Raw genomic sequence first — 144,179 nt, forward strand, 5'->3', positions numbered from 1 at the left:
GTTAGAAGGGCCAGCATGACAAAAATACCGGTCAAATCTATGGCTCTTCTCTGAAGACCCATATTGATCAGCTGTTATGCTTTTGCAGGCAACGCTTTAATTCAATAAACTCAGAACCACCATTCACGTACAATTGGTTGCTTGAAAGAGGTATGATGATCAAAATGACAGCAGAATATAATTTGGAAGATTTCACATTTGAGGAACAATTACCTCATTCCACCCGCACCACACCCCCAGCCCCTGCCCCATTACATCTGTCAGTGCAGTGATATCAAAATGTTTCCCCCAAAGTAATGGGCCTGGATACAGTCAGGAGGTGTAATATTTTCTTCCCAGTTCTCTGGGTTCATTAGATACTGCTCACCCTCCAGTGAGCTGTTAAAATGGTGCAGGAAGGATGGATGTTGGATCAAAACAGGATTCAGGCTCAGTTCTTATGTTTGCCAACAATTGAAATACTTTGTTATATTTGATGCCAACAAACATGTGGTATCAGTTGCTCACAAATTCTAGAGCCTTCCTTTAACCAGAATGAACAAATTAATGAACACATTACCAGCTCCTTCACACTTCATGAAGTGTGAATGAAATGAGATGGTTTCAGCGTTGGCAGGGTGAGCAGCAATTATATGAACAGTTTAATTGAATCCAGTATGGAAACATTCTTTATCTTACTCTGCCCATTAAACTGACCTACATACCTCCTGAACAGGACTGTTCGCTTGCTGTTGTATTGAGCTCACGCTCTCTTCCTGACCAATTGGTGTAGGCTGTGGAAGACATTGGGGCTGCTTATCCTGCAGTTTCTCAGCTCGTGGCAGCACTGAGACAGAATTATCCAGCTGCAAGACAGACTCCAACATTAATCTCTCTGAAATATCAGTGCGTACTTACAAAGCCTTTAAAGAAAAATCTAATTTTGAACAACTGCACACTTCCATCTAAATGATTTGTCATCTTCATTTAGCCCCCAGCAACAGTACAGGTATTTACTGAGCTGTAATTATACAGCTCAAGAGCAGAGAGGACTTGAAACCGGAGTTAATGGGACCTGCCGATGCTGGAGAATCCGAGGTAACAAAGTGTGGAGCTGGATGAACACAGCAGGCCAAGCAGCATCAGAGGAGCACAAAAGCTGACGTTTCAGGCCTAGACCCTTCATCAGGAAAAACTGGGTCTCCATTTCACCATAAGAACCCTTCCCAGCAACAGTATATGCAACAGAGTCACCAGAACTTGATTACTTGAAAGAAAAGAATCTTCTTTCCCCATTGTCACTTTAGCATCAATTAGTTTTCAAGAGGCCAAATCCCTCCAAACTCAGGTTTTCCATTTTTAAAAAAAAGTAGCTAAAATTAGAAATTTCTTCATTGGCGGAACCACAACAGCAACTGTTCATATTCAGTTCCTCATTGTAGGCTCTGGTTGTCTCTGAATAGCTGACCCTCCCCCAGTTTCACAAACACACTGATTCCACAAAACAGGGGCGATGGTTTTGATGGGATGTCAGCGTCTCTGAAAACCTGCCAATTAAGTAGTTTAGAATCGCCATCGTGTGGAAACAGGCCCTTTGGCCCAACAAGCCCACACTGAACCTCAGACCATCCCACCCAGACCCATTCCCCTGTAACTGACCTAACCTACACACCCCTGAACACTATGGGCAATTTAGCATGGCCAATCCACCTAACCTGCACATCTTTGGACTGTGGGAGGAAACCCACGCAGACACGGGGAGAATATGCAAACTCCACACGGACAGTCACTAGAGGGTGGAATTGAAACCGGGTTGCTAGCGCTGTGAGGCAGCAGTGCTAACCATTCGTTATTAGCTCATTGATATAGTTAAGAGTCAACCACATTACTGTGGATCTGGAGATGTATGTAAGCCAGACCGGGTAAGGAGGTCAGATTTTCTTCAGGGAACCACCTAGTTTAATACACAACAATTAACAGTAATTTCATTACCATTGCTCAGACTAGCTCTCAATTCTAGATTTTATTAAGTGAATTTAAATTCTACTACTTGCTGAGGTGGGGGTGGGATTTGAATCCAGGTACCTAGAACCCCCAGCCTGGTTCTCTGGCTGAGAAATCCACTGCTATTATCACAACGTCACCAGCATTTGGTGGGGTGAGAATTTCATACAAGTAGTGAGAAAGTTTTATCTTGATAGATCACAAATTACGGCACAGGAAGGATATGGAGGCTTTGGAGTGGATGCAGAAAAGGTTCACCAGAATGCTGCCTGGATTAGAGGGGGAGATAACAAGGTGTAGAGCTGGATGAACACAGCAGGCCAAGAAGCAGAGGAGCAGGAAGGCTGACGTTTCGGGCCTAGACCATTCTTCAGAAAATGGATTAAAGGGTATGAACTAAGGGTAAGCAGAAAAATTAGTGTTGTTTTCTCTGGAGCAGTGGACGCTGAGGCAGATTTGATTGAAGTCTATAAAATTATGAAAGGGTTGATGGTCAGAATCTCGTTCCCTAGAGTTGACATGTCCAATACTAGGGGGCGTGCATTTAAGGCAAGACAGGGAAAGTTCAAAGGAGATGTGAGGGGCATTTTTTTTTTAAATAAATGTGGCAAGTGTCTGGAACACACTGCTAGGAGCAATAGTGTAGGCAGATGGCCCAGTGGTATTATTACTAAACTGTTAACCCAGTGATCCAGATAATGTTCTGGGGACCTGGGCTCAAACAGCAGATAGTGGAATTTGAATTCAATAAATGTCTGGAATTCAGAATCTAACGATGACTATGAATCCATTTTCAATTGTTGGAAAGATCCATTTGGTTCACTAATGTCCTTTAGGGATGGAAACAGACATCCTTACCTTGTCTGGCCTACATACAACTTCAGAACCACAGCAATATGGTTGACTCTTAACTGCTCTCTGGGCAATAAATGCTGCCTAACCAGTGACACCCTCGTCCTGTGAGTGAATAAAGAAAAAGAAAGAAAGTGATTGGGCTGTCAGAGGCTTTTAGATATAAGCACATGAACATGCAAGTAATGGAGAGTAAGGACCAAGGGTAATTAAAAGGGATTGGTTTCATTTGGCATCATGTTTAGCACAACATCATTGGCCAAAGGACCCATTCTTGTGTTGTTCTATTTTCATTCTGCCCCAGTGTTATACTTGAGGGAGCATATTGTATGGTAATATACAGGGTCAGAGTCCTATTTCTTTATAGGATTGCCCAGTTGAGCTAAAATCCTGAATGATGAACATGAATAGGGACCACAGGAAGAAAGAGGAGAGCTACTGATAGTCTTACTCCACTCCTCCCTGAGGAAATGTTGACCCTCATGATGAGATATTTACCTAATCAACCAGTTTAGATATGTTCCACACACATTTGAGCAGGTAGGACTTGAATTCCAGGCTCAAAGCTAGGCACACTATTACTGCGCTACAAGAGCCTTCTGAATAGTGCTTGTTGTTACTCATTTGTTAATCACCCAACAACTGAGGCAGATGGATTTAATACCTATATTAAGTATTTTCTAATCAACCTATTCACAGATGCTATTACACACCATTACAGCAGGTGAGGCCCAAACCTGAGCCTCCTTGGTCAGTAGTGGGGACACTACCACTGTACTCCACATACCCATCTCATTTATGAACATTTAAATACATTCAAATTATTTCAATAAGTCAAAATATTTCAGAAGAGATTGAACCTTTAAAACAGTGATATTTGTGCTTTAATTTATCACAAATCTAAACTAAATATTATTCAAACACAATGATAATTTCGATATTGACAACATTGCTGCTCTTCTTAATATAAAATCCAGCATGCAATTATTTAACCTGCTTTATAACACACAAAGCAAACATTACCTCCATTAGATTGATGTAAGTTTGTCACAGATAAGTCAAAGCACATTTGACCCATCAGTACCTCATTGGATTTTAAACTGTTTATCTAATTGAGTGATTGGTTGCAAACTTTAACTAATTTGTTTAATTAATTATCCAATCAACAATTGTCAGGCTTAAAGCTGAGGTCACCCACTCTCTGATCAATATAAATACGCTGAACAGCACAAATAGTTCTGAGAAAGAGTCAGACTGGATTTGAAATAGTAATACTGTCTTGTGCTGCAGTTGATGTCAGAGCGTTACCTTTAAGCTCTCTAGCACCTGCTGTAGTTTACTTTGGCAAAATAATTGAGGTGGTTTCAACCAGAAATCAAAACAAAAGCAAAATTAGTTTGAGGAATGATCTGGTTGAAGTGCTTAAAATGATTAAAAAGGTCAAAGGTTGATGCACAGGAGCCGTTTCTTCCATGGGTGTTATCTTTAGATGTTGTGTTGACTGAATCTTATCCTACCATCAGCGATAAACTATTTAGGAGGGAGATCAGAAGCATGATTGCTGCACAAAGGATTGTAGAAATCAGGAACTTATTTGACCCCCCCGCCCCCCAAAAAAAAAGCCAAGATGATACAGACCTTCAACAATGAACCAGATAGAAGTTTGTAAGGCAAGGTGTATGGAGCACAGGTGACTAAATAGAGCTGAGGTACAGATTAGCCACAATCTCATTTAATACAGGACCAGGCTTGATGGGTTGAATGGCCTCCTTTTGTTCTAAAGAGCAGCATAGGTACACCTATGCCACTTGTCCTGCAGGGGTTCAATAGCAGTTCATCACCACTTCCTTACAGCCAACAAGGAATGTGAGAGAATTGCTAGAGAAAGATGCCTATGAAAGAATTTGAAAAATGAAAAGTTTATTTTTGGGACCAGGTATTGAAAGCAAACCAGAAGCCTGAGGTTGATTTTGATGCTTGTAACATCGTGGCTGTAGATTAGAGGATCAGATAGGGTGGACAGTGAGAGTCTTTTTCTGAGGATGATGACTTCAGCTTGTATGAGGGGACATAGCTGCAAATTGAGGGGTGATAGATTTAAGACAGATGTCAGAGGCAGGTTCTTTACTCAGTGTGGTAAGGGCGTGGAACACCCTGCCTGCCAATGTAGTTAACTCAGCCACATTAGGGGCATTTAAACAGTCCTTGGATAAGCATATGGATAATGATGGGATAGTGTAGGGGGAGGGGCTTGGATTAGTTCACAGGTTGGCGCAACATCGAGGGCCGAAGGGCCTGTTCTGCACTGTGTTGTTCTATGTTTATTCATTGTTCCCAATTCATAATAGACAAAGTTTCAACAATAGTTTTGGATTATAACAATATTATTGTGACTTTTTTTTCTCTTCACAAGTTATAAAATTATTTTAAACATCTTTGGCAGATCTTCCCCTTCCTCATCCCTAAATCCTAAACAATTAGCCTGTTGAATTGATCTCTAACACTTTCAGTCTTCCAGGTAGGTTGTGTTGGTGTGCTGTAGATCAGAAGATTTTCAGAACTTAACTTTGGTATATTATTGAGGTAATTCACTGTTACCTGAACAAGTGGAGCATTGAATATGCCACCCTCAAGAAGATCACTGCTAGTAATAGCTAGAGTGTGCAAACTTTCATGTCTACACCCTGAAGTTAAGTCAAAACCTGGTTGTTAAAATTGTTTGCACAATTAGTTTAAGGCCTTGTATGCCAATGGAGAGGCTGGTTCCTCTCCACACTCACCGGGCTGTACACAAAGGTACGGAAGAGAGGCATTTAATCACAACAGACCTCCTTGTGAATCCAGCACACTGCAGGCCCATATGTGGCAACTTATACCACATGGATCAAATAACCTTGTTTCTATTTATTAATGGGATGTGGGTATTGCTGGCTAGGCCAGCATTTATTCCCCATCTCTAGTTGCCTGAGAGAATGCGATGATGAGCTACCACCTGTAATCACTGTAGTCCTTTGAAAAATCACATTCATTGCTTTGTTACAGCATCCAACTAATCTATTGATCTCCTGTGTCTTTTGCCTGTAGGATATCAATCTTAGGTGATGAATTTGAAGTTGACTCTCAAATGCTGCAGATCTTAAAATTATTACAGACATGGTGCATAGATAATGGAGTAGGTTTTGCAAAACGACATCAGAAATCTCACCAGACTTCATTGAACAAAGACCATGCACAAACTCGACACTTTGCTCTTTCCTGGTAAAATTCAGCCTTTTGCAATTTCTGTAACAATAATTCTACCATCAGTTATGATGTGATATAATCTGTACTTTTTGTAGATTGAGAAGTTCTCATTAGGTGCATTAGAGTAATATACTATTGACTTTAATCCTGAAACATCACTGGGCAGAGAAAGATTTTGTTGCTAAAGTTTATTAAAGCAGGGAAAAGTGATCCAGTAGCATTTCCATTTTTATACTGTTACTAGATAGTTTTTATGTATGTAGTCTGAGAACAATGCAGCAGAAGTAGGCCATTTGGCCCTTTGAACCTGCTCTTCCAATAAGTATGATCATAGTTGCTCATCCAACTCTAACCTGTTCCTGCTTTCTCTCCATACTCTTTGATGCTTAAGAACAATGTGTAACTCCTTCTTGAAAACATTCAATGTTTTGGCGTCAACTACTTTCTATGGCAGAGAAATAATGATACATTTTAAGGCACTTCACATGAATGTTAACAAATCCAATGTTGATAGATATGTTCCTGGGGTGCAATGGCTTTATCCCTACCTCTGAAGCAGTCGACCTGGGGATCGAGTCCCACTTGTTCCAGAGCTATGTAATAACACTACTGAATAGATTGAGTTGGGGAAAAAACAGAGTTGGCAATAAAGAGCTATTTGTTTACTCAGAGTTTGCAACCCACCACCACAGGAAGCGTTTAGGCAAATAACTGCTTTCAAAAGATAACTGGGTGGGTACATATGAGGCATTGGATTAGGAAGGCTGAAATGAGCTGGAGAACTGGATAAAATAAAGGGCACAGAACAAGCCCCAAAACTCCATCAGAGATAATGGGAACTGCAGATGCTGGAGAATCCGAGATAACAAAGTGTGAAGCTGGATGAACACAGCAGGCCAAGCAGCATCTTAGGAGCACAAAAGCTGACATTTCGAGCCTAGGCCCTTCATCAGAAAAGGGGATGGGGAGACGGTTCTGAAATAAATAGGAAGATGGGGGAGGAGGATCAAAGATGGATGGAGGATAAGAAATGTGGTGTTGCAGTGGGAGAGACATCCACTGAGGTTTGTATGGAGGGAGGAGGGTAACTTCTTCAGGTTAGGCATACCTGGAAGAGGCTTCGCAGTGAGGTTAAAATAGTATCAGAGATAATGGGAACTGCAGATGCTGGAGAATCCAAGATAACAAAGTGTAGAGCTGGACGAATACAGCAGGCCAAGCAGCATCCCAGGAGCACAAAAACCGACACGTCAGGCCCAGACCCCCGACCAGGGACTGCGGGGCTTCTTCCAGGGATGCCTGGCCTGGGCGGGGGGGAGTTGCCCTCCTCCCTCCGGATGGGCCTCGGGGGATCTTTCTCCTACTGTGGCTCCACCTGTCTTCACCTCCGTCCATCTTCAGCCCACCTCCCCCTCTCTCCCTATTTATTTCAGAAACCTCTCCCCATCCCCCTTTTCTGATGAAGGGTCTGGGCCCAAAACTCCATGCTAGTGTTTCTACTTGAATCTCTCTATCTCCACCAAACGCTCTCCCTTCAGCACAGAAGGTTCGGGAGGGGATTCCTGCGGACCAGCAGGGGTCAGGTGGGCCGAACGGCCTGTGTTAATTTTCTCTTCGTTCTGTAGTTTTCATTTTCTTTCTGAGGGTGAATGCCACTTCCCACGTTGCTGCAACACAAGGTTTCCACATCGCTTTGGCCCCTTAATTGCGGAAGTGGCGGCGCGCGGGGCCGGGCTATCAATCAATCGGCGGTTGCCCTGGGGACGGGAGCCGGGGTTGCCATGGACCGCGTTCCATGGTGACGCGGCGGAGGCGGCTGCTGCTCCAACTGCTCATGAGGAGCCGGGAGGTGGTGGTTGGCCGCGGCGGTGAGGAACGGGACTGGGCCCGGCGCAAAGCCGAGGATCCGGCTCCGGCATCGACGCCGGGCCGCCTGCTGTTTCTGCCGCCGGGACCCGAGCCTACAGCCGGGCCGCAGCCTCGGGGTGGAGTAGGAGGTGAGCGCAGAGTGTGGGGATGCGGCCTACTTCTCGGTGCCCGGGTATGTGGGTCACCTTTTAAAGGGATGGCCCCCTTACCCTCCTTCCGTCCTGTACCGGGGTGGCTTCAACCCGGGTCTAGTGCTGGGGAGGCGGGGAAGGCCTGATGCAGGACTAGGCCCGGTCTCATGTCTGCAGGTTGCATCATCTATGAAGGGAGGTTAGTTCAGAATAACCCTTCAGGGTAACCGTGGGGGTGGGACACACACGGACACGGATGCACAGCAATCTGAGATAACACGGTGTGGAGCTGGATGAACACAGCAGGCCAAGCAGCATCAGTGGAGCAGGAAGGCTGACGTTTCGGGCCTAGACCCTTCTTCAGAAATGCATTTGCTCCATTTCTGAAGGGTCTCGGCCCTAAACGTCAGCTTTCCTGCTCCTCTGATGCTGCTTGGCCTGCTGTGTTCATCCAGCTCCACACCTTGTTGTCTCAGATTCTCCAACATCTGCAGTTCCTACTAGCTCTCACACACAGCAATCTCTCTGCTTTTATGTTAACACGTCAGTCTAGCAGCAATCTCATCAGTTCTGAGGAAGGGTCACTGGACCCGAAACGTTAATTCTGTTTTCTCCGCCACAGAGGCTGCCAGACCTGCTGAGCTTTTCCAGCAACTTTGTTTTTGAGCCTGATTTACAGTATCTACAGTTCTTTTGGTTTTTAATTTTACTTCTGATTGGTTTGGCTCCTATTGCAAACACAGGTCACTGAGGAAGACCTTTTGCCCCATCCACCAAGACCCTGACGTCAATAAACACAAAGCACTGCGAGTGCTGTAAATGGGAAACAAAAACTGAAAATGCTGAAGAAACTCAGCAAATCTGGTAGTATGTGTTTTAAGACAGAGAAGCGGTTAACATTTTGAGCCCCATGCCTCTTCGTCAGAACTCTGGGGTTCTTGTGGCATAGTGGTTGTGTCTCTACCTCTGAGCCAGAAGCTGTTATAGTAACCAGATACAATGTCTGAACAGGTTGTTTAAAAATCTGTACCAACATCCTAAATACTCCAGATGCAGAACTTAATTCCTGAAATAGTTCCAACTTTTTTAACCATTTAGATTGTATTCAGAGGTCCGATCTGTGTGTTTATTTGAAGAATTTGCTGTTATCACTTCAAAATATAGCTTTTGCTATTTATGTACCTTGTTCTGTTATTGACCTTTTAATTAAACATAATATTCTGGACCGAGTTTTTCCATTTCCCTAATTATGTCACAATTCTTTATCAAGTTGCAAATATGCAGTCCACCCACATTACCTTCAACCATTCTGACAGTTGCACAATTACTTAATACTCTTTCCTGGCTGATTATCAGGGTTCAATGTTGATACATACTAACAGGGTCAGCCCAGGCTTCCCTGACAGCTCATTGGGTCAATACACCCAAGATAGTAATAGGAAAAGAAATTACCCAACACTGATCCCAACTAAAACAGAATGATCCAACCCATTTTGGCTCCTCTTAGTTCTCCATGTTCGAAAAGAATCAGCTGGGACAAAGGTGCAGGTGCAAACATGGGGGCTAATTTAATTCTGTGCTTTGAAGGGGGTTTCAGAACTCATGATGACAGAATATGGTAGGAGAATTGCATCTCCCATCATCATTGTTAGGATATGTGGTTAAGAGTTGCTTTTCTCAGAAATATGGACTGGTCCTCACTGAAAAATGTTACCTGTTGTTAAACTGTTTGGTTTCTGTTTATTAATCCTGCTGAGTGTTAATTGCATAGATATAAATTCAAAAATTGGTTGCACGTTCAGTGTAGAAAATTGGAGACGGATTCGGTGACCTTTTGTGGCACTGGAAAATACTTACAGTTTAAAATTTTCAGAATACAGTAGAATATTTTTCAATCAATTGTGCATCCTTCATTGTTCCTGAGTCGTCCCTTAATTTTTTTTTCCCCCAGTTGGAAAGCTTTTGGCAAGGGTTGAGAGGGCCTCTATTCTGTTGAATGAGACCATCAGCTATATTAAATCGACAGGCCAGGAAGATAAACAGGTCTCAGGTTGGTAGGGCTCTTGCCTCTGAGTCACAAGATCTGGGTTTGCGTCTCCAAGTCTAGAGTATGAGCGCAAGTGTCTAGACTGACATTCCAGTGCTGCACAAGCAGTATTTGCCTCCAGGCAGTGCATTCCTAGTCGATTTCTGTGTGATAAAGATTTCTTTTTGCTACTTTTGCAAATGACCTTGTGTATTTGATCCTTTTATGAGAAGGTTTCTTCCCATCGACTCTGCCCTGACCTGTCATGATCTTGAAAACTTCTCTCAAATTTCTTCTTGGCCTTCTCCTCTCCAAAGTAAAGTTATTTTAGTTATTTTACAGGTGCATTGAGCTTTTCTAAGTACATCAAGGGTAAAAAAAAAACTGTGGAAAGAAGGCCCATTAAGGACCTCAGCAGTAATTTCTGCATTTAGCCAGATGAGGTAGGTAGGGTTTTGGTGTTCACTAATGAGAGGGATGATGTGGTAATACAAATCTACTAGAAACCTGCCTTCAGCACAAAAAAATTAATTAACCATTATTCCATTATCCATTGCTTGTTGGGATCTGATCTTGGGATCATGAACTGTAAAACGGTGGCATGCTGGTACAGCAAGTAAGTAGGAAAACTGTTATCATTTAGTGCAAGGGAAGTTGAATACAAAAGTAGGGTAGTTATGCTTCAATTTTGTGTGATATTGCTGAGATCATAATCTGAACTAATATGCAGAACATTGGTCACCTTAAGGATTTAAGTGGAATCACTTCATTGCAGCTTACTAGATTAGTACCTGGAATGGGCAGGTTGTCTTGTGAGGAAAGGCTAGACAGACTATGATAAACAGGAGTTCAGACGAATAAGAGGTCACTGATAGGAATGTACAAAATCGTACAGGGTCTTGACGAGGTGCATGTGGAAGGAATCTTTCCTGTGTGGGATATCTAGAGCGAGGGGCCCTTTTCTAACACTAATCAGACCTTTAAGACAGCACTAAGGAAAAAATTTGAGATGATCATGAACCTTTGGGTTTGGAACACTCATCTTAAAAAAAGTGGTGAAAGCAGAGTTTTTTTAAGGCAGAGTAGATGGATTTTTGATCAGCAAAGGGTGAAAGGTTAGTTGGAGTCAACAGCAAAGTGGAGATCAGTCATGATCATTTTAAATGGTGGAGCAGACCTAAGGAGTTGGAGTGCCTACAATTCCTAATTTGTATGAAACTTCTGATTAGTCTACAATCATGATTCCGAGCTTCTTGGGGCTTGTCATTTTTGATTCTTTGCGTTGCTTCTGTGCTGATCTTTCTTTCTGTGGCTTCTTTGCTGTTTTCTTGTGAAGATCAATGCAAGCGCATCTCTCTCTTCTCCAGCCTTTTAGACTTTTAACAGTGACTTCAGATCAAAACCACTGTTTCCAGTTTGTTTTTTTTTTATTTGCTGAATTGGTCTTTGCATTGTCTTTTAATACCAACATGGTACATTCAATATTTTTTTGTAGGAATTCATTTAGATACAACGTATTCTTTTCTATATTCGTTACCATTCTGTGTGGTTGTTGCCTATTAAATGTTTTGTTAATGTAGTTTCCCAGGCCTCTGTTCTATCATGGATCCTCTCATTTGCTCTTCTGCATGGATACTGTGTATTGCTTTTCTATCATTGGGCCGATGGGTTCTGGCTTTGACTTTCAAGTCATTTGAGATGATTAAAATGCTACTGCATGAGAATGTCACCTTTGATATGCATATGATTGCTTGCTTGTTTTCACCAGTGAAATGTTTGATGAACCCGCTTCTCACTATGCAACTGTTCTCTTTACCCCAGATTGGAAAGAGGCCTTAACAGAGGCTGTAAACATTCTCCAGTGTGGTCAGGTAGTGGCAGTTCCTACAGACACCATCTATGGAATCACCTGCCTTGCACAGAATTCTGAAGCCATCCGAAGGATTTATGAAATCAAAGGACGGAGTGAGGATAAGCCTTTGGCAGTTTGTGTTGGTCATGTGGAAGATATTTATAAGTGAGTGCAAATAAAGAGCATAGTGGACCTAACAATATCAGAAGGCAATAATAAGATATCACACAAAAGGTTATTATGGAAAAAAGAAGCTGAAGGTGTTGGGTGGTGTGGGTAACCACTTGGCATGGATAAATGATTGGCTTGCTAACAGGCAAACAAGAAGTAGGAATAAATGGGTGGCAGAATGGCCGCTTCAAGTTGGCAGAATGCCCTGAGTGGAATGCTATTATACGGTGCTGGAGTCTCTCAACAGTTTCTAATCTATTAATTAGATAAAGGGACTGAAGATATAGCTAAATTTGCTGATGAGACAAGGATAGGTAGGAAAGGAAGTTACGATGCAGACGTGAGCCTTCAAAGTGGAGTGGATAGGTTAAATGCACAGACAAAGATCTAGCACGTGGAATATAATGTGGGAAAGTGTGAAGTTATCCATTTTAGCTGGCTGAAAATATTTTTAAAAAAGAATGAAATTATCAAAATGGTGAGCGATTGCAGAGAGATCAGAGTGTCTTAATGCATGAATTACAGAAGGTTAGCATGTAGGAACAGAGAGTAATTAGAAAAGGTAGTAGAATGTTATGTTTCATTTCTGGGGCGTTGAATTGCAAGAGTAAGGGGTGTTGGTGAGACTGCATCTGGTCACTGTTCCTACAGAAGGATGTTAATGTGTTAGAAGCAGTTCAGACAAGGTTTACTAGACTAATACTTGGAATGGATTGCCTTGTGAGAAAAGGCTACAGTGGGTTAGGGTTAGAAGAGTTGAAGGTGACTGATTTGAAAAGTGTATGTTCCTGTGGGGACTTGAACCGGGTGGATGTTGAAAAGATGTTTCCTTTTGTTGGAGAATCTAGAACTGGGGGTCAAAGTTTAAAAGTAAGTGGGTGCCTGTTCAAGGCAGATGAGGACTTCTTTTCCTCTCTGAAAGTGAGAGTCTTTGTGATTCCTAAAAAGACAGTGGGTGCATAATCTCTCAATATTTTTAAGGCAGAGGTAAATAGATGCTTGATTACCAAGGGATGAAAGATTATTGAGGAAATGCAGGAATGTAGAACTGAAGTTTAAATCAGATTGGCTACAATCTTACTGAATGCAAGATCAAAGAGCCAAGTGGCCTACTCTTGATCCTTGTCATATGTAAAAGCACTGTTTGATATTTCATTATCCACGTATATGAATCTGTGTGATTGCAGACTGTTCTTTTAATTCCTATTTGTAATTCACAGTACCTCCTTAAATATTCTATTTAGTTTCTCATACTGACATGAGGAAATCAGGCTCTTTGGAAAGGAGCAATGTGGAAGACAGCCTAGGAAAGGTTTTCAAGATGATGAACTAAGTGGGCATTTGATCCAAGGAAATAGGCCTGTGTGAGGAAGGGTTCTAGGAGCCAAAGGATGTAAGCTGCTTGTTAGGTGCAGGCATTCATAGTGAGTAGAATTTCTCAACCCAAAACTTTGTGAAATAGGGGAATCAGTTAAAAAGGATAACAGTAATTTAAGGATTTAAGATGATTTGGAGAGGGGTGTGATGAAGAAAAGAAGGAATTGGATAAATGGTGAAGGAATGGGTGAATGGGGTTAATTGCTCAGAGAAGTTTACTTGTTGGCCTTTGTTAGTAAAATCTCTTATAATTATAAAAGATTAATTAGCCTTTCATATGGAAAATATTAGTCTGTGGATTTTTTTATGGATTAAGGCCTTTTTTTTCCAGGTACTGTAAGGTCACTGTTTCTGATCAGGTATTAAGAGATCTCCTGCCAGGACCTGTAACATTAGTCTTCAAGCGGTCAGAAGAACTGAACAAAGATTTGAATGCTTTCACTGATGTAAGAATGAATTGAATAATCTGTCTTTTGCTTGATAATGTGGCTTTGCTGTATGTTTATTGGAGAACCAGTGAACTCAAATTAAAATCAGATTAATTGAATCATTGTTTAGAATGGCTGTTTCTTGATATTTTCTCAAGGGAAAACACAGGAAAGTGGAGTGGACAATTATTAAACCAGTCATCGACTGGCAGAGAGAACTTAATGGGCAGAAAGGCCTACATAGAACATAAAACAGTACAGCATAGGATCAGGCCTTTGTGCCAACCATGATGCCATTCTAAGCCAATCCCATCTGCTAGCACACGGTCCATATCCCTCTATTCCCTGTCTGTATATGTCTGTCAAAATACCTCTTAAATGTTGCTATGTACTGCTTCTGTTTCTATGTCTTGTGATCTTACGTCCAATTATTGCAGTCACCTTGTAATGCTGCTGAATAAGTTTGTGTCTGTTTTATTTATTTTACTTGTAGTTGGTGGGAATACGTATTCCAAAGCATCCGTTTATTCAGAAGCTTGCAGAGGTATGTGATGGACCTCTGGCTTTGACGAGTGCCAACCTTAGCTCTCAGACCAGTGCGCTGACCACTGAGGTAGGTATTTCTCACTAATAGTGACCATGGCTAAGTCATCTTAAATTTGTTTTGTGTACTTTATCCAGTGGACTACGGGCAGTTGCTATGTTGCAAACAGGTTTCGGCTTGAGTCCGTTAGCAGTCTGATTTGTACACAAATCGGAATACAATACCAAACATTATAAGGTGACTTCGGTAAGTACGAGGAAACAGTCACGTGGCAAATATTCAGTATTAATACAGCCCTGTGCGAGACTATGCTCATAGGTATGAGCATTGGTAAATTAGGTCCTGCCTGTTCTTTTTTATTAACTTTGATAAATATTTATCATCTTGGTTTCTTAAAGCCGTGTCTTTCGTTCGCGACGTTTTGGCTTCTGATAGCCTTCCACTATTGTTCAGTTGACCATTTTTCATTGAAAGAATGTGATAAAGTGTGTGTTAAATGTGGCAGATGAGTTGTTAATTGACGAGTTTGACTTGTTCTTTCAACTTCTAACAAATGTGGCTGGAAGGAAATCGTAGCTCTTAATTAATTTCACCAGGCACAGAATGAAACAAGTACGAGATTATAAAAGACGTTAAGAAATTAGACATTCATAAGACACATTGAATGATTGATTGAATAGCTCTGATGATGGGGCGGGGTGAAGTAGTTAGAAATGGGAAAAACTCGCCCGGTGGAGCTGAGTTAGGTGGTTCAAGCGATAGATTGAACTAATTTGTGATTAAGGAGGTGAACAGGCAATGCCCCTAATTTGGAACTGAGGCAGAGAAGGCCCTGTGAAGAACTGTGTTGAGGAATGGTTAGAAAAATGTTTTGTCTTCTAGTTATGAAGTAAAATGTGAAAGAATTTTACGTAATAGTGTACAAGAAATTAAACTTAAAAAAAAAAGTTTACCTATGTGCTTTTCAAACCGCAGGAAAAGGGGATTTTGAGATGAATTGGTATTAAGCAAGTTGACCTTGGAGCACACATTCATGAAAATAATTATTGACGACAGACTTGGTTTGTGATTTTTCGTTTAGAAGGTAATGGGATGATCTAAATGAGGCGTTTACATAGAGTGAGAGAAACTGTTTCTACTGAAGGAGTAGAACAAAGTGGTATAAACTTAACTTCCAAGGCTAAAGTCAGGGAACAGTTCCTATCATAAAGGGCAGTAGAAACTTGGAGTTCACTTCCTTCAAAAAGCATTTGCAGCTTGGTTAGTTGAATATTTTGAAACTAAATTGCTAGTTTTTTTTTGTTGAACAAACTCACTGTATAAACCCAAAGTAGGTGTATGAGGTAAGCTATGTTCTAATTGAACAGTGAGCCATGAATGATCTCTTCTTTAGTGTGTATTGACTACCTGCAATTGTCTGAATATCGCAAAGAAGTTATTTAAGAGTCGACTGCAAGACGCATGTTGTTTCCCTTATCTACTGCCGTCTCCTGACCTAATTTCTCCTGTTACTGAATTTTCACTCTTATTACTTATAGCTTACAGTGGAAACAAGCATCCACAGATCTATTGATGGCTCAGATGCATTGTTAACAGTTGCCTCAATTAATTGAAAGCAGGATTCCAGCAATCCTATCGAGCAACTTTACTACTGAATACATTGGGCTTGAAGTTTTCAATGTGAGATACTTCTGTCACTTTGTATGTATGTAGTTGTGACATTTTCCATTGCCTAATTTTCTAGTCCATTGTCATGGGTGGTTTTGAGTCACAAGCCAAGTTCTCCCCTAGTGAAATTGAAGAATGTTTGCATTGGTGGGGATAGGATGGAGGATGAATCCGGTTTGGATGTTCCATGTTGGTGTCAGCCCTCTGATTTAAAATATACAAGAGTAAAGAGGAGGCCATTTGTTTCATTGACTGTATGTTGGCTTTTCTAAAGAACGATCCAGTTTCTCTTTAACAATGCAGAGAACTGCGGATGATGGAAATCAGAAACAAAAGCAAAATTGCTCAAATCACAGCAGATTTGGCAGTATCTGGAGAGAAAGCAAAGTTAATGTGTTGAGTCCACTGATCCTTCTTCAGAACTGATCCAGTTAACTTTATTTGCTCTACTCCTTTATTCCTGTAACTTTTTCTTTCAAGCATTAATGTAATTTCCTTTTGGAAGCTTCAGGTTGAAACTATTCACCTCACTGTCAAACAATGTAATACAAATATTAACCACTTGTGTAAATTTTTGTCGTGTTGCCTTTAACTCACGTTGAATATGTGCCCCCTCCTTACTGATCAATCAGCCACCAGAAACTTGCTTTCTTTATTTAAAGCCCTTCAGGATTTTAAATACCCCCTATCAAATCTTTTGGCCTTCTCTGCTCCAAAGAGGACGACACCGTTTTGACCTCATGAATAACCCATCGACCCTGGCACCATTCAAGTAACATCCCCCCCCTCCGCCGACCTCCCAAGTCTTTACAATCTTACCAAAGGTTGGTGCCCAGGATTGGGAACACTGCACAAGCAGAGGCCATGCTAGTGTTTTATATTGTAATGATGGTAACACTTTTCACTATTATGTAATAAGGTACTCCTGGCAATAAACAAATAAAATCAAGGTGAAGCTCCCATTATTGTCACTTCCTCCTAAGAGCACTTTGGCTGTATCAGAATGTCTTTTGTTTTCTCTGAAAGTAATTGGACATTCAGTCACTAATTCTGGTAGTTTTGCCAATTTTTTACCATTAACACGTTAGATTTTGCTGCTTTCAGACTAGACAAATTGAATTGCAGACTTTGGATGTGTATCAGCACTGTAGTGATGCACTCCCATATTCTTGTTTGTTACTGATGTCAATAATTCTCCTTGTCTGATTGGATGTGATGAAATTTATGAGCAGAAAAGAAAATGTTTCAGAATACCAGATTTTTTTTTGGACTTTGTGTAGGAATTTCAGGACCTTTGGCCCTCGTTGGGTCTTGTTGTTGATGGTGGACCGATTGGCAACATGACAAAGCCAGAATGTCGATTGGGATCAACAGTGGTGAACTTGGGCACACCTGGAAAATACAGCATCATCAGACCTGGCTGGTAAGCATCCTTTTTTTCTCTTGTTGATCATTCACTTCCTCAGAGTCATAGAACCCAGAACTCCGTTCAACACTTTGTGCCTTTGCCAGTCCTTGTGGGAGCTTTCCAATTGGATTAACTCTTCTGCTTTTTCCTAGTGTCCTGCAGGTTTTTTTCCATTTCAATTATGTATCCAAATCTCTTCTAAAATTTGCTGTTAAATCTGCTTTCACTGCTTCTTAGATAATACATGCCAGGTGAGAAGAACTGATTTAGATTTTAGAAAAAGCTGTCCTTGATTTCCTCTCTTTTTTAAACAGTCGTTGTCATTAAATTGTCCCTTTGCTGCATCGAGATTTAGTAAGCAGTGTCCTTTCGTGTAGTGGGTAATCAACTTAACTTTATTGATGATTCAGTAAGATAAATCTTTTAATGAAATTCTGCAGTTTGTGAAGAAGTTGCTGAAAAAGTATATAACTGATTATATTTTCTCTCTATTTTTATTCCCCACAGTGCATTTGATGCCACCGTGGAAATTCTCCAGAATAAGCATGGCTTGTCCTTACAGTCATAAAACTGGAGTAAACTTTATTGGATGTGGATTCTTTTTTGATACAAGACAAATCTCTCTGTGTTGAACCCTGTCTCAGCCTGAGTATCTGCTTTTATTGTAAAGTTTGAGTCCAGAGAACTCATCTGTCCCTTATCCTGTTGACTGTACTGTGCACATTTTATCCCCGGTGTGTTGTATATTTCATTTGGTTTGCTCCAAGGTTATTCTTCCATCGTACAGTTTAGGGAAGTAAAAGGCTGTTCCAAGAAAATTCAGGTTATGACCTGAGAACTTGTGCTATCTATTCTCTCACTCTTTGAGCACAACAACAGGAAACATTATTACAGATGAAGTTGAAGACTGAGCTGTGCTCTGGAATTTCCACTTTCATTCTTTTACCTGCCATTCATGAGTTATTACTCTCATTTTCTTGTACATTGTAATTTGCCTGCAAATGGAGTCCTGCACTGGGTGGTTTCTAAAGTTCACTGTCCATTCATGCTGTATTGTTTCAGAATTAGTCATAGGTTGAGGAAATATTACACAGGAGCTTAGTTTGAACTTCGATAATAGCAGTGGAAAACTTCCAATGCATCTTCTACCTCAGGTCTAATTACTCTTTCTTTTATGGTGATGCTTAAAGTGTGCTGTGATAAGACAGAACTTATATTAATTAATTGTAAGCATGGAAGTCCAGATCCAAGTTTATCTTGACTTAGGACAAGCTGAACCTATTTTCCCGTGTTGATTGTAGAGGTGGAGAGCAGGAAAATATCTCTCCTTCTGTCTACAGGAAGTAAGTTTTGAGCTAATCGTTCTTCTTTTTGAATTTGAGAAAGAGGACTTTCTTGTGGCCAGCCCTTCAATTACTTTAATTTTTTATTCAAAAGCTCAGAGATTGGTGATGAGGTTTAGCTGCTGGCATGCATTTTCTCTATTTCTTCTCTCTTATTTGTCTTTTTTTCCCTGTTCGCTCTGTCTCTCTCATACTCTCTTGCTCTCATTCTCATGTTCACATCCTCCCACTCATGTATTCGCTCTCATGCTGCAGTTAATGTTTTGTCCTTTATTGGAGAGAACATGGATCCTGTGCCTTCTGTTCTATTGGTCATCTATTGATCTAGGCCATCTGCATCCTGTCCTCACCTTGACATCTTGCTACTGAAAGTTACGTTATCCCGTAAAAGGATGTTGCAGGGAGACTAGTGCTAAATATAGCAACCTCCGCACATCTACTCCAAATGGTGGGTAGTCCTTTTTTTGGAACTGAAAGCACGGTGTTTGGAACAATGAAGAGAAAGAACAGAATGATTAGAATTGTCTAAAGCTTTTATTTTGACGCTCATTAACCCTCGTCTTTGAACAGTAATCCTAGGTTGTAAATTGAAGATGATATTTAGTGCTGCATGGATAATGAAATATTTTGAATTCTCGGAATTCCAACCACATGTTAATTTCTGAAAAAATTCTGACTTAGAGGGTATTCACTTCTTTTACTTACAAGAAATTCAAATATCCTAAATTTAGATTTGCATCATTGATTTACATTTGTAGTAGTCATAGATGCATTTCAATGTGTAGTGTGAAAGAATACTTTTCAGACAGTCATACACAAATAGAGCAACCAAATGTTTCTGCCTGACCTGCTATAGCTTCATCTCACGTTTAAACTTTATTTCTGAATATTGTTTTGATGTGTACCTGAAAATTACTGGTGCCTTGGTAAAAATTTTAAAATTTCAACAAAAAGATCCAAGTAAATTATTTTAAAAAGTAGGAAATCTCTGAAAGCAGGTTTCCTTGTCATGTTATTTGTGGCTGATGGTATTATTTTTGTGGTTAAGCTAGTAGCTCAGTATTTGTCAACAGAACTTCTGGCTTTCAATTCTACGCTGCCTCTGAACTCGGGCACGGTGAATTTATGTGCTAATTTTTCTTGAACTTTAAAGAAAATAAAATGGTATTTATATTCCTAGGCAGAGGGCTTAATCTGCAGAGAAATTATTTTTGGAATGTATGGACTGTGATGCGTGAATTTTCAAAGCTCCTATGTGACACCCCTTCATATGTCTAATTCTATCAGACAGTGCCAATTTCCCCAAAGAATCATTGCAGAAAATGTTTTAGTGTAGAAACACTTAAGAAGTAGCATCCTAATCAGGATGCAGGCGGAGAAATTTCAGAATTTATGATTTGAAGACTAATGGAGATAGGCAAATGCCATGCTGTAACAACAGCAGCATCCTATAGTTAATTTATGGAGAATGTTAGTAAAGATGGCATAAGCATAATTTTTTTGTTCTGATGGGTACTATAGTGTAGAGCGGAAAGACTATGAATAAGAGAAACGGGAAGCAAGTGTTGTACATTGCAATCATTAACCTTGTTTAAAATTTGGGAGTACATGCCTGCAAGTTTAACATTTAACTTCAAGTTACTATTTTAAGTCTAAAGTCTTTTAAGGGTTTGGGGCAGGTCTAATCAAGAAAATTGAGGCTTTTGCAGAGCAGGTGATATTGGTAAATTAAGTAACAAGTAAATGAGAGATTTGAGGGTTCTTATGGCATAGTGGTATGTCCTTACCTCTGAGCCAGGAGGCCTACATTCAAGTCCTGTTACCTCCAGAGGTGTGAATAACACATCTAAATAGGTTTATTTAAAATATCTAAGTAAGTGTTTAGGGCTCTTCTGCTGCATTGAGTGTCCTTATTCTGTGCGTGGAGGGAGGGAGGGGAGTGTTTGTAGAGAGTTTGTGGCAATGTCTCTGAACAGAGTATTTTCTAATCAAAGTACAACTTGTTTTTCTTTAAAGAAAAATGCTGTCAGGTAGCACAGAAGTAATTCCCTAACACTGAGCCAGGAGGCCTGGGTTCAGATCCCCTCTGCTCCAGAAATGTTTGCTAATGTCTCTGCAAATGTTGATTAGAAAATATCTAAATAGGAGAGGAAGGCTCTTGCAGGCAGTGATAGCGTCCCTTCCTCTAGGAGCAGATGATCTGGTTCAAGTCCCACCTGCTCCAGAGGTATGTCAATATCCCTGAACAATTTACACTGGAGCAGGGGGAAACGCTGAGTTTGGTGACTGGGAACTTGGCGCAAAAGGGAGAGAGGTGCACCTTTCCCTTTTTTCTTTCTCTATCATCAGCCTCTGGGAGACCACAAATTGCAAATGCAAGAGAGGGGTTCAAAAACATTAAACAGTGACAGCACAGAGAAAATAGAAGTCTATCAAATGGGACTGGGAGCCTGCGTGACATGCATGGTTGCCTTGGTAAGTAAGACCAGGTGAGTATTTCTACTTAATAAAGTTTTTTTTTTAAAGTTTAGATTTGGTTCAGTGTTTGAAATATAACAAAGAAGGTAAGGATAGTTAATATTCGCACTAGGTGAAGTAAATTGAAAAAGTTAACTTAAGGGAGCAAGTCATGGCAAGGCAGCTTGGCCCAATGGTATGCCCCTTTTGTGTGTTTTTCTGTTCTATGAAGGGGGAATTAAGATAATGGCAGGGCAGTGGGAACTTAGGCATGGAAACAAGTGAGAGAAGCAAAGGTGGAAATGAATTACAGAAAAATAAAAGCTAGTGGTGGAGGGCAAGGAAGTTGACAGCAGTAACTAGGACGGTGGTATTTTAACAAAACTGTAAAAATGTCAAAGCCAAGTATGAGGGTCCTACATTTAAATGCAAGGAGCATTTGATTTAAATTAAATTAAACAGTGCTAATAGTTGTAAATGAGTACAATATGTTTGAGATTATAGAGATATGGCTGCAGGGTGACCAAGCCTGGGAACTGCACATCCAAGCGTGTTCAATCTTTAGGAAGGATGCAGAAGAGAAGTAGTTGGGTGATATTGCTAGTGAAAGATGAAATCAGAGAAGTTCTTTCTAAAAAAAAATTGGTGCAGGAAATCTAGATGAGGAATTAGATTAGAGAGAAGTAAGATGCAACCAGGTGCATAAAACATTAGGGATTGTTTATACGCCAGCAAATAGTAGTGGTAAGATAGGGAATGACATTTAACTGAAACAAGGATACTACAGTAACCCTGGGTGATTTTAACCTACATGTCATCTGGGCAAGTTACATTAGCAATTAACCAGGCCTCTACTGCCATACTTGATCTAAAATAACAGAACTGTGTGGGCACCAAATGAAACAGTGGAAGGAGAGTAGGAAAGAGTCTGACATTGCAGAAAAGTTTTGCATTGATTGGTTATTGAGCAGTTACTGTTTGGGCCTATATACCAACTATAGTAATTTTGAAAAACATAAACTTCTTAACTAGCACAATGGAAGTGAAAATTCATAGGCACAGGCAAGATGGCTGATTTGTAATTAATGGTGAAGAATTTCTACTTTTTAGTGAACTTAAAAATTCAGGTGTGGTAGGGCAACATGGCCAAGTGGAATGCCCATTCTTTTGTAGGACCATGTACGCAAAGCACCAGTGACTGCATAAGCTTGAGTTCCTGGGTTCAGAGCTCAAGCAGCATTCAAGTCAGTGAGATGCATGTGTAAGGCAGAGAACTGAATGACTGGCACGTTGAGAGCGGTTATCGTGCCACCAGTTTAACGCAAGCAGGCAGATTGACTGTCGGTGATATCCCCACTCAGTTGCAGGCTCCAACGCTGTCAATCACTAATGGGTTCTTCTTTCTGGATATTGGTGATGGATCCTTTGAGGAGGCAGCAAGGCTCAGGCTGGTGGTGCCATATGTGGAGTGACAGTACAGGAGCAGTGAGAGCACGCTGGACAGGCAGTAGTCCTGTGGGTTTGATTAGGGGCACAAACAATATTTCTGCAGCTGTCCCCCTGACTCAAGGCAGGTGTGTTCCCTTTCTGGTGCTAGGCCTGATGATATCACAGAACAACTGCAGAACATTCTGTTGTGGGAGAGTGAACAGTCCGAGATCATGGCCCACATTGATACTAATGATTTCATGAGGAAGGAGGATATGGTCTTGCAATCAGAATTTGGGCATTAGGTAGAAAAGTAGCAAGCTGGGCCTCTGAAGTAGTAATTTCTGAATTACTCCCTGAGCCATGTGCAAGTGTACAACAATCTAAAGATAAAGTAGGTTGTATGGCTGGAAAAATAGTGCAGGATATATTCATTTAGATTCCTGGGATACCAACTTGGGGAAAATGGCACCTGTACGTGGTAGAGTGTTGGCATCTGAATACAGCTGGGATTGAATATGTTTGTAGCCTGTTCCTCTTGTGCTCTTGGAGAGGATTCAAATTAAGTTGGCAGGGCTGCTAGAACAAGGTGAGAATATTAAATAGTAATACCAGGGTGCACAAAATATTGAGATTTATAGATAGCGCTAAAGAGAATAGTAAAATAACGTGGAATTGGAGTTAAGGGAGAAAGTCTAAATCATAAACAAGCAAAAATGGAAATTGCTGGAGAAGCTCAGCAGGTGTGGCAGCATCTGTGGAGAGAAAGTAGAGTTAACATTTCAAGACTGTTAACCCATCTTCAGAACAACCATCTGTTTTCTCTCTCAAAATGCTTCCAGACCTGAGTTTCTCCAGCAATTTCTGTTCTTGGTTCTTTCAAGTCTCCAGCATCCAAGGTTCTTTATTTTAATAGTCTAAATTAGAGTTATATGACATATATGGGGATGCATGAACTGTAGTTAATAAGACTGGGGAGACTAAGGCATGCATTACCGTGTGGAAGTATGATGTGACAAAAACAGAGACCTTGCTCGAGGAAGGGCGGTATTTGGTGCTAAATATTGGTTTTTTACAAGGCATTCGGAAAAGATAGAAATGCGGCTCAAAAGAAAGAGGACCGATGCTTTCGGTTAAGGAATGCATTGCAGTCTTCAAGAGCAAGGATGTTTCAGAGTTCAAGAACAATCAGTTTGGCTGGAGTTGAGGAATAAGAAAAATCAGATAGCCAGATCTCTGCTACATACAATCCGACCCCACAACCAAAGATACACTTCCGTCCTTGCCCCATCTGCCTTTTGTAGGGACCGCTGTCTCTGTGACCAACTCGTCTGCTCCATGCTCCCCACTAATCCCACCACCCAGAACCTTTCCCTGCAACTGCAGAAAGTGCTATACTTGTACCAACACCTTTCTCTGCTCCCCCCCACCCCACCCCAACCGACCTCACCTCTATTCAAAGCACAAAACAAACTTTTCACATTTGACATGGGTTCACCTGCACATCCATCAACATGGTCTACTGCATCCACTGTACTCGATGTGGCCTCCTCTACATCAGTGAGACCAAGTGGAGACTTGGAGACCGTTTCGTAGAGCACCTGCACTCTGTTCGTGACAACATCACCTTCCGGTTGTGAACCATTTCAACTCCCCCCTCCCACTCCCTGGGTGACGTCCATCCTACACTACCTCCAGTGTCACAATGACACCACCCGCAAACTAGAGGAGCAGCACCTCGTATTCTCCCTTGGGAGCCGACAGCCTGATGGCCTAAACGTGGATTTTACCAGTTTCAAAGCCGCCCTACCCCTGGCCTCATCTCATGACCAACCCTCCCTCTCATCCCCATGTCCTTGACCTGATAACCTGTCCACCTTCTCTACCATTTATCAGTCCCTCCCATCCCAATGACCAAACCCCACCACTCCTTACCTGCACTCACCTGTCACTATTCCACCTACCTTCCCCAGCCCCACACTTCCTTCCTTTATTTATTTATGAGCTCCCCTCCTCTCCATTTCTGAAGAAAGGTCCCGACTTGAAACGTCAGCTTTCCAGCTCTGATCCTGCCTGGCTTGCTGTGTTCCTCCAGCTCCACACTATCTTATACCCAAATCTTACTTGCTGCATTTCAGGAAAAAGAAGCAAAGTGCTACTCAATAGAATGCTAAATACTTATAAATATTTCAAGTATTTTATATGTTGTAATTTTCATTTGCGTTCAGATAAACAGTTTGATAATAGTCCACTGGACTGGAAGCAAATGTTAAAGGTGTTGCTACAGATCTTCCTCTATTTGAGTGGCTAGATAGTACACACCAGGTGGATACAAAATAGGAGATTTCTGCTGTAAACTGTTTTCTATTGATTAGTTATTTTTGTTTTTAGCATATTGTTAAAGAGGTGTCAGCAATGGGAAATTCTAGACATCTCATTCTTTTGTACAATGTCCACTTCTACAAGGTGACTGTCCACAGTACCGTTATGAATAATGTTTGTTACTTGTGTCTGGAAAGTGTTGAGAGCTGTATAATATGGGATGGGATGGTGTGGGCAGTCAAACAAAAACAATGGTGTTTCGGAGCATTACATGGAGTGGTAGTGATTTTCCTAGGGCTTCTTCCACTCCGTCACTTCCATTCCTGAGATCTCTTTGTGTGCAGACATGATTTTTTTACCATTGTTGCATTTGTTGGGCAGGAGCTGCTTAGTAACTGTACCCTAAATTCTTGAAAACCCATTAACCTTGAAGCTGATGACAACTGAACTGAATTAACTTTCCAAGTTGGACAGTTACCATAGATTACATTAGGAAAGTGATTTTTTTTTGCCAAAAGATCAATCATTTTGTTCATGGCTATTAGACTGAATTTGAAGAATTTTATATTCAGCTTCACTTATTGGATGGAGCATTGCATTCAGTAACCAAGCATCAATTTATTGGCTGCTGAGAATATTCATTTGCCATCTGTGCTAGGAATTTCTTCAGGAGTGGAGTGCAGTTCCTGATAGATAATCATAATTTCCCTTTTTCCTATGTGGATATTGCTGGCAAAGCTGGTATTTGTTGCCTATCTCTAAATTGCTTTTGAACTGCATGGCTTACTTAGCCATGTTTAAGAGTCAACCACATTGCAAGTAATCTGGAATTGTATGTAGGCCAGGACAGATGGGAACAGCAGATTTCATTCTCTGAAGGAGACAACCAAACCAGATGGAATTTTTAAGTAATTAGTGCTAGTCATCATTGATAACAATTACAGAGACTAGTTTTATATTCCAGATTGTTAAAAATGGAATTTAAGTTTCACCAGCAGCCATGGTGGTATTTGGATTCACATCCAGGGTAATAGTTTGGGCCTCTAGATTACTAGCCAGTGTTATTATCACCAAGGTAGCATCTCCCCATAATGTTTGTAGGAACCCCATTAGCAACAGTAATGAGGTTACTGCCAACATTTTGCTGAAATGGTCACTCGGGAAAGCCCATGAGATATTTCCTGTTTCTGGAATCTAAAGCAACATGACTAGATGTTGACTCTACACATTGGGGTTGAGTTTGTGCACTCAAGCTGGTGCATTGACATAATTATTGAGTACAGATGCACGGAAGGAATTACTGGATAAAACAGACCACAGCTTGTCTCTCACAGCAGGTGGAACTTGAACAAATGTGAAGTCATTTTGGAGGGTCTAATGCAGGAGGGCAGCATATGGGAAATGGCAGAAGCATCACAAAGTGAGGGATCTATGTGTATGGTTTCACAGTTCCCTGAAAGTGAAAACAACTGAGTAAGGTGGTCAAAAAAGTCACCTTTTTCCCACCAGATACTCCATTTACCATGTCGTACTTTTTATTACTTGTACTGTATCGATAATATTAATATTAAAGAAAAAATCTAACCTTGCAGGTGAATAAATCAATACTAACAGATTCTCATGTTTCTGCTTAGGAACCTGTTCCAAAGATTGATCACTTTCCACCACAGGAACAAGTTTTGCTTTGTGGGGGAGAACCGCCAGCTAAGCCAGTCAGTGTTGGTGAGTTTTTCCAGATGGTTACATGATTCCGCTCCTCAACCTGAGGAGGATCCACCCATCTCCAATAATAGTTTACTTGGGTTTCTTTCATTTTTTTCCCCACCTGAAATATCAGTCCCACTCAAAAAGATTTTATTTTGATTTTAAAACCGAAATTTCCATTTTCCAATTTGATAAATCAAACATGTACAGTAGTACTAACCAATAATAAGCTGTAGATTGGCTGTTAAGTAGGGCCATGGTCACCCATGCCACATCCACTAGTTTGCATTAAAATACCTCATTCTAACAATCTCTAAGTAATGCATTTCACACAAATTTAAACACCAATCACTATTCCTTAACAAAGAGCATAAATAAGAATGGGGTAGAATATCTGGCCCCTTGAAACTGCTCTGCTGTCAGAATAACCTCAAGATCTAATTGTGACTCAAACTCTGCTTTCATGCATTCCCTTGCAGATAAATAAAATCTGCCTTGGATATGTTCAATGACCTCACTTTCATTAGAAAATCCTCAATCTGTCTTAAGTGTGACTTGTGCTTTATTTTGAAAGTGTGCCCCTCCTCAGTTCTAGATTGCTCCTTCAGCAAGAAGCATGTAAAGCACTTTGTACAGTTTTTCACCTTGCCAGTTTGCCAACAAACACCTAGTAAGACTAAAGTGTACCTACATTCATTGTGAATATTGAGATTGCCTGAACAACGTTGGAGTCTATTCATTTTTTATTTGATAGTTAAGAATGGATTGTCTACATCTGGATTCTCAACTAGCAATGATGCCATCAAACTGAGGTTGCCTACGACGAAACAGTTTTTTTATTTTTATTTTGTTGTCACTTTTATTCTTAAATGCATATATAATATATGCACAAAGGCGTTTCCAGTTATACGCCAACGCAACAATATTTGTCAGTTTCACTCATCGTAAGTTTCTTGGCGATTATCGCGATTGTAGCTTTCTACATATTGAACACCCCAGCTTAGTTCAAGCACGGCTGTAAGGACGTGCTGAATTACTGGGTGAATGCTGTACGTTTAGAGTATTTATATTCACCTCGCCTGCTATTTCCCAAGTTTACCCACATGGCACGCAAAGAGGCCAATATGGTTGATATCTGTATGATGCTTTTCTGTAAACAAAAAGATTAAAATTACTCAATGTTTTGGAGTAGCTAGAGTAAGTTGTTGTATTTTTTCTCTTCGTCTGGCCATCCTCTCCCAGTCTCTCCCATGTTTAAGTTGAGTGGTAACTCATAGGTATATCCCTACATCTTATATTTACATTAGACACCACCGACAAGTAATCAGCTGAAATTCTGACTTAGAATTATAGAAATGTACAGCACAGAATCAGACCCTTTGATCCAACTTGGCCGTGACAACTAGATATCCTCTATTAATCTATCCCATTTGCCAGAATTTGGTCCATACCCCTCTTAAACATCCCTATCAAATAAAGGCATCTGGGTGGCTTTTAAATGTTGTAATTGTACCACCCTCCACCACTTTCTGGCAGTTCATTCTATACATGCACCTTCCAGTTGTCCCTTACGTGCCTTTTAAATCTTCCCCCTCTTGCCTTAAAATTAAGTTGTCTGGTTTGGGACTCCCATACCCTGGGGAAAAGACCTTCACTATTCACCCTATCCATGCCCTCATGACTTTATTATCGTCTACAAGGTCACCCCTCAGCCTCTAACGCTCCAGGGAAAATAGCCCAAGACTGTTCAGCCTCTCCCACGAACTTTGACCCTTGAAACTTTACAATTTATTTATTTATTTTCCCAATTTCCCATTTTTAACATCGAAAGATTAATACAATTTTTGTTTTATTGCTGCAAGATCAAATGGGGAATAAAGGATAAACTTGCAGACTGAATGACCTTAGTAGATTGTTTCTTCAAACTCTCATTTGGTTTTAAACGAGGATTATTAATTAAACATACAATAAAACATCAAGTGAAAAAGATCCTATTGTGCGTTTTAGTTTTTTTCCCTTGACTGGAATCTCTCTCAAAGCTCAAACTTTCCTCTTGACGGTGTACTTAAACATAAATAGCTCCATGAGCTGAAAATGGTGGACAAACTCAATAGATTTGGCAGAGGGAAAATAGAGTTAATGTTTTGGTGACATTACGGTTTGTCTTTCTCCAGATACTGCCAGACCTGCTTTGTATTTATTTCGGACCTCTGGCATCAATGGTATTATGCTTTTAATAAGTACCGTTGCTTAACCCTGTGGGCTGCAATTATCAGGGTCAATGCGCATGTCTGACCGGCTGTGCACTACTTCAGCTACTATTTTTCACAAAGCAACAGATCATTGGAGCATAGCCTTGAATGAGAGTATTAATTAAATTGAGTTTCTTAGGGACTGGCAACTTATTGTAGCCCCAAAATTCAACTGTCTTCATTGTATTTAAAATTAATTCCCCAGAGAGCTACGTGGGTAGGAAACTTCTGGAACATCTTTGGTTGTTTATGGGTGTGTCAGGTGTGAACCAAAAGAACCAGTAAACCCAGCTGATAATGGGAACTGCAGACGCTGGAGAAACCAAGATAACAAAGTGAGGAGCTGGATGAACACAGCAGGCCAAGCAGCATTCTCAGGAGCACAAAAGCTGACGTTTTGGGCCTAGACCCTTCATCAGAGAGGGGGATGGGGAGAGGGTTCTGGAATAAATAGGGAGAGAGGGGGAGGCGGACCGAAGATGGAGAGAAAAGAAGATAGGTGGAGAGGAGAGTATAGGTGGGGAGGTAGGGAGGGGATAGGTCAGTCCAGGGAAGACGGACAGATCAAGGAGGTGGGATGAGGTGGTAGGTAGGAAATGGAGGTGCAGCTTGAAGTGGGAGGAAGGGATGGGTGAGAGGAACAACAGGTTAGGGAAGCAGAGACAGGCTGGGCTGGTTTTGGGATGGAGTGGGGGGACGGGTCGAGCTGGGCTGGTTTTGTGATGCAGTGGGGGGAGGGGACGAACTGGGCTGGTTTTGGGATGCAGTAGGGGAAGGGGAGATTTTGAAGCTGGTGAAGTCCACATTGATACCATTGGGCTGCAGGGTTCCCAAGTGGAATATGAGTTGCTGTTCCTGCAACCTTTGGGTGGCATCAATGTGGCACTGCAGGAGGCCCAGGATGGACATGTCATCTGAGGAATGGGAGGGGGAGTTAAAATGGTTCGTGACTGGTAGGTGCAGTTGTTTATTGCGAACCGAGCGGAGGTGTTCTGCAAAGCGGTCCCCAAGCCTCCACTTGGTTTCCCCAATGTAAAGGAAGCCACACCGAGTACAATGGATACAATATACCACATTGGCAGATGTACAGGTGAACCTCTGCTTGATATGGAAGGTCATCTTGGAGCCTGGCATAGGGGTGAGGAAGGAGGTGTGGGGGCAAGTGTAGCACTTCCTGCGGTTGCAGGGGAAGGTGCCGGGTGTGGTGGGGTTGGAGGGCAGTGTGGAGCGGACAAGGGAGTCGCGGAGAGAGTGGTCTCTCCGGAAGGCAGACAAGGGTGGGGATGGAAAAATAGCTTGGGTGGTGGGGTCGGATTGTAGATGGCGGAAGTGTCGGAGAATGATGCGTTGTATCCGGAGGTTGGCGGGGTGGTATGTGAGAACGAGGAGAGGGGGATCCTCTGGGGGCGATTGTGGTGGGGGCGCGGTGTGAGGGATGTGTTGCGGGAGATGCGGTCAAGGGTGTTCTCGACCACTGTGGGGGGGGAAGTTGTGGTCCTGGAAGAAAGTGGACATCTGCGATATCCTGGGAGCAGATGCGGCGGAGGCGGAGGAATTGGGAACAGAGGATGGAAATTTTGCAGGAGGGTGGGTGGGAGGAGATGTATTCTAGGTAGCTGTGGGAGTCAGTGGGCTTGAAATGGACATCAGTTTCTAGCTGGTTACCTGAGATGGAGACTGGGGGTCCAGGAAGGTGAGGGATGTGTTGGAGATGGCCCAGACGAACTTGAGGTTAGGGTGGAAGGTGTTGGTGAAGTGGATGAACTGTTCAAGCTCCTCTGGGGGGTAAGAGGCGGCGCCGATACAGTTATCAATGTAACGGAGGAAGAGGTGGGGTTTGGGGCCTCTGTAGGTGCGGAAGAGGGACTGTTCCACGTAACCTACAAAGAGGCAGGCATAGCTTGGACCCATGCGGGTACCCATGGCCACCCCCTTTGTCTGTAGGAAGTGGGAGGAATCAAAAGAGAAGTTGTTGAGGGTGAGGACGAGTTCGGCTAGGCAGATGAGGGTGTTGGTGGAGGGGGATTGGTCAGGCCTGCGGGACAGGAAGAACTGGAGGGCCTTGAGGCCATCTGCATGAGGAATACAGGTGTATAGGGACTGGATGTCCATGGTGAAAATGAGGTGAGTAAACCCAGCTACTACGTTATCTCAATCCAGAATCCCTTCCCAGACCTCAACAGTTTATTGTCAATTGAATGATCCCATGAGACTTGCACATAGTTAAGGTGCCTCTGAAGCCTGTTGACACTAGCTTCTCATTTCTGGCATCACACATATGTCCAAACAAGCAGGAACACATGGTGAAGGATGCTGTTAAAGGTAATATTCTGTAGACTTCATTGATCAGAAAAGGCTTGTATTTTTTAATAGAAAGCAAACGTCAAGGTACAGTTGTAGGTATCTCAGGTGGAACTTTTTATTAATAAGACTTTTACATCAGCCATTGTTCTTTCTCTTTGCAAAAGTGCTCAGCCCATTTATGTGTTAGCTCCAAATACAGGTTTGGCTCATGAGGCAAGTAGTCCAGGTAGGTGTATTGTGCAGTCTTCTTTGGCACTGCCCTCTCTATCTGCGTGCCTTCATGCCACTCATTAAAAGATGTGATGGAGATGATCTCAGGTCTCACTGTGAGAGCAGCATGGAGGGCAGTTTCATAGTACTTTCCACTGACCCGGTTCCGTGTGTTATGATTGTTCCACGGACGTATCCTGGTGTCTATGTATCCGGGCCCCACACTTGGAATGAACATCAGGTTGTTGCTGTCACAGAAGTTCTTGATAGTCTTCCAGTTTTGGTGGGATGATCCGAATGAGAATCCATTGGATGCGAAGTAGGTGTATAATCCATCAAATCCTGACTCTAGGATGTCCTGTTTGTGCTTCTCCTCCACTAACAGACCAATAAACATTCCGTCATATGGTGTGTTGCGAATACTGAGAGATCCTGATGATGTGAGCAGATTGGCCCAGGCAGCTGGCAGGGTCAGGTAGGAGTCATAGATGTAAAACATGGGCAATAATCTGCCAGTGTTGGTCCTGTACTTGTAAAAAGCTGCATGAGACCCATACCTAGACAAAGAAAGTAGTGTATTAATGTTGAGGAAACAGAAATTGCAGACATCAAGACATAGAATTTAAGCTTTTGGAGTTGGGAAAGGATTCTCTCTCATGATAAGAATTTTTGGTAGATTAATTCGTAAAGTTAAGTCACGTAGGGTACATAGGACATAGAACATAGAACATTACAGCACAGTACAGGCCCTTCGGCCCTCGATGTTGTGCCGACCTGTCATACCGATCTCAAGCCCATCTAACCTACACTATTCCATGTACGTCCATATGCTTATCCAATGATGACTTAAATGTACCTAAAGTTGGCAAATCTACTACCGTTGCAGGCAAAGCATTTCATTCCCTTAATACTCTCTGAGTAAAGAAACTACCTCTGACATCTGTCCTATATCTTTCACCCCTCAATTTAAAGCTATGCCCCCTCGTGCTCGCCGTCACCATCCTAGGAAAAAGGCTCTCCCTATCCACCCTATCTAACCCTCTGATTATTTTATATGTTTCAATTAAGTCACCTCTCAACCTTCTTCTCTCTAATGAAAACAGCCTCAAGTCCCTCAGCCTTTCCTCGTAAGACCTTCCCTTCATACCAGGCAACATCCTCGTAAATCTCCTCTGCACCCTTTCCAAAGCTTCCACATCCTTCTTGTAATGTGGTGACCAGAACTGTACACAATACTCCAAGTGCGGCCGCACCAGAGTTTGTACAGCTTCACCATAACCTCTTGGTTCTGGAACTCGATCCCTCTATTAATAAAATCTCAAACACTGTCTGCCTTCTTAACTGCCCTGTCAACCTGGGTGGCAACTTTCAAGGATCTGTGTACATGGACACCGAGATCTCTCTACCCATCTACACTACTAAGAATCTTACCATTAGCCCTGTACTTTGCCTTCTGGTTACTCCTACCAAAGTGCATCACCTCACACTTGTCTGCATTAAACTCAATTTGCCACCTCTCAGCCCAGCTCTGCAGCTTATCTATGTCTCTCTGCAACCTACAGCATCCTTCATCACTATCCACAACTCCACCGACCTTAGTGTCGTCTGCAAATTTACTAACCCATCCTTCTACGCCCTCATCCAGGTCATTTATAAAAATGACAAACAGCAGTGGACCCAACACCGACCCTTGCGATACACCACTAGTAACTGGTCTCCAGGATGAACATTTCCCATGAACCAGGACCCTCTGTCGTCTTTCAGCAAGCCAATTTCTGATCCAAACTGCTATATCTCCCACAATTCCATTCCTCTGCATTTTGTACAATAGCCTATTGTGGGGAACCTTATTGAACGCCTTGCTGAAATCCATATACACCACATCAACCGGTTTACTCTCATCTATAGGGGAACCACATTTGCTACCCTCCAGTCATCTGGCACTATTCCTGTAGACAATGACGAGTTAAAGATCAACGCCAAAGGCTCAGCATTCTTCTCCCTGGCTTCCCAGAGGATCCGAGGATAAATCCCATCCGGCCCAGGGGACTTGTCTATCTTCACCATCTGAAGGATTTCTAATACCTCTTCCTTGTGAACCTCAATCCCACCTAGTCTAGTAGCCTGTATCTCAGTATTCTCCTCGACAGCATTGTCGTTTTCTAGAGTGAATACTGTTTAAAAATGTTCATTTAGTGCTTCCCCTATCTCATCTGACTCCACACACAACTTACCACTACTATCCTCGATTGGGCCTAATCTCACTTTTGTCATTCTTTTATTCCTTAAATACCTATAGAAAGCCTTAGGGTTTACCCTGATCCTATCCGCCAACAACTTCTCATGTCTCCTCCTGGCTCTTCTGAGCTCTCACTTTAGGTCTTTCCTGGCTACCTCATAGCCCTCAAGTGCCCTAACTGAGCCTTCACATCTCATCCTAACATAAGCCTTCTTCTTCCTCTTGACCAGAGATTCCACCTCCTTCGTAAACCACGGCTCCCGCACTCTACAGCTTCCTCACTGCTTGACTCGTACATACTTATCTAGGACACACAGGAGCTTTTCCTTGAATAAGCTCCACATTTCTAATGTGCCCATCCCCTGCAGTTTCCTTCCCCATCCTATGCTCCCTAAATTTTGCCTAATCTCGTCGTAATTGCCTTTCCCCCAGCTATAACTCTTGCCCAGTGGTATATACCTATCCCTTTCCATCACTAAAGTAAACATAACAGAATTGTGATCGCTATCACCAAAGTGCTCACCTACTTCCAAATCTAACACCTGGCCGGGCTCATTACCCAGTACCAAATCTAATGTGGCTTTGCCCCTTGTTGGCCTATCTACATACTGTGTCAGGAAGCCTTCCTGCACACTCTGGACAAAAACTGACCCATCTATAGTACTCGAACTATAGTGTCCCCAGTCAATATTTGGAAAGTTGAAGTCCCCCATGACAACTACCCTGTCTCTCTCACTCCGATTGAGAATCATCTTTGCTATCCTTTCCTCTACATCTCTGGGACTGTTCAGAGGCCTATAGAAAACTCCCAACAGGGTGACCACTCCTTTCCTGTTTCTAACCTCAGCCCATACTACCTCAGTTGACGAGCCCCCAAACATCCTTTCTGCAACTGTAATACTGTCCTTGACCAACAATGCCACACCTCCGCCCCTTTTACCATCTTCTCTGTTCTTACTGAAACATGTAAATCCCGGAACCTGCAACAGCCATTCCTGTCCCTGCTCTATCCATGTCTCCAAAATTGCCACAACATCGAAGTCCCAGGTACTAACCCATGCTGCAAGTTCATCCACCTTATTCCAGACGCTCCTGGCATTGAAGTAGATACACTTCAAACCAACTTCTTGCTTGCCGGTGCCATCTTGCTTCCCTGAAACTTTATTTCGGACCACCCTACTCTCAACCTTTTCTATAGTCGAACTACAATTTTGGTGCCCATCTCCCTACTGAATTAGTTTAAACCCACCGAATAGCCTTAGCAAACTTCCCCCCCAAGATATCGGTACCCCTCTGGTTCAGGCGAAGACCATCTTGCTTGTAGAGGTCCCACCTACCCCAGAAAGAGCCCCAATTATCCAAGAATCCAAAACCCTCCCTCCTGCACCATCCCTGTAGCCACGTGTTCAACTCCTCTCTCTCCCTATTCCTCGCCTCACTAGCACGTGGCACGGGCAACAAACCAGAGACAACAACTCTGTTTGTCCTCGCTCTCGGCTTCCATCCTAGCTCCCTGAATTTCTGCCTTAAATCCCCGTCTCTCTTCCTACCTATGTCGTTGGTGCCAATGTGGACCATGACTTGGGGCTTCCCTTAAGGATCCCAAAAACACGACAGAGACATCATGCACCCTGGCACCTGGGAGGCAACACACTAAACGTGAGTCTCTCTCGTCCCCACAGAACCTCCTATCTGTCCCCCTAACTATGGAGTCCCCATGACTAATGCTCTGCTCCTCTTCCCCCTTCCCTTCTGAGCAGCAGGGACAGACTCTGTGCCAGAGACCTGTGCCCCACTGCTTTCCCCTGGTAAGTCATCCCCCTCAACAGTATCCAAAATGGTATACTTATTGATGAGGGGAATGGCCACAGGGGATCCCTGCACTGCCTGCCAGTTCCCTTTCCGTCCCCTGACCGTCACCCATCTGCCTTTTTCCTGTACTTGAGGAGTGACTACCTCCCTGTAACTCCTCTCAATAACCCCCTCTGCCTCCCGAATGATCCGAAGTTTATCCAGCTCCAGCTCCAGTTCCCTAACGCGGTTTTCAAGGAGCTGGTGCACTTCCCGCAGATGTAGTCAGCAGGGACACTCTCGTGGGGTTCAGGGTGAACTTGCCAGTTAATGGCAGGAGACAAAGTGTGGTGGTGGAGGGTTGCTTTTCGGACTAGAGTCCTGTCACCAGCAGTGTTCCACAGGAGCAAAAACAAAGCTGCTGGCAAAACTCAGCAGGTCTGGCAGCATCTGTGGAGGAGAAAACAGAGTTAACGTTTCAGGTTCGGTGACTCTTCCTCAGTTCTGAGTAAGGGTCACCGGACCTGAAACGTTAACTCTGTTTTCTCCTCCATAGGTGCTGCTAGACCTGCTGAGCTTTTCCAGCAACTTTGTTTCTGTTCCGGATTACAGCATCCGCAGTTTTTTTTGGTTTTTATGTAGTGTTCCACAGGGATCAGTTCTGGGTCCTTTTTTTTTGTTTTGGATGAGAATGTGGAACGCATGGTTGGTAAGTTGGTGGATGTCACCAAAATTCGTGGTATAGTAAACAGTGGAGAAGGTTTTCTAAGATTGCGATTGGAACTTAATCGAATAGGTTAATAGGCTGAAAAATGGCAGATGGAGTTCAATCTGGATAATTGCGAGGTATTGCATTTTGGTACAACAAACAAGGGTAGGGTGTTTACAATTAATGGTACAGTCTTAGGTAGTATTGTGGAAGAGCGGGACCTAGGGCTGTAGGTACATAATTCTTTGAACTTTGCATCACATATAGACAGGGTGGTTAAAAAGGTGTTTGGTATGTTTGCCATCACTGCTCAGTTCTTTGAGTTTAGAAATTGGGAAGTCATGTTGAGGCTGTCAAGGACTTTGGAAACACCCCTTCTGGAATGCTGTGTCCCGTTCTGGTTGCCCAGTTATAAGTTGCATATTTTTAAGCTGGACAGGATTCAGATGAGATTTACCAGGATGTTGCTGGGTGTGGAAGGTTTGAGTTATGTAGAAAGGCTGGATAGGCTGGGACTTTCTTTACTGGAACATAGGGGATTGAGAGGCAACCTTACAGAAGTTCATAAAATAATCAGGGGTATAGATGGGCAACTGCCATTAACTCTTTTCCCTTGGATGGATGATTTCAAAACTAGGTGGCACATTTTTAAGGCGAGAGGAGAGAAATTTAAAAAAGACACGAGGGCCAAATATTTTACACGTAGGGTGGTTCGCGTGTGGAATGAACTTCTTAAGGAAGTGGTAGATGTGGTTACAATTATGTTTAAAAGACCCATGGATAAATACATGAATGGGAAAGATTTGGAGGGATATGGGCCAGGAGCAGGCAAGTGGGATCAGTTTAGTTTGGGCTTATGCTTGGCATGGGCTGGTTGGATCAAACAGTCTGTTTCCATGATGTATGACTCTATGACTCTTGTATGGTTAATGTGGATTACTGCTTGTACCAGACCAATAATGCATATTATGCATTAGAAACTGCTCAAATACAGTTAGAAGCAGTTAGGTTGATTCTAGATTGGTGCTGGTCAGGACAGTGCCAAAAACTGAAGATTTCCAAATAACTTGAGAATCTATTGTTAAATATTGTACATGGAAACTCTAACTCTGTTTCATCTTAGCTGCTGAATAGGAAGAGCCTTGGAAAAATCCACCTTGTGTGTGATGTTCCATCCTTGGCTCTCAGTACTTTTTAATGATGTCTTTGGAGGTCAAAAACCATATTCTAGGGCAGAACTAAATGCTGTCTGCTCCTAATTGGGAATTTGAAAGAATAAAACATACTAATATGATATCCAAAACGATTTTAAAAAATTCTCACTGAGCTATCTTCGCTGGTCTTCTCCAATATCTGCACTGAATGATTACTTGTTCTGTGTAATTTTGACCTCCAATTCAACTCATTCTGTTCTCTTGTCTGAGTTCACTGCCTTCTTATCATCTCCAACCCTCAATCTGTGTATAAACATCCCTACCCATCATTAACCTTGCTATTCAGCTGTACCATCCTCTCAATCACAAGCAAGGCCATCTCTGATTACTTGTTGTTTTTATTTATTCATGGGACATGGGCGTCATTGACTGGTCAGCATTTATTTCCCATCCTAGTTGCTCTTGAAGGTGGTAGGAGCTGCGTTCTTGAATCACTGCTGTGGGTTCACCTGCAATGCCCTGAGAGGGAATTTCAGGATTTTGAGTCACTGACAGTGAAGGAATGGCAATATATTTCCGCATCAGGATGGTGAGTGGCTTGGCGTGGAACTTGCAGGTGGTGGTAACCCCCATGTATTTGCTGCCGTTGTCCTTTTAATGGTAGTGGTTGTGGGTTTGGAAGGTGCTTTGTAAGGATCTTTGGTGAATTTCTGCAGTGCATCTTCTAGATAATACACATTGCTGCCACTGAGTATTGATGATGGAGGGAGTGGATGCTTGAGGATATGGTTAGGTTGCTATTTCACCATATTTCCCTTTGATACCCCAAGTTTACATTCTCCTCTGTTTACCCCTGGAAACCAGCTATCGCTTGATTGACTTAGAAGTGCACTTTCAAAATCCTCCTGGTCTAATCTTTGGCTAATTTGCATAACAATTCTGCAGTTACTGCTTTGCTCAATCACACACTCATCTCCACCTTTGATACTCTAGTTACCAATAAAATCATGCCTGTTTCTCACTCTGGCCATTTTTCCTGGTATGACCATGTTATCTACTTCCTTCTGTCTAAGGTGCGCACGTTTGAAAGATATGGTGGACAACTGTTTAGTCAGAAACTGCCAAATATGCTGAACTTCATGAAGCACTGTGGTCCTGCTGTCATCTGTTAAAATGGCTAATTTTACAGTGATCATCCTGGAAAGTAAAGATAAATCCTGGTTTCTTTCTCTACTCCAAAGCATCATCTTAAACCACTCCCCACTGACCCCCCCCTCTAATCTCACCTCCAACAAGATGCACGAGATGCTCATGGACCTCTTTGTCACTGACTTTGAACCATATCACTGTTCGTTTGCTGTTGCTGGGTCAAAATCTCCACCTTCCTTACTAATAGCATTGAAGGTGTATTTACACCAAATGGACTGCTGCAGTTTGAATTGCCAGCTTATCACCACCTTCCCAGGGCAACTAGGAATGGGCAATAAATGCATTGCTTAACCAGTGACACCCATATCAGACAAAGGAAAATTGAACTACATAGAGACCAACTGATTAACCGCCTCTGCCAAATTACTCCTTACCACTAGCCTTCTGATACAAAGTTCCTCCAAATCTTTCACCGTCCTAGACATGGATCTTTCTCTGGATTCTTTCCTACCTCTCTGCATGCCCATTCTGAGTTTGTTTTGTCCATTGGATCTATCAGCTGCTTCCTTGACCTTTCCCACTAAATGCTGACCATCCACTGATGCCTCCTAGTTTCCCATGTTGGCCCATACTGTTAACTATTCTCTTTTCAGCTACTGTCCCCCCTCCTTTAAATCTCTTGACATTACTCCACCCCCCAAATAAAAAAACACACTGGGCCCCATTGTCCTATACAGCAATCTCATTGGCAACTTTCACTCTCCAAAGTACTGAAATATGTTCTACCTCCCAAATCTGTTCACATCTTCCCAGGAGCTCCTCGGAATTCATAACACCATACCAGATCTACTCTTATCATTGTTACAGATGATATCCTATGTGGCTGTGATGAAGTTAAACTTTCTACCCTGTCCTCTTCCTCAGTCTGCAAGCATCAATGCAGTTGGATACACTATCTTCCTCTAACACCTCTCCACTGTTGACCAGCTGGAATGCACTGGTCATTTCTGGTTCCACTCTTATTCATCTCTACACATTCTGTATCACTTATGGTAGCTTTTCCTCCAGTTCCCAACATCATTACCTCCAGTGTGCCCAATGACCTAACTAACTTTCCTTCCTATTTCTCATCTACATGCTGTCCTTGTCAACATCACTTGAAAGCACAGTGTTGGTTTTTATGATGATGATAGTCAATTCTACCTGGCCATCACCTTTCCTGACTCCTACACTGTTACTAAATTATCGGACTGTTTATTTGACATCCTACACTGGATTAGGAGAAATTTCCTCCAATTAATTATTGGGAAGACTGCACCCAGTTGCAAACTCCATTCCTGAGCTCCTGATTCCACCTATCTCCTTGGCAACATTCTGAGTTTAAACCGGTCTGTTCTCCACCTTAATATCTGATTTAGCCTCAGTGAGGATCTGGACATGTATTTGTGTCATCACCAAGTGTGTATGCTTCCAGTGCTGTGACATCATCAGACATTACCCAATCACAGCGAATCTGCTGCTGGAACTTAGATTTATGCCTTTGTTACCTCAAGGTGTGACTATTCCAACAAACTCCGAGCTGATTTCTAAATGTTATATAAACTTTCATTTATCCAAAGCTCTGCTGCTTACGTGTTAGTCTGCAGTCTGTGCTTACTGACTTACCTTCAGTTCCGATTAGCGGTGCCTTGATTTTAAGATTTTTCTCCCTGGTTTCAAATGCCTCCATGTCTTTATCACCACTTCCTATCTCTGTCAACCTCTTGGACCTCACAACCCACTGAGTCATCTGTGCACTTCGAATTCTGGTCATTGAAGTGTCCTGATGTTAGATGGCAGCCTTGGAGGTGGCCAATCAGGAGGCAGGGCTCCCAGAAGATTGTGCCTACTGATGAGTTTACCAGCAAGTGAAGGGCTAGAAACTGGAATAGCTTGGCACACTATTATTACCAAAGGGCATAAAGCTCTGGCCTTATAGGGTAGGTATTTTCTTTTACAGGACTGAATGCTAATGGAATGACTTAGCACTTTCAGGTTTAGATTCTGCCCACATCATTCGTTTTCTACAATCATTTCCCTTTCCCATCCTTCAGTTTTACTCAGATCCTGATTCTTCCGATTCAGGGGTACTTGGGATTCAGGGTTACTCAATTCACTCCTTTATCCTGTGCTCCAAATTGGTTTTTGGTGTGTTTATGATCATGCAGTGAATTTAAATATGTAAGACTGTTGTAGTGAAGCATTAAATCTGTTCTCTCAAGTTTCTAATTATTTTTCCCTATACTTCTACTTTTAGGAAACAGATTGCCTGTTTCCCTTCCCACCCTGAGCCAGCTAACACAAACGTCCCATGGCAGACTCATATATTGTAAGACAATGGTTCCTGCTGTCATGATTACTGAACTCTTACGACTGCACTATGAGAAAGGACTCATTCTTCCTTTGCTCCCTTATCTGGTCCACTATAACCTCCATCTCTAGGAGCCCATTTCAGGGTCCAGCCTATGCTGCTTGTGCCAAGAGCCCAGGAAATCAGAAAGCACTCACTTGTCCACAATGTACTTGATATTCTCATACACAGTGTGGTCATTGCGCCCTAAGTACGGCAGGATGTGAAAGGCCACCTAGAAATAAAATAGTGCAAACAATTCAATTGGTTACTTTAGATAGAAAACAAAATTAATGAGATACTTAGGGCAAGTACAATTTCGGCGATGTTAAAAGGACAGTAATTAACATTTCCATTTCAGAATGGTTTGAATGGAACAAACTCAGGCTGCCATGATCTCAAATAATCTTCATTTCAGTAAAAAGTAAGAAATTCTGGAAATACATAGCAAGTCGGTTACCATTTGTAGAGACCAAAACATAGTTAATATTTCACATTAATTACCTTTCATCACATTGGTTTCCAGATCTGAGAATTTCTTGCTTATTCTGTTTAGTATTTCAGGTTTTTCAGCATCTGCAGAATTTTGCTTTTATTCCCTACAGTGTGTGCATGTGTTCCTCTGTCAGCTGTGTTGCAAGTAATCTAACAAGTTTGATTTATCTGTGCTGGCTTAGTAACACATATAGGAGTGTATGTCACAACTGCCTCTGCTGGCTAACTGGATTCATCCCTCTGTGCTGACTGGAGTTTATTTTAGCCAGTCTGGAATCAGCTCTCTGTAACTTAACACTAACAACACTCCAGAGAAGGGAAGCAACTGGCACAGATCCATTGTCTAGTATCAGAAGTTTAATCAAGAACACACACCAAATCGTAGCTATTTTGGTTGAGCTATTTTTCAGGTTTGTTTTCATTAAGTAAAGTTACCATTTACCATCCAGCCCTGGCTGCCCTTTAAAATGTAGTGGTGTATCACCTTCTGAAATTGCCACATTTTATTTGGTAAAGATACTCCATCAGCACCAGTAGGTCAGAAGTTCACATATTCTGACCCAGCAATGGTGCAAGAATGGCATTTATATGTCCAAATCAGGTTGGGCTGAGACATGGGGAATTTGCAAATGATACTAGATCCTGTGTGCCTGCTGCCCTTGTTCTTTTAGGTAGTAGGGATTGTTGAGATGCTGTAATTGAACTGCTGCACTGTATCTTATAGATGGTACAAATTGCAGCCACTGTATGTTGGTTGTGGAAGGAGTACATGTTTAAGGCAGTGGATGGGGTCTGTCAGTCAAGTGGAAAGCTTTGTCTTGGACAGTCTTGTTTTGTTGGAGCTACGCTCATCCAGACAAATAACTTAAGCCTATCCTGATAGGCTCAGGGCTTCTAACTAGATAACATTCTTGGGATGTCCCTTTGATTTTCCTTTTAAGGTTTCTTTTTCTTCTACCAAATGAGGGCAGTGAAGAGAGGGAGGTTGCAAAAGACAAAACACAATTCTAGCTGTGTCTGTATGAAGACTGGGGGAACCACTGGGTAATGGTGTTTGCAAAGATTATGATGCAAGGTCCAAGTTTGATAGTACAACGGTGCAGTCAACTGCCAGTGACCGCATGCCCAGTCACAAATCAGCAACAAAAACAGAAGTTGCTGGAAAAGCTCAACAGGTTAGGCAGCAGCTGTGAAGAAAAATCAGAGTTGACGTTTCAGGTCTGCTGACCTTTCTTCAGAACTGATGGTAGCTAGGAAAGTGTTGGGTTATATGCAGATTATAGGGTGGGGGAAGGAGTTACAAAGTAAATAATAGGTAGGATTAGAGCCCAAAGAGAGAGAAGAACAGTTGAACGACCAAAGGAGTGGATAATGATCTGGCTAGGAGAGCTGTTAATGGAGACTGTTAATGGCTAGCAATAGGTAGGGTGTAATGGCAGGCTATGTGATAACAATAAATCAGGAAGTGGCAGTCTGAAATAGAGACAGTCCGGAAAGCGGATGGCTGCAAAATCAGACCTGATAAGGTGTGAAATGGCTTAAATCTTTTCTTCCGTTCATTCCCTCCATATTCTTAGGTATCTGAAATTCGTGAGTTATTTTGAATTTGGCAGTGGTGAATATCCAATCATCCCTCGTCTAATTTTCATCTCCATTCTTAAAAGGACAAACATAGCACCTTGCCAAGGGAAAAGACCATCTAGTCCATTAAACCAGCTCTGAGTGGTGAATGGCATCTCATGACCTGAGCCTATCTGTCCACTACAATCATGTAATCTCTTAAGAACAGTCTAACCAAACAAAAAAAGAAAAAAAAATGCTCCTGGAAAACCCCTCTGACCTGATCAACCCAGTGCAGGAGATCATGTGACTGGTGCGCTATAAGAGGTGACTCAATTGCTGTTGCTCATTTATCATACAAACCACCATCTCCAGTCACTGTTCCAGATACATTTTGACAGCTCTCCTATCCACATTGAGTGGTGTTTAATGCTGTGCAAAGGTCCTGACCCTTCACATAGGTTACCAGGTAGAAAAAGAGGAAATTTCCAAAACACTGATCCCCTCACATTGTATCCTCACCTACTCATGAGGCTAAGAGATCGTGTTTCCAAACAAACTGGGTGACTGCAATCTGACTTGTCCATTACAATAATTTGAGTGTTAGAGGCAATAATTGTGAGGTTGTTTCTGTGTTCTGTTTTGGGATTTCTTTAGTCAGCCTGTATCTCTCGAACCCAATGCTGCCTCGGAACATATTTCTCAAAACAAAATTACCTTGCAACTTTAAGATGGAATAACTCTTAACCATACAGTACTGTATTTAAATATATAATTGCTTGATTTCCTTCTGCCCTTGATGTGCATAATTTTCATCTTTTTTTAACCTATGGATTGGAATGAGAACATGTCAGCATTTATGTACACTTTAGTTTATGTATCTTGATCAATAAGTCCTTGTAATACACTAGGTGTGCAGAAAGGCAAGATTGAAAGACCAAAAGTGTGGAAACTAGGTGGTGTGCTGGGCTGGAACATTATCCTTTCAATTCTGGGCTGAAACAAAGTCCAGATCAATGAGGTATTGACTGTTGCCTCTGTTCCTGTGAGAATGGTAAATAATTCTGCAGTGATCCAAACCTTGTTTTTTTTCAAGCCAGTGTTCATTGTGCAAAATTGCCTGCAGATTGGCATTGTGAAATTTTCTTGGAAACAGATGGTAAGGTTAGCTAGTGGAGGAAACAAAAGGGACAGTTGTATGATAGCTGTAAGGTGGGGATTCAGGTAGTGTCCTCCTCTAACCTAGTTAATAAGGTAAGGTTCATTCTAAACTTTCTCTATTGAATATAAGTTTGTTATTAATTTGTTATTATTTGACGTAAGCTTTCTACTTTAGTATTGAGTGGGTGTTCAGATAAGTGGGGTATGGATGCTAGGGCAGTTGCTTGCTCCTCCTGCAGAATGTGGCAGTTGGGAGATGTGGCACACGTCTCCGCTGGCTACATCTGCAGGAAGTGCACCCAGCTACAGCTCCTTGAAAACCGTGTTAGGGAAATGGAGCTGGAGCTGGATGAACTATGGATCATTCGGGAGGCAGAGGGGGTAATTGAGAGGAGTTATCGGGAGTTGGTCACTCCTAAGGCTCAGGACGAGGATAGATGGGTTACAGTTAGGGGGAGGAAAGGGGACAGACAGACAGTGCAGAGATCCCCTGTGGGCATTCCCCTCAGCAATAAGTATACCGTTTTGGATACTGCTGGGGGGGATGACCTACCAGAGGAAAGCCATAGTAGTCAGTTCTCTGGCACTGAGCCTGACACTGTGGCAAAGAAGGGAAGGGGGCAGAATAGAAAAGTACTCGTGGTAGGGGACTCGATAGTTCGGGGAATCGACAGGAGATTTTGTGGGCAAGATCGGGATTCCCGGAAGGTATGTTGCCTCCCTGGTGCCAGGGTCCGGGACGTCTCCGATCGGGTGTATAAAGTTCTAAACGGGGAGGGCGAACAGCCAGAAATCGTGTTACATATTGGCACAAATGATATAGCCAGAAATAGGTTTGAGGATACAAAAAGTGATTTCAGGGAGTTAGGATGGAAGCTGCAGAGCAGGACGAACAGAGTAATGTTCTCTGGTTTACTACCGGTGCCACGAGATAGTGAGGTGAGGAACAGGGAGCGGGCGCAGCTGAACACGTGGCTACGCAGCTGGTGTAGGAGGGAGGGCTTCAGATATGTTGATAATTGGGATGCCTTCTGGGGAAGGTGGGACCTGTACAAGAAGGACGTGTTGCATCTGAACTGGAAGGGGACCAATGTCCTGGGTGGAAGGTTTGCTCGAGTAGTTCGAGAGGGTTTAAACTAGTATGGCAGGGGGGTGGGAACCTGAGCTGTATACCAGAGGTGAGCGGTGAGGCAGTAGCAAGAGGTAGACCAGCTAGTGGGAAGGATTTTCCTGGGAAGGAACCAAGGGATCGGTTAAAGTGTGTTTGCTTTAATGCAAGGAGTATCAGGAATAAAAGTGATGAACTTAGAGCATGGATCAGTACCTGGTGCTATGATGTTGTGGCCATAACAGAGACATGGGTTTCTCATGGGCAGGAATGGTTGCTGGATGTTCCAGGGTTTAGAACATTTAAAAAGAATAGGGAGGGGGGAAAAAGAGGAGAGGGTGTAGCACTACTAATCAGAGAGGGTATCACAGCTACAGAAGCTTCCTTTGTCGAGGAAGATCTGCCTACCGAGTCAGTACGGGTGGAAATTAGGAACAGCAAGGGAGTAGTCACCTCGTTAGGGGTTTACTACAGGCCCCCCAATAGCAGCAGGGAGATTGTAGAAAGCATAGGTCGACAGATTTTGGAAAAGTGTGCACGCAGTAGGGTTGTTGTAATGGGTGACTTTAACTTTCCTAATATTGATTGGAACCTCCTTAGAGCAGAAGATTTGAATGGAGCTGTTTTTGTAAGGTGTGTTCAGGAGGGTTTCCTAACGCAGTACGTTGACAGGCCGACGAGGGGAGAGGCCATTCTAGACTTGGTGCTCGGAAACGAGCCAGGGCAGGTATCAGATCTTGTGGTGGGAGAGCATTTTGGTGATAGTGACCATAACTGCCTCACATTCTACATAGCTATGGAGAAGGAGAGGATTAGGCAAAATGGGAGGATATTTAATTGGGGAAGAGGAAACTATGATGCGATTAGACATGAGTTAGGAAGCATGGACTGGGAGCAGTTGTTCCATGGTAAGCGAACTATCGACATGTGGAGACGGTTTAAGGAACAGTTGTTGGGAGTGATGAGTAAATATGTCCCTCTGAGACAGGAAAGAAGGGGTAAGATTAGGGAACCTTGGATGACGAGAGCGGTGGAGCTTCTAGTGAAAAGGAAGAAGGTAGCTTACATAAGGTGGAGGAAGCTAGGGTCAAGTTCAGCTAGAGAGGATTACATGCAGGCAAGGAAGGAGCTCAAAAATGGTCTGAGGAGAGCCAGGAGGGGGCACGAGAAAGGCTTGGCAGAAGGAATCCGGGAAAACACAAAGGCATTTTACACTTACGTGAGGAATAAGAGAATGGTCAAAGAAAGAGTAGGGCCGATCAGGGATAACATAGGGAACTTGTGTGTGGAGCCTGAGGAGGTAGGGGAAGCCCTAAATGAGTTTTTTGCTTCTGTCTTTACGAAAGAAACGAACTTTGTAGTGAATGAAACCTTTGATGAGCAGGTATACATGCTGGAATGGATAGAGATAGACGAAGCTGACGTGCTGAAAATTTTGTCAAACATTAAGATTGACAAGTCGCCAGGCCCGGATCAGATTTGTCCTCGGCTGCTTTGGGAAGCGAGAAATGCAATTGCTTCGCCACTTGCGAAGATCTTTGCATCCTCGCTCTCCACTGGAGTCGTACCTGAGGACTGGAGAGAGGCAAATGTAATTCCTCTCTTCAAGAAAGGAAATAGGGAAATCCCCGGCAATTATAGACCGGTAAGTCTCACGTCTGTCGTCTGCAAGGTGTTAGAAAGGATTCTGAGGGATAAGATTTATGACCATCTGGAAGAGCATGGCTTGATCAAATACAGTCAACACGGCTTTGTGAGGGGTAGGTCATGCCTTACAAACCTTATCGAGTTTTTTGAGGATGTGACTAGAAAAGTTGATGAGGGTCGAGCTGTGGATGTGGTGTATATGGACTTCAGTAAGGCATTTGATAAGGTTCCCCATGGTAGGCTCATTCAGAAGGTCAGGAGGAATGGGATACAGGGGAACTTAGCTGCTTGGATACAGAATTGGCTGGCCAACAGAAGACAGCGAGTGGTTGTAGAAGGAAAATATTCTGCCTGGAAGTCAGTGGTGAGTGGAGTTCCACAGGGCTCTGTCCTTGGGCCTCTACTGTTTGTAATTTTTATTAATGACTTGGACGAGGGGATTGAAGGATGGGTCAGCAAGTTTGCAGACGACACCAAGGTAGGAGGTGTCATTGACAGTGTAGAGGGCTGTTGTAGGCTGCAGCGGGACATTGACAGGATGCAGACATGGGCTGAGAGGTGGCAGATGGAGTTCAACCTGGATAAATGCGAGGTGATGCATTTTGGAAGGTCGAATTTGAAAGCTGAGTACAGGATTAAGGATAGGATTCTTGGCAGCGTGGAGGAACAGAGGGATCTTGGTGTGCAGATACATAGATCCCTTAAAATGGCCACCCAAGTGGACAGGGTTGTTAAGAAAGCATATGGTGTTTTGGCTTTCATTAACAGGGGGATTGAGTTTAAGAGTCGTGAGATCTTGTTGCAGCTCTATAAAACTTTGGTTAGACCGCACTTGGAATACTGCGTCCAGTTCTGGGCGCCCTATTATAGGAAAGATCTGGATGCTTTGGAGAGGGTTCAGAGGAGGTTTACCAGGATGCTGCCTGGACTGGAGGGCTTATCTTATGAAGAGAGGTTGACTGAGCTCGGTCTCTTTTCATTGGAGAAAAGGAGGAGGAGAGGGGACCTAATTGAGGTATACAAGATAATGAGAGGCATAGATAGAGTTGATAGCCAGAGACTATTTCCCAGGGCAGAAATGGCTAGCACGAGGGGTCATAGTTTTAAGCTGGTTGGTGGAAAGTATAGAGGGGATGTCAGAGGCAGGTTCTTTACGCAGAGAGCTGTGAGAGCATGGAATGCGTTGCCAGCAGCAGTTGTGGAAGCAAGGTCATTGGGGTCATTTAAGAGACTGCTGGACATGTATATGGTCACAGAAATTTGAGGGTGCATACATGAGGATCAATGGTCGGCACAACATTGTGGGCTGAAGGGCCTGTTCTGTGCTGTACTGTTCTATGTTCTATGTTCTATGTTGATCTGGTTAACATGAACAAAAGTTTATTGATTTGGGGGGGAAGAAAAGTTTAACCAAAATAGCTGCCATTTGGTGCACGTTCTTGATGGGAAATCTAATTTGAGCCCAATTGGGCAAGGGATTCATTCAACTAATCTGAACCAGCCCTAGTTTACGGTCACCAAAATGTTGGAGAAACTCAGCAGGTCTGGAACATCTAAAGAGAGAGAAAGCGTTATCGTTTCCAGTCCACGACTTCGACAGAACTTTCGTCAGTGATGAAAGGTCATTGAACTCAAAACATTAGGCTGTTTCTCTCTTTGACAGATGTTGCTAGACCTGCTGAGTTTCTCCAGCACCTTTTTTTTTGTTTCTGTCTTCCAGCATCCACAGTTCTTTGCTTTATTCCAGCTTATGGTCAGATGAGTTATATCTTTCAATCTTTTACAATGTCATAACTAGCTTCACTCTGCCTCTAACCTGATATTGGTGCAAGAAGGGATATTGCTGGTCTTAACTGGCCCCATTGAAACAAAGGATGCTCGGAATGTGAACTGTGTGCTATCTCGGTGCTCAAGCACTTACACTTGAGTTGCGTGTCGTTACTTGTGAATTATTATTTTCCCTTTTTAGATACAGATGACCAAGCCTAAAAGGAACCATGTAACTCAGTTTCTCCTTACTGAGTGACTAGACAGGAGAACATCTTATGAAGGAAGTGGGGAGCGGGGACCAAGAGCATAACTTTGAGAAAGAAGGATAACATTAGAGCTGCTTCCTGGGCCTAATGTATGAGGTACAGCACTGGCAGAAAGTCAGATCCAATTCAATTTGCTGCCAGTATTCATAACTCAGACATGTTCATAATATGGCCGACCAAGGTAATAACTCAGCTGTAAATCCTTCCAAGACACCCACAATAGGCAGTAAGAGTGGAAAGATCTCCTGGTTAATGTGGGGTAGCAGTCCTCCATTTGTACCCTTTGTCCTTAGGCTAGTGACCTGTTCCAGCAAACGTAGCCGTGGAAATGGACGTAAGCACATGCTCTGCGCACATCATATGTGACTAGGCACGGGAAAGAAACTAAAAAGGAAGATTCTCTGAGAGATATATTATCATATCAACCCAGCTGGCATCCCTTCAGTTGCCCATCAAAGGCACAGTATTGCTTTTGTGGTGTGTGACATTCTTGGGATCTCACTCCTGGAGTGGTATTCAACAGGTTTCTGAAAGCTGTGCTTTTATATGATTTCTGCACTCTGGGGAGTCTTCAATATAACCCACCTCCACAACTGATCGAGGTAGAACCTTGACAATGGGCCAATCGAACGTTAATTTACGATGCCACTTTAATTACAGCCTTAATGACTCATTATATTCTACAACCTTATTAACGGCACAGTAAAAACTCAATTAAAACAAAGAACCTTATTCTTCTCAGACCTGAGGCGGATTTAAAATTGTCCCCGTTGACAGATGTTCTGGCAGAATGATTTTCTGAGAGTTTACTGCAAACAATTTTTGGAATGAGCCACAATGTGTACAGAGAGGAGTTTTTTTTAAAGCAGATATTCTCCACAGCGGATGCCATATGTTAACTTAAAATAAAAGCTATTGATTTGTTTTTTTTCTTGGATATCGCTTCTCAAGCGTTGTCCAGTCCTAAGTAATGGCAAACTCTTCTCAGGCTCAGTATTCCTGTTATTCCAAAGCACTGTGCTGACTGGGTGCAATTACGACCAAGTATTAGTGGTGACTTAGGGTTAGCTCTTTTCTCTAAGTCAAAAGGTTATGGAGGCAAGTCCCACTCCAAAGATCCAAACACAAAATCTAGACTGATGTCCTGCAGTGTAGTACTGAGGGAGTACTGCATTGTTTGAGGTTTTTCTTGTTCATTCATGGGATGTGGACATCCCCAGCTTGGCCAGCATTTCTTGTCCTTCCCTAGTTGCACTTGAGAAGGTAATTGTGAGCCGCCCGCTTGAACCGTTGCACTCCACCTGCTGTGGGTTGACCCACAATGCCATTAGGGAGGAGATTCCAGGATTATAACCCAGCGACACTGAAGGAATGGCTCTATATTTCCAAGTCAGGAAGGTAAGTGGCTTGGAGGGGAACTTGCAGGGAGTGGTGTTCCTATGTACCCTTGTTTCTCTAGCTTGAAATGGTCATGAGTTTGGAAGGTACATTCACCACTAGATGTGGTAGGACTGCACAGCTTAGGTTTGGTCTGTTGGTTATGGGCTCGCTTAGCTCTGTGCTGTCTATCAGATGAGATGTTAAACTTGAAGCACAATCTGTCCCTCTCCAGTTGATGTGAAAGATTCCATCATGCTATTTTGAAGAAAAAATAAACTCTATCCTGGTTAATCCTTATCTCTCAATGAGCACGACTGTCACTGACAATCTAGTCTTGAGTCCCTTTGTGTTGGTGGGCCTTTGTTTTGTACAATTGGCTGCTGCATTTCCTACATTGCAGCAAATGTTAATGCATTGTTACAAAGTGCTGGGGGCTGTGAAGGATGTTAGATCAATGTAAATTTCTCTCTGTTTGCGTGCTTTAGAAGAGCACAGATGCTGCCACATCCCACCCTCAGAATGCAATGTGGTGCTGATTCGCTCATTTAAATTTTGTAGCACACATGCCGGTCAATTTTACTGCTCCTGAGGAATCCGTATGTTTTATGGCAATAGCTCAGCGTGTCCGGGGCAACACACTCACTGAGGCAATAAAGAATGCGTCTGTGTACATTTTAAGGGTTTATCCCAGCAGGTTAAAAGCTGAGCTCACGCAGACTGGCTACAGCTGCTGGCTTCTGTGGAGGAGCACTTAAAAGAATCACATGAATATTAATAAATCATGCGCACAATGATGAACGTACTAAAATTTGTTGCAACAAAGAACATCTCATTTGTTTTGGACTGTATTTTATAAGCTCTACACGTGCCCTACATTTGGATGAAGTACTACGTACCCAGTTACAGGGTCTAGCAGCTCCATTGTATTGGAATCAACATGGAAACCGCTAGCAGCTTGTTTTAAATGTAATGCAGGCTAAGTTGAGGGGGAAATGCATCATTAAGTAGGATCACTTGCTCATCAGCCAAATGAAAGCAGCTTCATTGAACGTATTCCCTGTTTGTCAGGATAATAAACATAAGCACAAGATAGGCCCAGCGGGAGCAATTGCATTCTGCATCTACTTACAGCCCTGAAAATTAATTAAAAGCTTTAATCAGGCACACTGCATTGCCCTGATGCCAGTGGAGGGGGTGTGGCGGGGGTGGGGGGGGAGAGCATTTTGCACTTCAGATAGCATGCACTACATTTTAAAAATGAAAGGTATTGCGATGAATGGAGTGCGGTTAATGCTGTTCATTCGACACAGCAAGCGCCTATAGTGCACACATAGATTAACACGTTCTCCATCTACAATGAAATCGCGACTTCCTTTAAACCTAAAACGATCTCATCTTCAGCTCCTTTTCAACAATGGCTTTCCGCTGGTACCTTTGAAGAGAGAGTGAGATGTTTGTCTTTTTAACTTTGCTTTCTGTTTTTTTCTGACCTATGGTCGTACTGTGTATAGCTAATGCAACTTCTCTTTTCTTCATTTCTCTATTCTGTAACTAAGGATTGTACCTAAGATGGTGCTGTTAAGTGGCAACTTAAACCCTTCACAGTACTCACTTTGAGTACATGATGATGAAGCTAATGAAATTCCTTGTGTGAACCTCAAACACAAAGAGACTGTGATACTATCCAACAACAGCAGGAATCACAGCCAAGATAAGGTCAGCATTTATTGCCCTAAGAGCCAACCACATTGCCATGGGTCTGCAGTCACATGTGGGCCAGACCAGATAAGGAGAGTAGGAGAAAGCAAGGACTGCAGATGCTGCAGTCACAGTCAATAGTGTGGAGCTGGAGGAACACGGCAGGTCAGGCAGCGTTACAGCAGGAAAGTCGACTTCATCAGGACTGGGGCATGGGAAGGGAGCTCGGAAATAAATGGGAGGGATGGAGATGGGTTAGGTAGATGGTGATAGGTGAATGCAGGTTGGGGGTAATGGAGATTGGTAAGGGGGAAGGGTGGCTGGATACATGGGAAAGAGGATGGAATGGTTGTGTCAGGTCACTGAAGTGGGGACGAGAGGGAGGACAGGATCTGGGAAGAGGCCAGTAGTGGGGAGATTTTGAAACTGGTGAATTCTATATTGAGGCCATCGGGCTGTAAGCTCCTGAGGCAGGATATGGGGTGTTGCTCCTCCAGTTTACATGTGGTATCGTTATGACACTGGAGGAGACCCAGGATGGATGTGTCACCCAGTGAATGGAAGGGGGAGTTAAAATGGTTTGTGACCAGAAGGTGTTGTCGTTAGCACAGATGCTCCGCAAATCAGTCACAGAGTTTGCGCTTGGTGTCACCGATGTAGAGCAACAGTTACAGTAGACCAGGTTGGAGGATGTACAGGCGAATCCTGTTGGATTTGGAAAGATTGTCTGGGACCTTGGCTGGAGATGAAAGGGGAGGTGCAGGGGCAGGTCTAGCATTTCCTGCAGTTGCAGGGAAAGGTGCCAGATGTGGTGGGGTTGGTGGGGAGTATGGAGCAGACGAGAGAGTCATGGAGTGAGTGGTCCCTACGAAAGGCAGATATGGGAGCAGAGGGGAATATCTCTGGTCGTGAGGTTGGATTGTAGGTGGCGAAAATGGCGGAGAATGATGCGCTGGATGCAGAAGCTGGTGGAGTGGTACATGCGGACCAGGGGTCTCTGCCCTTATTTTAGTTGGGGGAGGGTGTTTGATGGCAGAAGTGCAGGAAATGCAAGAGATGCGGTCAAGGGCATTATGAATCAATGGACAGGTGATGTTGGAGTCCTTGAAGTAGGAGAATGTCTGGGAGAGAAATGCTCCATTTTGGGAGCAGATGTGGCAGAGGCGGAGGAGGAGTTGGGAGTATGGCATCGCATTCTTGGAGGATGGTTGAAAGGAGATGTAGTCAAGGTGAGTTTGAAATCGATGTCGGTGTTCAGATGGTTACCAGACACGGAGACAGAGAGGTCCAGGAAGGAGAGGGAGCTATTGGAGATGGTCCAGGTGAATTTGAGGTTGGGGTGAAAGGTTTTAGTAAAGTTGATGAACTAGCGCTGATACAGTCATCAATGTAGTGGAAGATGAGGTGAGGGACGGTGCCATGTATCCTACGAAGAGGCAGGCATAGCTTGGATTCATACAAGTGCCCATAGCCCCCCCCCTTTAGTTTGTAGGAAGTGGAAGGAGTAAAAGGAAAAGTTGAGGGTTAGGACAAGTTCTGTCAAGTGCATGAGGGTGGAGTGCCCGTTAGATTATTGAAAATATTCAATATCTTTCAAAATTTAATTCTTCCAAATCATGATTAAAATTTGTTTTTGTAAGATTTCATTTTCCTCATAGGCTCATACCCTTCTCACACTAGGGAATTTTTATAAATTGTTTTACACCCCCTCCAACCCATGAATCTTCTGAGTACAAGCAAAGGTAAACAGTTGTAGAGGAACTTTCGAGTAACATTGTAACCACAAATACTGCCCACCTTTTTCTACACTAAAGCACACTATCAGTGAGTCCATTTGATGAACCTAAAGGAAAAGAACTTGAGTTGCTGACTTCACAGGTGTGTGTGAGAGAGAACGAGATGGACAGACAAGAAGGAACATGGAGGGATGTGATCACATTGGAAGCAGGTCTTGAAGAACACGCAGTCGACAGCAAGAAAGATGAGATAAAAATAAAACACCAAAAGTTAAAGGAACAATTGTTCTTCACAGGAAGGAAGAAGGAGCAGGAAACAAAGACAACACAGAAGGTAAAAATAATGCTGAAGTGAAATAATGCTGGACATCTCAAGTAACAGTGGAAAATACTGAGCATACCCCATTGTGGGTTTGAAGGTCAGTCATCTCAGCTCAAATCATCTCTGCAGGAGTTCCTCAGGGTCATGGCCTAGACCCAAACATCTTCAGCTGCTCTATCAATGACCTTTCCTCCAGCAAGAGATTAGAACTGCGGATGTTCATCGATAATTGCACAATGTTCAGCAGTTATATGCCACATGTCAAATGCTGAAACAGTCCATATTCAGGTGCAACAACACCTGGACAATATTGAGAATTGGGCTGACTAGTGGCAAGTAACATTCATGCCAAACAAATGCCACATAGTGAACATCTCCAACAAGAGAGAATATCATCACCCCTTGACATTCAGTGGCATTGCCATCACTTGATACCCCACCATCAACATCCTGGGGGGTTACCATTGACCAGAAACTGAACTGTAAACTGTACTCATCACTTAAATACTAAGCCTCAAGAGCAGGACAATGGCTAGGAATCCTGCAGCAAGTAATTTTCCTCCTGACTCCCAAATACCTAACCACCCTGTCAAGGTATCAGTCAGCAGTGTGATGGAATATTCCCCACTTGCCTGGCTGGGTGCACCTCCAACAACACTCAAGAAGCTTAAGATTATCCAAGACAAAGCAGCTCTCTTGACGGGTACCACGTCCACAAGTACCTACTACCCCCACCACCAATCCCCCCACCACCAATGCTTGGCAGCGGCAGCAAGTACTATCTACACGATGGGCTGCAGAAATTCACCAAAGCTCCTTAGATGGCATCTTCCAAACCCACGACCACTCCCATCTCAAAAAAACAAGGGGAGCAGAAGCGGGGGATATCAACACTTGCAAGGTCCCCTCCAAGCCCCTCACTGTCCTAACTTGGAATTACAGCACCGTTCCTTCAGTGCCACTGGGTCAAACTCCTGGAACTCCCTCCCTTACAGCACTATGATCTACCAAAAGGACTACAGCAGTTCAAGAAGGTAGCTCACCACCGCCTTCTCGAGGGCAATTAGGGAGGGGCAATAAGTGCTGGCACAGTCAGTCACACCCACATCTCAACAATGAACTTAAAGAAAAAGCCAGACAGCATCTGTGGAGAGAGAGACAGAGTTAACATTTCAGGTCAATGACTGTCATCAGAACCAAGTAAAATTAGACATAGCTGACAGGTGTGGAGCTGGATGAACACAGCAGGCCAGCAGCATTTTAGGAGCACAAAAGCTGATGTTTCGGGCCTAGACTCTTACCAAGCAGAGGCTTGGAGACCGCTTTGCAGAACACCTACACTCGGTTCACAATAAACAACTGCACCTCCCAGTCGCAAACCATTTTAACTCCCCCTCCCATTCCTCAGACGACATGTCCATCATGGTCCTCCTGCAGTGCCATAATGATGCCACCCGAAGGTTGCAGGAGCAGCAACTCATATTCCGCTTGGGAACCCTGCAGCCCAATGGTATCAATGTGGACTTCACCAGCTTCAAAATCTCCCCTCCCCCCACTGCATCCCAAAACTAGCCCAGCTCGTCCCCGCCTCCCTAACCTGTTCTTCCTCTCACCTATCCCCTCCTCCCACCTCAAGCACCACTTCCATCTCCTTCCTACTAACCTCATCCCGCCTCCTTGACCTGTCCATCCTCCCCGGGCTGACCTATCCCCTCCCCACATCCCCACCTATACTCATCTCTACTGGCTCCATCCCCACCCCTTTAACTTGTCTGTCTCCGCTCCACCTATCTTCTCCTCTATCCATCTTCGATCCACCTCCCCCTCTCTCCCCATTTATTTCAGAACCCTCTCCCCCTGCCCCTTTCTGATGAAGGGTCTAGGCCCGAGACGTCAGCTTTTGTGCTCCTGAGATGCTGCTTGGCCTGCTGTGTTCATCCAGCTACACACTTTGTTATCTCGGATTCTCCAGCATCTGCAGTTCCCATTATCTCTGAAACAATGTTAGACATAGAATGGGTTTTAAGTAAGTCAAAGAGAGCAGAATGGGGGGAAAGAAAACAAAAGTGAAGATGACAGGGTAGACAGCAGGGCCTTAAATGAAGTGACAGAGAGTTGGCGGTGCAGGGTCAAAGGGAATGATTGTGAGATAAGTGAAGAAACTAAAGGTGTGTGCTGAGAAGGTGTAAGAGGCAGGATTATTAACAGCTGTCCACTGGAAGAAAACTGAAGAGAGAGAAACTAAAGCCGGCAAAGAAAAAGGAGCCAAAATGGGATGATGTGAAATTGCTGAACTCAATATTGTGTCTGGAAGGCAGTAATTGAAGAATGAGTTTTTTTTTTGCTTTGAGTTAATGTTTAATTTCATTTGGACCCTGTAGGAGACTTAGCTCACAGAGTTCATTGAATGGGAGCAAATGGGAAAATTAAAGAGTCAGAAGGCTGAAAGCTCAGGTCACACTTTCAGGTTAAACTGAGGACACCCCCACATCTCTGTTACACTGAATGGAAAGAAGTACAAGGAAATCAGTTTTCATTCCTTCCTCCATGCCTGAATGCACATTCTTCTATGTTCACTGCTCAGAGCGTTTCCTCCCAGTACAGATCAGGGATTTCTTTGCAAAATGCATTTGTTCAGTCTGAGCATTCATCCCCTTCTGTTTTAATTCTTTATTTCGCATGCTGGCTTCTCTGTCTTTGGCCTCCTCAGTACTCCAGTGGGGCACAATGTTGTCTCACAGAGTAGCAGTTAGATGTAGTTCTTGGGGCTAAAGAGATCAAAGAGTAGGAAAAAATGGGAAAACCGTGTCCTGAGTTAGATGATTAGCCATGACCATATTCAATGGGGAAGCAGTCTGAAAGGGCATGGCCTAATCTTGCTTCTATTTATTATGTTTCTATGTCTTTAGCTCATCTTTACAGCATTCTGCACTCAACAGCAAGTTCAACATCTTCAAATTTTAAAGCGAAACAGAAACTGCTGGGACAACTCAGCCAGTATGGCAGCATTCGCGGAGAGAAAGCAGAGTTAATGGTTTGGGTCCAGTTACCCTTCTTTAGAACTGATTGTAACTGGGAAAAGGTTGTATGTGTGCTAACGAAAGGTTGGTTGTGGGAGGGAGGAATAAACAATAGGTGGAAATCACAATTATCTATCAATGCATGGCTAACGTTAATTTTAGAGAGTATTTAGTATTGGTTTGATTTTTGCATAATAAAAGCTCTTTGGTCTGAAACTGTGGAATTTTGTGGCTTCATTTTTTCTGTAAAGAAACAGGAATTTGAATTTCTTCTTTATCTGATAAATTGATTGGTTTTGACCAAGAGCTAAAGAAATGTTGCTGTCATACCTTCATCCTCTCTAATTAATTTCCTCCTTCATCCTGAGAAATTATGCCTTCTCTCGGTTTCTTCCAGATGCTACCACTTTTTATTATCTACTAGCACATTTTCATATTCACATTCAGCCCCTCAAATTTCCCTTTTTCTAAAAGAAAATCTCCTCCAATTCCTTTGATCTCCTTGAAAAAGATGAGGAAATCATCTCAGGCACCATAAAGTGAATATGTGCTACTGAGAAGTCGATGTGTGCTTAAAACGTTGCTGGCCATCCTTTGTCATACCTTTAAACTGTATCTGTCTGCAGCAGCGAGTATGGCAGGTACCAGGTCATCCACTGGTTCGCTGTTGTTGTCTTCTAATCCAGAAGGATACCAAGACAACACCAATACACCTGGATTTGGAAGAGAGAGAGCATAGTGATGATCACACAGAAGGAAAATTGATTTCTTATCTGATTGGCACTAAAAACTATATTCTTTGGATAACCGCATTCTTTTGATTGAAACTAATGTGGTGGCTGTGATTATATCACAACGATTCAATGTGCTCTGTTACTCATGGATGACATTTGCGGCATTGACATTGAGGGCGTCGCAGTGGCTCAGTGGTTAGAACTGCTGCCCTACAGTGCCAGGGACCTGGGTTTGATTCCACGCTTATGTGGAGTTTGCACGTTTTCCCTGTGGATTTCTTCGCACAGCCCAAAGATGTGCAGGTTATGTGGATTGGCCATGCTAAATTGCAATAGCGTCTAGGCATGTACAGGCTTCGTGGATTAGCCACAGGAGATGCAGGGTTACAGAGACATGGTAGGGGGATGAGTCTGGGTGGGATGCTCTTCAGAGGGGTAATATCGACTCAATGGGCCAAATGGCCTGCTTTCACATTGTAGGGATTGTATGACAGTTGCCCAGGGCTCTTGGGTTACTGCATAATGTCATGTCAGATCTATTGGCAAATGTCTTGCTGTCAGTTGGTTGTTTTCACAATTATGACAAGATGTGGCACTGGCAAATTGCACTTCAACTCAGTGGTCTGTTAGCCCATTCCACAGTGCAGTTAAGATACAACCACATTGCAGTGGGACTGGAGTCACATGGAGGCCAGACTGAGTAAAGATGGCAGATTTCTGTCCCTAAAGGATCACTAGTAAAACAGATAGGTTTTTAAAACAATTAATCATGCACACCATCACTGAAACTGTTACTGAGACTGCTTTCAATTCCAGATTTGTTTTCAAATTTTCATTCACTTATTAATTTAAATTTAAATTCTGCCAGCTGCCATGAAGGGATTGTAGCACATATTGCTCAAGCTTTAGGCTACTCTGATTCTCTAAACCAGTGTCACCCTTGGTATTCCCATGGATATATGAAGACAATCACCAAAACCAGCAGTTTGCAAGTCAAGCTACTGCAGCGTTTGTGGAAACATAGAAAATAGGTGCAGGAAGATGTCATTTGGCCCTTTGAGCCTGCACCACCATTCAATGTGGCTGTCCATGCAATTTCAGTATCCCATTCCCACCTTCCAGACTCCTTGATCCCTTTACCTCCTAGGGCCACGTTCAGCTCCCCCTTGAATATATCTAATAATTTGGCCCCAACAGCTTCCCACGGAAGAGAATTCCACATTCTCACAATGTTCTGTGTGAAGAAATTCTTCCTCATCATGGTCCTGAATGGCTTACCCTTAGTCTTAGTGATCCCTAGTTCTGGGCCTCTCCAACGTTGGGAACATTTTTCCCTCATTTAACCTGTGCAGCCTATCAGGATTTTATATGTTCTATGAGATCCTCCTCATTTTCCTAAATTCCCATGAGAACAAGTTCAGTTGATCCAATCTTTCTTCCCATGTAATTCCTGCCATCCTGGGAATCAGTCTGATGAGCCTTTGCTGGACTCCCTCAATAGTAAGAAAGTCCTTCATCAGACTAGGAGACCAAAACTGCACACAATACTCAAGGTGTGGCCTCATCAAGGCCTTTCATGTTTGACCAATGTAGAGTGGAGACACTTTTTCATAGACACAGACTCGCTTATCCAAATCAGGACCGGTTGCACACATGTTGGCAAAGCTAGATCTTACCAATGCTCACCCATCCAAGGGGAAGCTGGAATTAGCTGAGATTAGAGTTTTAATGTTTATACCACTTTATATCATACCACAATTTAAGAAAGAAAGAACTTTCATTTACATAGTTGTCTTCAGATTCTCAGTATATTCAAAAGCACTTTACAGCTAATTAAATACATTGGAAGTACAATGACTGTTATACTGTAGGAAATGTACTGCAATTTTTCATATATCAGTGTTGGAATAGCCACTTTTTTTTGTGATGCTGATTAAACGTTGGCCAGGGCCTCCAAGGAAAACTCCCTTGATCATCAAAATAATGTCACGGGATTTTTTTATATCACCTGAGCGGATTGGAATCAAAGATGGCAGCTCCCCCCGTACAGACGGCTTCATGACTGCACTGGGAACGTCAGTGTGAATTATATTCCCACACTGGGGTAGAGCTTAATTCGCATCTTCTGCACTAAGATGCATCCAGTTTCGTGGGGACGAATGTGTGGCTCCCGAACCGACCCATCTTTGAAACATTGGTTACACTGAATTTTCAGAAAATTTTCCTTCACCGTGCTTCAGACCAGCAATGAAATTGAACGGCAGATCTGACTCAAGGGGCTGAATGGCCAATTTATGCTCCCAATTTTTGATCCATTCTTAAGTAAAATCGGCGTTCTGCGTATCATGTCATCTAACCATGAGTGTCACATGAAAGCATGCACACTAATCCACAAGTGAAAACAGAACACAGTTTAAACCATCCCTCTGCCTGCTGTATTAACTCAATATGATTATAATTATGCAGCTGTTGCCTGGGGCTTTTCCCCGCTTGGTCAAAACATTGATAAAATGAACAGCTTAATCTTACTGAGGAGGTTTAATTCAATTGCAAATACAACAACCTGCTCTTAAAACTCTGCTCACATGTTGACAACTATTACAAATTCTACCACAGCACGCAAGTCAAGCTCAATATCAACAGGACATTCTAACTTTGTGAGGAGCTAATCTCTATAGATGGACCAAGTTTTGTTTTGAAATCCATTCATTAGTTATTAAGATATTTTGGAGAAAAACAGATTTACATGCAAAAGCGAAAATAAAGCCTCAGTGGCAGTAATAATAAAAGTCACTCTGACCTTGGCAACCCTTGTTTGAAAAAGGGCAGACCTTTTGCAAAATGTCTTCCCTTCTCTTTCTGAGAGGTAAGCTGATTAAAAACTACAAATTACTGAAAGGAATAGACAGGGTGGATGCTGTGAAGATGTTTCTCCCTGGCGGGGGTACCCAGTAACAAGCGGGGCATCAGCAGTTTCGATAGGCTCTGATTCTTGGCGGTTTTGGCAAGCCCCCAGTCCTCACACTTTCGACAGACCCCTTGGTCTTGGCATTTTCAAGAGGGCCCCCGCCCCTCAGAAGTTGGAGAAGGCATCGGTCCTCGGCAATTGGGCAGGCCCTGGTCTTCAGACATTTTATGAAACCGAGAGGCCATGGAATGAACAAAAAATGATATTTGTCTTAACTTTGTTTCCTCTTTTAAATATATATGTATGTAATTAAGTTGTGTTGTTTTTGTTGCAACTTATGCATATTTTCCTGTAATTTCACAAATACAATTGACAATATCCGTCTGTCTAAAAACTCGGCCAAAATGGTGCTTTTTCAATAGTTGCCATGTTGATTGGTATTAATGGGCAACTGCTCCATAATTGGCAGCGGTACAACAAGTATGGCAATGGGGCAAGTGCTGGAAAGTGAAATTAGTGAAGATAGTCTGGCGCAGACTTCATGGGCCAAAGGATCTCTTCTGTGCTGTGTGACTCTAAGACTAAGTAGGGTACTGGTGAGTCAATTGGAGCAGATGTACTGTTGGTGGTCTTGATGCTGTGCTGGCCATCAAGAACAGGGAAGCACTTTAATCAATAAAAGAGTGGTTGTGGTGTTGAGGTAGCATTGATGAGCATGTGTGTCGTGTGTGTAGGCCGGCAAGTTAATTGTTGATATAGCAGATTTGTTTTGGATCTTGTTTTGGTGCTTTGAAAATCACTGCAAAGAAGGGATGAATTGAAGAAGAAAGTTGAGAATTTTAAGATGGCACATTCACATTCATCGCAAATCCAACCTGGGAATAATTGTGTGTGGGATGTGGAGAGTCAAATGACCATTAATCGGTTAGCAAGTGTGATGCCTGATGTAAGTAAGTAAATTATTTTACAATCTTTTGTCAAATGATAGAGGTCAGGCATGATGTTCATGACATTTCATTTACATTATTATAGATACCCCTACAGTACAGAAAGAGCCATTCGGCCCATTGAGTCTGTCCTGACCTTCCAAAGAGCACATGTTTGGACTGTGGGAGGAAACTGAAGCACCTGGAGGAAACCCCACATGGACACGGGGAGAATGTACAAACTCCACAACAGTCACCCAAGGCTGGAATCAAACTCTGGTCCCTGGTGCTGTAAGACAGTGGTGCTAGCCGCTGAGCCACGGGTGCTGCCTCTGTTAGCCCTGTAACCTTCCCTGGAGTGTTGCAGGGAGTAAGGGGTTGGAGGTTGGGTATGGAATTCTACCCAAGATTACAAAACTGTCAGAGGCTTCTGTAAAGTATGATTTAGTGCAATTCACAATGAAAAACTAAAATAAGTCAAGTTCACTACTGCAATGTTATTGGGCTAAATTTTCTTACTGCTGACTTTGAAGTGATGTAAGTGAGTATGCACGGTTGGAACAGTGTTTAGTTCCAACATTAGCATTGCTGGCACAGCTCACAAATTAGAACTGTAATGCAGCTGGGAGCCTCACTGCAGTTTATGGGCCGAAATAAGTTAATCATTGATGTGAAATATGGGCTTCACCTCCAATTAGCTCTCATTCAGATCTCCTTAGCAAGCCTGCGAGGACTTACTTCAGTGTAAAACAGATTTTCTACAGAATTGATACATTTATCTAGAACACACAAAATATCCTGTGGTAAGATTTATTATGCAAACTGTCACTTTAGATTGACAAATAATAGGACAGATGAAGCACATTTCTAAGGTTTTCTCAACACTCAATGTGGCCAGTTCAGGAGTGAACATAGAACATAGAACATTACAGCACACTACAGGCCCTTCAGCCCTCGATGTTGTGCCGACCTGTCATACCGATCTCAAACCCATCTAACCTACACTATTCCATGTACGTCCATACACTTATCCAATAACGACTTAAATGTACCTAAAGTTGGCAAATCTACTACCGTTGCAGGCAAAGCATTCCATTCCCTTACTACTCTCTGAGTAAAGAAACTACCTCTGACATCTGTCCTATATCTTTCACCCCTCAATTTAAAGCTATGCCCCCTCGTGCTCGCCGTCACCATCCTAGGAAAAAGGCTCTCTCTATCCACCCTAGCTAACCCTCTGATTATTTTATATGTTTCAATTAAGTCACCTCTCAACCTTCTTCTCGCTAATGAAAACAGCCTCAAGTCCCTCAGCCTTTCCTCGTAAGACGTTCCCTCCACACCAGGCAACATCCTAGTAAATCTCCTCTGCACCCTTTCCAAAGCTTCCATATCCTTCTTATAATGCGGTGACCAGAACACCACACAATACTCCAAGTGCGGCCGCACCAGAGTTTTGTACAGCTTCACCATAACCTCTTGGTTCCGGTATTAATAAAAGCTAAAACACTGTATGCCTTCTTAACTGCCCTGTCAACCTGGGTGGCAACTTTCAAGGATCTGTGTACATGGACACCGACATCTCTCTGCTCATCTGCACTACTAAGAATCTTACCATTAGCCCTGTACTTTGCCTTCCGGTTACTCCTACCAAACTGCATCACCTCACACTTGTCTGCATTTAACTCCATTTGCCACATCTCAGTCCAGCTCTGCAGCTTATCTATGTCTCTCTGCAACCTACAGCATCCTTCATCACTATCCACAACTCCACCGACCTTAGTCTGCAAATTTACTAACCCATCCTTCTATGCCCTCATCCAGGTCATTTATAAAAATGACAAACAGCAGTGGACCCAACACCGACCCTTGCGGTACACCACTAGTAACTGGTCTCCAGGATGACCATTTCCCATCAACTACCACCCTCTGTCTTCTTTCAGCAAGCCAATTTCCGATCCAAACTGCTATCTCCCACAATTCCATTCCTCCGCATTTCGTACAATAGCCTATTGTGGGGAATCTTATCGAACGCCTTGCTGAAATCCATATACACCACATCAACCGGTTTACTCTCATCTACCTGTTTGGTCACCTTCTCAAAGAACTCAATAAGGTTTGTGAGGCACGACCTTCCCTTCACAAAACCGTGCTGACTATTACCTTCCCTTCACAAAACCGTGCTGACTATTACCTTCCCTTCACAAAACCGTGCTGACTATTACCTTCCCTTCACAAAGCCGTGCTGACTATTACCTTCCCTTCACAAAACCGTGCTGACTATTACCTTCCGTTCACAAAACCGTGCTGACTATTACCTTCCCTTCACAAAACCGTGCTGACTATTACCTTCCCTTCACAAAACCGTGCTGACTATTACCTTCCCTTCACAAAACCGTGCTGACTATTACCTTCCCTTCACAAAACCGTGCTGACTATTACCTTCCCTTCACAAAACCGTGCTGACTATTACCTTCCCTTCACAAAACCGTGCTGACTATTACCTTCCGTTCACAAAACCGTGCTGACTATCCCTTCCCTTCACAAAACCGTGCTGACTATTACCTTCCCTTCACAAAACCGTGCTGACTATCCCTTCCCTTCACAAAACCGTGCTGACTATTACCTTCCGTTCACAAAACCGTGCTGACTATTACCTTCCCTTCACAAAACCGTGCTGACTATCCCTTCCCTTCACAAAACCGTGCTGACTATTACCTTCCCTTCACAAAACCGTGCTGACTATCCCTTCCCTTCACAAAACCGTGCTGACTATCCCTTCCCTTCACAAAACCGTGCTGACTATTACCTTCCCTTCACAAAACCGTGCTGACTATTACCTTCCCTTCACAAAACCGTGCTGACTATCCCTTCCCTTCACAAAACCGTGCTGACTATCCCTTCCCTTCACAAAACCGTGCTGACTATTACCTTCCGTTCACAAAACCGTGCTGACTATCCCTTCCCTTCACAAAACCGTGCTGACTATTACCTTCCCTTCACAAAACCGTGCTGACTATCCCTTCCCTTCACAAAACCGTGCTGACTATTACCTTCCCTTCACAAAACCGTGCTGACTATTACCTTCCGTTCACAAAACCGTGCTGACTATCCCTTCCCTTCACAAAACCGTGCTGACTATAAGAGGCACTTAAATTGATTGCATCACATGAACAATTATCACATACATTTGCCTGACTTTGCAGATTGTTGCAGGGATGCATGAGCAACCCCCATTCTATTAACCTCTGTTGAATCCCATTGATACCAAGCCCTTTCTAATCATTTGCAAGAGATAGAATTTTTCACCGTGGAACCATATCTTTCCCACAGTTTGGAATTTTCAGGATACTCCTTTCCATTTAATCTAAAGTTATGGAATTGCAGACCGAAAGAAAGACCTTGGGCAGCCTTAACTATATTGTGGCACCAGCAATCACACTTCGAGTCGTAGAGTCAAACAGCACAGAAACAGACCCTTCGGTCCAACCAGGCCATGCCGAACATAATCCCAAACTAAATTAGTCCCACACGCCTGCACCTGGCCTATATCCCTCCAAACCTTTCCTATTCATGTACTTATCCAAATGTCTTTTAAACATGGTATTTTGTATCCGCATCCACGACTTCCTCAAGAAGTTCATTCCACATGCAAGCCACTCTCAGTGTTAAGCAAGTTACTATTGATCCTGAGAAACTCTGTAAGAAGAGGAATCTGTTACAGAGCTGTCTAAAAGATTTCTTGATCTGATTGGCCATCCCATGAAGGCGGTTTTAGTGATAGACTTTGAAGAGACTGAGGCAAATTGCCCCAGTTACTGTAAACCTGTCAGCCATCAATGTTACTGATCGAATGTAACATGCACAATACCTATACACTGTTACATACAGTACTGATCAATACTGCAGCATGCCAATCTTTAATTTGATCATTTGAAGTCCAGGTTGTTTCTCCTTTCCCTTCTGCCTGGGCTGTTTTAGGATGTAGAGGTAGGGAATCATGATTGTCTAGTTCTGTCCTGGAGGAGGCCTTTTCTCCAGTTCCCTTTTAACTACTGCTTTTTTTGACATCAAGGCAACATTCACGAAATTACAATTGTAGTCAGGCAAAGAAGTGCTTCTCAAATGCATTTGGCAAATCCAGCAGATGTAAATACTTACTTCATGTCGATCAATGTCATTTGATAAAAATGTGATATTTTTATATTCCCTGTTTAACAAAGCAAAATATTTCAAATTGTTTCACAAAAATATATCTGATATTTACTGATATCCACAAAGAATCTCAAGCTGAGCCAAAGGAGATGACATTAGAATGGGTGACCAAATCTTTGGTCAGAGATAATGGGAATTGCAGATGCTGCAGAATCTGACTGGGAGGTGCAGTTGTTTATTGTGAACCGAGGGTAGGCACATCTGCCAATGTGGTATACTGCATCTGCTGTACCCGGTGTGGCCTCCTCTACATCAGGGAAACCAAGCAGAAGCTTGGGGACCGCTTTGCAGCACACCTACGTTCAGTTCACAATAAACAACTGCACCTCCCAGTCACGAACCATTTCAACTACCCCTCCCATTCTATACACGACACATCCATCCTGGACCTCCTGCAGTGCCACAATGATGCCATCCGAAGGTTGCAGGAACAGTAACTCATATTCCGCTTGGGAACCCTGTATCCCAAAGATATCAATGTGGATTTCAAAAGCTTCAAAATCTCCCCTCCCCCCACTGCATCCCAAAACCAGCCCAGCTCGTCCCTGCCTCCCTAACCTGTTCTCCCTCTCACCTATCCCCTCCTCCTTCCACCTCAAGCCGCACCTCCATTTCCTACCTACTAACCTCATCCCACCCCCTTGACCTGTCTGTCCTCCCCGGACTGACCTATCCCGTCCCTACCTCCCCACCTACATTCACCTTCACTGACTCCATCCCCGCCCCATTAACTTGTCTGTCTCCTCTCCACCTATCTTCTCCTCTCTCCATCTTCGATCCGCCTCCCCCCTCTCCCTATTTATTTCAGAACCCTCTCCCCTCATTCCTTTTCTGATGAAGGGTCTAGGCCCAAAACGTCAGCTTTTGTGCTCCTCAGATGCTGCTTGGCCTGCTGTGTTCGTCCAGCTTCACACTTTGTTATCTTTGGTCAAAGAAACTGGTTTAAGCAAAATTTTCAAATAAGGAGTGTGTTGGGGAGGCAAGAGAGTTGGGCAAGGCGCTTTCAGTCCTTGAGGCCTCTACAATAGAAGCCATGGCTGTCAAAGGTGGGGTGTTGTAACCTGGGGGAGCAGAAGATACCAGAATTGGAGGAATGGAAAGCAAACAAAGACAGGACTCATACAATAAATGGTAGGGCCTTGGGTGGTGTTGAGGAACAGACAAACCTAACAGTTCAGGTACAAAATTCTTTGAAATTTGCACGGCAGGTGGACAGGATGGTTAAGAAGGTGTTCAACATGCTTGTCTTCATTGCTGAGACCTTTGAGTATAAGAGTTGGGATGTCATGTTGAGGTTGTGCTGGACATTGGTTAGCCCTCTTCTGGAGTTCTGTGGCCAGTTCTGGTCGCCCTGATGTAGGAAGGATATTTTTAAACTGGAGAAATTTCAGAGAAAAATTAACCGTTGCTGAGAATGGAGGATTTGAGATATGAAGATAGACTGGATAGACTGCCACTTTTTACACTTAAGCATAGGACGTTAAGGGGTGACCATATTGCAGTTTATAAAATCATGAGGGGCATAGATGAGTGAATGACAAGAGTCTTTTCCCGAGTATGGGCAACACTAGAGGGAATATTTTTAACATGAGGAGACACAGATTGAAAAAAGATATGAGTGGCAACTTTTTTTACACTGAGAGTGGTTCAAGTGCAAAATGAACTTCCAGAGGAAGTGGTGGATGCGGGAGTAGTTACAATGTTTAAAAGACATTTGGACAAGTTCATGAATAGGAAAGGTTTGGAGAGATATGGGCCACGCACAGGCAGGCGGGGCTAGTTTAGTTTGGGAACATAGTCGGCATGGACTGGTTGGATTGAAGGGTCTGTTTCCATGCTGTATGACTCTATGATTCTTGGTTGAATATAGTATTGCAGAGGCTTTGAGACAGAGACAGGTTGAAGCCATGAAGGACGTTGACTCCAAGTTCGAGAACTTGTAAATCAAACTGATGAGAGCAAAGGTGTGGCTTTTTCAGTCATCACCTCATTGAAAGGTGAGGAATTGAGCAACATAATTCAGCTGGTAAGGCATGCCTGCTCTTCCCATATTAGGAGAAGCAGACCTGCAGTTAGCATCATGTTAACATAATTATGACTGAAATCACTAATACTAGTTTAGGCCAGCCAAAAAGATCAACATTTCGGTAGCTAGCCCCTTATTGGCTCCTGCCTCAAATTTACCTGTATCACCATTGGTAGATAAATAATCCCAACAGCTCACCAAAAGTAAGTTGTTCACTGGGCTCTGCTGAGCTGGAGATTCAAAACATGCCAGTCATTTGAGATATCACAGAATATGGGAATGATTCTCAAATATTTTCATCAGAACCCCCCAAATCCCACCCAATGGATCATTTCCTAGCTCTTATTGTCCTCACAATTGTTTGTCTCTGTAAAAAAGACCTCAAAATAAATAGGAAATTACGGAAACTATAAATATTTTATTGCTTAGTTAGCACAAAATATAACATATTTACGTGCAATGATTTTACTAACCTCATAAGTAAATTATTAATATATGTCAGAAACAAAAGCATTACTACCGTACTACACATTCGCAACATTTTAATGTGTGTTATAAAATTGTCGCAATAATCCTCTTTTGAGAAACTAACGCTTGTCTCACATCCCTATTAATCAAAGACAATTAACAGTTACACAAATCTTGCTTGTAATCCTTACATGTCTATTGCCTGTGCTTATTATAACTTGTGTCATGTACGTGGGAGATAGTCTGATTATGGGATGGCATGCAATTTGTGCTGATGAAGGTTACGAACTGTTCTACATATGACCTCCAAAGAGAAGATTGCAGGGTTATTTCAATGTGAGATTTAATTATAAGGTGATGTCTATAAAAGGAGATTTAATTATAAGATGGTCCAACTGTGAGGAATTTAATTCCTGAGTGATTTAAGTGTAAGGAGATTTAAAGGCGAGTTGATCCAGTTCTGGGGTCTGTGTCTGAAGAGAAACATAAAATATAGAACATAGAACATAGAACATAGAACATAGAACAGTACAGCACAGAACAGGCCCTTCAGCCCACAATGTTGTGCCGACCATTGATCCTCATGGATGCACCCTCAAATTTCTGTGACCATATGCATGTCCAGCAGTCTCTTAAATGACCCCAATGACCTTGCTTCCACAACTGCTGCTGGCAACGCATTCCATGCTCTCACAACTCTCATATATTGAGGGACAATGGGAAAAAGGTTTTCAGAAGATCTATAAGCAGGAGTAGGCAATTCAAGCCATTGAGCCTGCTCCACCATTTAATGATCATGACTGATCTCATCTCAAACTCAACTCCACTTTCCTGCCCACTCTCGATAACTAAATAGAAATCTGTCCTGGGGTTCACTGCATTTTAGACTATTGAATTCCACAGGTTCACAACCCTTAGTAAGAAGTAAGTTCACCTCATTTCTACTTTGAATCTGCCACTCCTTGGCCTAAAACCATGATGACTTGTTCTAAATTGCCCCAACAAGATGCTCTAAGTTTATTTTGACAATCCTCTTTAGCATTTTACATACCTCAATTCGATCTCATTTCAGTTTTCTAAACTCCGGCAAGTATATGTCTAAATTGCACAATCTCTTCCCACTTCAAAAGCCTGTCCTCTCTGGGATTAATCTACTGAACCTAGTTCATACAAACTATTAAATAAATGAAAACCGAAAGAACTACGGATGCTGTGAATCAGAAACTAAAACTGAAATTGCTGGAAAAGCTCAGTAGGTCTGGCAGCATCTTTGAACAGAAATCAAAGTTAATGTTTTGAGTCCAGTGACCTTTCGTCAAAACTGATGGCAGCTAGAAAAATGTTGGTTTTTTTTATGCTGTTGATAGAGTGGGATGAGGGGGTAAGGAGTAAACGATAGGTGGAGATAGAGCCCAAAGAGAGAGAAGAACAGCTGGACACGCAAAGGAGTGGATAACAATCTCGCCTGGAGGCTGAATAGCTGTTAATGGGGACTATTAGTGGCTAACAATGGGTCATGTGGGCAGCACGATGGCTCACTGGTTAGCACTGCAGCCTCACAGTGCTAGGGACCCAGGTTTGATTCCACCCTCAGGTGACTGTCTGAGTGGAGCTTGTACATTCTCCCCGTGTCTGCATGGGTTTCCTATGGTGCTCTGGTTTTCTCCCACAGTCCAAAGATGCGCAGGTTAGGTGGACTGGCCATGCTAAATTACCCATAGCGTCCAGGGATGTCTAGATTAGGTGGGTTATAGTGGGATGGGTCTGGACGGGATGCTCTGAGGGTCAGTGTGGACTTGTTTCCATACTGTAAGGATTCTAGGATAGTAAGTAATAGCAGACCATGTGATGATAAGGCCCAGTGTATGTGGGGGTGGGAGTAAAGACATGGGAGAGCTCTAAGCCTGAAAATTGCTGAACTTAATATTAAGAAGACTGTAGAGTTCCCAAGCAAAAAATGAAGTGCTGTTCTTCCAGCTTGTGCTGAGCTTCACTGGAGTATTGCAGCAAGCCTGAGACAGAGATGTTGGTCACGCCACAGGGCGGTGTGTTAAAGTGGCAAGCATTGTGAAGAATTGAGACTGGAGCTAACCTGTTGCAAATGAAGCTTTGATAACATGGTGTGAAGCTGGATGAACACAACAGGCCAAGCAGCATCAGAGGAGCAGGAAAGTTTGACGTTTCGGGTCAAGACCCTTCTTCTTAGGAAGGGTGTTCATCCTGTGTTCATCTAGCTTCACACCGTGTTATCTCAGGTTCTCCAGCATCAGCAGATCCTACTATCTCTGTAGCAAATGAAGCTTTGTTCGAGTGGGTATATTTGGAAAGCCTGATGATTGCCACGGTGACAAGGGTGAGAATTGCTCTTATGTTAAGGAGGAAATCAGACTTTACAATTTCAGGTATGCCTGTACTTGCAGAAAATATTGGGGCACTTGTTAATTTTGATCATCAATAGCTGGGGTTTTCTTATCTGTATTAAACCATTAGAGAATTCAGGCCTGAGGCGTGTAGTGCCACAAGGAGCTTTCGTGTAACAAAAAGGGTGAAAGTGTAAGACTTGAAAAATATACGTGAGTGTTTGACTACAATGTGAGAACTGATCGCGTGAAGAATGGGATCAGACTGTGTCAGCAGCAGTTGGATAAAGATGCCTGTGTGTGTGTGTGTGTGTGTGTGTGTGTGTGTGTGTGTGTGTGTGTGTGTGTGTGTGTTACTGTGTATATGTGTCCTGTGACCGTACCTGAGTGTACCTAACCATGAGGTAATGGAACTGAGGGGTGAATGCTAATAATTTCATCAAGCACCACTCTTTCTGCTGTTGCCATGAGAACTTAGCAGGGATGTTGTGACTGTATTGAGGTCAGCCAGATGGACCTCATAGAATATGAGGTCCCTGATTGGGGCTGTTAACCTGGTCTGATCAGGGCTGACAGACATAAATAGGAGTGTTAGAGGTTCTGTTCACCCTGAGACCTGGCTCTGAGGGAGTTAGATCAGTTTCAAGCACTTGCCATGCATAAATAAAGGGTGACTTAGTGACAGGATACCAGCCTCTGCGCAGTTATTTCATGACAGCATCGCTTTAGATCTTGAAGGAGCCAGGCCCATCATCTAGATGTCACTCACTGTTTTAGTAACAATTTCTATCATAGCAATGTAGCTTGCAGCTGATTACTATCAGGCAATAAGCTATACCTTGTTTAAGACAAGAGCCTTTTTGTGTTTGTACATCTGTGTGTGTGTGTTTATGCACCTTGGTGTTTATATGTCTCTGCGTGTGCCTATGCCTGTGAATTGTGTAAAATCTATATCTCAAGGCCCAATTCTTGTAACTCTGAGTCTATGGCTTTGTGCTTGCAGGGCCAGACTTTGACTGCTGAAGCCAAGATCTCAGTTTGGGAAATTTTCCGACTTGCTGGGCTTCAGACTAAAATCCCCAAATTGTGAGAATTTTGCTACAGCATGGGGGCAGGATTAGTGTTGAATGAAGTCTAACGAGACACGAGGGTGGACAAGAGCTGAGGCAGTTTGGGGTCTAGTTAGAAGTGCAGAGATGGAGTTGTGAATGGACTCTCTAGCCTCAAATAATGATTGATCTTGCTAATGCTGATCTCACCTAGGGCACGCCCTGTGCAAAGTAACCTGTTCTTCTGTCTAAGTTGTTTTGATCTGTCCATCCTTGCTTACTAAGATCTGCCTGTACTGCTCGTAAACAAAGCTTTTTACTGTACTTCAAAACATGTGACAATAAATCAAACAATGAATCAATCAATCAGTAATGCTTTCCACAAATGGCAATTTGCTGATCTTCAAATGGCTTGACTTTCTTTGGTGGAAGGATTGGCCCTGTTGATTTTCATCACATTGGCTGATTACTGGTCGATACTCATTTTGTTGCCATGTTGCATGATTTATCGATTAAAAATTGTTGTTGAAGCTTTACAATAAAAGATTTTGCTTTGCCATTGAAATGGAAAACTGTTAAAGTTTCTTCTGTTCTAAGTGGCATTTTCAACTTAAAGTTTGGTTTTCCTTTTCCAATATAGTGTCCTCATTGCAATGAAAATATTACTTTTCCAAGGTCGATAGAAGATTTCCAATAGATTTCATGGTAGAAATTTTCTCAAAATGGCTTCAATTGATTTTTTTTGACTGCATCAAAAATGGCTGCCAAGATGTCACTTGTGCCTATTTTCTCGACATTAGAGATAGTTTTTACTAAATTTAATCCCACCTGATCAGATTTGAGTTTTATTTTACTTTGCCTACATTCTTATTGCTATTTTAACAATTAAAATCAATAAAGCTTCTTAGTCACTGATTGAAAGTCGCATTTTTCCCCAAGTCATAAAAAATAATACAGATTTAATTAAGAGATAATGGGAACTGTAGATGCTGGAGAATCCAAGATAACAAAGTGTGGAGCTGGATGAACACAGCAGGCCAAGCAGCATCTCAGGAGCACAAAAGCTGACATTTCGGGCCTCGACCCTTCATCAGAGAGGGGGATGGCGAGAGGGTTCTGAAATAAATAGGGAAGAGGGGAGGTGGACCGAAGATGGAGAGAAAAGAAGATAGGTGGAGAGGAGAGTATAGGTGGGGAGGTGGGGAGGTGGGGAGGGGATAGGTCAGTCCAGGGAAGACGGACAGGTCAAGGAGGCGGGATGAGGTTAGTAGGTAGGAAATGGAGGTGCGGCTTGAGGTGGGAGGAAGGGATGGGTGACAGGAAGAACAGGTTAGGGAGGCAGAGACAGGCTGGGCTGGTTTTGGGATGCAGTAGGGGAAGGGGATGAGCTGGGCTGGTTGTGTGATGCAGTGGGGGGAGGGAACGAACCAGCCCAGTAGAAACAGCAGAAACAGGCTATGTTAACATTCTGCACCATATTCAGATTGCCATTTTGAGTTTGTGCTTCCCTCCTGTGTTTCCCTACCTGACTCTGGGTAAGTTCTCAAGGGCAACTAGGGATTGGTAATAAATGCCGGCCAGCCAGCGACATTCCCGTCCCATAAAACAAAACTGGCCCTATGTTCATATCACTCCAGTCTTCAAACGTTCCATTACCTTGCTACTAGTAGCAGTGTTTCAGCAATTTATCACTTGAGCACAGGAAACTTCTCAATAAATCCTTCTAACTCCCTTAATATCCTCCTTAGAAATCATGTGCTTGATCAAACCCTACATTTTTGACTTAGAGCTCATTTTTCTTGACTACTCTTCTGTGAAGAGCTTTGGAGCATCCTTCTACATCAAAAACATTGTAGAAATGCAAATTGTTTTTCCATGACATTCATAACTATAATAAAATGTTCTTTGTCTATTAGTTTAACAAAAGTGTCAACCCACCTACACTAAAGCTTACAGTAAAACAGCAGATATTGAGGTACTTAATCACTAGTGTTACACAGTAAGATTTCAATGTAACAAACAAATAAAATGACCCGAGAATTCCCTGGAGCATTTTACAGCCATTTAACTACTCTTCTTGTAGCACAGTCATTGTCCTGTTGTAGGAAAAGGAACAGTATCTTATTCACTGTGGGCTCTCACAATCGGCAATGTAATAATAATGGATGTGGCTTAGTTTAAAGGGTTAAATATTGGCCAATGCACCAGGGGCAGCTCCACCTCTTCTCCAAAATAGTGCCTGGGGTCATTGGTAATCACATAGTAGGCAGCTCAGTTTAATTTCTGATTTGAAAGGTGGGACCTGTTACAATGCAGCACTCCTTTGAGGATTAAGAGTCAGTCTAAAGAGGAGCAAAGGATGGCAGCTTAATACCAATGGACATAGATAGGTTACAGGGAGCATACAGGGAGGGAGAAAAAAACTGAGGCATAGCATTATTGGTGCAAAAATCAATTACTGAGGTACAGATAGAATTACTGGGCAGTTGTCTTTTCACTGAAAAATTGGCAATTTGAAGGGTAGAGGGCACATTTTTAGGGTGATAGGAGAGAGATTTAAAAAAGACATTAGAGGTAATTTTTGTTTTACAAAGATGGTGGTTTGCGTGTGGAATGAACTTCCTGAGTAAGTGGTAGATGCAGATACAATTATAATATTTAAAAGACATTTGGATAGGTACGTGAATAAGAAAGGTTTGGAGGGATATGGGTCAGGAGAAGGCAGGTGGGAGTAGTATAGTTTGGGATTATGTTCAGCATGAACTGGTTAGACTGAAGGGTCTGTTTCTGAGCTGTATGACTCTGTGATTCTACAGCTCTGAGGAGGGATGGCTTACTCAATGAGGCATCATAATGGAGTCATTTGGGTTGAGCTCAGAACCAGAAAAATGGCAGCGACATTGCTGGGCATGTATTGTGGACATCCAAAATAATGGGAGAGAGTGAGAACAGCGAATGTATCAGCAATGCCTGAGTGCTAAAGCAATAGAGCAAAAATAGATCAAGTTGTCAACCTCCTAAATATCACACAGTGTGAAAGGCTCAGAGGGCACAACATTCTTGAACAGCAGAAAAGAGATTTTTAGCTAGCGCATGACAAGCTCAATGAGAAGTAGGACAATTGTAGGTTTGCTCTTAGGAAAGGAAGCTTGGCAGGTGGATGAAGTCGCAATGGATGACTATCGTGGAGTTAGTGAGCGTAACACCGTTAGATTTAGATCTATTGTGGAAAGGGACAAAGAGAAAACAGGTGTGAAAATTATAAATTGGGGGAAAGCACATTTTATAAAGCTGAGAGATAATGTGGCAAGAATGGAGTGGATACAGTTACTTGAAGATAAGTCATTGGCAAATCAGTGGGAGGAATTCCAAAATGAGATCCTACGGACACAGTATTGACATGTCCCCACAAAGAGAGTGAGTGTTGCTGCCAAACCTAGAACCCTCTGGTTATCTAGAAGCATACAGGGTACAATAAAAGCTTATAATAATCTCAATAAAAAGTATTACCTTAGGAAGCTTAGAGGAGTATGGGAGGTATGGGGATGAAGTGAAAAAGGAAATTAGGTAAACAAAGCAAGGATACAAAAAATAAATTGGGCTGGTAAAAGTAAATTAAATCCAAAGATGTTCTATTACTGTATTAAGATCAAGAGGATGACTAAAGAAAGGGTTGGGCCTATCAGAGATGTTTAAGTAAAACCTGTGTGTGGATGCAGAACACGTGGGCAGAGATTTTATTCAGTCGTGAATGTGGGCATCTCACTGAGTAATTTGCCTTTGTCTCCACAGAGGAAAGCGATGATGTAGAAATTCTAGTGAGAGCAAAGTGAAATATTGGATGGAATAAGCAGAGTGAGAAGGGAAGTAGAGCCATAGAGCTGTACAGCCTGGTAACAGACCCTTCGGTCCAACTCGTCCATACCGGCCAGATATTCCAGATCAATTTAATCCCATTTGTCAGCATTTGGCCCATATCCCTCTAAACCCTTCCTGTTCATGTACCCATCCAGATGCCTTTTAAATGTTGTAATTGCACCAGCCTCCACCACCTCCTCTGGCAGCTCATTCCACACGTGCACCACCCTCTGCATGAAAAAGTTACTCCTGAGGTCTGTTTTAAATCTTTCCCCTCTCACCTTAAACCTATGCCCTGTAGTTTTAGAGTCCCCCACCCCAGGGAAAATACCTCAGCTATTCACCCCATCCACGTCCCTCATGATTTTATAAACTTCTGTAAGGTCATCCCTCAGCCTCCAATGCTCCAAAGAAAATAGCCCCAGCCTACTCAGCCTCTCCCTGTAGCTCCAACCCTCCAACATTGTTGTACCTTTTTTCTGCACCTTTTCAAATTTAACAAGATCTTTCCTGAAGCAGGGAGACCAGAACTGAATTCTAAAAGTGGCCTGACTAGTGTCCTGTACAGCCGCAACATAACATCCCAACTCCTATACTCAATGCAATGGCCAATAAAGGCAAGTGTACCAAACCCCTCCTTCGCCACCCTGTCTACCTGCAACTCAGTTGGAGAGGCTGACCTTGAAGGTGAATGTCAGTCTGGGTGAATTGTATCTTAGACTGTTAGACCAGGCCAAGGAGGAAGTAGAAGTTCCTGTAAGGCTCATTTTCTAATCCTGACTAGATACAGGTTAGGTACCAGAGGATCAGAGATAATTTTGTAATTTTTATTAATGACTTGGATGAGTGGATTGAAGGAGGAGTCAGCAAGTTTGCAGACGACACAAAGGTCGGAGGGTCGTTGACAGTATAGAGGGCTGTTGTAGGCTGCAGCGGGACATTGACAGGATGCAGAGATGGGCTGAGAGGTGGCAGATGGAGTTCAACCTGGATAAATGCGAGGTGATGCATTTTGGAAGGTCGAATTTGAAAGCTGAGTACAGGATTAAGGATAGGATTCTTGGCAGTGTGGAGGAACAGAGGGATCTTGGTGTGCAGATACATAGATCCCTTAAAATGGCCACTCAAGTGGACAGGGTTGTTAAGAAAGCATATGGTGTTTTGGCTTTCATTAACAGGGGGATTGAGTTTAAGAATCGTGAGATCCTGTTGCAGCTCTATAAAACTTTGGTTAGACCGCACTTGGAATACCGCGTCCAGTTCTGGTCACCCTATTATAGGAAAGATGTGGATGCTTTGGAGAGGGTTCAGAGGAGGTTTACCAGGATGCTCCCTGGACTGGAGGGCTTATCTTATGAAGAGAGGTTGACTGAGATCGGTCTCTTTTCATTGGAGAAAAGGAGGAGGGGGACCTAATTGAGGTATACAAGATAATGAGAGGCATAGATAGAGTTGATAGCCAGAGACTATTTCCCAGGGCAGAAATGGCTAGCACAAGGGGTCATAATTTTAAGCTGGTTGGAGGAAAGTATAGAGGGGGTGTCAGAGGCGGGTTCTTTACACAGAGAGTTGTGAGAGCATGGAATGCGTTGCCAGCAGCAGTTGTGGAAGCAAGGTCATTGGGGTCATTTAAGAGACTGCTGGACATGCATATGGTCACAGAAATTTGAGGGTGCATACATGAGGATCAATGGTCGGCACAACATTGTGAGCTGAAGGGCCTGTTCTGTGCTGTACCGTTCTATGTTCTATGTTCTATAATGGGAACTGCAGATGCTGGAGAATCCAAGGTAACAAAGTGTGGAGCTGGATGAACACAGCAGGCCAAGCAGCATCTCAGGAGCACAAAAGCTGACGTTTCGGGCCTGGACCCTTCATCAGAGAGGGGGATGGGGAGAGAGAACTGGAATAAATAGGGAGAGACGGGGAGGTGGACGGAAGATGGAGAAAAGAAGATAGGTGGAGAGGAGGATATGGGTGGGGAGGTAGGGAGGGACGTTTTGTGAACAATACACCATTATTTAAATAAGGGGTGCAGGGAATGGGCCAAATACTCACAGGAAGCCTGTCTGAATTTGGTGATGGGCAAATTACTAGAAATCAATATTGAGACATAGGATTAACATTGTTTAGAAAAGCACAGATCAATCAGGGATAGTCAGCGCAGTTTTGTCAAGGGAATGTTGTCTCTTACTAATTTAATTGGATCTTTTCAGGAAGTAGGTAGGAAGATTGAAAACATTATGGATGTTGTCTACCTAGATTTTAGTAAGGCCTTTGAAAAGATTCCCCATGGCAGACTGGTCATAGAACATAGAACACAGAACATAGAAAAGTACAGCACAGTACAGGCCCTTCGGCCCACGATGTTGTGCTATGGAATATTCCTAATCCAAAAGTAAAATAACCTAACCTACATTCCCCTCAATTCACTGCTGTCCTTGTGCATGTCCAGCAATCACTTGAATGTCACTAGTGACTCTGCTTCCACGACTGCCACTGGCAAAGTATTCCATGTGCTCACAAGTCTCTGGGTGAAGAACCTCCCTCTGATGTCTCCTCTATACCTTCCTCCTAACACCTTAAAACTATGACCCCTCGTGGTGTCAATCCTGCCCTGGGGAAAAGTCTCTGGCTATCGACTCTATCTATGCCTCTCATTACCTTGTACATCTCGATCAGGTCACCTCTCTTCCTCCTTCTCTCCAGAGAGAAAAGTCCAAGCTCAGTCAACCTCTCCTCGTAGGACAAGCCCTCCAGTCCAGGCAGCATCCTGGTAAACCTCCTTTGCACCCTCTCCAAAGCCTCCACATCTTTCCTATAATAGGGCGACCAGAACTGGACACAATATTCCAAGTGTGGTCTCACCAGGGTTTTGTAGAGCTGCAGCAAAACCCCGTGGCTCTTAAACTCGATCCCCCTGCTAATGAAGGCCAAAGTCAGGAAAGTTAAAGTTGATGGGATACAGTGGAATGTGGCGAATTGGATCCAAAACTGGTTGAGTCGCAGGAAACAAAGGATGATAGGTTGACAAACATTTTATGAATGGAGAAAGGTTTCCAGTTGTGCTCCATAGAGCTCAATGTTGAGTAACTTCCTGTTTGTGGGATATATTAGTGTGATAAACCTAAGTGTGGGAAGTATGATTGAGAAATTTGGAGACAACACAAAAATTTTCCATATATTTATAGTGGAGAGAATGGCTGTTGACAGCAAGTGAATATCAATAGGTTGGTTGACTGGTTCGGAAACTGGCAAGTGGAATTCAGTCCAGAGAGATGAAAGGTCATGCATTAGGGAGGCGAAACAAAGCAAAGGGATTTCGCAATGCACACTGTTGACAACATCCCACATGGAGACTGATAAAGACGGTAAAAGCATATGGGACCCAGAGTAACTTGGCAAGTTGGTTGCAAAATTATCTTAGTGCTAGGAGTCAGAAAGTGGTGATAGAAAGCTGTTTCTGTGACTGAGGTGTACCACAGGGATCAGTGCTGGGTTGGTCATTGATCATGATAGAGATGAGAATGTGGGAGCTTGATAAGTAGGTCTTGGGTCACGTGAAGATTGGCCAAATGGTTCATAGTAAGGAAGACAGTTTTAGGTTACCGGAAAATGTTGATGCCTTGGTCAGCTGGTCAGATGGAAATTAATCTTGAAAGGCGTGAGTTGATGCACTTTGGAAGAAGTAGCAAGACAAGAAAGTACTCATAGAATCCCCACAGTGTAGAAGCAGGCCATTCAGCCCACACTAACCCTCTGAAGAGCATTCCACCCACACCCAACCTATCCTATATCTCTGGTTATCCATGGTTAATCCATCTAGTCTGCACATCCCTGGACACTACGGGCAATTTCCCATGGCCAATCCACCTAACCAGTACAAGTTTGGACCGTGGGAGGAAACCGGAGCCCCCAGAGGAAACCCACTCAGACATGGGGAGAATGTGCAAACTCCACACAGACAGTTGTCCGAAGTAGAATCGAACTCAGGTCTCCGGTGCCATGAGGCAGCAATGATAACCACTGAGTTACCATGCTATTCCAGGAATTACTGATAGACAGATGATGAGAAGGAAGAGACAGTTTGAAGCCTCCGCAGCGGAACTGGTCACTGCCCGTGCAAAACTGAGACACGTTCAACAAATGTAGGAAGCACGGAAGGTGAAGTGACATGTTCCATCATAAATCTCTGGGCCATTTTTAGCTATGAACCTTGCTAAGCTGATTTGAGGCAAAGTCGCTTACTTATTTATCAGCTTATGGCAATCCCTGTGTCGTGCTGAGGCTAACATGCCCCATTCTCAATGAATGTCAGGGCATTATGAAAATCAGAAGTAGAATCTTTGGGTGCTTGGCCACGGATTCCTGTAGGTGGCACAACAGGGTAATTGGATGGTTGTAAAGGAATATGAGGCACTTTTACAAGCTGTGGTATAGATTATAAGGGCAGGGAGGTTATGTTGCAACAAAACAGAAATTGTTCAAGAAACTTAACAGGTCTCCCACTATCTATAGGAAGAAAGAAGAGTTGATGTTTTCAAGTCTGGTGGCTCCTCATCAGAGCTGTTAGTAACAATAAAAGAATGATATTTATACTAAAGCCGAAGTAGGAAAGAGGTGAGCAGATAGGTCAAGACAGAGCCCGTTGGGCAAGAAAGATTTGAAAGCAGGCAGCAAACAAGAAGATAATGGATAGCAGGCCAGGACAGAGGAAAAGCTGAATAAGTGATAATAAGAGCTAAAAGTAAGAAAATGGGTGAACTGAGGTGAATGCAACATTTCTGTCACAGGCCTACTGTAGTGTTCTAGCAAACCTCAGCGCAAGCGTAAACAACGTGATCTCATTTTCCACTTGGGGACCCTGCAACCTCTGGAACTCAACACTGAGTTCAATAACATCAGAGCCTGATTCAATCCTTCCATGTTTTTTATACCCAACTCACACCCAGCCCTGTCATGAGATAGTAGGGGCTGCAGATGCTGGAGAATCTGAGATAACAAGGTGAAGAAGGGTCTAGGCCTGAAACGTCAGCCTTCCTGCTCCTCTGATGTTGTTTGGCCTGCTGTGTTCATCCAGCTTTACACCTTGTTAGCCCTGTTATGAGAGATAATGGGAACTGCAGATGCTGGAGATTCCAAGATAATAAAATGTGAGGCTGGATGAACACAGCAGGCCAAGCAGCATCTCAGGAGCACAAAAGCTGACGTTTCGGGCCTAGACCCTTCATCAGAGAGGGGGATGGGGGGAGGGAACTGGAATAAATAGGGAGAGAGGGGGAGGCGGACCGAAGATGGAGAGTAAAGAAGATAGGTGGAGAGGGTGTAGGTGGGGAGGTAGGGAGGGGATAGGTCAGTCCAGGGAAGACGGACAGGTCAAGGAGGTGGGATGAGGTTAGTAGGTAGCTGGGGGTGCGGCTTGGGGTGGGAGGAAGGGATGGGTGAGAGGAAGAACCGGTTCGGGAGGCAGAGACAGGTTGGACTGGTTTTGGGATGCAGTGGGTGGGGGGGAAGAGCTGGGCTGGTTGTGTGGTGCAGTGGGGGGAGGGGATGAACTGGGCTGGTTGAGGGATGCAGTGGGGGAAGGGGAGATTTTGAAACTGGTGAAGTCCACATTGATACCATATGGCTGCAGGGTTCCCAGGCGGAATATGAGTTGCTGTTCCTGCAACCTTCGGGTGGCATCATTGTGGCAGTGCAGGAGGCCCATGATGGACATGTCATCAAGAGAATGGGAGGGGGAGTGGAAATGGTTTGCGACTGGGAGGTGCAGTTGTTTGTTGCGAACTGAGCGGAGGTGTTCTGCAAAGCGGTCCCCAAGCCTCCGCTTGGTTTCCCCAATGTAGAGAAAGCCGCACCGGGTACAGTGGATGCAGTATACCACATTGGCAGATGTGCAGGTGAACCTCTGCTTAATGTGGAATGTCATCTTGGGGCCTGGGATGGGGGTGAGGGAGGAGGTGTGGGGACAAGTGTAGCATTTCCTGCGGTTGCAGGGGAAGGTGCCGGGTGTGGTGGGGTTGGAGGGCAGTGTGGAGCGAACAAGGGAGTCACGGAGAGAGTGGTCTCTCCGGAAAGCAGACAGGGGTGGGGATGGAAAAATGTCTTGGGTGGTGGGGTCGGATTGTAAATGGCGGAAGTGTCGGAGGATAATGCGTTGTATCCGGAGGTTGGTGGGGTGGTGTGTGAGAACGAGGGGGATCCTCTTGGGGCGGTTGTGGCGGGGGCGGGGTGTGAGGGATGTGTCGCGGGAAATGCGGGAGACGCGGTCAAGGGCGAAACTGGACTTCACCAGTTTCAAAATCTCCCCTTCCCCCACTGCATCCCTCAACCAGCCCAGTTCATCCCCTCCCCCCACTGCACCACACAACCAGCCCAGCTCTTCCCCCCCACCCACTGCATCCCAAAACCAGTCCAACCTGTCTCTGCCTCCCGAACCGGTTCTTCCTCTCACCCATCCCTTCCTCCCACCCCAAGCCGCACCCCCAGCTACCTACTAACCTCATCCCACCTCCTTGACCTGTCCGTCTTCCCTGGACTGACCTATCCCCTCCCTACCTCCCCACCTACACCCTCTCCACCTATCTTCTTTACTCTCCATCTTCGGTCCGCCTCCCCCTCTCTCCCTATTTATTCCAGTTCCCTCCCCCCATCCCCCTCTCTGATGAAGGGTCTAGGCCCGAAACGTCAGCTTTTGTGCTCCTGAGATGCTGCTTGGCCTGCTGTGTTCATCCAGCCTCACATTTTATTATCATAGCCCTGTTATGACATGGGTTGCTTGTAGCATCGCCACCCACTCCACAGGCCCATTATCACATTGTATGGGTTATATTCAGCACAGTTAACTCATTTTCTCACCCAGGCTCTTAGCATTTCTTATTCAGCTTTACACTGTCCTGGTCTGCTATCCATTATGCCTTTGTTTACCCACCCCTTTCATCTCTCTCCCTCTCTCTCTCTCTGGGCCCATCTCCACCTCTAACCCCTAACCTTCCCCATGTCAGCTTCAACATAAATACCATTTTTCCCTCATTACTAACAGCTCTGCTGGAGAGTCACTGAGCTCAAAACGTTAACTCTGCTTTCTTCTCACTGGTGTTGCCAGGCTTGCTGAGTTTCTCCATCAATTTCTGTTTTTTTTTATTTCAAGTTTCCTGCATCCGCAGTTTTTTTTGTTTTATTTCAGATTTTACGATATAACTATACCAAACTTTGGTTAGGTCACTGCTGGAGTACAGCGTGCTGTTCTGGTCACCACACTATGGGAAGGATGTGACTGCATTGGAGGGGGTGCAGAGGCGATTCACCAGGATGTTGCCTGAGATGGGGTATTTCAGCTATGAAGAGAATTACTGGCTCGCATCAGTTTAATTAGAGCAGAGAAGGCTGAGGGGCTACCTGATTGGGGTGTATAAGATTACGGTGTACATGGGCAGGGTGGATAGGAAGCAGCTGTTCCCCTTATTGAAGGTTCAATAAAAAGAGGGTATAATATTAAGATGAAGGGCAGGAGATTTACGGAGAATTTGCAGAAAAGGTTTTTCATCAAAGGGTGTTGGGAATCTGGAATACACTGCTTCAGAGGGCAAAACAAGTCAGAATCCTCACAATGTTTTAAAAAGTATAATGAGCACTTGAAACATTCAAGATTGTGAGCCAACTGCTGGAAAGTAAGATTTGTATAACCAAGTGCAGATTCAATGGCCTCTTCTGCACTATATGACTCTGACAATAAATGGGACGGTGTTGAGAAGGGCAGAGGAAGTGAGAGACTTTTTGGTGCAAGTCAACAGAGCTCTGAAGGTGGTGGGACAGGTAGATAAGTTGGTAGAGAAGGCGTATAGAGTGTATTCCTTCATCTTTTTGACCTGCACATCCTTTGCTTGCTGTGATCTGCCTGTACCACTTGGAAACAAAGCTTTTCACCGCATCAATCAAGCAATCAAATCAGGTGAGGTACTGAATATGAAAGTAGGGATTTAATGCTTGAATTCTATCAGAGACACTGGTTAGGGAAACAACTGGAGTTGTGTACAGTTACAGATGGAAGTAATTGATTTTTCCAAGAGCACTGAGGAAATTTCCCAGACTGTTGTCAGGGCTTGAAAATAGCGGCTTTGACAAAGTGATGGTCAGACTAGGGTTGTTTTCCTTGAGCAAATGAGGCTGAGGGATAACTTAATTGAGATGTACAACATAATGAGGGGCTTGGATACAGTGGACGCAGGAGACCTGTTTGCCCTATTGGAGAGGTCAATTTTGAGGGGCCCAGATATGTTTGTGAATGACACCAAAATTGGTGTTCCAATGCACATTGAGGAAGGTTACCTCAGATTACAAAGAGATGTTGATCAATTGGGTCATTGGGTTGAGGAGTGGCAGGTGGAGTTTAATTTGGATAAATATGAGGTATTACATTTTGGTAAAACAAACATGGGCAGGACTCGTACAATTAATGGTAGGGCCCTGGGTAGTGCTGTAGAACCAAGAGCCTTAGGGGTTCGGGTACATAATTCTTTGAAATTTGCATCACACGTAGACAGGGTGATTGAGAAAGTGTTCAGCACTCTTGCCTTCATTGTTCAGACCACTTAGTATAGCAGTCGGGATGTCATGTTGAGGTTGATAAGGTCACTTCCGGAATACTGTGTCCAGTTCTGATTGCCCTGTTATAGGAATGATATTATCATGTTGGAGAGGGTTCAGAAAGGATTTACCAGGATGTTAATAACAGGGTCACATGACCCAAAACATTAACTCTGTTTTTTCCTTCACAGATGCTGCCAGACCTGCTGAGCTTTTCCAGCAACTTTATTTTTATTGCTGATTCACAGCATCTGCAGTTCTTTCAGTTTTTACCAGGGTGTTGCCAGGAATGGAGTTATGAAAATAGGCTGTTTAGGCTAGGATGTTTTTCACTGGAATTTTGGAGGTTAAAAGGGGGATGTTATAGAGTTTATAAAATCATGAGGAGTGTAAATAAGGTGAATAGCAAGGGTCTTTTCCCTAGGGTGCGGTAGTTCAAACTTTGTCGGTATATTTAAGGTGAGAGGAGCAAGTTTAAAAAGAATATAATTTACAACATTTAAAGTACATTTGCACAAGTACATGAATTGGAAAGGTTTGGAGTGATAGGGACCAAACACAGGCAGGTGGGACTAGTTTAGTTTCCCAACATGGTTGGCATGGATGAGGTGGACCAAAGGGTCTATTTCCATGCTGTACTATGACTCTACGACATGAGGAAGAACACATTTACAGAGGGTAATGGGTGCCTAGCATCTGCTGTCCAGTTTGTGTTGAGGTGGTAACCTTCAACTCATTTGTAAGGAATGTGGATCTGCATTTGAAGTGTTGTGACGTGCAAGGTAATGGACCAGGGTTGGGAAGTTGGATTAGAATGGGTGGCTGGTTTATTCAGTTGGTACAGTCTGACAGCCTCTTTCTGTGCTGTAACCCTTCTACAGTTCTATTCTACAGCGCTCAAGCATCTTGAGTGAGTCTGCAATGACTTGGGATTTGCAGGATCTGCCTATATTCTATCTTGTTGTTCCACAGATTGTCTTCCCACAGGCTGCCATTGTCTGTGGATTGTCCAAGGAGTGAGTGGAGAAGCTGCTGGAGTCTCCACTTGCTGTTACCATAATATTTTTGTTGTCTGTACATATACATACCCAGAGCTGCAGTGAGCCACAAGGAGCAGCCCAGAGATTACTGTGTGCTCCAACCTCTGTGGTATTGGTAGGGTAGCAGAGGGGAGGATCCTGAAGCCGAAGTCCCAGCGGGTCTGGGGTATTGAATATAGCAAGTTGGAGAAGTGTGGAGGATAGAGGTCCAGCAGACCTGGAGTGGGAACGTGGCAAGCTGGGAGGGATAGTGGTCCAGCATTCTCAAGCAGTATTCCAATAAGCTCAGGGGATATCCATCTTGTCTGAGGGAGGGATTTCACAAACCCAGGGAGAGAGGGACTGTTGATTTAATAGGGAGTAGGGATTTGGGAAGTGGGCTTTCTGAATTAGTGGGGGAAAGAGGGTTCAGGGCTTCCAAGTGATCAGGTGGAAAGGGTATGGCAGTGGTAATTCTGAATGAGTGGGGTTGGAAAGATAGATCTCTGAGTCTATCTGTTGCAAGTGGAAAATTGGGCAGAGGTGAATGTATCTGGATATTGGTGAGGGATGTGAAACATCTGAAAGCAGAATGGTGCTTTGAACAGCCTGCATTGCATTGATGAGGTTCAAGGCGCAGAATGTCACTAGAGTATTTTATACATGTATTTGATATTCCAAGAGCGTTCTTTTGTTTTTAGACAACATTTTAAGGCTTCCTTGATCTTGTAGATGGAGGAAGCCTAGAAGCACTGCATTTTGTTCTCCCCATGGATCTCTGGTTTATGCAACACACCTGGCCCCTTTCATTCTCTCTCTCTCTCTCTCTCTTTCTCTCACTGCGTCACCGCCCCCCATCATGACAGCCCTTCCATCAGTTAACGCTCTCACTAGCACCCATTTCCCGAACAATGGCATCATCAACAAATCTCCCCTACCGCACTCAGCCCTCTGTAACCATGGTGAACCATCCCTTAATTTACTTCTGCAAAAAGTGGCCACTGTACCTGATTCTACAAAAAGAAAACTGACTTGGATGGAAGAGAGACAGATAAGCTTTGTTAATGTGGGCGATTTATGTATTGAGGGCTATTGTGAAGGTGAAACAATTTCCTCAAAAGGGGTCTGGCAAAATGAAGAATAACTCTCTACATGACCTCAGTAACCACGGGGATGGTGAGTTCATTTGTTTTAGCCTCCCTACGGGGTTGGTCTGCTGAGATTAATACCTGACGACTGAGAATTATTTATCACTCTGCATTATTGAGACAGGAGAATTAAAAGACAGACATCAGATGAGTCACAGACAGGCATGCATCTGCTCGTTTAAAAATGCCTGGGGAATTTCCTTGGAGCTGCTCTGTTAATTAACATCTCCAGAAGTGAGGCAAAATTAAGGTTTCCAGTGAACGATAATGAGAGAGAGCGGTACCTCGAGGCAATTTGATATCTTAGGATAGTCATTTTAGTTTTTCAGCAAGGAGCTTAGAGTGCATTTTAGAATTGGATCACTCAACTTTCCAAAACACTGATTCATACATCATATATAAAAATGTGAGCATGTCTGAAAATCATATCTTTAAAGGCTTTTGACAAGGTTCCATTTGATTGGCTGGCTATCAAGGTTAGAACACATGGAATCTAGGGGGAGCCAGCCAATTGGACACAAATTGGTTAGAAGGTAGGAGACACAGGGTGGCAGTAGAGGGTTGGTTTTCTGCCTGGAGGCTTGCGACCATCAGTGTGCCATAAGGATCGGTGCTGGGTCCACGGCTCTTCGTCATTTCTATAAATGATTTATATGTGAATACAGGAGGTGTGGTTAGTAAGTTTGCAGATGGTGGTGTCGTGGACAGTGAAGAACGTTATCTCAGACTACAATGGGACTCTGATCAGATGGGCTGGAGGCTTGTGACCATCAGTGTGCCATAAGGATTGGTGCTGGGTCCACGGTTCTTCGTCATTTCTATAAATGATTTGTATGTGAATACAGGAGGTGTGGTTAGTAACTTTGCAGATGGTGGTGTCGTGGAGAGTGAAGAACATTATTTCAAACTACAATGGGACTCTGATCAAATGGGCTAATGGGCTGAGGGGTGGCAGATGGAGTTTAATTTAAATAAATGTGAAGTGTTGCATTTTGGTAAGGCAAACCAGGGATGGACTTATTCAGTTAACAGTAGGGTCCTGAGCAGTGTTGCCGAACAAAGAGACCTAGGGGTCCAGGCGCATAGTTCCTTGAAAGCAGAGTCACAGATAGACAGAGTGGAGAAGGGAGTTTGGCATGCTTGCCTTCATTGGTCAATGCATTGAGTTGTGACACCATGTTGCAGATGTACAGGACATTGGTTAGGCCACTTTTAGAATACCGCGTACGATTCTGACTTCCCTACTATGGGAAAGATGTTGTTAAACTTAAAAGGATTCAGAAAGGATGTTGCTGGGATTGGAGAGTTTGAGCTAAAGGGAGACGCTGAATAAAACCCGTACGATGTGGGAGCAGGCCATATGGCCCTTCAAGCACACACCAACTCTCCAAAGCGCATTCCACACAGACACACCAGCCCTCTATCCCATAACCTGTATTTCCTATGGCCACATCTTTGGACTGTGAGAGGAAACCAGAGCACCCAGCAGAAACCCACTCAGACACAGGGAGAACTTGCAAACTCCACACAGACAGCTGCCCAAGGCTGGAATCAAACTCAGGTCCCTGGCGCTGTGAAGCTGTGCTGACCATTGAGCTGCCATAAGTATTCCTGACTGGAACTGGCTTCATTGTTTCATTAACTTAGTGTCTTTAAAATGGTGAAAGATTCCAAGGTGCTTCATTGGAGTGTAATTAGGTAACAAAAATCACAAGGAGGCCCAAGAAAAAAAGGTTTTACAAAGAGTTGTCAAAGTACTGTAGTCTGGGGCTATTTTCCCTGGAGCATCGGAGGCTGAGGGGTGACCTTACAGAGGTTTACAAAATCATGAGGGGCATGGATAGGGTGAATAGCCGAGGTCTTTTCCCCAGGACAGGGGAGTCCAAAAATAGACATTAAAGGTTTAAAGTGAAAGGGGATCAATTTAAATGGGAACTAGGGGGCAACTTTTTCATGCAGAGGGTGGTGTTTGTATGGAATAAGCTGCCACAGGAAGTGGTGGAGGCTGGTACAATTGCAACATTTTAAAGGCACCTGATGGGTAAATGAATGGGAAGGGTTTAGAAAGATATGGGCCAAATGCTGGCAAATGGGACTAGATCAGATTAGGATATCTGGTCAGCAGGGATGAGTTGGGCCGGCAGGTCTAGTTTCTGTGATGTATAACTCTATGAATGTAAAGTATGAAAATTCATGCCTTAAGATGATATTATGAGGGGATTTGAATTGATACAGTGAGCAAGGAGAAACTTTCCTCTTGTAACAGCATGAATGACCAGAGGGCACCAATTTAAGATAACTATTGAGACATCCAGATCCAAACTATTCTGACCTAGAATGCATTACCTAAAATAGGGAGTGGATGCAAATTTAAAGTAATTCTCAAAATAGAATTGTGAGTAAATTTGAATTAGAGCTTTGAGGAAACTGTGAGAATAGTGAGACTAATGTGATAGTGCTTGCAAAGTACCAGTATAAGCACAATGGACTGATTGTCCTTCATTTGTTCTTTATGTTCATGCTGACATGCAATTTTTTTTTCTTGGTTGTACACTTCTGTACTTGCAATTCAATATGTTAGACACTAACAGCGGATTTCTAGGCTGTAAGGTTCCTTCTGTTCAAAATTTTGCTTTTTTTAAAAACTACCTTGCCAACTTTGAATTAGTTGGACTGAGTTATTCTCCCTGTATGTGGATGTGCTTGTACTAGTCTTTCTGTAAGTACCTGTACTAATGCTAATCCACTGTGCACAAGGGTACTACATTAGACTATGGGATTTCCAAACCCATCACTCTCGCTGTCCTATTATTTCTTCGTTACAATATGCACTGACTCCCTCCAGGAGTCCATTTGGCTGTGGAAAATTTGGACTTGAAGATGTGTGAAATGAAATCCCATTCTTTGGCATGCTGCCTGAAATAATCTTTTACAAACTGTAGCCCATTTGGTACTTCACATCTGGAGAAAATTGGTTTCATGCAATTTATCACCGTTTTGTAAGTGGCATTGCGTAGTTTGCTTACGTCCGGGTGAATGGAATAGTAATTAGTCACAAGCAAGCAATTTCTCCCCTGCCAAGTGAACAAAAGAATACTGACACTCTCTTACGGTTGATGTGAATTTCAATGGTTTAGTCTATACTATAAGCACAATGACCAATGTCCTGAGTTGATCCAATGAATACACAGAAATATAGAAAATAGGAACAGGCGTAGGCCATCAGCCATTACAGCCTGCTCCACGATTCAACATGATCATGGCCAATCTTCCTCCTCAGTACACTATTCCTGCTTTCTTTCCATACCCTTTAGCCCTAAGAAATATATCTTTGTCTTGTATTTAATATTTTAAATTTCACTTTGCCTGTGTACTCTCACAAACCATTTAATGCATTCTTTTGCACAATCTAATTCACATAACTGCATATTTTGTTTTTAATTCTACTTTTTAATTATAATAATTGTACTCATGACCACCCATCATTATTCTTTATTTCAGTATTCCACAGGGCTTGCCCCTTTCAGTCTGAATTCTCATTAGCTTCCTATCTTAGCTGGGCAATAATGTGTCCATAATAGCCACTGACCATATCAAAGTTGACAGAAAAGCCATAGTCTGCTGGACTATTTACATTCTGATCTATTGCATTTGGTGCAAGAGAGATGTCTGGTCAGTCACGTGATGGAAAGGACTTGACATCTTTACAATCCTATCCATAGCTTCACACAAATGCATATTATCTCAGAAACCTAGACTCTCTGAACTTAAACATGTGCTACGGTTTTTGGTATTGGATCAATTCTGAATTCAAATTTGTCTGGGGTGCACAAATCTCCATATTATGCTTTAGCAACTTGATTTTGCAAGGTCATTTACAATTCTAATGTACAAATTCAATGATCTTTCATAAGCATTGTAACAAGTTCTCAATTTCTGGAAAGCATTAAATTGTATTTGTAAATAAATGTCATATATCACATTTTTAAACTGACTTAATCCACTAGTGATGCATTAGTTGGAACTTTTATTGGATTGTCAGGATCGTAGGCTTCTTTCACCAACTCCTACCTGAGCAGTCCTTTCCTGGCTTGCTACATTTCTTTACGTCAGTCCAAACAACTGAATCCCATATTTTAATCCATTCATCCATTATCTCTGTACTTGTTGACCTTCACTGGCCCATTGTTGCCACTTTTAAAATTCACATTCTAGTGTTTAAATCCACTCAATATCTTGCCCCATTCTATCTCTATGCCTTTCTCCAGCTCTCCAACTCCCTGAAAAATCAGTCTTCTCTCAGTTCTGGTTGCCTCTGAATTTCCCACATCCTCGCCCCAAACTTGGTGACTGTGCTTTCACCCGTGTGTGGATTAAGTTCTGATATTGTCACTTTAAATATCACCACTTCTCTACCTCTCTCTCCATTTTAATATTTCTTTATAAAACCTCTGACTCCTTTGCATCCTTGTGATTTTTATAACCTAATTAACACTGCTCTGGGACATCTTGGAATGTTTTACCATTTTCAAGTTACTAAATTAATGAAAAAAATGTTATACCGGAGGCAGGTTCCATTCGGGAGTACTTTGTCTCTCAATGTTGCAAGGTCTGATGCTTTTATCTCCTTCAAAGATGTGGCATGAATTTACCTGGTAATTGACAATGTCTGGACAGTCACCTTGTAGTTAGTATGTGGTCATTATTGAGACTGTAATTTTGTCAGGTTTAACTCCTCCACCATCAGGGATATTGTTAGGAAGACAAGCTCAGGGGCTACAAATAGACTTCCATCTCTGCTAAATTATATTTCAACTCTTCTGAAATCATTAACAACCTTGTGATCTTCATGTCCTTCTTTCAGCGAACATGACGTCATTTTACCATCCATCAATGTTTTGATTTGATTACTGTGTTAAATCTGTTAAGAGTGGTTTAGTCACAAAATTCCAGAGGAGAAGCAATGTCAAAGGGAAGTCATAAGAACAAGTACCTCTTAGAATAATTACTGTAAATATGTGAACATGAGAAGGACAACATTCAATCTCAGTTTCCGGAAAGCTAAGAATAGATCTGACTATTTTGATTTCGCAACAATAAATTGTACAAAAATTTCATTTTGAATTAGAAGCCTGCAATATTCCCTTTTTTATTGCCTCCACTTACAGAAATCTAAAAGAAATTCAAAATGCATTAATTCTTTGGTTTCTGGTTAGTAATAAACTTAGCCACTCCACTGCCTCATTCTACTTCATTTATAGCTTTCAAGTTGTTTTTAATCAAGCTTTACCTTTCAGTTTCTTCCCCTTTACTGTAAATGGTGTTTTCCACATGGATAACTTGCCTTTTAAGCCTCATCCAATGCTCCTTTGAAAATCAGTTCTGATCTGGAAATTGACGCTGGTGTTTCTGTATCAGTGTTCATTGTGTAGCGCCACAATGGATCTTTGGTGTGATCACCCTACTAGATCTGCTAGATTTCACAAGTACACAGACCTAAAATTGGCACCAATTCTAAAGTTAACTTGAATTTACTGCTGTCATGTGCAATGCCAGCTTTCCTTTCAATAGTGTATCTGTTCCCAAATATGGCACTGTTATGTTGGCTATGCCTGAGCAGGAGGCATGAGATGACGTGGATCTAGCTTTCAAATTCGTGACCAAATCCCAAACTAGCATGGCCTCCTACCTAGAGAGTAATTGTAGGCACAGTCTTTCAGATAAGACATCATGCCAACATGCCCTCCATCCCCCATCAGGTTTATGTAACAGTGTTCACAGGAGCCGAGCACCCCGGGAGTCCCGGTTAACATACATCCCTCAATCAATATTGCAGAATTGCAGAAAAATATTACATGTCTTGCTTTTGGGCAAACGAGCTCTCATGTTTCCTGCAAAAGTAAGAACATTTGAAAAAGAGCTTTGGGAGCTCCTGGATAGTCATGAATATTATCATGGAAATTGATGTCTTTCTATTTCATGTTATACGGGCTACTCTGTCTGTCTTTCACGAGTGACGTCTACTTTCAGATATTTTCTTTTCTTAATTCGGAGAAATGTTATGTTGCTGGTAAGGCCAGAACTTGTTGTCCATTCTGAATTGCTGTCCATTCGGCGGTGGTAAGCTATTTTCTTGAACATGACTTAGTCACTTTCTACGTTAATTCAGAGAGTAGTTAGATAGTAAACCACGAATTGGTGGACTGGATAAGGACAGCAAATGGATTTGTAATGGTCTACATTACTTGCTGCTATTGAGACTAGTTTTTAATTCTAGACTAACTTAGTTATTTAATTTTACATTCTTCCAATTATCATGGTGGAATCTGAACCCAAGTTCCTAGATCATGAGTAGAAGCCACTAGATTAGCCGTCCAATAGTGCAAACACTATGTCACTAAAGCCTCAGTCTAATGTTGATCAACTCTGTTGGTTGATATTTTCCAATTTCCAATATGTTCAGATATGTTATGATAAATCTCTTGAGCAATTGGGATTGAACAAGGGCTCCTGTCCAGAGGTAGGGACACTACCTCTGTACCACAAAAGCCCTATCACCTGTTGTGATCTAGCTCAGGTAGTTTTTTTTCAGCTGCATGCCAACATTTATTTTAAATAGAATAACAGTTATTGCTGATGGTAGCATCCAATCTTATGTTTACTCACTTGTTTATCTGGACCAATTACGCAACATACATAAGGTTTTGATGGCACTCAACAGGATGAGTGTTGATACAATTGAGAGAGAGAACTGGAACGAGGGGACACAGTTTAAAAATAAAAGGTCTCCGATTTAAGGAAGACTCCCAGAAGGTATTTGACAAAGTCACATATAAGATACCGCTAACTCATAGAATGGAGAGCAAACTACTGACATGGCTGAGAAATTGGCTGAGTGGCAGGTGACAGGAAGTAGGGATAAGGGGTAAGTGCTCAAATTGGCAGCATGTGACTTGTGGTGACCCAGAAGAATCTGTGCTCAGGGCTCAATTATTCAGATTATTTATTGACTACCTGAATAATGGCATGGAAAGTCATATGTCCAACTTTGCTGATGACACAAAGAAGTTATTCAGCATTGTAGGCAGTATAGAAGATAGCACAAAATGACAAAGGCGTATTAATAGACTAAGTGAATAGGCAAAACTGTGGAAGATGGAGCTTCATGCAAGCTATCCATTTTGGGCCCAGAAAGGATCTATCAGGGTACTCTCTCAATGGTATGAATTTAAATACAGTGGATGTCCAAACAGACTTGGGGATTCAGGTGCAGAACATAGAACATAGAACATTACAGCACAGTACAGGCCCCTCGGCCCTCAATGTTGTGCCGACCTGTCATACCGATCTCAAGCCCATCTAACCTACGCTATTCCATGTACATCCATATGCTTATCCAATGACGCCTTAAATGTACCCAACGTTGGTGAATCTACTACCGTTGCAGGCAAAGCGTTCCATTCCCTTACTACTCTCTGAGTAAAGAAACTACCTCTGACATCTGTCCTATATCTTTCACCCCTCAATTTAAAGCTATGCCCCCTCATGCTCGCCGTCACCATCCTAGGAAAAAGGCTCTCCCTATCCACCCTATCTAACCCTCTGATTATTTTATATGTTTCGATTAAGTCACCTCTCAACCTTCTTCTCTCTAATGAAAACAGCCTCAAGTCCCCCAGCCTTTCCTCATAAGACCTTCCCTCCATACCAGGCAACATCCTAGTAAATCTCCTCTGCACTCTTTCCAAAGCTTCCACATCCTTCTTATAATGCAATGACCAGAACTGTACACAATACTCCAAGTGCAGCCGCACCAGAGTTTTGTACAGCTTCACCATAACCTCTTGGTTCTGGAACTCGATCCCTCTATTAATAAAAGCTAAAACACTGTATGCCTTCTTAACTGCCCTGTCAACCTGGGTGGCAACTTTCAAGGATCTTTAAATTATCACAAAAAGGCAAACAAAATAATCAAGTAAGCTAATGGAATGCTGGAGTATCAGGCTGGAGTATAAGGGAGCAGAAATTATTCTGCAGTTATACAAAGTCCAGGTTAGACCCCACTTGGAGTATTGTGAGCAGATCTGGGCATCACACCTTAGAAGGACATCCTGGCCTTGGAAGGACTATAACACAGGTTTACAGGAATGAGACCTGGACTTCAGGGGTTAAGTTCGCAGGATCCACAACCTGAACTCACAATTTTACTCGGCTTTATTGGGCACGAAAAACCGTTAAGTACAACAAACTTACTGGTGCATGCCACCCAACACAGGCCTCTTCCACCCCCCAAATCCACAACCCTCCCCAGCACCTTCCCCACAATGTGCCTGCCGCCATTGGCCATGCGGCCACTTTCAGAGCACCAATGGATTCCATGGATGACATCACATTCACCGCTGCCCGGTACGTCACTTCGGGTACAGTCAACGTGATCAACACGACTGCTGATACCGTCGCCTCCGTTTCTGTAACCGACACCACAGGCAGCGAGGATGCTGCCATCGCCAACATCCAGGATTTACCAGCCAACATCTCTCCGCCCACCACCTACCCCTCTCCACCCACCACCTACCCCTCTCCACCCACCACCTACCCCTCTCCGCCCACCACCTACCCCTCTCCGCCCACCACCTACCCCTCTCCGCCCACCACCTACCCCTCTCCGCCCACCACCTACCCCTCTCCGCCCACCACCTACCCCTCTCCGCCCACCACCTACCCCTCTCCGCCCACCGCCCACCACCTACCCCTCTCCACCCACCACCTACCCCTCTCCACCCACCGCCAATGTCGTTCCGCCCAGCACCGACGCCGATGTCACTCTGCCCACCACCTCCACAGCCAGCAGCTCCAGAGGAGACATTAGCACCCAGCCACGCTGGGTCTTCACCATCCCCCCAGACCTCCCCCTTACTGAGGATGAATGATCAGTCTTCAGTAAAGGCTCACCTTTGTCCCGCTCCACCCGAACATCAATGAATACTGCTCACACTTGGACGTTGAACAGTTTTTCCGCCTCCGCGCTTACTTCTTTAATCGTGAGCCTAACCCTCCCTCTACTGACCCCTTCTCCCACCTCCAACATAGCCCTCCTCCTGGACACCACCCCAAGACCTCCTACTCTCCCTCCATCTCTTCATCTCCATCTGCCGTTCCAACATCGATCCTCTCAACTCTGCACTCCACTCAGCCACTCCAGCCTCTCCCCCACAGAATGTGCAGCCCTCCTCTCCTTAGGCTCCAACCCCAACCTCACCATAAAACCCGCGGACAAAGGAGGTGCAGTTGTAGTATGGCGCACTGACCTCTACATCGCCGAGGCCAAATGCCAACTCTCCAACACCTCCTCCTGTTGCCGCCTTTATCATGACCCCACCCCCGACCACCAGAACATCATATCCCAAACCATCCACAACCTCATCGCTTCAGGTGACCTCCCACCCACAGCCTCCAACCTCACTGTTCCGCAACCCCGCAATTCATGAGTCTATCTCCTTCCCAAAATCCACAAACCTGACTGCCCTAGTCGACTCATTGTCTCCGCCTGCTCCTGCCCTGCCGAACTCATTTCCACTCAACTCCAAATCCATCTTCTCCCCCTTGGTCCAGGAACTCCCCACCTACGAGCGTGACACCACCCACACCCTCTACCTCCTCTAAAACTTCTGATTCCCTGGTCCCCAACACCTCAGCTTCACCATGGATGTCCAGTCCCTATACACTTGCATTCCCCATGCAGATGGCCTAAAGGCCCTCCGCTTCTTCTAGTCCTGCAAGCCCGACCAGTCCCCCTCCCCTTATACCCTCATCCGCATAGCTGAACTCATCCTCACCCTTAACAACTTCTCTTTCAATTCCTCCCACTTCCTACAGACTAAGGGGGTGGCCATGGGTACCCACATGGGCCCAAACTATGCCTGCCGCTTTGTAGGTTACGTGGAACAATCCCTCTTCCGTACCTACACTGGCCCTAAACCCCAACTTTTCCTCTGTTACATTGATGACTGTATCGGCGCCGTCTTGTTCTCCCATGAGGAGCTCGAACAGTTCAGCCACTTCACCAACAGCTTCCACCTCAACCTTAAGTTCACCTGGACCATCTCTGATACCTCTCTCTCCTTCCTGGACCTCTCTGTCTCCATCTCTGGCAACTGCCCGGTAACCTATAACCATTTCAAGTCTACCATCTCCCACAACTACCTATAACACACCTCATCCCACGCACCTTCCTGCAAAAATGCCATCCTCTAATCCCAATTCCTTCGCCTCTGCCGCATCTGCTCCCGAGATCAGGCATTCCACCCATGGACATCCCAGATGTCCTCGATTTTCAAGGACCGCAACTCCCCTCCATAGTGGTTGAAAATGCCCTCGGCCATGTCTCTCGCATTTCCTGTAGCTCATCCCTCACGCCCCCTCCCCACAATAACAATCAAAACAGCATCCCCCTTGTCCTCACGTGCCACCCTCCAACCTCTGGATCCAACACATCATCCTCCGACACTTCCGCTATCTGTAATCCAACCCCACTACCAAAGATATTTTTCCCTCCCAACCATTATCTGCTTTCAGGAGGGACCACTCTCATCGGGACTCCCTTGTCCGCTCCACACTTCCCTCCAGTCCCACCACACCCGGCACCTTCCCCTGCAACCGCAAGGCGTGCTACACTTGCCCCCACACCTCCCCCTGACTCCCATTCCATGCCTTAAGAAGACCTTCCTCATCAAGCACCTGCACATCTGCCAATGTGGTATACGGCATCCGCTGTTCCCATTGTGGCTTCCTAAACATTGGGGGAACCAAACGGAGGCTGGGGGACCGCTTTGCAGAACACCTACGCTTGGTTCGCAACAAACAACTGCACCTCCCAGTTGCAAACCATTTCAACTTCCCCTCCCACTCCTTGGACAACATGTCCATCCTGGGCCTCCTGCAGTGTCACAATGATGCCACCCGAAGGTTGCTGGAACAGCAACTCATATTCCGCTTGGGAACCCTGCAGCCCAATGGTATCAATGTGGACTGAACAAGCTTCAAAATCTCCCCTCCCCCAACCATATCTCAAAAAAAGCCCAGCTCGTCCCCACCTCCCTAACCTGTCCTCCCAACTATCCACTCCTCCCACCTCAAGCCCCACCCCCATCTCCTCCCTAGTAGCCTCATCACACCTCCTTGACCTGTCCGTCCTCCATGGACCGACCTACCCCTCTCTAACTCACCTTTACTGGTTCCAACCCTGCCTCTTTGACCTGTCTGTCTCCTCTCCACCTATCTTCTCCTTTATCCATCTTCTATCTGCCTCCCCTCTCTCCCTATTTATTTCAGAACCCCCTTCTCCTCCCCCATTTCTTTAGAAGGGACTCGACCCTAAACGTCAGCTTTCCTGCTCCTTTGATGCTGCCTGGCCTGCTGTGTTCATCCAGCTCTTCACCTTGTTATCTCAGATTCTCCAGCATCGGCAGTTCCTACTATCTCTATGACACAAATTAGGCCAGTTTTCTCGAAAATTAACAGAAAAGAACAGGGTAGACAAAAATAAACAATTTCCACTGTTTGTCAATTGTAGAACTAGGAACATGGTCTGAGAATTAGGACCAGACCATTCAGGAAAGACATTACGAAGCACTTCTACACATGAAGGGTAGTAGAAGTTTGGACCTCTCTTCCATAAAGGGCAGTGAATGCTGGATCAGTTGCTAATTTTAAATTTTTATTAAGCACAGGTGTTGAGGGATATGGGCCAATGTGGATACATGGAGTTTGGCTGCAGATCAGCCATGTTGTAACTGAATGTTGGAATAGGGTCAAGGGGCTGAATGGCCAATTCATGTTCCTATGAAATGAGGATGCGTTTTTGTTCTCTCAAAGTGTCATGGGACTTTGGGTGTCTCTTCTCCAAACAATGACAGAGGCAGGGTCACTGAATCATGTCAAGGCAGAGGTAGATTGATTCTTGACATTGAGGGAGTCAAATGGTAATTGGAGTAGCTGAGGTAATGGCACTTGTATCAGCCATGTTTCATTGAATGGTGGAGCAGGCTAGAGTGGCAGAATGGCATTTTTTTGTTCGCAATGCTTGGGTGGTGGTAGGGAATTCTCTGCTTGTTAAAGTCATATCTTGCATAAAGGAAGATGGCGTGGCTGTTGGAGGTCAGCCATCTTAGCTCCAGGACATCTCTACAGGAGTTCCTCAGGGGATGTCTTGTGCCCAACCATTTTCAGCTGCTTCATCAATAACCAGCCCTCCATCATAAGGTCAGAGGTGGGGATGTTTGCTCATGATTGCACCATGTTCAGCACTATTTACATCTCCACAGGTACCAAAGCAGTCTATATCCAAATGCAGCAAGACCTGGACAATATCCATTTTTGAGCCGGGAATTGGCAAGTAACATTCAAGCTGTACAAGTGCCTGGCAATGACCATCTCTCACAACAGAGAATCTGATCATTATCACTTGTCAGTCAATGGCATTATCATCATTGGATCCCTCACTACTGTCATCCTGGGGGCTACTATTGACCAGAAACTAAATTGGACTAGTCGTATAAACACTGTTGCTGCAAATATTTGCTTCTCAAGGGTAACTGGGGGCAGGCAATAAATGCCGGCCCAGCCAACAATGCCTGCATCCCACAAATGAATTAAAAAACACAGGTCAGAGGCTTGGAGTCCTGCAGCAAGTAACTCACCTCCTGCCTCCCCAAAACCATCTTAAAGGCACAGGTCAGGAATGTGATGGAATAATCCTGTACTTGCCTAGCTTAGTGCAGCTCCAACAACTCACAAGAAGCTTCGCACTGTCCAGGATAGACAAGCCCGCTTGATTGACACCACATCCACGTACATTCATCACTTCCATCGCTGCCACTCAGTAGCAATAATATGTGCCGTCTACAAGATGTACTGTAGAAATTCATCAAAGCTTCTTAGACAGCACCTTCCAAACTCAGGACCACTACCATCGAGAAGGACAAGGGAAACAGATACATGGAACATGACCTGTAAATTCCGCTCCATTTTCCCAGTCAACATTTTCACTTGGAAATACATCACCATTCCAGCAATTAAAATCCTGCATCGCCCTCCTCATGACATTGTCTACCTACGGTTCACGAAGGCAGCTCGCCGCCACCATATGCTCAAAGGCAGCTAAGGATGTGCAATAAAATCTGGCCTAGCCAACAATGCGCACTTTTGTCGAATGAAGAACAAAAAAATGGCCTGATTAGGTATTGAATGATTCTTCAATTCAATCTTCTTCAGCACACACTGAACCTAGGTACCAAATTAACAATCAATGAAATACCACATCCAGCTACTCCTACTTTTCGTGTGTCAGTAATGATGAGCTCAGTAGTCAAACTCATCCAAAGAAGGGGCTCTATGGCACAGTGGTTATGTGTCCCACCCTAGATTAGGAGGTCCAGGTTCAAGTCCCACCTGTTCCAGAGGTGATTAAGGGTTGATTTAAAAAAATTAAAACTAGCCCCTGTTCAGGGCTCCAGTGGCAGTGATCCTAACTTTGAGCCAGGAGACCTAGGTTCAAGTTTCATCTGCTCCAGAGGTTTGTAATAGCACCACCAAAGAGGTCTATTGGAAAAATATCCAGCTGGTTAGTAAATCAAATCGTATTTCGAAAATAATTCTGCTCTCCTAATTTGCCTTTTATTTGTTCCAACCTTTGGATCTTTACTCCACATCAACCACACAATTCCCTCCACCTCATTCTTCTCAAGGTGGGTAGCATCTATGAGTTCTTGTTTCACTGCTTATTGATCACTTTACAAATTATAGCATAAAGGGCTTATTTATTTCTCCATTGAGACCTTCTGATAAGCAAATGTTTTTGTTTCATTGTCAGCTCTTTCGCAGGCAATTATCTTTCAAATTTCAAATCTAACGTTGATCTTGCTTTTGTGCACCTCCTGTGCAGCCATAACCTTGTGTGCCTTGCTCTGTTTAAACACCCTATGATCTGTATGTCCTTGAATGTTATGATCTGCCTGTATTGCACGCAAAACAAAACTTAGGTACGTGACAACAAATAATCAAATAAAACAATAGATTAAATTAGATTAGATTCCCAACAAGTGCACAGCGCCCCTTGCAGCATCCCACCCAGACCCATCCCCCTATAACCCACACACCCCTGAACACTACGGGCAATTTAGCATGGCCGATCCACCTAGCCTGCATATCTTTGGACTGTGGGAGGAAACCAGAGCACCCGGAGGAAACCCACTCAGACATGGGGAGTATGTGCAAACTCCACACAGACAGTTATCCGAGGCTGGAATCAAACCCAGGTCCCTGGTGCTGAGAGGCTGCAGTGCTAATCACGGAGCCACTGTACAAAACAAATAAAATCTGAAAATTGTGATTCTGTCAGGATTTGAGTTTGACAGCATACCTATTCTTTAGATACTTAATAGAGTCATAGAATCACACAGCACGAAAACAGATCTTTCGGTCTAACTTGTCCATGCTGACCAGGTTCGCCGAACTGAACTAGACCCATTTTCCTGCATTTGGCTCTTATCTCTCTAAAACTTTCCTAGTAATTTACCTGTCCACATGTATTTTAAATATTGCAATGGTACCAGCCTCTACCAGCTCTCTTCTAGAAGCTCACTTCATGCACGTACCACTTTCTGAGTGAAAAACCTGCCCCTCAGGTCCCTCTTAAATCTTTCTCCTCTCACCTTAAACCAATGCCCTTCAGTTTTGGACTCTTCTCCACTGGGGGTAAAGACCTTGGCTATTCACCCTATCCAGGGAGAAAGGTCCCAGGCTATCCAACTTCCCCCATAACTCAAACGCCCCACTCCCGGCAACATCCTTGTAAATCTTTTCTTTCCCCTTGCCAGTTTAATAATATCCTTCCTGTAGTAGGGCAACCAGAACTGTTCAGCAAAGCTATAGGGAAGAGAGAAAGAGAAGATCAAAGCTATTCGAGCAAAGCTAGTCTTACAGTAATGTAGCCATGAAACTACCCTTGATGATCCCATTTTTTTGCAAAGATCAAGAATCAGCATTTTGTTACAAGTCAAATGTCATTTAGGATTGCAGCAATTCATTGTTAATTCCAGTACCAGATTCTCTCTCCTCTACTCTGAAATTATTACAATTTGTTGGTTTTGTAAATTGTAGAGAAGTAGATGCTTTCACCTCACTTTTATATTCCCTTTGTTGATTATGATTTACATGCACCACTGTAGTTTGATCAATGTTCTGCGAGAATTACATTCACATCAACAGAAGGATCGATCAAGAATGCAGACTTCCTGTTTTAACTTTTACTTGTTACTGCACCAGGCTCCTTTATTTCAGTTACTGACTGCAGTATTTCAATCACTTTTCCTTTTTATTCTGAGGCCCTGGCTCTCATTTAAAAGTGATCTGCAAAACAAGCAAGGCTAAAATGAAGAAATGTTTTTATATGTAGCAAGCAGTTATGGTATGGAATGCACTGCCCAATTGAGATAGTTTCAACTGAGGCATTTTAGAGGGCATTGGATGATTCTTTGGATCAAAAAATGTGCAAGGCTATGGGGAAAATGCAGAAAATTGGCACAATCGCTATGGCACAGTGATGCTCATTTAGCAAACTAGCGCAGATGGGCTGATCGGCTTCCTTTTCTGTGATTACAGTCACAGAATCGTAGAGTTGTATGGCATGGAAAAGACCTTTCAAGTCCAACTCACTCATGCCTACCGGATATCCTAAATAAATCCGGTTGCATTTGGCCCACATGCACCCCAAAGCCTTGCTATTCACATACCCATCCAGATGCCCTTTAAATGTACCGGCCTCCTCTGGCAGCTCATTCCAAACATGCACCACCCTCTTTGTGAAAAAGTTGCCCTTTAGGTCCCTTTTAACTAGAGCCATAAAGTCATACAGCATGGCAACAGATCCTTCGGTTTAACTAGTCCATGCCAAACATAATCCCAAACTAAATCAATCCCACCTGCCTCCTCCTGCTCCATAGCCCTGCAAACCTTTCTTATTCATATAACTATCCAAATGTCTTTTAAATGTTGCAATTGTACCCACATCCACCACTTCATCAGGAAGATCATTCCACATACGAACCACCCGCTGTGTAAAAATTGCCTCCTATGTCTTTTTTAAATCTGTCCTCTCTCACCTTAAAATGTGTCCCGTAGTCTTGAAATTCCCCATTTTAGGGAAAAGCCAACTACCATTAACTCTAACTATACCTCTCATTATTTTATAAACTCCTATCAGGTCATCTCTCAACCTCCTATGGTGCAGTGAAAAAGGTCCCAGCCTATCCAGCCTTTCCTTTTAACTCAAACCTTTTACACCCAGCAACATCCTAAATCTCTTCTGAACCCTCTCCAGCCTGATAATATCATTTCTATAGCTGACCGACCAGAACTGGACACAGTATTCCAGAAGAGGTCTCACCAATGTCCTGTACAACGCCAACATAGCATTCCAACTCATTCCCCTCTCACCTTAAGCCTATGCCCTCTAGTTTTGGACTCCCCTACCCTGGGGAAAAGACCCTGGCTATTCACCCTATCCATGATTTTATAAACCTCTATAAGGTCACCTCTCAGCCTCTGATGCTCCAGGGAAAATAGCTTGTATTGCTTTATAGTTTGCAGGAATCCCAGCACTGAATGAGAAAGTGAAATCTGCATTTTATTTGCAATTTTAAGCAATTTCACATTCACTAGCACTACTTACAACTTTCATCTTCTAGACACTTGGCTTTAACCATTTGCAGAAATGCAATCTCAATTTCACATTTCTTATTATTGAGTCAGACAATCGCAAATTCTTTTTTGAATTGATAGATCATGATATTTCCAACATCAATATTGTGTTTTTAAACACCTTACTTCTTCTATCACTGAAATACATGGAAGAAAAGCAAAATTCTGTCGATATCCACAGCTAGAGAGGTAATAGGTTCTAAGCAAATGAATGGGGGGAATGAGGGAATGGGAACAAAAGGGAAGTCATTGGACAGAAGACAGGAGGGATTAATTGACAGAACAGTTGTGTTACTGGACCAAAGGGAGGGGTAATTGGACAGGCAAAAAAACAATAAAGACACCTTAAGGAGATGTGAATGGCAGAATGTAGAATATATGCCATCTGAAAGCAAGAACAAGTTATCACTAAAATTGAAACCTTCAGAGAACAAGAAAGCAAAATGGGTGCAGGCTGAAGCTGTTGTAGTCAATGTTGACTAGAGGCAGACATAGTCAAAGGCCCAATTATGATACGTCTCCCTTTCTCCTGAACGGAGAAGTTTGTCTCTTAGTCCAGCTGTGGTTGACAGGATTCTCAAAATTGTCTCCCATTCCCCTCCCTCCCCCAACCACGATAAGATTGCCTGATACTGTTTTTTTTCCCTATCCCACACCCATCTTTCACGTGCCAAAAACATTGCATTTCAATCTTCTCTGACTAACGATAAAAAGTTATGTAGGATTTGGATTATATCAACAATCTAGAGTATAACACGCTCTTGGAAATACAAATAACTTTACCGGGAATGTTGGAAATCCGAAACAAAAAAGAAAGTGCTGGAGAAACACAGCAGGCAGAATCTGTGGAGAGAGGAAGAGTTAACATTTCAAGGCAGTTCTGAGGAAGGGTCACTCAACCTGAAATGTTAACTCTGATTTCTCTCCATAGATGCTGCCAGACCTGCTGAGTTTTTCCAGCAATTTCTTTTTCTTGTTTGTAGTTCACATTTTGAGTTTAGTACGGCTAATCTTAAGAATTATAGTTTTGAAGAAGAGTCGTATTGGATTCGTACTCTGTCCTCTTTCCATTCACTCCATTGATGCTGCAAGGCCAGGCTGGGTGCATCCTATAATTTCCTGGTTTTCATTTGAGGGGGCATAGCTTTAAATTGAGGGGTGAAAGATATAGGACAGATGTCAGAGGTAGTTTCTTTACTCAGAGAGCAGTAAGGGAATGGAACGCTTTGCCTGCAACGGTAGTAGATTCGCCAACTTTTAAGTACATTTAAGTCGTCATTGGATAAGCATATGGACGTACATGGAATAGTGTAGGTTCGTTGGGCTTCAGATGGGTATGGCAGGTCGGCACAACATCGCGAGCCGAAGGGCCTGTACTGTGCTGTAATGGTCTATGTTCTATGCTCATTGACTAGCATTGTCTTGGTCTTTTACTCCTCAGAAGTGGCAAAACTGATTCCTTTTTTCACAGAATCACACAACTGTAATGGTGCCGAAGGAGGCCATTTGGTCCATCATGTCTGCAGTGTCCTTCTGAATGAACATCACAACTTTGTGCCACTCTCCTGCTTTTTACACCATAACATTCGTCTTCTTTAGACAATCATCTTTTCCCTCTGGAATGCCTCAGCTGACGCTGCCCCCACCACACTTCCAGCCAGCACTTCCCAGACCCTACCTACGCATCGTGTCAAAGACCCTAAGAACCAAAAGAACTGTGGATGGTGGAAATTAGAAACAAAAACAGAAATTGCTGGAAAAGCCCTGTAGGTCTGGCAGCGTTTGTGGAAAGAAATCAAAATTAATGTTTCCGGTCCAGTGGCCCTCCCTCAGAATCCCGACCCCTTAGCTCCAGTGTCGCATCAAAACTCTTGATTACATTCTCCACGTGTCTGTGTGGGTTTCCCCTGGGTGCTCCAGTTTCCTCCAACAGTCCAAAGGTGTGCAGGTTGGGGTGGATTGGCCATGGGAAATTGCCCTGCAGTGTCTAAGGATGTGCAGACTAGGTGGGTCAGCCGCGGGAAACCCAGGGTTGTGCAGGGATAGGGCAGGGGGTTGGGTCTGGGTGAGATACTCTTCAGAGGGTCGGTGTGGACTAGGAGGGCTGACTGACCTGCTTCTGCACTGTAGGGATTCAACGTTTCTTTAGGGGAACCAGAGAGCACAAATAAAAATGTGGATGCGAGAGAGTTAAAACTCCCTCTTCTCGCCGTTACTATATGTAACCACATTCTGTTTATGCCAAACATTGAAATACACACAAGAAACCAGGAACATAATGACATATCCTCAAAAAATGCTGCACTTTTATTTTAAGAATTCAGTGCACAATACCATTGGATATGATTTCACTTTAAACCTGCTTACCCACGGCTGCAGATCGAAGTTGCTTCATGTGTTCCTCGATGACATGCGGGTCCCGGGAGCTGTAGGGTCCTAGCTCCGGGTAGAAGCTAGAGCCGATGTCCTCTGGAGGGTGGTGCCGGCCACTCGGGTAGCTGGCGGCCACCTTGGGGTCCCAGTGAGGCACCAGGAGGTGATCCCAATGCAGGAACCTGCCGTCGAAACGGGGGCTGCCGTACCAGCCGTAGTAGAAGATGTGCAGGTCCGCGTTGATCGCGGGGTAAGCGGGTAAGGGTCCGGGGACCACCGCCTTGGTTACGGTGGGCGGCAGCATTAGGATGGCTTTGAACGGCACTGACTGCCGGCTGTCCGCCAGGGGAAGCTGCTGTAGAACGGCGCCAGGCTCCCCCAAGCCCTCGGTCTGTTTCAGCATCTTCAGCCCCATCATTGTACCGAAAATGAAGAGTGTGAAGAGCGACAGAGCGACGCAGGTTTTCCGTCGAAATCTGGCCATGATTCTTCAGACACTTTCTGTTAATCCTCTGTTTTGTTTTTGTTAATGCCTCCGTTTAGAATGACAATATTAAGAATCCACGGGTTAAATACACAGAGCCACGCTCCAAATGCAGTCTCATCCCTCTGACCATGCACAATCATCCAAAGAGCTTTCTGACCAGAATTTTATATACATAAAAAAATCCAGGTCAGGGATCTTTGGGACAGTGACCGTCTCACATCCCTCCCCACCCTCTCCCTTCCAAAACAAAAATACAACAGTTTCCCTTCCTTGGCCCCTCTTATCCTGCTCCCTTACTCAGGATGCGAATGGACCTGTTCCGACAAAGGATGCTCTCTGATTGCAGTCTGTACCTTCAAAGGGAGGTCTCACGTAGATTAAATCTGCAAAGGAAGCTGTCAGTCACACACACACTCATCTTCCCCCAAGCCCCATCACAGGGCATGTCCACTCCACTCCATCCCTACTCCAGTCCTTGTCTTCGCTTTCCACAGAATGGTTCCCCCTCCAGGAACACAATAATGACAGGATTGAAACCGGGGCTGATGGGGGAGAGTGGGTGGAGGGGTCGTGGGGGGAGGAGTGACCTCTGAGTAGGTTCAAAACTGTGACACAGAATTTGCGCCTTTTTCCCTGGGGAGTGAGCGACAGAAGTTCATTGAAAGCAGCAGTGGTCGTGGAGCCTGGCTGTCTGATTGACAGTCTTTTCAAATGAGAGCACCTTCCCACATGGTGGAAACAGCTGGGGTGGGGGGGAACAGGTTTCAGCGAGAGCTGCTTCCCTGAAATCACATTTGACATCAAGCCCAGGCTGAAAGAAAACACATTACTGGGGATTAAAATTAAACCGCGGGGCTATCAAATTAGACAGGGTGCATGATAATTTTTCCTTTGATTGCCGGACGGACAAATGTTCAGGATATTAAAATAAAATTTTTAAAAAAACTGCTTGAATTTTTTTTCTTGGAACCATGCTTTTCCAGACCACTGTTGCTGACATTTTATTTTTTATTTCTCGCTGCCATAATCTTTTCGCACCCCCCCCCCCCAACTTTCGTGCCCATCTTGGCTCCAAATTCTCAATTTCTACCCTAAACTTCTCACTCCCTTCACCACCATTCCCTTCCTTTGTGATGCTCCTTAAAACACCTGCACGATCAAGCTATGAAATAATGCTGCCATTCTCATCTTTCCCTTGGATGCACCTTGTGTAGTTTTACTAATTTCTGCTTTAATTGTGTTAGCCTCACAGACTAACATCTCGATTCTGTCAACATTATTTTTTGTAACTTGGGCTGAACCAGGGTTAACCTGCTAAGATGATGGACCAAACATTGAAAACTGGGCAGCGCATTGGTTCAGTGGTTAGCACTGCTGCCTCACAGTACCAGGGTCCTGGGCTTGAGTGCAGCCCTGCGTGACTGCATGGAGTGTGCACATTCTCCCTGTATCTGTATTGGCTGCTGCTAGGTGCTTTGATTTCCTCCTTCAGTACAAAGGTGTGCAGGTTGGGTGGAATGATGATGCTAAATTGCCCTGTAGTGTTTAAGTATGTGTAGGCTAGGTGGATTAGCCATGTTTGAATGTGGGGATAGGATGGATGAATGGGTCTGGGTGGGATGCTCTTTGAAGGGTTTGTGCTGAGTCTATGAAATTATCTGAAGTTGGATCTTGACAACTTAAGGTGATGGGGCTGTGACTGTTTCCTTTGACAGCTTGTTCTGTTGAAGAACACTTGATACATTGGCTTGCTAGCAAATGACTTTGTATTTTGTGTGGATGGCTACATAATGCTTTGCCTTGACAGAGGGCATCATGTATCTGTTTGTGTCAGTGTGGCTGTTCCACTCCATATTTTATCGAACATAGTTCATTTTATTCCCCCTGTTATGATGTTGTGATTACCCATTCATTAAGAATGCTAATAAGGAACTTAAAAAAAATACCAGCTGACATTGATTCATTTTGAATGATGTGATTTTGAGGGTGGATTAGTCATAGGCGAAGTTGGAAGATTTTGCTGACTGCAGGTGCAAATGGAAGCTTGGTACTGAATTGTCTGCCCTCCCTTTACCCCCTTAGCTTGAATAGGAGTAATTTGGAAAGATATAAAAGGAAGTGTAGATTCTCCTTTGATAAGACCAAATGCATACTGGGTAACCACATTGTAGAACATCTCTGCTTTATCCATGTGAATGACCTAGACCTTCCAGTTGCTTGCTGTCAGCAAACCATCTCGGTCCCATGTTAAGCTAACATTTCCATCCTCAACCCTCAACCAGCCCAGTTCATCCCCTCCCCCCACTGCACCACACAACCAGCCCAGCTCTTCCCCCCCACCCACTGCATCCCAAAACCAGTCCAACCTGTCTCTGCCTCCCTAACCGGTTCTTCCTCTCACCCATCCCTTCCTCCCACCCCAAGCCGCACCCCCAGCTACCTACTAACCTCATCCCACCTCCTTGACCTGTCCGTCTTCCCTGGACTGACCTATCCCCTCCCTACCTCCCCACCTACACTCTCTCCACCTATCTTCTTTACTCTCCATCTTCGGTCCGCCTCCCCCTCTCTCCCTATTTATTCCAGTTCCCTCCCCCCATCCCCCTCTCTGATGAAGGGTCTAGGCTCGAAACGTCAGCTTTTGTGCTCCTGAGATGCTGCTTGGCCTGCTGTGTTCATCCAGCCTCACATTTTATTATCTTGGAATCTCCAGCATCTGCAGTTCCCATTATCTCTGATTTCCATCCTGGGCCTGCTTTAGCATGCAAGCATAACACGATACAACATAAGCTGGAGGAATAACACCTCATCTTCCCTCTCTTTTTAATATTTTCTAACTGAGTTGTTATTACACACCTCTGGAGCAGGTTGACTTGAACCCAGGTCTCCTGGCTCAGAGGTAGGGACTCTACCACTTTGCTACAAAAAGGGCTGTAGAATATTAGCTTGGCTGCTGAGTTAAGAATTAGCAGCAGTGCCATCAGACTGCCAGCTAGGACTCAACATTTACAACTTTAGAGCAAGACCTTTTTTTTCCTATTTTTCTTACAATGCTCGCCCCTCCTCATGGTCATGTCATGTTTATATCTTGTTGCTTTTGCTTTCAGAAGAGTGAACCCAATTTAATACAAATCAAAGACTGGTCCAAAGATAAATCCAGGAATGCAGGATATTTAATGCGAAGCTGTTGTTTGGAACAGGGGCACTTGTCTCCATGTGAGGTGGCCGAGAGAGCGTTAAAGATGTTATTAATGGAGCACCTAGAGCATCCTTCTGTTGTCACAGCTTTAATGCAGGGGGAAATCTCTGAAGGAACATTCAAAGTAATCTATTCTAATTGTGTATTCTTTTAAATGAACCAAGTGAGATTCAATGATAGACCTGAAACATATTTCAGGCATTAATGTAGTTCAGTATACCTTATGATCTTCATCAAGCAGATTTTAGAACTAGTTGGTTGTACTCTGGAGGCAGGGCTATGTGAAGGAGAAGATTTTAGCTCTTAATATTTTATGCTTTTCTGGCGATAATTCTAAGTTTTCAATTCTGAAATTTTACATTAAATTTTAAGATGAGATGCTGCCACGTATTCATACACAAGATTACTTTCAGTGCATGTAATTCAGTCTATCTATTGTGTATTGTTAGGGGAGAAAATGATGTATTACTCAATTTCCATATGTATAAATGTCACAAAATGAAATATCTTCTTCATGATGTATTTTTGTTCAGTTTTATTTCTTCATTTCTTTTACAGTGTGAAAAGCATATTCACTTAAAGAGTAACTCAGTTTTAAATGCTCCATTTTTTATGAGGCCTGAGTACCCAGTCTGAGAGATAAACCTTTTCAGTTAAGGAATGTAAGTTTGATGCATTTTTGTTATTAATGGAAGCCTTGCAGGATTTTGGTTGATCTCACCAGAGGCTTTTCCTTTTAATTACTCATTTTATTGTGAAAGTGGTCAATTTAAGCAAGTCAAGCTAGGAACAAGTTGAAAAATATACCTTAACAACAGCAAATAGATGACATATGCTGGTACTATTGTGCTCTGTGCTTGCAGAAATTCTCAGTGTCTTTAATTCTTCAGACAATGGTAGCATTACTTGATTTGGAAAGAGTATTAACATTTTAAACCTTGTTTATGAGATGTCTGTGGCTGGGCCAGCACTTTTGTTTATTCATTTGTGGGATGTGGCATCATTGGCTGGCCAACATTTATCACCAGCCCCCAATTCCCATAGGGAGGGTGGTGGTGAATTGTCTTCTCGAGCTGTTGCAGTTCTTGGGGTGTGTTGATAACGACAATACCATTGGGAAATGACTCCCTGGCTTGTTCCTGTGATAGTGAAGAAACAGCAACATAGTTCTACATTAGGATGGTGTGTGATTTGGGGTGGTGTCCCTCATGTAATTAGTTTGTTCCTGTTCAATGTTCAAAGCATCTCTTGGCCCAACCTATGGCATTCCATTAGTTTTTCTGAAATCCAGAGAGATGTTTGAAGTTTTATGTGTGAAACAAACTGTCATTTCATAATTTACAAAAAAGCTACATAATTAACCATGAGTTAGAAAGGATAGATGTAGAGGGGATAGGAGAGAATCCAAAATTTAGTGTTATAAATATTAGCTACCAATAAATCCAATAGGAAAAACCTCATTACTCAGAGAGGCTTGAAAGCAGAACTTGCAATGACAGTAAGTGGTAGAAGCCAATAGTTTTTAGGTAAGTATGGAAGGAAAAAAAAAATAGAAAAATATCCTGAGATAGCAAAGTGTAGAGCTGGAAGAACACAGCAGGCAAAGCAGCATCAGAGGAGCAGGACTGCTGACATTTCGGGCCTGGACCCGAAACGTCAGGCTTCCTGCTCCTCTGATGTTGCTCTGCCTGCTGTGTTCTTCCAACTCTACACCTTGCTATCTCAGATTCTCCAGCATCGGCAGTTCCCACTATCTCTAGAAAAATATCCTAATAGGCTCAGTTAAGGTGAATGGAATAGTTAGACACTTGAATAAAGTAAAGCCAACAGCAAAGAATGGCAGCATCAGCTGTTTCTATGCTGTTTACACTGTGTAAAACTACACCACAGAGGCTGCTTCATTATTATGAAGAACATTTGTTAAGTGCTGCACATTTGTTTTATTTGCATTGAGGTAAACCACCTCTGTCTAAGATTGTACCATTCTGTTCTCTCATGTCCATCCCTGACATTGCCATTAAACCTATTGACATGGATGGCTCTGTTGTTCTTTCACTCATTGGCTTCTTCCCGCAGAGGCTGAATGCCTACACCCAGAAATTTCCTCCGACCTCCCTGGCTCCAGGATCCCCAACCAACATTCAAGTAATTGTTTCCCAGACTGACCTCCTATCCTGTGGTGAATTTTTGCTCATGGCCTCCAACCTCATGGACCTCTGATTTTCTACTACCTTCTCAAGATCCACAAACAGACTACACTGTTAGGTCCATCAAGCCACCATTTCCTGCACAATACAATTGATTTCTTCCTGTCATTTTTCGACATTTTTGCAACAACATCATAACAACAATTTTGACAATGTTTCCTCTCTTCCTGCTTTCTGTAAGGACTGATTGCATTCAATCTGTTACTCCACCTTCTCACCCACACACCTCCAACCCTGAGCTCACCCCAATAATGCAAGTGCTGAAATGTTTAAAAAATAATGAGCAAACTCAATTGACCGCAATATTACCTTGTCCAAACAACTGACAAGGGCAGGAGGGCAGCACTGATTATTCAAATGACATTTTCAAATGAGTGAATAGGAAGGGATGGCACTACCTTCAGAAGCCCTTTGTGCATCAGAGTCAAACCCACAACCCCAACAATGGTAGCCCTCTTCCTTCCTCCCTACCATAATTGAAACTCAACCCTCCACTCCCTTACCCCTTCCCAACACCACCCCACCCCCTCAAAGTCCGAGAGGGTAGGAGCTCCTTGTACCTTGCACCAACTTAACCCACACACAGCACTTTGTGACCATAGGGCAGCCTTCCCTTGAATTTCTCCACTAGCCACTGACATTCCATCTGGGATGGGGGTGAACAGTTTGCCCTTTCCATTAATTTCTTTCTCCACAGCTCCTATCTAACACAGTGAGTATTTTCTGCATTAGAAGTTTGCCGGGATCCAGAGTATTTGTTTTTTTTTTCCTTATGTACAGCACAAACACACAATCCTGAGTATTTGGAAGATTTGGAAGTAAAACCCAAAAGGCAGTTTCTGTTGGTGATAATGGGAACTGCAGATGCTGGAGAATCCAAGATAACAAAGTGTGGAGCTGGATGAACACAGCAGGCCAAGCAGCATCTCAGGAGCACAAAAGCTGACGTTTCGGGCCTGGACCCTTCATCAGAGAGGGGGATGGGGTGAGGGTTCTGGAATAAATAGGGAGAGAGGGGGAGGTGGACTGACGATGGAGAGAAAACAAGATAGGTAGAGAGGACAGTATAGGTGAGGACGTAGGGAGGGGATAGGTCAGTCCAGGGAAAATGGACAGGTCAAGGAGGCGGGATGACGTGGTAGGTAGGAAACGGAGGTGCGGCTTGAGGTGGGAGGAAGGGTTGGGTGAGAGGAAGAACAGGTTAGGGAAGCAGGAACAAGCTGGGCTGGTTTTCGGATGCAGTGGGGGGAGTGGAAGAGCTGGGCTGGTTTTGGGATGCAATGGGGGAAGGGGAGATTTTGAAGCTTGTGAAGTCCACATTGATATCATTGGGCTGCAGGATTACCAAGCGGAATATGAGTTGCTGTTCCTGCAACCTTCGGGTGGCATCATTGTGGCACTGCAGGAGGCCCATGATGGACATGTCGTCTAAGGAATGGGAGGGAGAGTTGAAATGGTTCGCAACTGGGAGGTGTAGTTATTTATTGCGAACCGAGTGGAGGTGTTCTGCAAAGCGGTCCCCAAGCCTCCGCTTGGTTTCCCCAATGTAGAGGAAGTTACACCGGGTGCAATGGATACAATATAACACATTGGCAGATGTGCAGGTGAATATACGCTTAATATGGAAGGTCGTCTTGGGGCCTGGGATGGGGGTGAGGGAGGAGGTGTGGGGGCAAGTGTAGCATTTCCTGGGGTTGCAGGGGAAGGTGCCGGGTGTGGTGGGGTTGGAGGGGAGTGTGGAGCGAACAAGGGAGTCGCGGAGAGAGTGGTCTCTCCGGAAGGCAGACAAGGGTGGGGACGGAAAAATAGCTTGGGTGTTGGGGTCGGATTGTAGATGGCGGAAGTGTCAGAGGATGATGCACTGTATCCGGAGGTTGGTGGGGTTTCTGTTTGTGTGGCTAATATGTAAATAACATGCTAATTTATGGAAAGCTTATGTAGCATAACTAATTTTCAGTGTGTATTTGTTCATTGGTATTTCTTCTCATGGCATCTCAGTCGAAATCCCAGCAAGCATGGCAGACAGCTTCAAGGTGACTTTACAAATTCCAGGTTATACCATAAATTCTTGGATGTCAGCCAATTTTTAAATATATTCATGTAAAAGGAAGCTCCTCAAATTTTCAATTTTCTTTGGTTTGGTCTACACATTTCATCCATAGATCGCTCTGTTTCCTTTGAGGTTGTCTCAGGTGTAGCCTCCAATTGGAACTTCCTGTGTTGTGTTTGTGCGAATTCTACAGTAAACCTATGACACTTTGGCATGTTTGATATCACCTTGGCTTTGCATTGCTGTGCAGCTGATAGTTAGCGGCACACTGAACGTTGGTCTGAATTGAAATTTTAAGATGTTGGGTCAATTAGGGAAGTTTTCCACCTATGCACCGAGATTCTACGAGTGAGGACGTAACTGGTTCAGCACTGATGTTAACATTTAACTGGAGTTGTGTGAAGTTCTGTACCCAACTGTGTACCCAACTGCGCAGAGAGAGATCCTCTTATCTGACCAGAGAGTGGAATGGAGCTGGATTTATAACTCAGTGTTGTTAAGCACTAAGGTTGGATAGGTTACAGCATTTGGGAAACCATCACCAGATAAATGGGCCTCTCCAGCTCCCATTTTGGTTTTTGGAAGGTGTGGGAAGGTGTTTCGGGCTTAAGTACCAGAGATGATGCTTTCACCCACTTCCTTCACGTGAATCATAGAATCCCAAAAGTGTAGAAGCAGACCATTTGGTCCATTGAGTCCACACCGATTGTCCGAAGAGCATCCTGCCCAGACCCTACCCCTTTACCCTATCCCCGTAACTACATTTCCCATGGCTAATCCACCTAACCTGAGTATCCCTAGACACAGTGGGGAAGTTAGAAAGGCCCATCCACATCTTTGGACTGTGGGAGGAAACCAGGGCACCTGGAGGAGACTCATGCAGACACAGAGAGAATGTGCAAACACCACGCTAACAGTCACCTGAGGGTGGAATCAAACCCAGGTCCCTGGTGCTTTGAGGTAGCAGTGACAACCACTGAGCCACCACGCCGTCTCAAAATGTGACTGGCTGCCGATCCTTCAATTTCAATGTGTTCAGTGATGGTGGGGAGATCACTGTTGATCTCTGAAATCAGTAAATCTGAAGAGACAGTCCTTTAATGGCTACCAGTTGCCAGAATGCCTGTGTGTGTTACACCCCCAGATGATATTGTGGAGCAAAGTGTTAACAATGCCTTTATTTTAGTCATAGCTTCAGTGCATGTGTTAGGGATTGATGTCATTTTGAAAGCAGAACAAGATTAAGCCTGAAATTTAAGCAAATGGTATCAGACATGCCTCCACCTACCCACTGTTTTTATTCATCTGCAGGATGTAGGTGTTGCTGGCCCTAATCCATCCCTCATTACCTTCAAAAAGATGGTGGTGATCTGCCTTCTAGAAGCATCCATTCAGTGTTGGCGCACCCTCAGTGCCATTCAGGAGGGAGCTCAGGATTTCACACTTATCAATGTGCTTTACTGTGGATATCACTCCCCTAGTGTCTCATGGACAGCGTTGTCCTTCAGAGGATCTGACAGATAATCAGGAAGAAGAGGGTGGGGCACTGAGATTGGAGCAATCATTGTTATTGTTCAGTCATGGAGGCCTTTGCTGAGGTTCTGGTTACTGCGTTGGATCCCTAATGATCTCAGCCCTGTACTCAGGGGAGGAGCAGAGATGGCTGATAAGGTTAGTGTTTATATTGATGCTACAGCAATGTCAGAATGGTTCGTTTAATATATTCACTTTTCGGTATTAAAGGAGAATGGAGGTGGGGGAGGATTACATTTGAGGATCTGACTTCCCCTTCCCAGCCTCTCTACTCCCCAAACAAGCTGGTAAACATTCCTGCTGTTTCTCTGATTCCTTGTAGCTCAGAAACAAAAATATACACAGCCACTTGATGTGAAAAATAAAACACCCTCCAGCTGAGCTTAGCAGTCTCTCCTGGAATCCCCATCCTTTTGAATTCACTTTTAGTTCTTTGGTTGCATGTGACAGTACCTGTGATGATCCCAATGACATTGTCAAAACAGAGTTGCTAACTTTTCTGTACAATTCATCCCAGTGATTCACAGTCCATCTTCAGACGTTTAAACAGCACATTTAAATCTTATTTTCAGAATTTTTGATCAAAAGTGATATTTAAAGTGCGAAATAAAATATTGCATACATCAAACAGGTCAAATGGACAGAGAGAGAAACAGTCTTAGTGTTTCATTTCTCAACAAAATTGGATGATGGTTGAGACTTAATAGTTTTTTGAGAAAGGAAAATGATGAAGGGAGGGAATAAACAAAAGGAAGGCCTGTGGTAAGGTCAAGGGAAGGCGTGGTGATGTACCACAAGGATAGATGATGTAAGACAAAGAAGGCAGTGACGGGTAATTAGAATCTATCATTTCAGGGGTTTGTAGACATTCTGCTCTCTCTGTAGAATGATCTGTTTTCCGTGAAGCTAGGAGTGATAGTGTCATTCTTGTATGACTTACTGAGCTGATCTGGTGATGATGGGATGAATTGGATGATAGAAGCACCTGCTTTCATTGCAGTAAACCTCATACATCATAGAGGCACACTGCACAGCACAGGAAGAGGCCATTCAGTCCATCATGTTTGTGCAGGCCCTTCTTTTTAAAAAGAACTATCAAACACATTCCAAACCCAGTTGTTAGGCATCCCATCTGGAATCCAACCCCAATTCCCTGAAAACAAAATGAATCTAAAACATTAAAAAAGGAAGAACTGCAGCTGATGTAAATCAGCAACAAAAACAAAAATTGCTGGAAAAGCTCAGCAGATCTGGCAGCATCTGTGGAGAGAAATCAAAGTTAATACTTTGGATTGATTGACCCTTCCTCAGAACTCTAAGTAAAAACATGCTTATCTCTGTAAAATGAAGAAAATATGATAACTTCAATGATACCATTTATCCCACCAAATATTTCTGACTATTCAGTTTAGTGACAGCTTTTATTATGCAGTTGACTTCAGCTTCTAAAAGACTTTTTTTATTGGTAAAGGAAGGCTCACATTTATGCAACCTCTTTCTCAACCTCAGTTCTACCCAAAGCATCTTAGGGGTGACAAAGGACATCTGGGGTTGAGTTACTATTGTAATGTTGGAATTGTAGCAACCAATTTGAAAATATCAAGATACCCCAAACACCAATGTGATGGATAAGCAGAATGCCTGTTTTAGGCATTGTTTAAGAGGTGCATGTTAGCCAATATGCTGCAATAATACTTCCGCTACTCCCCAAAATAGTACCATGGGACCTTTACAGCTCCTGAAAAGACAGATAATGTTTGACATTACATTCGAAAGATGACAAGTCTGACAATGCGGCACTCTCTCAGTACTGCATTGTAGTGATAGCAGACATTTAAGTCTCTTCACTGGAACTTGAATTAGCAACTTTCTCACTCAGTGGAAACATTGATTTGAGACTGATGTTATTGCATACCTCTCAAAACCCAGGCAACCATATCTGTTTCTTTCACCATCCTAACCCACAACCATGCACATTGTCAAAGCAGCCAACTTCAGCGTCCAACCATCCCTTGTGCCAAGTACGGTATTTGTCGCCTTTATGCCATCTGTTTCAGTCTTTGTGCCAACTGCAGCCAATGTGTCAGCAGCTCTTGATAATGGTGAATCTCCTGTCAACCATGTAGCTAGCAGCTTGTAATTATGCACGTACACAGTGGTAATCATAGAAGAGAGTAATTTTGAACTAATTTCTTTGTTGCATCTAGTAATAAAAAATGATTGAGGATTTATGGAAAATGAGTTTTTGTGGATGTGTTCTTTGTGCATTGCTGTCATTGTAGCTTAAACACATAAACAAAAAGAGAAATTGCTGCAAAAAAACCCAGCTTTTGTTTTTATTTTATATACATATTGCATGATGCTGTTAAGCTGGAAAGGAGATTTACCAGGATATTGCTAGGAATGGAAGGTTTATGTTATAAGGAAAGGCTGAATAGGCTGGAACTTTTTTCACTGGAACATAGGAAGCTGAGGGGTGACCTTATAGAGGCTTATAAAATCATAAGGGATTTAGATAAGGTGAATCGCAGGTGTCTTTTCCGTTGGGAGACGGATTTCGAGACTAGTGAGCACATTTTTAAGATGAGTAGAGAAAGATTAAAAAAAAGATATGGGGGCAAAATTTTTAGAAAGAGTGTTTTGTGGTGGAATGAACTTCCAAAGAAATTGGTGGATGTGGGTACAGTTACAATGTTTAAAACGTATTTAGATAAGTTTGTGAATAAGAAATGTTCGAAGGTAGATGGGCCAAATGCAGGCAGATGGGACTAGTTTGGGATTATGGTTAGCATAATTGGGCTGAAGCATCTTTTTTCCATGCTGGATGGCCCTATGACTCTAATCCAAACTGCAAATTAATAATTTCCCAATGTTGGTCATGTTGTTGACATTCACTATCTCGGAAAAGGCAATTGTTCTGTTTGTGCATGCAGCGTGGAGCACTTGCGTTTACTGGGAACTACACATGGACCCTGTTCTTTGCAGATAACTGAATTATGGATACACACTGCACCTGTTTCAACTCATCAAAATAGATCTCAGTCATTCACGGACTAATTTCTCAATCAGAGTCAATGTGGTCGGTTTAATTTTAAACTCAGCTCGGATATTGTCCGTCAATCATCATTCGTTGGTGCATTCTCCTTTGCTACCCTATTGATTGGAGTCCATTTGCCAACCATTCAGTATTCTTTATTTCAGGCAGTCTAAATGCTGATTTTCCTTTTGAACTGGTATTCTTGCAAAAATGTCCTGAACAGTACAAGACAAAATGTGTCAAGGAAAATGTCTTTTTTTCCGCAATATTCAAGATAAGTGTTTTCTTGAGGAGGATAGAGTACATTCATGGTGTTTGGAGAGAGGTGTATATATGGTATGGGTGAGGAATGTGTATGATATGGGGTGTGAGGTAGGGCACAGTTGCGGGGAGAAGTCTTGGATGAGAGACGTGAAAATGAACATCAAATTTTTGCTGGGACGTTGTGGAAGAGTATGCTATTCTACCACTTGAATCCGTTCCACTGTTGGATTAGTTCATGGTGAATTCTTTCTCTCGATTTCATTTACTTACCTTTGGAATATAAATCTTGATACCTATACCTAATAGAAATCAACTGACTCCCAGTGCCCACAGCCTTTTATGGGAGAATATTACATTTTCATTGGCCTTTGCATGAAAATGTACTTGCATTCCTGACAGAACCTGCTTCTGCTTTTATGTTTAAGCCTCTTTGCTCTGGATTTGCCAACAAATAAACAATTTCCCTTTGGTTGGCCTAACCAGTCCTTGTATAATTGTAAACATCTGAATCATAGCACTCTTTGATCTTCAGTACATTGGAAATATATGAATTTAGTGCTAGGTATCCTCGTAACAACGCTTAAATCTCTGGTATAATGCTGATGGTGCTCAGAACTAAATGTAGCACTCAAAATAGAGTTGGATCATTGTCATGGGGCTTGTCAAATTGATCCTGTAGAAACCTACATGTGACGTTGTTTAAAGTGGGGTTGGTTCCAGATAGCTGTCCTGGTCTGCAAATTTAATAGGTGTTCTTTGAGAAGGTAGGAGTTGGGATGTCATGTTGAAGTTTTACAGGATGTTCATGAGGCCTTATTTGGAGTAAAATCATAGAATCTCTACAGAATGGAAGCAAGCCATTTGGCCCATCAGGTCCACACTGACCTTCCAAACAGCATCTCATCCAGATCTACTTCCCTCCTCTATCCCTGCATTTCCCACGGCTAATTCACCTAGCCTGCACATCTTTGGACTGTGAGAGGAAAACAAACCACCTCGTGGAAACCCACATAGACATGGGGAGAACGTACAAACGCCCCACAGTCTCCCAAGCCTGGAATGGAACCCGGCTCCCTGGCGCCACAAGGCAGCAGGATGGCACGGTGGCTTGGTGGTTAACACTGCTGCCTTCCACTACCAGGGACCTGGGTTCAATTCCAACCTTGGGCGACAGTCTGTGTTTACACATTCTCCCCATGTCTGTGCGGGTTTCCTCCGGGTGCTCCAGTTTCCTCCCACAGTCCGAAGATGTGCAGGGTAGGTGGATTGGCTATACTAAATTGCCCATAGTGCCCAGGGATGTTTGGATTAGACATGGGAAGTACAGGGGTAGGGGAATTGGTCTGGGTGGGTTGGAAGGTCAGTGTGGACTTGTTGGGCTGAATGGCCTGTTTCCGCACTCTAGGGATTCTAACTGCTGAACCACTGTGCCACCTCAATGTACAGTTCTGGTTGCCTTGCTGTACAAAGGACTGGAAGGTTTGAGTTATGAGGAGAGGCTGGGGCTTTTTTCACTGGAGCGTAAGAGATGGAGGGATGACCTTATAGAAGTTTATAAAATCATGAGAAGCATAGGTATGGTGAATAGCCAAGGTCTTTCCCCTAGGGTGGGGAAGTTCAAAATTGGAGGGCATAATTTTAAGGTGGGTGGAGAAAGATTTAAAAGGAACGTGAGGGCCAACTTTTTCACACAGAGAATGGTCCATATGTGGAATGAACTGCCATAGGATGTGATGGATGCAAATACAGTTGCAACATTTGAAAGACATTTGGACAAGTACATGAAAAGGAAAGATTTAGAGGAATATAGGCCAAATTCAAGCAAATGGGACCTGCTTAGCTTGGGAAACTTGGGTGGCATGGACAAGTTGGACTGAAGGGCCTGTTTCTATGCTGTGTGACTCTATGACTATGACTTCCTCTGGACTAGATTTTGTCTGAAATTATTTTCTTCACAATACCTGGTATGATAATGGAACACAGCTGAATGGAGGAGCTATGTCATCAAATCATAACTGATAAGTATCTTCCTGTACAGTATCATGGTACCTTGAATTTCTTGCACCGTAGGATATAGACATGAGTGAATTATTTTGACAAATGCAGAGTATTAGTTCACTTTCCAAAAGATTCATACCAGGAATATAACTTATGATAAGAATTTTGCAGGTACTGTTCCTTGCATTGAGGATTTGCTATTAAGAATGCCTATAGTTGCTGCAAACTATTCTAGACACAAGGAAAATGTGAAATTAATTTTATCTTTGAATGCCAGTTCTGACCTCTCCCCAGCGAGCCAGATGATCTCCTGGGCACTCATATGGATGTGAACTATCATTCTCATACTTCAGTATTGGTGAAGGATTTTTTGCCTGTGCAGAGTTTGTCTATTTCTGCACCTCCATATGATTTGCATGATGTCATCATACTCAATCCGCTTGAAGATGATTGAAAGATTGTTGTGTCTACCTTGTCTACTTGAAAGTATTGGTTCTTCCTTCAGGTCTTCAGTAACCTAATGATTCTTCATAAGACCATAAGAAATAGGACCTGGAGGAGGCCATTCAACCCCTCAAGTCTGCTACGGCATTCAATTGGATTATGGTTTATCCGACATTCCTCTTGTTCACTTTGTTGCCCTTTCCCATAACCCAACTGACCAAGAATCTAAGTATCTCAGCCTTAAATATATGCAAGGACTCTACCCCCACATCTCCCTGTGGCAAAGAGTTCCAAATAGCCACAACCCCCTGAGAGAAGCAATCCCTTCTCATCTCAAACTTAAATTGCTGCACCTTGTACACTGAGACTATGCCCTCCGGTCTCAGACTCTTCTATGAAGGGAGACATCTCTCAGCGTTCATCCTGTTAAGCCCTTTAAGAATCCACTATGTTTCAGTGGATCACCTCTCATTCTTCTAAACTCCACTGAGTAGAGTACCTACCTTTTTAACCTTTGCTCATAAGACAATCCTTCCATACTATGTAATATCCTAGGCAACCTTCTTTGAATAGTCTGGGATGAAATGATATCTTTCATTACATAAGCATGAGGTTATTTCACCGGCTCTCTATCCCATAATGAGCATCAGTGAAGATGTACGTGGAGAATTCTTCTCATATTGGACTGGAATGAAATCATAGAGAGCTTAATACATTGTGCTAATGATTGGAGAGTCTGGTATCACAAGAACTTTCTTCTTCAAATGGTGCAACTGTGTCTGATAGTGGTATGTTGTCATGTTCACCCTCTAGCTGTGTCTCCTGGCTTGGAATTTTTAAAGAAATAGTATCCCCTCCAAGCATGGTGGAATAAAATAGATCCCGAAGTTCTTCAAACTTTGAGAAGATTTGTACCTTCATCAGCAAGGACAACATCATCAAACTAGTGGACCTATGCCTTACCACCCACTTCACTTTCAATAACAAAACCTACAGACAAACCAACGGAACACCCATGGGATCTCCGATATCAGGGTTCTTAGCAGAGGCAATAATGCAGAGACTTGAACAAACAGCTCTGCCAATCATTCAACCCAAACTTTGGGTCCGCTATGTGGATGACACCTTTGTCATCACTAAACAAAACAAATTAGAGGAAACCTTCAAGACCATCAATAACACCTTTACTGGCATAACATTCACAAAAGAGGAGGAATACAACAACAAACTGCCATTCCTAGATGTCACAGTAGAGCGAACAGTCAATGGGGAACTTCAAACCAGCGTCTACAGGAAAACAACACATACGGACCAAATACTGAACTACAGGAGCAACCATCCCAACACCCACAAACAAAGCTGCATTAGAACATTATTCCAACGAGCCACCACACACTGCAGCACAGAGGAACTATGCAGAGCAGAGGAAAATCACCTATACAGCGTATTCAAAAAGAATGGGTACCCTATGAACACCGTCCGCCGATTTCTCAGCAACAAACCCAAACAAACAGACAAAACGGGCTCAGAAACCATAACCACTCTCCCCTACATCAAAGACATTTCTGAAATGACTGCCAGACTACTCAGACCTCTTGGCATCAGGGTGGCCGCAAACCCACCAACACACTAAAACAGCAGCTAATGAACTTAAAAAACCCTATATAGACAACAAGCAAAACAAACGACATCTACAAAATACCTTGCAAGAACTGTGACGAACACTACATTGGACAAACAGGCAGAAAGCTAGCCACCAGGATACATGACCATCAACTAGCCACAAAACGACATGACCCACTATCACTAGTATCCTTACATACAGGTGAGGAAGGACACCACTTTGATTGGGACAACACATCCATCCTAGGACAAGCCAAACAGAGACACGCACGAAAATTGCTAGAAGCATGGCATTCCAACCAGAACTCCATCAACAAACACATTGATTTGGAGCCAATCTACCGTCCCCTGAGAAAAAGAACAGGAAATGACATCACCATCGCAGGAAATGACATCACCAACCCAAGGAAACCTACACAGATAAATAGAAAGCGGGACATAACACCAGCGCTTCGTTGGAGGCTCACTGATCATGTTACCTAGAATGGTGACAAAACATCTGAAAACGAACCTTCCAGCTCAGCGAGCAAACTCACATCCAGTTCTTCAAACTCTTAGAAAAGGTGAGGCATACCTTGACTGAAGATCATCCAATCAGTTTATTTGGTAAAGTCAGGCTAAATATTGGCAAGGTGCTGTTTATATATCCATATGTCCATAGATCTTGTATTTCAATATGAAGGCTCATGTTCCTGGAGGGACTGAGAAAGTTTTTTTAAAAATAGAAAATGGTTGTCAAAATTGGCTTGGGGTGTCTTGTGCCAGCTGTAGAAGGCTTGGTTACACACAAACCTTGCAACTCTGAAATGATCTATTCTGATTCTGCAAGATATAAACAGTCCCATAAATAACGTTATCACGTTAGGAAGGTATTGCTACAAACTGACTGGTAACTGGAACGGCTCTTCCTCCAAAACCCTGGAGCTTGATGTTTGATGATGGAATCTCAAGCCATTCTAATCTGTTAGCCAGAACTGTAATAGTTGCTCCTGAGTCAAGACAAAATTTAAGATTGAAATTCTTAACTTTTAAGGTGATTGACTCAAAGTCCTGGTCCAGATCATCAACTATAGGATTACAAAGTGTGAAGCTGGATGAGCACAGCAGGCCAAGCAGCATCTCAGGAGCACAAAAGCTGATGTTTCAGGTCTCGACCCTTCATCAGAGAGGGGGATGGGGAGAGGTTTCTGGAATAAATAGGGAGAGAGGGGGAGGCGGACCGAAGATGGAGAGAAAAGAAGATAGGTGGAACTGGACTCAACGCTGGAAAAAGACTGCTTGCAAAATCAGGGCTCTGTTTTAACCTCAGTTAACTTTACAATCCCATATTCTCTCCATTGCTACTTCTAACTCTAGAATGTTATCTGTTTCTGCAGTATCTTGGCTTCTCTCAAAATGAAATATATCCTGGACAATGGAGGTTTTAAGAATGTGCAATGGGGAATTGAAGTTTATATAGCTAATGGCCAAATGATGTCATAAGTCTGATGGAAAGCCGTCAACTTTGGTTTCCCCTCGTGGACGTATAATGTTGGCTGACAAGGGACTGGACCACACAAATTGGCATTGTAGATGATCCTACTGATGAGCTGAGTGCTTTACAACTGTCACCATATACACAAAGCATTCTCATTCTGCTAATTCATTGCTATTCCATTGCAGCTGTGTGCACTGCCTGATCTTGCATGCAAAGCCCTTGAAACCAAAAGATTAATGTCCCTTTAATGAGAAACTTTCTGCTGAATCCTGGGCGTCAAGTGAAAGAAAATTCATCAGAACAATGGAGCATTTTGAAAGTAGGTTTTGAACATGCTTCAGCTGTTTGTGTGTTGGTTTGTTTACTTTGCATTTGTAATAAATTCTTTAATTCCACAAGGGAGCTATTCAATCAACAGTTCTCTTGTTTAAAATTTACATAATGTTCAACTTCGAATCTGAAGCATCTTTTTCAAAAGATAAATGAAGAATTTTGACTGCAGGTGGGAAATTGGGGCCTGCATGTTCACATTTTCAGATGAAGAAGAAAACTCATACAAAAGTTAAAAGGATGCATAGATACTGAATGTAATATTCATCAAAATAATAAAACCTAACATCTTTATAGTATGTTTGAGCATCTCAGCATGTTCCAAATCATCTCAAACTTTTAAATACTTTGCTTTAACCTCATAGTTTCAAAGTGGCACATATGGTAACCATTGTGTGTGCAGTAAGTTCCTCAAAACGGCAATGATGTAATATAAAAATGTCTTTGTTCTGTTAGTTATACAGTCCAAGAGGAATTGAAAAAAATATGCTACTATTCATTCATGTGATGACAGCATCATTGGGTGGGTGATCGAATGCTCAGTGGTTAGCACTGCAGCCTCACAGCACCAGGGACACCGGTTCGATTCCAGCCTTGGGTGACCGTCTGTGTGGAGTTTGCACATTCTCCCCGTGTCTGTGTGGGTTTCCATCAGTTGCTCCGGTTTCCTTCCACAGTCCAAAGATGAGTATGTTAGGTGGATTGGCCATGGTAAATTGCCCATAGTATCCAGGGATGTGTAGGTTAGGTGTATTAGCCACGGGAATTGCAGGGTTACAGGGATGGGTCTGGGTGGGATGCTGTTGGACGGTCAGTGTGGACTTGTTGGGCCAAATGGCCTGGTTCCACACTGTGAGGATTCTATGAACTGCCCAGAAGGTAGTTAAGTATAAGCCACATTTCGGTGGGTCTGAAATCAAATATAGTTGATGAAGGGTCTAGGCCCGAAACGTCAGCTTTTGTGCTCCTGAGATGCTGCTGGGCCTGCTGTGTTCATCCAGCCTCACATTTCGTTATCTCAAATATAGTTCAGACCAGATAAAGATGCTGATTTCCATCCCTAAAGGACGTGAGCAAACCAGATGGAGTTTTTCTGCAATGGACAGCATCTTCATATCAAAGATGGTGGAGATAAAGTTGAAGGATCAAAGGGCTCTGAATGAATTAATATCTGGAAGAGAGTAAGTAACACCATTTTCTTCTAGACAAACTGATGTTAGTGACCTCATGGAAATGAGATCTTATTTGGGCCTCAGAGGAGTCAGATTACTATTATGTGATGTACACTTAATTTAAAAGTATGCAGTCAACTCGTTTCTCAGACCCATAGCCTCACTGCCAGGTACACTGACATGCAGACTAGTAAAAGAACTACAAAGGAACCTGAAACACCTGATGGATGGTTCAAAACACTCCATCCACTGCACCCAAGAATCCCTCAACATCATCAAGGATACCTTAAAAGATGAGGATGAGATCATGGTCTTCTTCGATGTGACTGCACTGTCCATAAACATCCCCTTAGCTAAGGATACACTAGTCTCTCTACTAGACAGACCAGGGATACAGACACCCAACAACACTAACACCATCAGCAAAGAGAGCACCCTTAAACTATTGGATTTGTGCCTCACAACCCCCTTCACCTTCAATGGCAAGATATACAGACAAATCAATGGAACGTCCATGGGATCACCGATTTCAGGGTTAATAGTGGAAGCCATAATGCTAAGACGGGAAAGGACAGCACTTTCCACCATCCAACCAAAACCATAGATCCGCTATGTGGATGACACCTTTGTAATTATCTAATGTGCTATACTGGAAGAAACCCATCTGCTCATAAACAACATCCTCACCGGCATAAAATTCACCAGGGAAGAGGAGAACAACAACAAACCTCCCTTCCTGGATGCAATAGTCTAACGTATGGCCAATGGTGAGCTCCAGACCAGCACACACAGGAAGGCCACTTGTATGGATCAAGTACTCAACTACAATAGCATTCATCCCATTACCCACAAATAGAGCTGCATCAAAACACTGTTCAACACACTGCAGCACCTGGAGATATACAAAGCTGAGGAAGAACACCTATACAGTGTCTTTAGAAACAATGGCTACCGAAAAGGTGCAGTCCACCGATACCTACATTACAGGCTACAGCAGGAAGGCACAACACGTCCAGAGGCAATAGTCACCCTTCACACATTAAGGACATATCTGAAATGGCCACCAGATAACTCCACCCCCTAGGAATTGTGGTAGCCCAAAAACTGAGCTACACTACGACAGCTACTGGCAAGAATAAAGGATCCGACAACGACCACTAACGGAGCCAACGTTATTTACATGATGCCGTACAAAGGCTGCCAAAAACATTACAAAGGGCAAACCCAGAAGGAAACTAACCATCAGAATTCATGTACATCAACAAACTACCAAGAGATGTGATCAAATATCACTCATTTCAATAGACATGAACAAAGAGGGACACCAATTCGACTGGGACAACGTACCCATCCTAGGACGAGTCAAGCAAAGAAGTGCACGAGAATTCCTGGAGGCCTGGCGCTCAAACTGGAACCACATTAACAAATGTGTCGAGCTGGGCACCAGATACCAACCACTAAGAAACAAATCTGGAAGTGATGCTACCCACCCCATTAAACTAAGACAAATAAATAATAAGCGGGACAGAGCACCGACGCTTCATCGGAGGCACACTGATGATGTTACCTAGCAGGGTGACGAAACATTTGTGAACAAACTTACCAGCTCGGCAAGCAAGTCAACAACCGTACACCCTTGTGTTTACACATCTGTAACACATTGATGGAGTGAAAGCCCTTGTGGTTTATGAATGCTCCTGAGTGATCCTGTTTGTTGCGTGTCTGCCACCAATGATATACCCTGTACTTCTGGAAAGCCAAGCAGAGCAAAAGACCTGAGCACTGACTCAGTCTAACCAATGTTCTCCCAGGTGAGGCTAACGTAAACAAGTCCTCAGGCACTGGTATGGTACATGTTTGGGTTGTTGACTGGGAAGCCCTTCACATATCTGCAGATGTACCCCAGTATGATCCAAAGGCAAAATATTTGATGGGTGGCAGTGATTCTTAGAATCACTGATAATGGTACCCCCCCTCCCAACAGAAAACATATCTTGTAGGAGTCTCCAGATGTGTGGCTTCATCTGCTGTAGTGCCTGAATCTCCCGGGGAGCTGTTGTTGAAACATGGCCAGAAAGTGCAGACGCTGCCATGTGATAAGTAGTGCCACCTATGAGCTGAGCTTCTCTGCCGTTCCTCTCTCTGCTGGTCACATTGTTCCTTATCAGAGGTCTAATCACAGGTAGTAAAAACACCTCCCATCCTGAAATGATAGGATAAACAACCAAATTCCAGAAAATCCACAGTAACAGCAATCTTTCCTCTCTGTGGCTGTGAATACCGAGTATTATTTCCATCTTTGGGACTTTTTAGGGTCTCAACTGAATAACTTTCAAAGTGAGTTGCAGAAAGTGGAGGAAAGCAGTGAATCTGATGTTAAACATTACTTAAAATGGATCAAAAATAAATTTTAATTGATCATCCTTCTCTCTTGGCAGTCTTGCCTGCACGCAGACTGGCAAAATTAAAATATGAAATTCAATGGGTTAAAGCCAGCTTCCTGACTTGCTGCCATTTCGCTTCTTTTAACTCTGCCCCTTCACTCAAAGCCAGATTCAACTCCAGATTAAAATTTCACCTTTACTTTAATGTTTGCGTAGGGCAAAGAGATGGAAAAACAGAGATGCCATCTTAGAGAACAAAATGAAAACTAATAATTCCTCACATAATGCCATGTCTTTCCAATGCTACTTCTTCTTATATCCCTAGGGTCAGCTGTGTTTCTGTCACAGCACTCTCACTTCTGTCACACAAGACTCTAGTTCAAGTTCTACTCAAAAGACTTGAGCACAGAATCTAGGCTGACCCTGCAGTGTGTCACTGAGTGCTGTACAGTTGGAGGAGCCATCTTTCAGATGAGATATTAAACCAGTACCCTATCTGCCTTTCAGATGGATGTAAAATATCCTTTAAACAGCAGAGGAGTTCTTATCCTTCAACAAACACGTAGAACAAGTGAAATGATCATATTGCTGTGCATGGGAGCCTGTTGTACACAACTTGGCTGCTGCATTTCCCACATTTCAACTGTGACGACAATCTCCAAGTGCGCTTCATTGGCAGTAAAATGACTGGGGATCTATCTCAGGTGGTGAGAAGTGTAATTTGCAATCATCTTAAACGCACTGCTTGGAATGAGACTCATTGAATCGCAATGTTTGACAACTGCATCCTTGAAAATACATTTTGCACAGTTTTCGAGGGAAGCACATGAAAGTGGAAGACGAGATCAAACTCTTGTAGAAAACATGGATTCAGCATAGCTAAGCACTTAAGAAAGACTGCATAGGGTGAACTTTTAGCTTTATTTCTTTATTTTTCAACAAAATACTAAGAAGGACTGCAATGATCAACTTTTAGCTTTATTTCTTTAGTTTTTACACTATACAAAGACTGACAGTAGTGTTTAACTTTTAACTTTGCTTCTTATTTCTTTTGACCTGTCCGTAAGTTTTTGTACCTAGGTACATGGACCGAAGGTGGTGCCATGTATGGCAACTTCATAAAATCTTCACTGTATTCTCGTACCTGAGTACAGGCGACAATAAATTCTAAATTTAAATCTAAAAAATGTCTAACTGGATGGATCTTTCAGTCATCTGACACAAATTCAATATCCCAAAAATGACAGCTGCCTGCTATTACCGAATGATAGGGCCCTGGGACACCCTCTATGGAACTACTGGAACAGCATCAGGAAGTTTTGTGAGGCCAGTTTAATGTAACTTTGGCAAATATGTCCTGCCAGAGAATTTATCAAAACATGCACAAAGGAGTCTATGAGTGTGAGACTGGAAAAGCGCAGCGGGACAGACAGCATCCGAGGAGCAGGCAAGTCAACATTTCGGGCCGAAACGCTTAGCCTGGACTGAGGAGTTTGATGCACCTTGCACTGCAGGTTCCTCGGGAAGTTAAAGATTGATTTAGGAGCTCCCCCTGATGCTTTTCAAAAGAACTGCAGACGCTAAATAAACTATGCGGTTCCAGCAGATGCTGTCACGCCTGTCACTTACTCATACATCTGTCATCTTCTGCCTCAAAGGTAGGAACACATCTCGAAGGCAAAGGATCACTGGTCTAGAAACATTAACTCTGCTTGTTCTCTCCATAGATGCTGCCAGACTGGAGGTTCTCTAGCATTTCCTGTTTTTGTTTGTTTCATATCTCCGGCATCCAGTTCTTTGCTTGATCTCAACAAACTGCTGCTGTCTGTGCAGACTTGAATTTTGCCAAAAAGAGAGACATATTGCTGAAGCCTTTTGTCTTGCACTCATCAGGACAAGTGCAAGAATGCCAATTTTCAAATGATCCCAACAATTTATACCCTATAAGAAAAGGATGCTGATTGGGTGGCAAGTCACACCAGCATTGAAATTGCCGTGTGATAATGCCAAATTATGTGGTAGGTAGAATGCCTTTTTTAAAAAAAAGGATTTAATTCAACTAATGCAGTATTTGAATCTTTTTCCAGAAGCAAAGGGGTAAACAACTTTATAAAAAGCATGGAAAGATGTATAACGCTTTGAAACTATGTATTATGAGCCAGGAGCCTTGAGACAAACTGCGAAACAAACAAATATCCAGACATTGAAATAATTCTGAATGATAATGTAAAGTTGCTCCTCAAAAAGGAGAGAATTTCTCTCAGTGTAACTTTTAATTAAGCATCAAGGTCAGACCTGGCATCTGCTGAACAGAATGGGAGGAGAAGTCTGAGATAAAAATATCCTCTAGCTGAGAGAACACAAAAGCTCTGAGTTGTACTTTGATTGTGAGTGTAATCTTAGTCCATTATTTATTTAGATTTTCAAACTTCTAAGTGGTTTTATTACTGCATGCACTTCCAAATGCATTTAATCCAGCACTCGCTTCTAAACAGATTTGTTGCTGCACTCATTTCTAAGCATATTTATTTAGCCTCCATTTCTTGATGGGTGAATATGTAGCCTCTGCATCCAATTCAAAATGGATTTGATATTTGACATGTTTTGTAGCTTACATTTATTCTAAATGGATTCATCAATCTACATTTGTTTTTAGATGCATTGGCTATTTTAATTATAAAGCATTTGATCATATCGCAATCATTTCAGTAATATAACCCAGGAATAATTCTTAAAATAAAATATTATTAAGTAGTCATCATAAAACTTGTGTCATCATGCTTTTCACCTCATCCTAAATCTTTTCTGCAATTCTACAGTGGGGCTTTTATGTAATGAGAGTGATTAACTTGGGGGAATTCATTTTACTATACTTTTAACTGGCTTGTGAAATCATTGTATTTCTGAGATATGGCCTTTGAAGAGGAGCTTTAGGGTGGCACGGTGGCTCAGTGGTTAGCACTGCAGCCTCACAGCGCCAGGGACACGGATTCGATTCCAGCCTCGGGTAACTGTCTCCCCATGTCTGCGTGGGTTTCCTCCGGGTGCTCCGGTTTCCAACCCACAGTCCAAAGAAATGCAGGCTAGGTGGATTGGCCACGCTAAATTGCCCGTAGTGTTCAGAGGTGTGTGGGCTATAGCAGGATGGGTCTGGGTGGGGTGCTCCAAGGGGCGGTGTGGACTTGCTGGGCCAAAGGGCCTGTTTCCACAGTGTAGGGAATCTAATCTAAAAAAAATGTATGGGAGCTCAGACGTTCTCTCCAGTCAATACTTATCTCTCAATAAGCATCATTAAAACATATCATTATTATCACACTGCTATCCATGGGATTTCCCTATGTGTGAATTGGCTGCTGCATGATTCCTAATGATTCCATTTTCCTTAATTACATCAATGACTAAGCTTCAGAATGGACCTCACATCCTTTCTTTCCTTCTTTAAACAATATTCTTTGTGTCCTCTTAATGACTTGTGGAGCTGCATTTTAGTTATTTGTGATTCATGTACCAGGACACCTAGATTCCTCTATATCTCAGAGTTCTATAAGTTTTCTCCGTTGAAATAATGTACTTATTTCTATTCCTCCTTCTAAAGTGGACACGTTCGCATTTTCCTATGTTAAACTTCACTAGTCAATTTCTTCACTCACTCCTTTAATCATTTAACTCATTAATTCCTTTGCACACACTCATGTTCCCTTCTTAAATTTCCCTCCTAATTTGTGCCATCACCAAATTTGGCAACTGTACATTTCTTCCCAAACAGATAATTTCAAACAGTGCCCCAACAGTGATCCCTGTGGCACTCCATTTGTTATAGTACAGCTTGCCAATCAAAAAATGACACACTTATGCCTACTCAGTGTTTCTTGTTAGCTAACCAATCCTCTGTTCATTCCAATACGTTACTCGCTCTGCTATGAGCTCTTGTTTGGCATAGTAATCTTTGATGTGACACCTTGTCAAATGTCTTTTGGAAATCCGAGTGCACAACATCGACACATTCCTCATTGATCCTGACTGAAGTCCCAGGTGCACGGGTCAGGGATGTCTCCAATCGGCTGCAGAACATTCTGAAGGGGGAGGGCGAACAGCATATAGGCACCAACAATATAGGCAGAAAACGGATGAGGTCCTACAAGCAGAATTTAGGGAGTTAGGAGCCAAGTTAAAAAGTAGGACCTCAAAGGTAGTAATCTCAGGATTGCTACCAGTGCCACGTGCTAGTCAGTGCGGAAATGAAAGAATAGATAGGATGAATGCATGGATTGAGAGATGGTGTAGAAGGGAGGGGTTCAGATTTTTGGGACATTGGAACCGGTTCTGGGGAAGGTGGGACCATTACAAATTGGACAGTCTACACCTGAACCGGACTGGAACCAGTGTCCTTGGGGGTGCTTTTGCTAATGCTGTGGGGGAGGGTTTAAACTAGTGTGGCAGAGGGATGGGAACCAAATATTGGACAGAAAGGAGGTAGAAACGAAAGCCTGTAGGGAACTAGATAATGGAGTCAGTGTGACTAAAGGGAATAGTAGTCGGGGAGCAGATGATGAACACAAAGGGACAGGTGGTCTGAGGTGCATTTGTTTTAATGCGAGAAGTGTAGTAGATAAGGCAGATGAGCTTAGGGCTTGGATCAGTACCTGGAGGTATGATGTTATTACTATTACTGAGACTTGATTGAGGGAAGGGCATGACTGGCAACTAGATGTCCCAGGATATTGATGCTTCAGGCGGGATAGAGAGGGAGGTAAAAGGGGTGGAGGAGTTGCAGTAATGGTCAAAGACGACATCACAGCTGCACTGAAGGAGGGCCCCATGGAGGACTCAAGCAGTGAGGCAATATGGGCAGAACTCAGAAATAGGAAGGATGCAGGAATAATGTTGGGGCTGTACTACAGGCTCCCAACAGCGAGTGTGAGATAGAGGTACAAATATGTAAACAGATAATGGAAAGGTGTAGGAGAAACAGGGTGGTGGTGATGGGAGATTTTAATTTTCCCAACATTGACTGGGATTCACTCAGTGTTTGGGGTCAAGATGGAGCAGAATTCGTAGGGAGTGTCCAAGAGGGTTTTCTAGAGCAGTATGTATGTGTCCAACTCGGGAAGGGGCCATACTGGACCTGGTGTTGGGGAATGAACCCGGCCAGGTGGTTAATATTACAGTAGGGGACTACTTTGGAAATAGTGACCACAATTCTGTAAGTTTTACAATACTCATGGATAGGAGTGGACTTAAAGGAAGAGTACTAAACTGGGGGAAGGCCGACTATACCAAGATTCGGCAGGATCTGAGGAATGTAGATTGGGAGAAACTGTTTGAAGGTAAATCCACATTTGATATGTGGGAGGCTTTTAAGGAGAGGTAGATTAGCGTGCAGGAGAGACATGTTCCTGTGAAAATGAGGAGTAGAAATGGCAAGATTAGGGAGCCATGGATGACAGGTGAAATTGTGAGACTAGCCAAGAGAGAAAAGGAAGCATACATGAGGTCTAGGTGACTGAAGACAGACGAAGCTTTGCAAGAATATCGGGAATGTAGAGCGAATCTGAAAAAAAGGATTAAGAGGGCTAAGAGAGGACATGAGATATTGCTGACAAACATGGTTAAGGAAAATCCCAAAGCCTTTTATTCATACATAAAGAGCAAGAGGGTAACTAGAGAAAGGATTGGCCCACTTAAGGACAAAGAAGGAAAGTTATACGCTGAGTCAGAGAAAATGGGTGACATTCTTAACGAGTACTTAGCATCGGTATTCACCAAGGAGAGGGACATGATGGATGTTGAGGTTAGGGATAGATGTTTACTTAGTCTAGGTCAAGTTGACATAAGGAAGGAGGAAGTGTTAGGTATCCTAAAAGACATTAAGGTGGACAAGTCCCCAGGACCGGATGGGATCTATCCCAGGTTACCGAGGGAAGCGAGAGAGGAAATAGCTGGGGCCCTAACAGATATCTTTGCAGTGTCCTTAGACACGGGTGAGGTCCCGGAGGACTGGACACTTGCTAGTGTTGTCCCCTTGTTTAAAAAGGGCCGCAAGGATAATCCAGGTAATTATCGACCAGTGAGCCTGATGTCAGTGGTAGGGAAGCTACTGGAGAAGATACTGAGGGATAGGATCTATTCCCATTTGGAAGAAAATGGGCTTATCAGTGATAGGCAACATGGTTTTGTGCAGGAAAGGTCATGTCTTACCAACGTAATAGAGTTCTTTGAGGACGTGACAAAGTTGATTGATGAGGGAAAGGCTATAGATGTCATATACATGGACATCAGTAAGGCGTTTGATAAGGTTCCCCATGGCAGGCTGATGGAGAAAGTAAAGTCACATGGGGTCCAGGGTGTGCTAGCTAGATGGATAAAAAAACTGGCTAGGCAACAGGAGACAGAGGGTAGTAGTAGAAGGGAGTTTCTCAAATTGGAGACCTGTAACTAGTGGTGTTACACAGGGATCTGTGCTGGGACCACTGTTGTTTGTGATATATGTAAATGATCTGCAGGAAGGTGTAGGTGGTCTGATCAGCAAGTTTGCTGATGACACTAAGATTGATGGAGTAGCTGATAGTGAAGGGGACTGTCTGAAATTATAGCAGGATATAGATAGACTGGAGAGTTGGGCAGATAAATGGCAGATGGATTTCAATCCGGGCAAATGCGAGGTGATGCATTTTGGAAGATCAAATTCAAGGGTGAACTATACAGTAAATGGGAAAGTCCTGGGGAAAATTGATGAACAGAGAGATCTGGGTGTTCAGGTCCATTGTTCCCTGAAGGTGGCAACGTAGGTCAATAGGGTGGTCAAGAAGGCATATGGCATGCTTTCCTTCATTGGGTGGGGTATTGAGTACAAGAGTTGGCAGGTCATGTTGCAGTTGTATAGGACTTTGGTTTGGCCACATTTGGACTACTGTGTACAGTTCTGGTCGCCACATTACCAAAAAGATGTGGATGCTTTGGAGCAGGTGCAGAGGAGATTCACCAGGATGTTGCCTGTTATGGAAGGTGCTAGCTATGAAGACAGTTTGAATAGATTAGGATTATTTCCATTAGAAAGACAGAAATTGAGGGGGGACCTGATTGAGGTCTACAAAATCATGAGGGGTATAGACAGGGTGGATAGCAAGAAGATTTTTCCCAGGGTGGGGGACTCAATTACTAGGGGTCATGAGTTCAAAGTGAGAGGAGGAAAGTTTAAGGGAGATATGCGTGGAAAGTTCTTTACACAGAGGGTGGTGGGCGCCTGAAACGTGTTGCCAGCGGAGGTGGTAGGCGCAGACACGTTAGTGTCTTTTAAGATATATTTGGATGGGTACATGGATGGGCAGGGAGCAAATGGACACTGACCCTTAGAAAATAGATGACAGGTTAGACAGTGGATCTTGATCGGCGCAGGCTTGGAGGCCGAAGGGCCTGTTCCTGTGCTGTAGGTTTCTTTGTTTTTTTGAAGTAAGCAAAGAAAGCCCAAAGCTCCAACAACATAACCAATGATGAACATTAAACCATAATAAATTACAGTTATGAAGTAATAATGTCAAGTGATGAAATTAAATGAAATACTTACACTATCTCTGGAATAGCCCAAACAAGAACTGCCTTAATGTTATGGTCTTGTACTGCAAAACTTTTACAGCAAATTCTAGAGATGGTCTGTCTGTAACCCACTCCATCCAGTTACCTCTGGTTTGAGTAAATTCAATTGAATTTCAAGCTTATATGTGGCCACAGCGTGTCCACTCTTTGCCAGTGATTGCTGATGCACTGGCTCAGTGTTTAAATTACCCAAAGAATGAGTCATGTGGGAATGCATCTGTCAAATTGATACAGTTGGAACAGCAGGATCAAGCGTCAGGTTCATTTTTCTATTCTCTGACCAGCCCCTGCTATAAGTTATTTTATTGTTTAAATAACAACAGCAGCGAACACATAGGCAGCAGCTTCAGCACAAAAACTGCCATGACTGAAAAGGAGAAGAATAATCAACAAAATATACAAAAGGGAGCATCAGTATTGATGTGGCAGATTGAAAGGTTGTAGCACAGAAAAACACCATCCTGGTCCAGAGCTCTGTGCAAACCCAGCTATGCCTGCCTCTTTGTAGGTTACGTGGAACAGTCCCTCTTCCGCACCTACACAGGCCCCAAACCCCACCTCTTCCTCCGGTACATTGATGACTGTATCGGCGCCGCCTCTTGCTCCCCAGAGGAGCTCGAACAGTTCATCCACTTCACCAACACCTTCCACCCCAACCTTCAGTTCACCTGGGCCATCTCCAGCACATCCCTCACCTTCCTGGACCTCTCAGTCTCCATCTCAGGCAACCAGCTTGTAACTGATGTCCATTTCAAGCCCACCGACTCCCACAGCTACCTGGAATACACCTCCTCCCACCCACCCTCCTGCAAAAATTCCATCCCCTATTCCCAATTCCTCCGCCTCCGCCGCATCTGCTCCCACGATAAGACATTCCACTCCCGCACATCCCAGATGTCCAAGTTCTTCAAGGACCGCAACTTTCCCCCCACAGTGATCGAGAATGCCCTTGACCGCGTCTCCCGTATTTCCCGCAACACATCCCTCACACCCCGCCCCCGCCACAACCGCCCCAAGAGGATCCCCCTCGTTCTCACACACCACCCTACCAACCTCCGGATACAACGCATTATCCTCCGACACTTCCGCCATTTACAATCCGACCCCACCACCCAAGACATTTTTCCATCCCCTCCCCTGTCAGCTTTCCGGAGAGACCACTCTCTCCGTGACTCCCTTGTTCGCTCCACACTGCCCTCCAACCCCACCACACCCGGCACCTTCCCCTGCAACCGCAGGAAATGCTACACTTGTCCCCACACCTCCTCCCTCACCCCCATCCCAGGCCCCAAGATGACATTCCACATTAAGCAGAGGTTCACCTGCACATCTGCCAATGTGGTATACTGCATCCACTGTACCCGGTGCGGCTTCCTTTACATTGGGGAAACCAAGCGGAGGCTTGGGGACCGCTTTGCAGAACACCTCCGCTCAGTCCGCAACAAACAACTGCACCTCCCAGTCGCAAACCATTTCCACTCCCCCTCCCATTCTCTAGAGGACATGTCCATCATGGGCCTCCTGCAGTGCCACAATGATGCCACCCGAAGGTTGCAGGAACAGCAACTCATATTCCGCCTGGGAACCCTGCAGCCATATGGTATCAATGTGGACTTCACCAGTTTCAAAATCTCCCCTTCCCCCACTGCATCCCTAAACCAGCCTAGTTCGTCCCCTCCCCCCACTGCACCACACAACCAGCCCAGCTCTTCCCCCCCACCCACTGCATCCCAAAACCAGTCCAACCTGTCTCTGCCTCCCTAACCGGTTCTTCCTCTCACCCATCCCTTCCTCCCACCCCAAGCCGCACCCCCAGCTACCTACTAACCTCATCCCACCTCCTTGACCTGTCTGTCTTCCCTGGACTGACCTATCCCCTCCCTACCTCCCCACCTACACTCTCTCCACCTCTCTTCTTTACTCTCCATCTTCGGTCCGCCTCCCCCTCTCTCCCTATTTATTCCAGTTCCCTCTCCCCATCCCCCTCTCTGATGAAGGGTCTAGGCCCGAAACGTCAGCTTTTGTGCTCCTGAGATGCTGCTTGGCCTGCTGTGTTCATCCAGCCTCACATTTTATTATCTCTGTGCAATGGGGTTATTCTAAATAGGAGCTGATGTCAGTGAAACACTGGTGACTCCCAGTGGAAGAATTTTGCAAATACAACATTGTGTAACATATACTTTTGGTGTTGTTTGGAGAGGGAACAGGGGAAGGCATGGTAGAGAGGTATCTATCTGCCTGTCTATCTATTGACCTGCCTAGCCACCTAATCATACTTGAGTAATACTCGTCTCAGAAATGTGACTTTTGCACAAGCATACACTTATCCATTCATCATTTTGAAGATTGGGAATATGATGGATGCACAATGCCATTATTCACACTGTTCAAAACAGAGATAGCACATGCAGTGTTGAAGGAGGGAGTGATCTCAATAAGACTCCATAACACAGCATGATGATCAGCTTAAGCTACTATTAGCACAGGTTTAGATACAGCAGCAGAAAATAGAATGGTCATTTGCCACTTTACCTTTATTTGTAACATAAAGGTTTGTGGCGTACGAAATGGGTTGCGTAACTTGCCGAAGTGGATTAGAGATAAAAACTAAGAGCTGCAGACTCTAGAAATCAGAAATAAAATCAGAAATTGCTGGGAAAACTCAGCAGATCTGCCAACATCTGTGGAGAGTCACATACTTGAATGAATAAAATTGTTGAAATAATTCCTTTTGTGTTGGAAGAAGGGCAACAGGTCATCACCAGAGTAGCACATACAATTTGGACTTCCTTTCTCAAACTTGTTTTCTCTCAACTAGTTGAGATGCAACTTAAAAACTATCAGCTGGCCACATTACATAAAACCTCTTTCAGTACCTTCACAGCTCTTCTTGTCTAATAATACTCCTGTGAAGAGCTTTAGAATATTTTTACTCTGTTCATGGTGCCACATAAATGCAGTTTGTGATGGACAATTTGACCTTGTTTGACCACTGTTGCCACAGGTGATGTGTCTCAGCTCACTGGGGTATAAGCTGGAAATAAAGCCCCTCTGTTCCTGGAATTGTCACAAAAGTTAGCGTTTTTAATAGTATGTGCAAAATTTCTCACCAACCAGATGGTCAGGTGTAGGTTGATGGAAAGCAGGCACCAGCAGACACATAACAAGAGTAACTGTTTATCACAGATAACAAAGTGTGGAGCTGGATGAACACAGCAGGCCAAGCAGCATCTTAGAGGCACAAAAGCTGACCTTTCGGGCCTAGACCCTTCTGATGACCCTTCTCATCAGAAGGGTCTAAGCCCAAAACGTCAGCTTTTGTGCTCCTGAGATGCTGCTTGGCCTGCTGTGTTCATCCAGCTCCATACTTTGTTATCTCTGATTTTCCAGCATCTGCAGTTCCTACTACCACTGTTTATCACAAGTCATTAGATTCTAGCTACAGTAAACAATTGAATTAAGTAAACTCTGTAAATCAAAACACTAAATCCTTTATAAACTCACCATTACACACACACACACACACACACACACACACACACACACACACACACACACATACACAGTCTCTTGTTCTCACTCTCTCTCTCACGTACATGCACACATAAACACACACACACTCACCAGACTCACCATGCACAAACACACAATCACATACACATGCACCCTCCACCCACAAACAAACACACACTCGCAAACATATGCACACACACACACTCAAACACACACACACATACACACTCTCTCTCTCACACACCGCCCACCACACATGCACTCACACATTCCTCCCCTCACGCTCACACACACACTCACAAACACACCCCCATCCCACACACACACAAACACACACATACACACTCACACACACAGACACACACACACACTCTTACCAGACACAAACACACACTCACACACACGCACGCACACATGCAAACACACCCTCTCATGCACACACACCCACACATGAAAACATGCATCACCTCCCCCACACATACACATCCACACACATAAACACATACCTACACACACACACACACACACACACACACACACACACACACACACAGACCCATCACTATTCCCCCCAACATACAAACCCAACCCCCAAACAAACACACGCTCAAACGCACACCCACGCACACATCCACCACCACACTCCCACACACGTGCACATACCCACACCCCACACACACCCAGTACCACCCACCCACCCACACACACACACATACCCAACCTCCCCCCCAATACACACACACATACCCCGCCACTCACACACAAATACCCACACATACACATACCCCCACACACACCACTACCCTTCCAGACACATAGACACCCAAACCCCTCCCCCCCCCACACACACACACTCAAATACACACATACACATTCTTTCTCTCTCTCTCCTGCTCTCTCTCTCTCTCTCTCTCTCATACATACACACACTCACATATATGCATGTACACACACACACACACATACACACGTATGCACACACAAACACATACTCACAAACACACACCCCCAAGCAGACACATACGCACTCTCTCACTCTCGCTCTCTCTCTCATGCACATGCACACATAAGCACACAGACATACACACTCTCTCTCACACCCTCCCCTCCGCACACAAATACACACTCACAAACACACGCGTGCGCACGCACACACACACACACACACACACACACACACACACACACACACACTCTCACACACAACCCCCCACACATGCATTCACGCATTCCCCCCTTACGCTCACACACACATTCACAAACACACCCCCATCCCACACACAAACACACAACCCAAACACACACATACACACACAGACACACACATAAAAACACACACCCAAACACACACATACACATTCACGCACACAGACACATAGACACACACATAAACACACAAACACACACACCCAAACAAACACATACACACTCACATGCACAGACACACAGACACACACACACAAGCACACACTCACATACACACGCACACATACACGGCACTGTCTCTCATACACACACCCACACACGCAAACATGCATCACCCACCCCACACACAGATCCACACACATACCCACACCCCCACACTCACCCCCACACATAGCCCCTCAACACAAACAGACCCCCACTCTGCCTCCCCACACACACACATGCATACACACTCACACGCACCCCACACACACCCCCCACCCACACACATACATACATACATACACGCACACACACACACACACACACACACACACACACACACACACACACACTCACACACACACACACACACACAAATAAACAAGTAAAGAGAAATACATGGTCAGATGGAAAGCTGGTTTCATAATCTTTGTTTCACACGATCTCTTTGGCTGGTTCTAACTGTTCCTGATTTTCTATTTTCTGAATGCTTGCACTGTTTTGCAAGGGGCACAGGATGGCTGGTTCACTTCTGGAAGATCTCTGACTTATCCAATTCAAGGTCACACTTAAAAAAAACAAACGAACTGCGGATGTTGTAAATCAGGAACAAAAACAAAGTTGCTGGAAAAGGTCAGTTCTGAGGAAGGCTCACCAGAGCTGAAACATTAACTCTGCTTTCTCCTCCACAGATTCTGCCAGACCTGCTGAGCTTTTCCAGCAACTTTGTTTTTGTTGTTGTTGTCAAAGTTGCAACTTGTAGCATCTGCTGAAAGAAGGATATAAATTGGTTTTTTTCAGCTTTGAAGTGGCTTACTGCAGAGAACTAAGAGAGAGAGATAGCGATAGAGAGAGAGATAGCGATAGCGATAGAGAGAGAGATAGCGAAAGAGGGAGAGAGAGATAGTGATAGAGAAAGAGATAGCGATAGAGAGAGAAAGAGATAGTGATAGAGAGAGAGATAGCGAGAGATAGAGATAGCGATAGCGATAGTGAGAGAGATAGCGATAGCGATAGTGATAGCGATAGAAAGAGAGAGAGAGAGATATAGTGATAGAGAGAGAGATAGCGCGAGAGAGAGATTGTGATAGGTAGAGAAAGAGAGAGAGTGAGAGAGAGAGCGATAGAGAGAGAGAGAGAATTTAACTACTGATGATCTGTTGGTTTAAAGGTGTTCAGCTACCTAACAACCAATCACATAGTTGTTGCCAGGCAGAGAGCCTATGCCGTTGCTAATTGGTCTCTATTTCATAAACCAATCAGTATCACTTCTAAACAATTCTTTGACTTAAGCTTATCTGCACATTACGAGAACAACTAGCAACACAGTGTTCAAAACTGGTGTCAAATTCCTTAATTTCAAAACATGCAGCCACCCTTATACTTCAAAACGGTTCTTTCACACTCCAGTCCATTGTTCTTAAACAAAGTAGAAAAATGAAAAGAAACTGACTTTAGAGACAGGACAAAAGATAAACAACATAACCTTCAATTTTTTATTGATGCACACAGGTAGTTTGTTTCAGTATATGTAAATTTATATTTTTCTCCCAGCTATGTCTGCAAGATAACGTAAAGATGCATCCTTTGTATGACCTCTATAAGGTCTTTCAGATTGCTCTGCCACTCTGTGACCTAGTGAGAAGATTGTGCTGATTACCCACACTCTGTTACCTTTGTGATAGCCACTGTGAAGACCATATCTAGTCAGTGAGGATGGGGTCTATGAAATAGAAGAGGTGCTAACTGAGAGTTCTGTAAAGATCATGAGATCTTTCCTTTATTAAATATTGTACTTCATTACAAATCGATGAATGCCTTTAGTCATGAGAAATAGTAAATTACAGATTCACCTAAATCTACTCCTCGTAGAATGCAGAAAGTCCAGATTCTGTTTCAGATACAGCCTGAGGTTACTATTCTGTTGCTTCTAGCTGACCATATCACTGCGTTACTGACTAAATTTAATCAGAAACAAAGTGTGTGTCTGGTCAAAGTGTACGAGTTGGACTGAAGGGTCTGTTTCTGTACTTTATGACTCAGCAAGATTTCCTGAAGAAGTGCCTTTGGGAAAAAATTCAACATACAAATTTATTTCAATCTTTTACAAGATCAAGTTTCAAAATTTATGCCACAAACAGTCAAAGAAAGAATGAATAGTTTGGGGAAAAAAAAACTAACATCTTCCACTTATTCAAAATCTCAAGGAGCCTGGAAATGTGGTATCAAACTTTAAAGACCATGATTAAAGCTTATTGTCAAGAATGACCTAGTGGCTGAGATAAAGGAATTTTTTTGACACCTTTTTGCCATTACGAATGCTCCAAATGAGTTCACAGTATTCAGGCCTTTTGACTGATGTATGGATAACATTTAAAAGATGTTTGGATAAGTTCAGGAACAGGAAAGGTTTGGAGGGATTGGAGATGTTGTGGCCAGCGAAGAAGGTTACCTCAGAGTACAACGGGATCTTCATCAGACGGGCTGAGGAGTGGCAGATGGAGTTTAATTTAGTTAAATGTGAGGAGCTGCATTTTGGAGAGGCTAATCAGGTCAGGACTTTTACACTTAATGGTAAGGTCCTGGGGAGTGTTGCTAAACAAAGAGACCTTGAAATGCAGGTTAGTTGTTCCTTGAAAGTAGAGTTGCAGATAGATAAGATAGTGAAGAAGGCGTTTGGTATGCTTGCCTTTATTGGTCAGTGCCTTGAGTATAGGAGTTGGGAGATCATGTTACAGTTGTACAGGACATTGGTTAAGGCGTTATTGGAGTTCTGGTTTCCCTGCTATGGGAAAGATGTTTTGAAACTTGAAGGGGTTCAGAAAAGATTGACAAGGATGTTGGAGATTTTGAGCTATAGGGAGAGGTTGGATAGATTGGGGTTATTTTCCCTGGGGCATCAGAGGCTGAGGGACAATCTTATGGAAATTTATAAAATCATGAGGGGCATAGATGGGGTAAATAGACAAGATCTTTTTCCCAGGGTAGCGGAGTCCAAAACTAGAGGGCATAGCTTTAAGGTGAGAGAGGAAAGATTTAAAAGGGACTTGAGGGGCAACTTTTCACTCAGAGGGTGGTGTGTGTATGGAATGAACTTCCTGAGGAAGTGGTGGAGGCTGGTACAGTACAACATTTCAAAGGCATTGAATGGCTATATGAATAGGAAGAGCTTAGAGGGATATGGACCAAATACTGGCAATTGGGACTAGATTCGTTTAGAGTATCTGGTTAGCATAGATGATTTAGGCCAAAGGGTCTGTTTCCATGCTGTACATCTCTATGACTCTAATGATTTCAGCTCCTGGTGTTTGAAAATTGTGATACTTGCTGTGGAAACCCGGAACCTAAAAGAGGCAAATTTTCCAAATAACCCAAATAGAAGAAACTAATGAACAATATTTCATTGTTATAACCATTACTTTAAGAATCAGGCCAAAATAAATAAGCAAGCAAACTGTCCTGAACAGAAGCTCTAAACTGCATTTGAAATGTTGCAGAAAACAGAGGTCTCACTGATGTGCTGTAATGAGTTGGGATGAGTAGAGCTCCCCCCCCAACCCCCCGGTTATCATAGTTAGGACCCGAAAGAGTTATCAAACATCATGAGTAAGCTCTGGATATAAAGGACTGTTCCTGGAACCATCTAACCAACCTTCAATTCTGCTTCTGGCTCTGTTGTGTGAGAATGTTTTAGTTCTGATAATGTAAGCTTACTCTTGAATTGACCCTGAAACCTCTAACTTAGATGTAATATAAGTAATTACTAAGTGCTATGGAATCGACAGTTTCTGTTTGATTTAAACTGCGGAAGACATCATGTGAGCATCTTTCCCCAAATGGTGTCATTAGCTTGATTAATCAACCAAT

The 144,179-nt window shown here is 43.4% G+C and overlaps 2 protein-coding genes across 2 annotated transcripts; one reads left to right on the forward strand and one right to left on the reverse strand.

Annotated features, from left to right (window-relative positions):
- Positions 1-7,711: 7,711 nt before the first annotated feature.
- yrdc (yrdC N(6)-threonylcarbamoyltransferase domain containing) lies at positions 7,712-20,078 on the forward strand. The gene is made up of 6 exons (XM_048558209.2): positions 7,712-8,075; positions 11,926-12,121; positions 13,836-13,950; positions 14,426-14,545; positions 17,425-17,567; positions 18,060-20,078. The coding sequence occupies exons 1-6, from the start codon at positions 7,874-7,876 to the stop codon at positions 18,118-18,120; spliced, it is 837 nt and encodes a 278-aa protein (XP_048414166.2). The 5' UTR covers positions 7,712-7,873; the 3' UTR covers positions 18,121-20,078.
- An 11,368-nt stretch (positions 20,079-31,446) lies between these two features.
- maneal (mannosidase endo-alpha like) lies at positions 31,447-106,792 on the reverse strand. Its single transcript, XM_059654261.1, has 4 exons — positions 105,589-106,792; positions 57,770-57,879; positions 41,162-41,238; positions 31,447-32,129 (listed from the first exon to the last, which is right to left on the reverse strand). The coding sequence occupies exons 1-4, from the start codon at positions 106,076-106,078 to the stop codon at positions 31,493-31,495; spliced, it is 1,314 nt and encodes a 437-aa protein (XP_059510244.1). The 5' UTR covers positions 106,079-106,792; the 3' UTR covers positions 31,447-31,492.
- Between the last annotated feature and the right edge of the window lie 37,387 nt (positions 106,793-144,179).

Source organism: Stegostoma tigrinum, chromosome 24 (genome assembly GCF_030684315.1).
Source record: "Stegostoma tigrinum isolate sSteTig4 chromosome 24, sSteTig4.hap1, whole genome shotgun sequence".
Taxonomy (NCBI): Eukaryota; Metazoa; Chordata; class Chondrichthyes; order Orectolobiformes; family Stegostomatidae; genus Stegostoma; species Stegostoma tigrinum.

Excerpts from the sequence above, each read along its gene's own strand:
- maneal (XM_059654261.1), bottom strand. The coding sequence starts at position 106,078 with ATGGCCAGATTTCGACGGAAAACCTGCGTCGCTCTGTCGCTCTTCACA. Across the intron at positions 57,880-105,588 it reads ACTTCGATCTGCAGCCGTGG|GTGTATTGGTGTTGTCTTGG; the intron begins GTAAGCAGGTTT and ends TTCCAAATCCAG. Across the intron at positions 41,239-57,769 it reads CAGACAGATACAGTTTAAAG|GTGGCCTTTCACATCCTGCC; the intron begins GTATGACAAAGG and ends TTTTATTTCTAG.
- yrdc (XM_048558209.2), top strand. The coding sequence starts at position 7,874 with ATGGTGACGCGGCGGAGGCGGCTGCTGCTCCAACTGCTCATGAGGAGC. Across the intron at positions 12,122-13,835 it reads CATGTGGAAGATATTTATAA|GTACTGTAAGGTCACTGTTT; the intron begins GTGAGTGCAAAT and ends TTTTTTTTCCAG. Across the intron at positions 13,951-14,425 it reads ATTTGAATGCTTTCACTGAT|TTGGTGGGAATACGTATTCC; the intron begins GTAAGAATGAAT and ends TTTTACTTGTAG.